General features: G+C 37.7%; 5 protein-coding genes across 7 annotated transcripts in view; 3 read left to right on the forward strand and 2 right to left on the reverse strand.

Moving 5' to 3' along the window:
- Positions 1-2,418: 2,418 nt before the first annotated feature.
- On the reverse strand, positions 2,419-6,282 carry LOC132132119 (stomatin-like protein 2, mitochondrial). Its single transcript, XM_059544393.1, has 10 exons — positions 6,089-6,282; positions 5,059-5,211; positions 4,879-4,978; positions 4,733-4,791; positions 4,555-4,656; positions 4,331-4,465; positions 4,093-4,237; positions 3,130-3,209; positions 2,823-2,951; positions 2,419-2,719 (listed from the first exon to the last, which is right to left on the reverse strand). The coding sequence occupies exons 1-10, from the start codon at positions 6,131-6,133 to the stop codon at positions 2,600-2,602; spliced, it is 1,068 nt and encodes a 355-aa protein (XP_059400376.1). The 5' UTR covers positions 6,134-6,282; the 3' UTR covers positions 2,419-2,599.
- A 1,687-nt stretch (positions 6,283-7,969) lies between these two features.
- LOC132132500 (protein unc-13 homolog B-like) lies at positions 7,970-84,095 on the forward strand. Of its 2 annotated transcripts, none has more exons than XM_059544897.1 (39): positions 7,970-8,155; positions 15,621-15,650; positions 22,122-22,221; positions 32,280-32,397; positions 32,559-32,682; positions 34,433-34,506; positions 37,196-37,253; positions 37,521-37,734; positions 54,479-54,775; positions 54,879-54,969; positions 63,718-63,764; positions 63,990-64,068; positions 65,060-65,134; positions 65,229-65,448; positions 66,041-66,268; positions 66,429-66,570; positions 67,299-67,468; positions 68,593-68,708; positions 68,830-68,993; positions 70,821-70,971; positions 71,137-71,205; positions 71,298-71,387; positions 71,471-71,611; positions 72,569-72,699; positions 72,791-72,876; positions 72,981-73,107; positions 73,196-73,292; positions 74,466-74,609; positions 74,868-74,945; positions 75,728-75,805; positions 78,283-78,371; positions 79,064-79,210; positions 79,310-79,433; positions 79,668-79,718; positions 80,415-80,492; positions 80,589-80,736; positions 81,944-82,036; positions 82,131-82,290; positions 83,211-84,095. In XM_059544897.1, exons 1-39 carry the CDS (start codon positions 8,134-8,136, stop codon positions 83,494-83,496), a joined length of 4,737 nt encoding a protein of 1,578 aa, XP_059400880.1. In that variant the 5' UTR covers positions 7,970-8,133; the 3' UTR covers positions 83,497-84,095. The 2 variants fall into 2 exon arrangements, with proteins under 2 accessions (XP_059400880.1, XP_059400881.1); XM_059544898.1 differs by having other exon boundaries at positions 37,208-37,253.
- Positions 84,096-87,485: 3,390 nt separating this feature from the next.
- On the forward strand, positions 87,486-100,111 carry LOC132132639 (phospholipid-transporting ATPase ID-like). 2 transcript variants are annotated; one of them, XM_059545082.1, is made up of 28 exons: positions 87,486-87,840; positions 89,716-89,793; positions 89,962-90,017; positions 90,120-90,233; positions 90,358-90,456; positions 90,564-90,625; positions 90,744-90,816; positions 91,246-91,316; positions 91,415-91,497; positions 91,656-91,814; positions 91,895-91,983; positions 92,073-92,266; positions 92,523-92,731; positions 92,809-92,852; positions 93,073-93,238; positions 94,080-94,268; positions 94,348-94,463; positions 94,537-94,701; positions 94,981-95,092; positions 95,244-95,349; positions 95,421-95,562; positions 95,668-95,851; positions 95,996-96,219; positions 97,011-97,094; positions 97,190-97,435; positions 98,238-98,376; positions 98,457-98,587; positions 99,226-100,111. In XM_059545082.1, exons 2-28 carry the CDS (start codon positions 89,739-89,741, stop codon positions 99,481-99,483), a joined length of 3,570 nt encoding a protein of 1,189 aa, XP_059401065.1. In that variant the 5' UTR covers positions 87,486-87,840; positions 89,716-89,738; the 3' UTR covers positions 99,484-100,111. The 2 variants fall into 2 exon arrangements, with proteins under 2 accessions (XP_059401065.1, XP_059401066.1); XM_059545083.1 differs by having other exon boundaries at positions 87,486-87,729.
- A 29,573-nt stretch (positions 100,112-129,684) lies between these two features.
- On the forward strand, positions 129,685-133,929 carry si:dkey-106l3.7 (uncharacterized). The gene is made up of 6 exons (XM_059544681.1): positions 129,685-130,409; positions 132,070-132,231; positions 132,428-132,587; positions 132,691-132,761; positions 133,216-133,316; positions 133,439-133,929. Exons 1-6 carry the CDS (start codon positions 129,798-129,800, stop codon positions 133,509-133,511), a joined length of 1,179 nt encoding a protein of 392 aa, XP_059400664.1. The 5' UTR covers positions 129,685-129,797; the 3' UTR covers positions 133,512-133,929.
- A 518-nt stretch (positions 133,930-134,447) lies between these two features.
- Positions 134,448-144,179, reverse strand: part of LOC132132671 (RING finger protein 208-like) — an 11,296-nt gene continuing 1,564 nt past the window's right edge. The window contains exon 2 of the mRNA XM_059545137.1: positions 134,448-136,581. Coding sequence (XP_059401120.1) covers positions 134,797-135,570 — 774 coding nt within the window. The 5' untranslated portion in view covers positions 135,571-136,581 and the 3' untranslated portion in view covers positions 134,448-134,796. The remainder of the gene's footprint in view (positions 136,582-144,179) is intronic.

The raw sequence follows: 144,179 nt of genomic DNA on the forward strand, positions 1-144,179 counted from the left end.
GTCTTTGTGTATAAATATGAATAATTCTGTCTTGCTTACCCGTCTATTTATTGAGCTCCCCGCATAGGCTTTGAATAGTAAATAGAGGGCCACACACTGTAGCTCCTCTTTGAGATTAAATTAAAGTTTATTTGTATAGCGCTTATTACGTTACAAAGCAAAGCAACTTTACAGAAAATTCGTTTCTACAATATTGAGAAGTAGCTCATCAGTGATGACTGTCAGTTTATGTGCATATGACAGGAATTTTCAGAAAAATTAATACAAGACATAATCAACCAGACGATGAACACTATTAGCAGCAATTTGTATTATATTTGCAAAATTATGAAAATTATGAATTATTCATGAGCGGAACTCAAAAGATCTAAAACTTTTTCTATGTACACACAAGGCCTATTTCGCTCCAATATTGTTCACAAATCTGTCTAAATCTGTGTTAGTGAGCACTTCTCCTTTGCCGAGATAATCCATCCACCTCACAGGTGTGGCATATCAAGATGCTGATTAGACAGCATGATTATTGCACAGGTGTGTCTTAGGCTGGCCACAATAAAAGGCCACTCTAAAATGTGCAGTTTTATCACACAGCACAATGCCACAGATGTCACAAGTTTTGAGGGAGCATGCAGTTGTCATGCTGACTGCAGGAATGTCCACCAGAGTTTTTGCTTCTGAATTAAATGTTAATTTCTCTACCATAAGCCGTCTCCAAAGGCATTTCAGAGAATTTGGCAGTACATCTAACCAGCCTCACAACTGCAGACCACGTGTAACCACACCAGCTCAGGACCTCCACATCCAGCATCTTCACCTCCAAGATCGTCTGAGACCAGCCACCCGGACAGCTGCAGCAACAATCGGTTTGCATAACCAAAGAATTTCTGCACAAACAATTTCTGTCAGAAACCGTCTCAGGGAAGCTCATCTGCATACTCTTCTTCCTCATTGGGGTCTCGACTTGACTGCAGTTTGTCATCGTAACAGACCTGAGTGGGCAAATGCTCAAATTTGATGGCGTCTGGCACTTTGGAGAGGTGTTCTCTTCATGGATGAATCCCAGTTTTCACTGTACAGGGCAGATGGCAGACGGTGTGTATGGCGTCGTGAAGGTGAGTGGTTTGCTGATGTCAGCGTTGTGGATCAAGTGGCTTATGGTGACGGTGGGGTTATGGTATGGGCCGGCATATGTTATGGACAATGAACATTTTGTACATTAAAACTGCACATTAGAGTGGCCTTTTATTGTGGCCAGCCTAAGGCACACCTGTGCAATAATCACCTGTGAGGTGGATGGATTATCTCGGCAAAGAAGAACTCTACACACTAACACACTGCTCACTAACACAGATTTAGACAGATTTGTGAACAAGATTTGAGAAAAATAGGCCTTTTGTGTACATAGAAAAAGTCTTAGATCTTTGATTTCAGCTCATGAAAAATGGGGGCAAAAACAAAAGTGTTGCGTTTATAATTTTGTTCAGTGTATTTATCTATCTTTGGGAACAAGCAGATTCTAACATTCATTAAAACAATGTTTAATGATGAATTGTGTCAAATATCAAAACAAATAACCCATGTGTATTCAAAATATTTATACAAAATTTTTTTCATCGGTTTTATTTATTCTGTGTGTGCTTCATGTATATTTGTTGTATATATATATTTTATTTTTAAAAAATCCCATAATTCAGTTTAATCATACCTTTCTTAAAACTGTTTTACATAATCCTTGCAAAGGTTTTTACTTAATTTAATATGCTATACAACTTTATATTTCATCCAGGCTAGATGAAATTTATGTAACATTCAGGTTCAAAACAAGTTCAGCCAACTACAGCATAAATAGTGTTGATTCACAATTTTATAGTTTATATTTGCAATTATCACTGGCTGACTTCACATGATTTTATAGTTTAAATAATATAAAAGAATAACCCTGAATTATAAACAGCACTTTTTTTGCTCTTCTAAATGCAGAAAATATCTTTACACTTGCGTTATAAAATATCTATCTTCTATTGTATGGACCGGTATGGTCTATTGTTAAGTGAATTGACGGGACCAAAAACCATTCATATCAAGAAAAACTGGAGTTTGATTGAATAAAAATTGCTGTGCTGACCAATATAAATCTTCTTGGTTGGAAAGTGACTTCTGTGTGAGTCTGCTTCATACATCACTACACTATTCTCCAAAATTTCACGAATGTGACCCCACCTTAACTCTCTCAGAATACATCTATTTGAGAAAAAAGCTGTTTACAGCGATGCAGCATTTACTTTCTGCAGTTCACAATTTGATTGGCGATTCATTTGGATTGCATGAGTATTATTAGCATGTTAAATATTTTCATTATTGGAAATATGCATAGCAGAAACATTTAAATGACCTTTCATACAAGCACTGGGTCAGTGATTATAAGAAAAAAACTATTTTCCAAGTTTATTATAACAGAACAAAAACGAAATCTTTCTTGTGTAGTTACTCCAGGACGGCATAGTGCTTCAGTGATTTTATCGTTTCAGTTTTCCTGCATCAGTCCTCTACAACCAGAATCTTTGCGGTTTCGGTCTTTTATCCCAGAATGAGACCCAAATCATAATTTATATCCAGTTTCAGACACAGTGTTTGCTTCCAGAGTCAACTCTTTAGTCTCAGGGCTCACGCTGTCTGCTGTGCTCGGTGTCTTCGATAAACTCCCATAAATCGCCATGGCCTGCAGACAGAAGAGAACAATGAGGTGAACATGCCAACTTGGGACATGGTTGTTATTATTAGGCAATATCATGTGCTATAAATCTATATGAATAAAGCCACACCTGAGTGACCATGCTGCTGATGTCTCCTGTGTTCGAGGGCAGTAAGATGGTGTTGGACTCCTTGGCCAGGTTGGAGAAAGCAGAGACGTATTGTTCTGCCACAGTTAAAGATGCTGCAGCGTTTCCATTCTGTAGATACAGTTATGACAGGTCATACGATGCCTTGACAATATAAAACAGCTTGAACTTACCATGTTTGTCTCTGGTGTAATATTATATCAGTTTATACACCAGATAGATAGTGTGGTGATGTAGAAGTGTGATATGGGTTCATAAAAAGGTTGTTCATGAGGTGAATCAGATCTACCTGTCGAGTGAGCGCCTCGGAGAGCAGCCGGATCGCTTTAGCCTTTGCCTCCGCTTTAGCCAAAACAGCATTAGCTTCACCTGTACGGGGGAAAATAAAATTAACCATTTGATTTAAATATCATTAATATTAAATTAATATTGTGTTCCTGTAGCTCAATTGGTAGAGCATTGTGTTATCAAGCGCAAAGTCGAGGGTTCGATTCCTCGGGAACACATGATAGGTAAAAATTGATAGCCTGAATGCACTGTAAGTCGCTTTGGATAAAAGCGTCTGCTAAATGCATACATTTATTTTAATTTAAATTTAATTAAAAGTACTATAATTTATAGCAAATTTAATTACTACTTTGCTATTATTTATTATTATAATTATTTATAATTTTATTATAAATCATTTTAACAACCAATATCAACAAACACAAGAATTATTTGTTGTTTATTACTTGTATATTTGCTGAGTATTATTAGATTTATATTCATTATTAAAAATAATTCAATCTAAAATATCAAGTGTTTTTATAATTAATTTAATCAAGACCATTTCAGCTGAAGTTTTAGTCATTTTGTTGTGTTTTGTCATTCTTAAAAGTTTTTATACCTATATAGCTTTACGTTTTAGTTAATTTAGTACTTCAACTTATATGTACTAAATAAAAATGAGAAATGTTGTCTTGAAAACTAGCTGAAATAAGTTTTATTTTTACTTTTTAATTGCACCAATAATATTACTTTATAAATGACAGTTAATATTTATTTTATTCTAAGTAATGAAAATGTTACTGTATGGTTTTTTTACATTAACAATAATAACTCTGGTGACATCTGCCGGAAAAAAAATGCAGTTGCATGAATTGTGTACAAGACAGTTTTGGTACAATTCTGATTTCATATTCAACATTTTATTCTACTACATTAATGTCCAACATTAATGGAAACCCCAGATGTTCAGTAAAGAACCCACCAGCAGCTCTGTTGATCTGTTCAGCCTTCTGTCCCTCAGACGCCAGAATCTGAGCCTGTTTGCACCCCTCAGCCACATTGATGGCCGCCTCCCTCGTCCCCTCCGACTCCAGAACAGTGGCTCTCTTCTTCCGCTCGGCCTCCACCTGACCGTGATTCATGTTATATATCAGTCATATGACAGTTGATCCTTTTAGTCTTTTTGGTCTGTAAGAGTAAGTTGAAGAGTAATGGTCATACTGCATTTGCATAGACTCTTTCACCCGTGGAGGAACGTGAATGTCTTTGATCTCGTATCGAAGACATCGAATCCCCCATTCGTCTGATGCCTGGTTTATTGAGTGGACCATATTGGCATTCAGGGACTCTCTTTCCTGTCAAACGACAAAAAGGACCCTTTAGCACACAAATGAATGGTGAATATGATGGTGTAAATCACAAAGAGATTGTTTGGCATTCATACTCTGAACACTTTGTCTAGAGTCAGTTTTCCCAGCTCTGATCTCATGGTGGTCTGTGCCAGCTGGGTGACGGCATATTCTGGGTCCTCCACTCCATAGCTGGCCTTCAGAGGAGAACAGAAGCACACTGTGAGAGGACAAGCCTAAAGAAAGACTGGCAGAAAGCAGAAAAGTGCTTACCTTAAACGGGTCGAGTATCCGGAGATATAAAACTCCATCTATCTGCAATGTCACATTGTCTAAAAAGCAAAATAACATGTTTTGATTCATTTAAAAAAAATTCATAAAAGTAGGAGTGGAGAAAGAAGACGTTGGCTGTGACTTACCGAGGGAAACTGCTGACTGCTCTGGCACATCTATCACGATCTCTTTGAGGCTTTGCACATATTTAACTCTGTCCAAGATCGGAATTAAGAAGTTTAGACCCTACAGGAAACAAAAACTAAGTTATTTTGATACCTGGAAATGATTCAGATACATTGAAGATATTGGTAAAGGTAACTCACAGGTTCCAGGATTCGGTGGAAACGGCCCATCCTCTCCACTACCCAAGCTTCCTGCTGGGGCACGAACAGAACCACGGTGTTCACGGGGAGACTGGAAGCCCATCGCTGCTGAGCTCGGCTCCCCCACAACACAGGCAGGGTCTGCCGGGAATGCTGTACACAGAAGAGACAGATATATACACTTATAATAAAAAATATAAATAATGATTCCTATACTAATTTATATAATATTTTGTGTAACAATTATTTGTATTATATTTATTTAAGAATAAATGTAGCAATTAATACGAGTAATAAAAATGTTTGTTTAAACAAATATAACCACTACGCATCATACAAAAATACATATAATTGAACAAATATAAATTTATTATGTTATTAAAATACACCTACTTTTTTTATTGATTTTTTAAATTAAGTATTAGTGTTTATTTAAAATAGATTTGGTTTTATTTTAGTACTTCAACTTAATCTAAATAAAAATGAGAAATCTTGCTTTGGCAAATAACTTTTTTTTTTTTTTTTACTTAAGTTTGAATATAATTAAATTTAAATTCTATTGTTTTCAGTTAATGTTTATTTATTTTCAAGTAATAAAAGTAAAATAATAATAATTACGTGATTTTACTTTTCATCGAAAAAAATAACCCTGATGACATCAGCAAAAATTCACAATAAGACTTTTTAACATTTTAGCTCAATTTTGATTTCAGGTTTGTCTTTAATGTACTAAAAGTATTAGTTTCTGATAGTAGTACCAGAAACACATACTACTTGTACTGAATTTGTTGTTCTGTCAATCAAGATAAATTCCACTGTCTCTGAAACGACGACAAAAAGAAAAAAAATCTGACCTTAAACAAACAAAATAAATTATTTGATTATTAATTAATAAAATTCTTTAAAGTAAAATTGTGAGCAACATCATTTTTATTCCTTTGATTTCGAGGTGAACTTTAATAATTAAATGTGTGACCGCACTCACACACATCAAACAGCGCTGTAGTCCTCAGAGCTGCACGTGTGTTACCTTTAAAAGGCCGCTCCCCGCCCGAGACACCACTGTCCTGAGCATGGCCAGTCCGTGTGAAACCAGATGATAAAGATGAATGAAACAAATTAATGAATTCCTCTCGCGCTTACAGCACAAACGTGACCCTCTTACACCTGCAGAAATCAAGTTACAACATCCCCGGCGTGCATCAATGACAAACCTCCGAGTCTGCGACGGAAACAAATGCTTTTATTGTTTGGTTCCGGGAATACATCAACCTCCTGATACTGAAAGATGAGCGTGAAATATTGCGAATATAATTATAGCATTGTTAGAAAAATTATAACACATATAACAAGTACTAGACTTTCATAAATCCTGTAGTACTGCATCAAGTATACATATATATATATATATATATTTATTTATTTATGTATTTATTATATTATTTTTTTTTTCATAAGAGATTAGAAATTATAGTTTGTTGTGATGAATGTGCAGTGTTGTTATAAACTAAAACCAAAACTATTACAATTAGTTTTCATATGAAGATAAAATAAAATAAAATATAAAGATTTGACAAAAAGTATTAAAAAATTACAAATGTAATTTAAAACAAATTGTACTACTAAAACTAACACTGATAAATAAAGCTAAATTTTAATATATATTTAAAAACAAATAATAAAAATGACTAAAGCACAAAATTACTAAAACTTGAAAAAGATGAACTTGAAAGCTGAAAATATAAAAACAAAACCTAATTTGAAATATGTATAAATAAAATAATAGTACACTATATAATTATATAATAGTGTAGAAATTATATTAAAATAAAAGTATCAGTCACAATGCTCTCCATACACAATGGAGATTTGCTAGAATAATGCATTATAAATACAACAATCAAAAATGTAAATAAAAACGTGCTTTTTATAAATTCATGTATTTTATTGGTTTGACACCAGACTCACAGGTGACTGCAGTTTTATTCATTATTTTTTTATTTAGCTCAATAGGATGCCAAATAACAGAAATGAAAAACAACAGAAATATAGTAAGATTTCCATACTGTTACCTTCTATTCAGTGAAAGCAAATGATGACCATGACAAGATTTAGGCTAAGCCAGACAGACTACACAAGGACTAGGAAGAAAGCATACAAATCATATGGACTTTTTTTTTTAATGACATTGTATGGATAAGAGCAGCGTGAACATTCTTCCAAATATACCGTTTTTGTTCCACATGGGAAACATCCAAAATAACAGGAAACATAATTGTACATGTGTACACTTATATTTACAAAAATAAAACAGAAAAGAACACACCAAAAAGGGTAAAAAAAATAAATAAATAAAAAGTGCTTGGCGGTAATAATGTAAAATCAGAAAAAGGGTACAATCAGGTCTAAAAATATCAAATAAGGTTCTTTGAAACCACACACTTTTAAGTCTATCTGTAAAGACTTTTAGACTATAAAGATTTTTCATCCAAAATCTCTAATACTGTCTATGCACAGCCTTACTTCAGTCAACAAAACCATAAAGTAGGCTATATATATATTATAATTTATGCATGTGAAATTTGGTCAAAATATAATTGCTTAAATAAAATAACTTTTAGAATATTGTTACGCCAAAAGTACATTCTCCCATAAAACTGAGAGAGGTCTTTAATACTGAATATTTTCATTGATAAATTTTTGTATCTTACACCAAAATATAATTGAATGCCAAAATATTTATCCAAGTTTTCTCAACTTGTGTTAACAGGTTCGCGTCACACCTGTTGTAGTCATAAACCACACCCATTAGCTCACCCATTGGTCAACCGTCCAGCAAAACCCGCCCTCTGGGCAGGGCAATTCTGACAAGCCCCGCCTCTTCTTCTGTAGAGGTTGCTGGATCAGTGCGCGCCACCTGTGGGAGAGAGTTTTGTTACTCCGTCGATCATCCGTGCCCTCACAAGTGCGCTCATGACGAGGAACTAACCTGTGATATGTTTGAAATGTCACCAGACAGCTGAGAACTTAGATTATAGTGACAGGATTTAACCAAGAGGGAAAACTTGGGTTGCCATGTCTCTCCTGTGCGTGAGAGGTGCGTGCTGTTTTAAATGTTTTCTGACTCAATGCGTGTGTTTGCACCTGTCTGCATGCAATCAGCAGCTACTCTGTTTCTTGAAAAGTTCAGAAGCGAGAGCGGTTTTTGTAATCTATAATAATCTCTTTATCTAACTTATTTTCTTTGTTTGCTGTTTTCATAGAATAATATAAAAAGTTAAGTGCTGGATACTGTCCAAAACAAACAGGCTGAAATATGTAATTTGAGGTTTGCTGTAGGGATGATATAGCGCGAGGGAAGAAGCAGCTGTTCGGCGTTGTGCTCTAATACAGCTTTGAAGTTCAAACAAGACTTTTTCTACAATTATTGTGAGGTATAAAAAAAAAAGTAATATTTCTTAATATTACATAAAGTTTTTTAATATATATATATAAAAAAATTGTGTTTGCATTATTCAGAAACATTATTAATAGCAAATAAGGGAAATAAAGGATAAATTAGATTTATTCCAAAAATGTATAGCTGAAACTTGGAGTGACATTTGGTTTAAAAATACTACGTATATGAATGGAAATCTGTATCTTTTTAGGCAAAATTATATAGTGTGTAATATTTTAATGTATCTAATATGATATTAGTTTTCTAATGTGTGTGTGTATATGTATATACAAATTCTAACGTTTCAAATATTGAGTTATGCATCTATGTAAATTATTATTTTCCTTATATCTTTTAACATTTAATTCTGTAGATTCCCTATGAAATGATTTAATAAGTATTTAAGTACTTATTATTTACTAAATTATTTTTTAAATTAAAATGCTTTTATTTTATTAACAATTTACACACATTACACATAAATTAAATACTAATTAAAATTATTTCATCTATTTAAATAATTGTATCTATTGTAACATTAACACTGACTATTAAATTAGATATTAAAATGTAAACATTATTACACACACGCACTACAATTTAAAATATTAACATGTAAATATTTAATCATTTTTTTCACATTTTAATATTTCATAGGTCATTTAATTGAATATTTGAATATTTTAAATTCTATATTTTGTGATTTAATTCTGCTGTTAACATGCTGTAGTTTTTAAATAAGGTTGGCTCATCAGATCTTCTTGAAGGAAATCAGATCAAAAGCGTTGTGTCATGTGCTCTCATACTCCTTTTATCTTTGGTCTCCGGCCAGTTGCAGATCAACATCTCCTCTCTTTCTTATCAATGCTCAATCTGCTCCGGTGACGGTGCTTGCTATGCTGATTGCAGTCTTTGGTGAAAGTGTCTCTGCTTAATGTCCACACAATATAGCTTGAAGGCTGGGTGGGTGAATGTGGGGGTGGGACGGGGTCCATACACTGACTGCTCATCCTCATCTATGAAGAAGTGCAGGCTAATATGATTTAAACAGTGACTGGGCTGTTTGACAAAAGAAGATGCATGAAACCAACTGAACAAGTCTTTAAAAAAATGGGACTAAATCTTATATGGCAGAGTTTTAAGGATGAAGTTTGGCATTTGATTTGATTTAGGTGCCACTGATTTACTTGCAGCAGACTTGCTTTCCTTGTTAAAGGGAAACCATACACGCCTTTCACAACCCCAAGAGCTCCTTTCCTCAGGATCTTGTGTTGATACAGTCACTTATTTGAGGTCATGCAAGTAAAGCAGAAAGAGTCAGTAAAGACGAGCAGGTTTGCACAGATACAAACACTTGCTTAAGAAACACATTCACTGAGGACCTCCAAACAAGTCAATTATTCAGAGAGACAAAGGAAATGTTTGTGCAGGAACCGGACTGTGATTAAACTCCTCAGCGTGTCTCACAAGAGCTCTTATTTCTTTGGTTTAAGGTTTAAAAAAGCACAGCTCTTTTCTCACCACGCTTGTAGTATCCTCAGATTTCACAAATTACACCTTTCTCTCGCACGAAATGTGCTTGCAGTTGAAGATTGACTTTGTTGGTGGTTTGAAGCCTTTTAGAAGTCTGCATGCGTTCGATTGCGATGGAGTTTCCTCATCGTCCTTCCTTAAATTGAACTGAAACAGGAGGATTTGAGGATTTGGAGGCACAGACAGCATTTACAACGTGTCCAGAGAAACATGCTGACGTATACAGCTGCAAACACGAGTGCTGCTGGCATTAGATAATAGAAAATAATAAAAGATAATAGTAAGTATCATAAAAGAAAAGTATTCTGCAGAAATCTCTTTGGTCATTAAAGCTGCATTTATTTGATTTAAAACAGATTTTTAAAATGTTTTTTTTTCTTTCTATTTGAATATAATTTAATATGTAATTTATTCCTGTGATGCAAAACTGTATTACTCCATCATAACTGCTGCTAAAAAACATTTATTATAATTATCCATTATAAAAACAGTTGTGCTGATTTATTAGGCTACTTATTATAACATTGTTACTTTTTTTTCAAGATTTTTTGAGGAATAGAAAGTAAAAAAAAACTGTTTTTTTAAAAATCGAAATCTTTTGTAACATTATAAATGTCTTTACTGTCACTTTTGATGAATACAATTCTGAGTAAAAGTATTTATTTATTAAAAAAAACAAAAAACATTTGAATGATTAAAAGTATTCATTTGTTTTTACCTTAAACATTTGAATGATATTCCGAATCAATATATCAGTGTTTTAATGTTAAGATACTAAACATACTATAACATAATAAATTAATTTTTATTACAAAATGTATTATTGAAGTATTATCGCAAGAATATAGTGTTATTTTATTATGACAATTAAAATTTTGGTGTGACATTTTATATGTATTAAATATTAATATAAAATGTATTTAACAGATTAGCCTATATAGTTATATTTATATGGTAACTTTTTGTATTTATTGTATATGTATTTAATTTACAATTTTTGTATTCATTCACACAAGTAGCCTATACTGTCATTATACTCAAAAAGCCTTAAAGGGGTCGTATGATTTCAAGTTTTCCTTTCTCTTTGGAGTGTTACAAGCTGTTCGTAAATAGATAAGATTCCTAAAGTTGCAAAGACTAAAGTCTCAAACCCAAAGAGATATTCTTTATAAAAGTTAAGACTTCTCCACGTCCTCCTAAAATGCCTCGTTTAAACACACCCCCACATGTCTATGTCACTGTGTGGGAAGATTTGCATAACACTGCCCAAATGTTCACTCAAAGAAAGAGGTATTCATCCAATCACAACGCACTGGATAGCTGGCCAATCAGAGCACACTTCACTTTTCAGAACAATGAGCTTTTAAAAATCGACCTGTTTCAGAAAGGCGGGGCATAGATGAGAAACAGTAATGTACTGTATGTGGAAATAATGTTTTACCTTAAACCACATAACAGATTTAATTTCATCAAATGCACCAAATAATGTTCTCAAATAATGTAGACATCACCCAAATATCATCTTCCGTCATATATCAACTGTGTTTACACTAACATAGGAAGCATTCTGTCCTTCCTGACTCACCGCCCGCCTCTTTCATCAGGATCATGGTTTTGTTTCTTTATTTACTGCTGTTCAGACAAAAGGCCCATCTCCATGGTGATGTCATTACACACACAAATGAGCGATCTCCTCCACGCACCCACGTAAGACAGACACAAAGAACGGCCCTGTGGGGTCACACGGTCTTACGTTTGTTAGTGTGTCCAGTTTAGTCCGATCTTGAGACACGTCTGTTGTGGCTTTGCAGAATACTTGAATTGGTGCATGTTTGCAGACATCTGCTGATCTGTTTAATTAAAGAGATAAAAGAGTTATTGAACAGGCGGCTTTGTGCACGCGTGTCATGTGTTGATGGATGTGTGTATTTATGAAGCATGCATGCATGACTGGGTTTCAAGTGTCTACTGCATTCACTTGCAAACTCATTGTGACCTTCTGATGTGGGAATAAAGGTGAAGTTAGTGGGTTTGAATCATTTATCGAAAACAGAGAATGCATTTGGTTATTGATGATCTATCTATTATATTGTGTGTGTGTGTGTGTGTGTGTATAAATGTTTTCGAAAGATGTCCTACCAAGGCTACATTTATTTAATAAAAAATACAGTAAAATGTAATATTGTGAAATATTGAAACAATTTAAAATAATGTTTTCTGTTTCAATATATTTTAAAAAGTGATTTATTCATGATGTTTTCAATGAGGACTCAGAAATAATTCTAATGTACTACTTTTGGTTCTCAAGAAACATTTCATATTCTCAATGTTGAAAAAAAGTGTGGTGTAAGAACAATACAATAAAGATTACATTAATAGTTTTATTCATCAAGGATACATTAAACTGATCAAAAGTGACCATAAAGAAATGTATAATGCTACTATAGATTTATTCCAGATAAATGCCAGTAAATTTTTTATAATTACCATTATTAATATTTGATGACTGTGACGAGTGGGGCGGGGCCGAGGGACATGGGAGCGAGGCCGGTGGAGTGATTGGAGATGAGCGACACCTGCTCGACCCACCGGTCTCGAGGCCCACGGAGGAGATGGAAGGATATAAAACTGGAGCGACGACAGTGACGGAGGAGAGAGGACCAGGCCTGGGCTTTTAGTTGTGTTTTGGTTTTTATTTGAGCGCACCAGTCGTCCGTGAGGGGCTGGTGCGCTGTTTTGTGTTTATTTTGTATTAAAAGGTTATTTGATTGTCCGCCGGTTCCCGCCTCCTTCTTCCCGATGATTATGAAGGTTTAATTCATTACAATGACCAATAATAACTGAACACGCAATCAGCATATTACAGTATAATATTGCACTGGATTACTAGTTTGTGTCTGTGTGTGTATATTTACAATTGTATATTGTTATTAAAAGACACATATACCCCCAGTTGTTAGGTCAGTTTTGTTATTGTTTTACATTTAAATCATACCATTTTTGTGCATTTTGAAAATTTTGTAATGCTGGAAGGAGAAACGATTCAGGAAATCATGGAGAGAAAGAGGTTGTCCTGATCATTACTTACCCTTCTGAACCAAAAAACAAACAAAACATTTTAAACCAGCCCAAGCGGTCTTGTCTTCTGGTCTTGGTTGGTTTCTTTTTTTGAGGGTTTTGGACAGTTTCAGAAACCGAAATCAGCTAAGCTTAGGCTGGTTTATATTTTATTTTTTTGTTTTTTTTTAAGGAGAGAAGTTCACAAGTATGTAATTTAGGCATACACACAAGTAGATTGGACAGCCTAATGTTCCACGAAGGAGACGTGCAGGAAGTTCCTGTCCAGCCGCCCTCTATCTAAACACAGCATCTCAGAAAGACTGGAAACTAATCGAGTGCATTGGTTTCAGTTATTAACACCCCACAGTAATGAGAGTCAGCGAGTGAAACAGCGACCCATACCCCAAGGCCTTAAAGAAACCTAACACCTGTTTCTGCTCAGTTGAAAATATGGAAAACAATCACACAGACTTCCTCAGGGACTGTCAGTGTTGCTTTCTGGGAAACACATTGGTTGCATTCGTGTTTCTCATTGTGTGGTTAACCTTTGTCTCTCAGTCCTGATCTCAACATCATTATGTCTCACGAAGCTAGTGTTCCTGCGTGTGCTATGTCTTGTCAGATATAGTGAGAGGTTACAGTCGTTTGCATTAGTAAACCACTGTAATGTGTCTCGCAGCCTGCCGTCCAATCCCAGCATCCATCTGGTATATTCATCCAGCCACGGCCAGTGCACTGGGCTCAAGCAACTATCAGAAGTAATCTGCCCTAAATCACAGATCAATCCCATAATACTGTAGTTATTGTATGGCCATGGGCAGGGTCTTAAACCGAGACGAGAGTATTGTTCAAAATTGTTGTTTTGAGGGGCTCAGTAAAGGCTTTTTCTAATGGTGATTTTTACCTGCCCTCTCAGCGTTTCCACAAATACGATGTGATAAATAGTATTAAAGGGTTAGTTCACCCAAAAATTTTAATTACATCATTAATAACTCACCCTCATGTTGTTCCAAACCCGTGAGACCTCCGTTTATCTTTGGAACACAGTTTAAGATATTTTAGATTTAGTCCGAGAGCTCTCAGTCCCTCCATTGAAGCTGTGTGTACAGTATACTGTCCATGTCCAGAAAGGTAAGAAAAACATCATCAAAGTAGTCCATGTGACATCAGAGGGTCAGTTAGAATTTTTTGAATCATCGAAAATACATTTTCTTCATTCAGCATTGTCTTCTCTTCCAGGTCTGTTGTGAGCGCGTTCACGACGCTGTTGACGTGTTTTCTGGTGCGCCCAATAACAAAGATAAAACGTCAGCAGCGTCGTACATTAACAGTCACAGCAGTCGCGCTTTTATGTGTATATTTTTACCAGTTTCTGTTTTTATTTTTTTTTATTGTTTTATAGTGCAACAAAAGCAAACTTCAGATAATTTCACATATGCGTAGAATTTTCAGCCGGTTCTTTTTAAAGATTTTAATTTTGTTGTTGTTTTGGCTTTTATTTATTTGTCTGTTTTTGTTTTGTGTGCATTTTTTTTTTTTTTTTTTACCACAAAAGCTAACTTTGTACCAGTAAGTACCAGCTTTGTGATTTATTGGAATTTCACTTTTATTCCACACATTGCATGCTCCTAGTTTCCTTTGTGCTTTAGTGAAGTGACACAGTGTGAGCGTGAGTGTGTGCTTACAAGCACAGTGTAACTTCTGACAGGATAGGATAGTTCGTTTTTATGAGCTGAGAGACTTTATTTCATAACAACTTACGAAAATAACTATAGAATAAGGACACTGACATTAAGCCTGACAATATTTCATCTGACCACAGATACTGAATCGGGGCAGCACATTTTTCTTAAGCACTCTTTACTTAAACAACAGCTTTCATGCATGTCTTTCAAGAAACAGAAATGTTGTTGAAGTTGTTTGTTTGACTGTAAGCTCCATGACCCACTCGGAACGGTCTTGTGACCCACCAGTAGAGAAACACTGTATTAGATAACATTAGAAATCATGTATCAAATCAAAATGTGAACATTGTCTTCCTATAGAGGAACACATGGAGTGAAATCACAGTTTAGGGGGTGTTGTCTTTTAATTAAATTTTCTTTTTTTTCTTTTTTGCATGGATATACTGGTTAAGTCAACACACAGAATGCACTATAGTTGTAAAATAAAGATAAATAGTTATTTTCTCTGGAGGGTTAAATGATATAGTGAAAATGTAAATTCTGTTATTTATTCACTCTCCTCTCATTCCAAACCTGTGTGACTGACTTACCTCTGAGGAACACAAAAGAAGATATTTTGAGAAATGTCTCAATGTTGGCTTTTTTAAGTCATACATGTTTGAACAACAGGAGATGAGTAAACGTTTTCAGGTTTTCAGGTTTGATGGACTATAATTTTAAAGGTTTTTTTTTTTTTTTACCTAGACTTGTGCCAATGTACCATATGTAGCTCTTAGCATTAAACAACAATGTAAATATTTTGTCGTGCTGACCATTTTTTATTTTTGTTTTTTTATTTTTTTCAGTTAAGAAAGCCAAACTCCAAGGACCTCCTGGTAAGCAACATGTTTTTCTGTTTTTCTTAATGCAATTCAGAATGATGTAAAACAATATTTGCTTTTCTCTGGGCCATGGAAATCCTATGTAAATCATCTAGGTTTTGTGATTCTTGGACAGTGTGCAATTCTGAGTTTTGTTTTTGTACTATTTACACTAATACAACACAGTTTTTTCCCATCAGATTTCATCTACATGACATCCTTGATTCCCCATAGAAAGTTTAGAGGTTCACTTCATAATTCTGCCCTCATGTCATTCATCTTAAATTTACATTTATGCATTTAGCAGACACTTTTATCCAAAGTGACTTACAGTGCATTCAGGCTATACATTTTTTTATCTAAAAATGTATTCCCTGGGAATCCAACTCACAACCGTTTACGCTGCTAATGCAATGCTCGAGCACTGAGCCACAGGAACATGTCTGAGTCCCAGAGCTTGTAGCTTGTGAGTTAGTGTGCAAGATCAATCCCCACCCTGTTGGCCTTCACATCAATCCCATAAGCCCAACTACTGGGTCCCTGAAAAGGAAGGTGACTTGTGTGTACGGAGTTATCCTGAAAATCATAATCTATAGGAACAAAACTGCTCTGCAATGGCTCGTGGATTGTAATGGGACATGACAGGATGCCTTAACATGTGGTTATTTGCACGAGATGGGTGTTGGCTAGAGTTTAAGGGAGGTTTGAAACTGTAAACCTAGTATATGCAAATCTACTGTAGTGTTTTGTGCCTGGAGCAATGTTTATATCATAAATGAATGGGGTAACCCAAAATGAAAATGATCCACTCCACACCATATGGAGGCTTGTTTCCACCCCTAAATAAAAAAGATAATTGTAACTTTTTATCTCACAGTTGCGAGGTACAAAATTGCAGTTGCAAGTTATAAAGTCAGAATTGCGTGTTATAAAAGTCAGAATTGTTAAATGTTCTTTTCTTAGAATTGCTAGCGTATCTTGATATTCTAACTTATCACGCAACTGCGAGTTGTGAAATCAGAATTTTGAAATATGAACTCACAACCAGAAAATGCCTGGTTTATCTAAATGAGACACCGGTGGGACTCTTGAGCACTCCTCCGATCACACCTGATCCTGGATGTCCCAGTCACCCTGCGCCATCACTTAAACAAACATACAGCTCGGCACATGTCAGATTGTAATACTGTGTCACTGGCTCTGTTGTATCAGAGAATAAACAGTTGTTTGAGAATATGCCTGTCAGCCTCTGTCTGTGTGACAGGTGGCTCTTTTGTGTTCCAGCGCTGGTGTGTTTACTTTACCTCTCTAAAACCACTAAGAGTGTTCGACCAGAGCCAGGCTGTGACCTATATTAAACGGAAATCTCTGGATTGCATTGCAAAATGTGTGGGTCATGTATTAGTGCTTTTTAAAGATGTGTAACCGCAAATGGAACTTGCATTGGAATACTTTGAAACGCATGTCTCTCATATTTAGAATATGTTAGAATTTGTGCATATTGCACATAACTTTCTGTAAAAGCTTTACTAATGTTCAAACAAAAGTAAGAGGGATTTATGATGCCTGCCCAAAAAGGGAAGTGGTTTCAGTGTGGAACAAGTTGCATTTAAAAAAGTTTTATATGCACCAATGAATCATGTATATTAAGGAAACAAAGAATTAATTTATCAATAATTCTGTGAAAATTATTATCCATGAAGTTTAATGTTCTCATATTAATTATAAAGAACGGAGTAGGCATAGAAATCTACTTTTAAAATGTATCGCACAAAATGTATGCAAATTAGATGAGACAAATGCAGTAATTTTTTAAACACAAATTATATAAAACCTGTATCATGAGAAAATGAATGTTAAATTTTCCCTCCATAGATACAGTATTAATCGAAGGTAGGGCTGTCCAAAAAAATCGAAGGCGATTTTCATGCGCATCTAGTCAGTAAAGGTGCTCCTAGTATATATCCAGCATGTGCATTCAGATCATGGTTGCCAGGTTTTCAAAACAAAACCTGCCCAATTGTTCCTCAAAACTAGCCCAATCGTGTTTCGTTCTGGGTCATGAAATACAAACTTTTTGGCAGGGTTGCCTTGGTAAAATTAGCATTTTAGGGGCTAAATATCACGTTATTGGGCTTGGGGATGCTTCGACCCCGCATACATGGAAAAACAACTGCAGACTTGGCAACACTGGTTGGACTTTACTACACAGAGCCATAGTTCACGGACAAGCTACACAAAATCGATTTCAAAATTGCAGGCGATTCATTGCCGATTTTGAAAGCGATTTTGTGTAGCTTGTCCGTAACTATGGCTCTGTGTACTTTTGCCAAGTCCGCTGTTGTTTTTCATGTCCGCGGGTCGAAGTGACCCCAATCCCAATAACGTGAAATTTAGCCCCTAAAATGCGAATTTTACCAAGGCAACTCTGTCAAAAAACATGTACTTTAACCCCGGGACGCAGTTTTTTTTATCAGGGAACCTCCTGGAAACGCGATTGGGCAAGTTTTGGACTAGTTTTGAAAAGTAACTGAGCAAGCTTTGTTGTGAAAACCTGGCAACCCTGATCTGAACGCACGTGCTGGGTATATACTAGCTACTAATTACAGGAGTGCCTTTACTGATGAAATCTCAGTACCACTTGAATTAAAAAAAAAAAGTGTGCACATTCTATATTTTTTCTTGTGTAATTCTGATATTATATTTAATTTTGATTCATGGAACCATCGAACCATCGAACCAAATACTGCAATAGATAAAAACAACCTGATTTTTGCCTTTAAAAATGTTGGGTTATACCACCATTTAAAAACTTGGGGTTAGGTTTTTTATTTTTGTCCTTTAAAGATTAAATTGATCAAATGTGATAACATTTATGGACTCTTATGGATTAAGACAAATATGATAGTGGCACTATAAATGACCCATACACTATTCGTTGTACTTTGTCTGTGGAATAAAAAAACCTCAAGACATGCATAACTTCATTTAATATTTTAGTGTGCAGGTACTGCGCACACACAAGAATCCATCATGGGAACCTGCGTATACAAACTGCAAATCCATCCCATACCTCATACAAGATTTATCAGGGATCTGAAACGGAAATGTCAGCTCTCGATTGTATGCTACCTTTGACTAATTTAACAGAAAAAACTCAACTAGAGTCAATAATGAATGATGACATGAGGTGCAGTCGTCAAGAAACCGTAAAACCTTCATGTTCCCATGAAACTTAAAGTTTAAAACTTTAAAGTTTTGCTTAAAGTAGGATATTAAGAGAGTTGTTTGTTCACTTAGTAAACAAGTAAACTAGAGAACCATGGTACTTTTGAATGTACAGACATTTTTAGAAGTCTACACACTTTTCTGAAGATTACTTCTTTGATTTCTGTACAGCTGGTTGAAGAATACTGGTGTTGTACTGTATGTGTTTTTTCCCCCAAAATAAGCCTGACAATAAAAGGCACATAAAAACTAAACAATCCTCAGTGTCAATCCTTAAATCTGGACTAGACTTTATCCTAATAGTCAAAAGTCCTGCAACGTGAGACTAATAGGATTAAACTTACAGTTTAAAGTATCATTCACCTGACTCGTTTTTCGCCTGTAGCTTTTCACCACATCCCTCTCTTCTACGCTACCTTACATAATGGAAAAACAGGAGACATGCTGAATCTGTAATTGCAGTATGAATGTAAAGTGGCTCTCTGCTAATCCACCTAGGTGTGATGCATAACGTCATCGTTTTGTCTCTGTAGGCATTCATTACTTGATTGATTAGTTCCTGTAAACCCCAACCTCCACCTGGCTAGAGCCACAGAGCAGAATAGATCTCAGTGGCAGTTAACGGCTTGATCGTTTGTTTAAATTGGCTTTTGGTGTTTGTGGTGTTGTGCTATATAGAGTGGCCCCAAAACTACCAGAAAGTCCTCAAATACATAATTTAGAACAGCCATATCAGTCATATCTTTCTTTTTTTTTTTTACCTAACGGATATATTTTTGTGAAATGTTTTACTTGAAGGGTTAGTTCACCCAAAAATGAAAATTTGCTTAAAATGTACTCACCCACTCACAGGCCATCCACAATGAGTTTTTTTCTTCATGGGAACGGATTTGAAGAAATTGAATGAGAGTCCAATCAGCTGATAAAAACATCACAATAAAACACAAGTAATCCACGTGCGTTACATAAACCTGTTTGGATTTTACTAGTTGGGCTCTTCCTGAACATCTTGCCAAACTGAAGTGTATTGTTTATCTTTTCTTAAGCTTTTTTGTTATTCAGATATGTTGTTATTCAGAGTATTTCTATTTGTTTACCAAAGAAGGTTTTTATAAAAAGTTTTAAATATTACAGTTGTTTTAAAGCTAAAAGGCTGAACTATTATGTTTGACTCAAATTGAAAGAATAAAGAGGTTAATTTATATTAAGGTGTATAGGGATTTTCAGATGTAGCCTAAAAAAAAAGTTACTTTTCAGTCATAATTAGTAATTTAAAAACAATATTGATGATGTAATTAGTAATAGTAATTACTTTTTAAAAGTAACTTACCCGACACTAAGATGTTTTTATTTACCAGTGTTTTTATTTAACAAAAAAAATAACGCGTACAATATGCATTCAATTGGAGCAAATACTTGTGTGGGAGGGATTTTCCTGCTCATCTGAACACACGCAAATGTAGAATCAATCAATTACAGAGAGCTTTCACTCACTTCTGACAGTGCATTTAAATAGAGCCCTGTTTCCTAAGTGTGGCCTATAATAAGAAAGCATCGGTGTTTTTAGGAATGGCAGCGCTCAACAATGCAGAAAAAAAAAAGTTATTTCACAATAAACATTTTGAAACTGTACCCTAGTTTGTGCAGTACATTTATTTAAATGTAAATGTAAAAAAAAAAATCTATTCTGTATTGTTAATATAAATCATACACTCTCCTATAAAAAGGTTGCATTTTATGTATGCAACAGCCTATTACTGGCAGTCCCTTATGACAATGAACCATAGTTTTCCTAAAGTGACCATAGTCACTTTATAGAATTTGTAGATTAACAAACATATTTTAACCATGTGTTAACAAAAATATAACCTAATAAGTTGCAATTAAGGCATATTGAATGTAAAAATGTGTTTCAAATATAAAGTTAAGTAGGTATTGTTACTCATTGTACTCTCATAATTTAAAAGTATCATATCGGTATCGATATTGACGATACTGGCCATTAAAAATATTGGTATTGTATCTAAAATGAAATAAGTGGTATTGCCCATCCTTTCTGCTCACTCTAGCCTTTCTCTGATCTATTTGAATGAATTGGATGGTGTTTTTGCCCCCTGTGTCTTATTTGAACTGGCTTTTGTTGTGGAGAGGCCTGATTCTCTTTGTTTCTCTGGAAACCTGTTGAAACAAGGAAACGAACACTGCGCAGTGAAGCACCAAAGTTTATCAAATCTGTTTTAACAGCTGATGGCCCTTCCACTCTTCTCATGCACTAGAGATGCAGCAGTGCTTTAATAAAGTAATAAGTTAAGACATGTTTCCTGGCTTTCTTGTTTTTAGAAAATGTTATGGACTTCAACAAGGAAATTGTTCATTATTTTCGCCCTTTTCAAGTCAATATAGCTGATGTCATCATGATGTAATGTTTCTCTTGCTCTGGATCTTTATCGTGGCCTGTAATAGTGTCAGCTCTCTCAATGTTTATATATTTGTTAGCACAAGACCACATGTTTTGGCCGGCCCCCATCACTGGCAAACAGGAAATGAATAGTGTTGGTTATGTCACAGTCTCAGTAATCCTACTGCTGTCGACATTAGTGAGTATGTGTGTTTGCATACATGTTTGTATGCATGCTTAGGAAGGCCCATCCTTATAAATTTGACTTGAAAATATTCCACCGACATGAAGCTAATTTATTTTTGGGATACATTAAAATGAAATTTGTATATACTGTACAGTAACTTGAATGCACCTTTTCTGTAATGAGTGTGTTTTTCATTTCTGATCTAAAATCTATAGATTTTTTTTTTTTTTTTTGGAGATGGGAGCACAGAGTCAAAAATGTCAGTGCTGTGCAACTGTCCTGATATCAATAAAAATCATGTGAAATTATGGAGGTCAGGGCTCTGTGGGGTGAGGGGAATCACACTAATCTTTACTCTCACTCAGCACTACAGCATTATTGCTCAGGCTTTATTTAGTCACAGTCCTGCCGCATGGGCTCTGGGATTCCCAGACAAACTTGACCAACCAGAATGCACACGTACTCGTTTGTTTTTGTGTCAGAACTGTTACTTTAGTAGTGTGCTTGCAGTAATTGCCATAAATTCTAGGTTATTGTGGGTGTATATATATAATATACACACACACACTTATATTTATATTATATATATATATATATATATATATATATATATATATATATATATATATATATATATATATATATATACAGATATTTTCTGCTTTGTTTCTAGATAAATGCAATTCCTATGTGACGCTGAAAGTGCAAAATGTGAAGAGTACCACCATCACTGTGAGGGGAGATCAGCCGTGCTGGGAGCAGGACTTCATGTTGTAAGTTTGTCTATCAAAACTCGCCACTGTAACACCACTTCCCAGACGGCAATCTGTTATTGCTAATGTCCTGGGAAATTACTAGAAGCTAGGCATGTCATATGTAGAGTGTCTGGATGTCTTGCCACTAGTCATTTATAAGTCACAGCAGCACCACACAAACTCACTGCTGTAAAGATTTATTGGCAAACTAGTGAGTGTCTCTCAGCCACCAAGATAACAACCCCGATAATCAGGCTTTTAGTATGTTACGTTCCACATCTAGATCCGGTTGGTTTCTTAACAGTGAAGTGTTCAGATGCTTTCTTTTATGATTAACATGTTGGGATTTCCCAGCTGTGACCTCAGAGGAGACCTTACGTGTTGGTTCCATAACAATGAGGAAATATTCTGAAGAAAAAACGGGGAAAAGAATACGGATACAAGTGTAGGTCAGATGATCAGATAGTTTCAGATTTATAACCATGTTTGAAAGTTGGATGTAAAAAAATTGTTTCAGTGAATATTCCATGACAGTGTACATTCGGCCTTGGGTTTGTTGGTTTCAGTATTTGATATAAATGCATTTAATAACAAAAAGTAGCGTATAAACAAAAAAATATTTAAAAAAAATGTTGTCCAGAAAATACTGATATTGGTTATATGGCTGTCACCCAGAGAACAGGTGGCTTCGCTCCAGGAAATGAAACTGGCTCTGTGTTCTTTGTCACTTGTTTGTTTTCTCTCAGAGATTATCTGTTAATTTAGGTTCCACCCTATCCTCACATTACATCCATGGTTTCTGTTCAAGTGCTGGATCTGTGTCTTTATTTGTATAGTCAATGGGATGTGGCTGTCTATAGTTTCTCAGCTTATCTCTACTGTTGTTTCCAAGGGCGTAGATTTGGTTTGAACATTGGGGGGGTTGAACGTTGTATGCTGCCCGTTATTTTTTTCAAAAAAAATTTTTTTATGTGTATTGTTATTGGATAATTTATTTATCTATCTATCTGGCAACATTCAACATATACAAATATGAAAGAGACAACATTTAGACATTTATTTTAAGATTTTTACATTCCATCTTAATGCCTTTTAATTTTTTTCTAAAGGGAAACACATCTTTAAAACATTAAAGGCATTAATGTATAGCCTAACTTTACAAAGCTGCTGTTTTTCTATACTGTTTCCTATTTTATTTTATTGTATTGATTGAATGGCATCTTCTTTACCTGATCACCTGCTCCTCCTCTCCCTCTGCTGACTTTTCTACCCTGCAGCTATATTTACCTTGAATCTGTTATAAAAACATGTTAAGAGATTATACACCTCATAACGTTATGAAATTTGTGTATAATCATCATTAATAAAATTCTAACATAGTAGAGATTATCAAAAGAAAGAAATTAAGTATTGAAACTGCCAGTAGGCGGCAGTGTTTCACTGTTTTAATGAGTTAGCCACTTAAATCGTTAATTCATCCAATTCGTTCTAAAGTCAGATATTTAGTAAGAAAACAAACACCGATGTGAATACTTTTGTCGTTGATAATTACAGACACTATTGAAAAATATACAAGCAAAACAGACAGCTGCTTTGGTAACTTGTTATACCTACTGATAGTTATAGCTAAATACATTGCAATGGATTAGCTAGCTAAAATATATGTGGTGTGTACTAACTATTACACAATATTCTCATACCTCATTCTCAGTACATGCTTTTTATTTTCTTTTTTTTTGCATCCCTATCTGACCAGCAGTTAAATATAGTCCGCTGTGCAGCGCTTTCTTCATTTGTGGTGTTAACATTAACCGTGTGCTCTCCCATTCAAACACCACTCGCTTGTTTTGGTGAAAGTGCGACTCATTGGTTGGGCGTTACCAATCGGTTCAATGGATTTATTATGACATACTCATATTTGATTAAGAACAAAATTATTTTTACAAAATAAATGAATTCTATTTTTTCATATTATATTTTTCATTTGATCTACTGTGATTTTCATGTTGAAATATTGGGGGGGTTGTAACTGATGGATTTGAATATTGGGGGGGTTACCACCCCCCCATCCCCCCCACAAACTACGCCCCTGGTTGTTTCACACTTGTTGGACTTCCCTGTATGTAATCTTGAATTTTCTTGGACTATTTTAAATATTATATACTTTTGTACTTGTTTTACAATAATACTAGATATTAGTTAATTCATTACTGTAGATTAGTGGTACTCTATGGTGGCCAAGAGGGAACATGCTGCAACATAAGAAAACGCATGCAAATAGAAAAAGCACCAGCAAATTAAAAAAAAAACATCAGTTTGACCAAACACTTGCTGCAAATACTCACAGCACAACCAAATAGAGAAACGTGCTACAAATACTCACAACCAGATACAGAAACTTGCTGCAAATACTCACTACACAACCAAATACAGAAACACACTGCAAATACAGAAACACGCTGCAAATACTCACAACACAACTAAATACAGAAATGTCTTACAACTGCAGAAACATGCTGCAAAAACAGAAACGTGCTGCAAATACTCACAACAAAACTAAATACAGAAACACACTGCAAAAACACACAACACAACTAAATATAGAAACACACTGAAAATACTCATAACACAACCAAAAACAGAAACACACTGCAAATACTCACAACAAAACCAAATACAGGAACACACTGCAAATACTCACAACACAACTAAATACAGAAACCTGCTGCAAATACACACAACTAAATACAGAAACCCGCTGCAAAAACACACAACACAACTAAATACAGAAACACGCTGCAAAAACACACAACACAACTAAATACAGAAACACGCTGCAAATACTCTCAACACAACTAAATACAGAAACACGCTGCAAATACTCACAACACAACCAAATACAGAAACGCACTGCAAATACTCACAACACAACCAAATACAGAAACTCGCTGCAAATACTCACAACACAACTAAATACAGAAACCCGCTGCAAAAACACACAACACCACTAAATACAGAAACACGCTGCAAAAACACTCAACACGACTAAATACAGAAACACGCTGTCAATACTCGCAATACAACCAAATACAGAAACACACTGCAAATACTCACAACACAACCAAATACAGAAACACACTGCAAAAACACACAACACAACTAAATACAGAAGCACACTGCAAATACTCACAATACAACCAAATACAGAAACACACTGCAAATACAGAAACGCACTGCATAAACACACAACACAACGAAATACAGAAATGCACTGCAAATACTCACAACACAACCAAATACAGAAACACACTGCAAATACTCACAACCAAATACAGAAACACACTGCAAATACAGAAACACACTGCAAAAACACACAACACAACCAAATACAGAAACACACTGCAAAAACACACAACACAACCAAATACAGAAGCACACTGCAAATACTCACAACACAACCAAATACAGAAACACACTGCAAAAACACAAAACGCAACCAAATACAGAAACACACTGCAAATACTCACGACACAACCAAATACAGAAACACACTGCAAATACAGAAACACACTGCAAAAACACACAACACAACCAAATACAGAAAAACACTGCAAATACTCACAACAAAACTAAATACAGAAACACACTGCAAATACAGAAACACACTGCAAAAACACACAACACAACCAAATACAGAAAAACACTGCAAATACTCACAACACAACTAAATATAGAAACACACTGCAAATACTCACAACACAACCAAATACAGAAACGCACTGCAAATACTCACAACACAACTAAATACAGAAACCCGCTGCAAAAACACACAACACCACTAAATACAGAAACCCGCTGCTAAAACACACAACTAAATACATAAATACATTACTTTTTATTTTTTTTTTTTTTAATTTTTACTAGATTTCATTACTTCTATTATTAGTCATTCAAAGTCATTCAAAGCTTAATCTCATGGCCCTAACAGAGACCTGGATCAAACCAGAGGACTCCTGCAGCACCTGCAGCACTCTCCAATAATTTCTCATTTTCCCACTCCCCCCGTTTGACTGGAAGAGGTGGAGGTACTGGTCTGCTCATCTCTAATGATTGGAAATTTAATCCTTTACCATCTTTTGGTATCAACAGCTCCTTTGAATCTCATTCAGTTACTGTTACCTACCCTTTTAAAATACATTTTTTAGTTGTCTATCGACCCCCAGGACCACTGGGTAACTTTTTGAATGAATTAGATTTGTTGCTCTCAACCTTTTCTGAGGATGGTACTCCCCTAGTTATGCTTGGAGATTTCAACATTCATCTAGATAAACCTCTGTTTGCCGATTTCCACACTCTGCTTGCCTCTTTTGATCTCAACCGAGTGTCAACTACTGCTACTCACAAATCAGGCAACAACCTGGACCTTATTTATACACAAAACTGCTCTACTAATCAAGTTCTGGTTACTCCACTGCACACGTCGGATCACTTCCTCCTCACTCTTAACCTCAACATGATCCCTGACACATCACTTACCCCTCCACATGTAATCTTTTGAAGTAACCTACGCACACTTTCACCCTCCCGGCTATCTGCAATGGTTTCATCTTCACTTCCTTCCCCTAAACTGTTAGCATCTTAGGACGCGAACAGTGCTACTGATACTTTCTGCTCCACTTTTACATCTTGTTTAGACACTGTTTGCCCCTTATCTTCCAGGCCAGCCCGTAACACCCCTTCTGCCCCTTGGTTATCTGATGTTCTACGCGAACACCGTTCTAAGCTTAGAGCTTCTGAAAGGGTGTGGCGCAAGTCCAAAAATACTACGGACCTTATTGTGTATCAGTCACTCCTATCTTCTTTCTCTGCTAATGTCTCCTCTGCTAAAATGACATACTACCATAACAAAATTAACAATTCATCTAACTCTCGCATGCTTTTTAAAACATTTTCCTCACTTCTTTGTCCTCCTCCTCCCCCTCCTGCTTCATCTCTAATAGCTGACGACTTTGCAACGTTTTCATTAATAAAATTAAACACATTAGTGCACAATTTTCCACACCACAATCAGTCAAGCTCATTTCACCAGCAAACTTAGACTCATTTACATCCTTCTCTTCAATCTCTGAGGCAGAAGTCTCAAAACTCATCATTTCTAATCACCCTACAACTTGCCTGCTTGATCCTATTCCATCTCATCTCCTTCAAGCCATTTCTCCTGCAGTTGTACCTGCACTCACTCACATCATCAACACTTCCCTCCACACTGGTGTTTTTCCCTTATCATTTAGACAGGCACGTATAACTCCACTACTTAAGAAACCCAACCTCAACCCATCTCTTTTAGAGAACTACAGACCAGTTTCCCTTCTTCCTTTTATTGCAAAAACACTTGAACGAGCTGTGTTCAAACATGTCTCTACATTTCTCACACACAACAATCTCATTGACAACAACCAATCTGTCTTCAGAAGTGGACATTCAACTGAGACGGCCTTGCTCTCAGTTGCTGAAGCTCTAAGACTGGCAAGAGCAGAATCCAAATCTTCAGTACTTATCCTGCTTGATCTATCCGCTGCTTTTGACACGGTTAACCACCAGATCCTCCTATCAACCCTACTGGCAAATGGCATCTCAGGAACCACACTTCATTGGTTTGAGTCTTACTTATCAGATAGGTCCTTCAAAGTATCTTGGAGAGGTGAGGTGTCCAAGTCTCAACATCTATCTACTGGGGTGCCTCAGGGCTCAGTTCTTGGACCACTTCTCTTCTCTGTCTACATGGCATCATTAGGTTCTGTCATTCAGAAACATGGCTTTTCATACCACTGCTATGCTGATGACACTCAACTCTACCTCTCGTTCCATCCTGATGATCCGACGGTAGCTATTCACATCTCAGCTTGTCTAACAGACATTTCTTCCTGGATGATGGACCATCACCTTCAACTCAACCTTGCCAAGACAGAACTGCTTGTGATTCCAGCAAACCCATCGTTCCATCACAATTTCACCATCAAGTTAGGCACATCAACCATAACTCCTTCAAAAACAGCTAGAAGCCTTGGAGTTATGATTGATAATCAGCTGACTTTCTCAGACCACATTGCTAAAACTGTCCGATCCTGCAGATTTGCTTTATTCAACATCAAGAAGATCAAGCCCTTTCTTTCGGATAATGCTGCACAACTCCTTGTTCAAGCTCTTGTTCTGTCCAGGCTGGACTATTGCAATGCCCTCTTGGCAGGTCTTCCAGCCAATTCTATCAAACCTTTACAATTAATTCAGAACGCGGCAGCAAGATTAATTTTTAATGAGCCAAAAAGAATACACGTCACACCTCTGTTTATCAATTTGCACTAGCTTCCAATAGCTGCTCGCATAAAATTCAAGACTTTGATGTTTGCCTACAAAACTACCACTGGCTCTGCACCCATTTACCTAAATTCATTACTTCAGACTTATGTGCCCTCTAGAAGCTTGCGTTCTGCAAGTGAACGTCGCTTGATTGTGCCATCCCAAAGAAGCACAAAGTCACTTTTACAGACTTTTAAGTTAAATGTTCCCTTCTGGTGGAATGAACTCCCAAACTCAATCCGAGCAGCTGAGTCCTTAGCCATCTTCAAGAATCGGCTTAAAACACATCTCTTCCATCTTTATTTGACCCTCTAACTTTAACACACACTATTCTAATTCTATTCTTAAAAATATCTAACTACCTTTCTAATCTTTTTATATTGTATTTTCTTTTCATTCATTATGCAATTGTATATGTATGTGTGTGTGTGTGTATGTGCAAAGACCTCTAACTAGCTTGCTCTATTCTTTTTTTATTTTTATTTTTTATTCTATCTGTTTTCTTTTTATTTATTATATTATTTAAAATCCCATGCTATGTGTACTGTGTTAACCTAACTGAGATTTTGTTATAGCACTTATATATCATTGCTCTTTTTGTTGTTTTTGATTGCTTCCACTGTCTTCATCTGTAAGTCGCTTTGGATAAAAGCGTCTGCTAAATGAATAAATGTAAATACAGAAACCCGCTGCAAAAACACACAACACAACTAAATACAGAAACCCGCTGCAAAAACACACAACACAACTAAATACAGAAACACGCTGCAAAAACTCACAACGAATACATCATGTTTCTGTATTTAGTTGTGTTGTGTGTTTCTGTATTTGGTTGTGTTTTGAGTATTTGCAGCGCATGTGTTGACAAACCAATGAAGATGTTTTCTTAATTTTGCTGTTGTTTTTTTTTCATTTGCATGTTTTTTTTTTCGTTTGCAGTGTGTTGAGCTCTCTCGGCCACCAAATTGACTCAACCAAATTGACACATTTTTTGTTTTCATATTAAAAATGTTTTCTTGCTCAGTTATATCTATACACATGTTGAAATAGGGAAGGCATGATCTTTACTGTTTTTTTTATGACTGATTGAACAACTTCCATAAAATTGATGAACCATTGGGAATGATGTCAATCAGTCAACAACAGTGATAAAATGGTGACTATAGGTCATTGAAAAAAGAATCATTCATATGTATTTTATTTTATTTTTTTAAATAATGAAGTAGAAAACACACTGATTATAGCTTCTATAGAAGTGTCTGCTTCTATAGAAAAACACAAAAGCTCTATATAAATTAATAATGGTTTTGCTACTCTTCATAATTCATAAGGTCTTTGGGAAACTTCACAAAGTCCTTAATGTGGATGATTAATTGTAGCCTTGAATTAAATGTAAAAGAATGTGATAATGTTTTTACAAATTATTTACATTGAAATAGTAATGTTTGAACAATGTGTTTTGATTAATTCTTATTAAATTATAACTATTTCATCTTGATATCTTGTGCTAGCTAAACAAGCTTTTTCTTAACCATTTAGCTCTATGCTAAACTAGTAGGTTAAACTGTTACTTACTAACTGAATGCTAACTTCAAAGAATGAGAACAGTTTTTAACCTTTTTCACATAATGTGATATTGAAGTCCTTTTAAGGCATTTTTTGGGGCTGGTTTATCATCAATCAGGTGAAAAATGCAAGTCATTCACATTTATCTAGCAAACAAGCCATGATTTGAAGTGCTGTTCATGTCCATATAATGTGAAAAGATTTAAATAAACCCTTACATCAAATAAAAGCATTATTATTAGTTCTTCAATGCATTTGAGTGCACATTAACTCAAGACTGGTTAAACATTATGTAATGGAGCAGTGTTGCCTTACAAAATAGTTGGCAAAATGTTGTCTATATTTCTGTTGAACAAATTCAGTACATTAAGGTTAAGCTGCAGGAACCTGCACACTTTTGTCTGTTTGCCCTCTCTCTGATTCTGTTTGACTAGCTTAAATCATTTTGAAGAAATAACCATATTGCAGATTAGATTACGGCTGTTTATTTAGCTCCTCATTTGTTTGTTTGATCAAAGGGCAAAATTATTGTATTATTCAGATGTTTAATGAGTTTAGCTGTTCTGTCAGAACCTCTGTAGAACCCTACAAGATAGTTTGAGACATCACGTCTCTCCGAACGTCTCTTTTTGCATGCATAAGTGGCGTCAGCAAGCTCTGTCTGTCTCTATAGCAACTTATCAATTAATAATTACTCAGCCCACCGTTGCTTGCCGTGTTCTGGAAAATGAACAAGTGCAAAAAAAAGAGAAATTTCAGATAAGCAAACAAGGTGCTCTTTGGGGGTCTAGAGCCATCTCATCCTCACTGCTCTGTGGAGACAATTGAAAGGCTAAATGAATAATGAATGGATTTCCAAATGCTCCTCTTTAGGTGCCACGCTCGTGTGTGCTTTGGTCTTCTCTGTTTATAACAAGCAGAGCGCTAGATAAAAGCCATGTTTGTCTCATTCAGTACAAAAAGCCTTGCATCCTGTTAGCAGATTGTGTGAAGCCATTTTGTTAGAGCATGATTATTGGATCAGACTTCAGCATTTGTGTAGTGATCACTGATTTGAACTAATTTATGATTTGTTACACATAGCTGATGTACAAATAAACTATTCCGTTAAATATCAATGAATATAATTTTGAATATTTGCAGTAAGTGTTTTTCTAAGCTTCTTAAACAGTGTTGTCAAACTTGCATACTAATGTTTTGTGCGTTTGTACAGAGTGTGATATTTCTTTTCTAAGTGACAAGACTTTTACAGCACCTGCTGTAGGATAAAATGCAAGGAAAAAGTGTTTCTTACACTGAATCTCATATTGAAATCCCAAATGGTGTCACAAGGACTACTAACTAAATAGCAAAATTTAAAATCGTCTAGGCAACTTTTGTAAAAATAAATAAATCCATTTTCCATGAAAGATTAAAAATCTAGTTTATTATGCTATTTACTGTATGTTTGATTCAACTGTATAATGCTTTTCTTAATCTTTATGTCTGCATAATCCTACACTGCACCTGGGATCTTATAAAAGACAGAGACGGTGTAGCTAATTAGACCTGTTTCACTTGGTGGTGTTGTGGAGTGGTCCACGGTCTGTAAAGATATGGAGATCAGGCTCTTAATACACTGAAGAAGCTGTGCAAGGTTATGGAAGGTTATCTGTATACTCATTGTTCAGTTTGTCTACACTACCATTCAAAAGAGTTTTGGAAATAACGTCTCTTGTTCTCACCCAGGATGCATTTACTTGATCAAAAATACAGTAAAACAGTAACATTGTAAAATATTGTTACAGTTTGTTATATATTAAAATGTTATTTATTCCTGTGATCAAAGCTTTATTTTCATCAGTGTCACATGATCCTTCAGAAATCATTCTAATATGCTGTGAAACACTTCTTATCAATGTTGAAAACAGTTGTGCTTTTGTAAAATTATAAATGTATAAAATTATATACAGTCACTTTTGATTAATTTCTAAAAATGAAATTCTTCCTTGAAACTAGTAGCAATTTGTTTTGTAATGTACTAAAAAATATGAAAAAGTAAACATGAACAACAGTTACAATCACTGCTAGCAACAAAAAATAAATAAATAAAAAATAAATAAATAAAAAATTTCTCTATTGAAGAATCTTTCTGTTGTGTTTGTGACCTTCAGTGAGATCAGCCGACTGGACCTGGGCCTTATTGTAGAGGTGTGGAACAAAGGTCTCATCTGGGACACCATGTTAGGAACAGCCTGGATCCCACTCAAAACCATCTGCCATTCAGAGGAGGTCAGGAAGTCCTGCACATCTCCCAAAATCTTTCATCATTGCCTGATAAAATATATTTTTTTAAAGTTTCATTTCAACTTGGTCATCAAGTATCAAGCTGTTCTAAAGATCCCTCTCTGTCATATGTTTATGCTGTAATGAATATCCTTTCTTCTGAACAGGAGGGCCCTGGCGAATGGATATTTCTGGACTCTGAAGTTCTGATGAAGGCAGATGAGATTTATGGGACTAAAAACCCAACACCACATCAAGTCTTACTGGACACTCGCTTTGAACTGCCCTTCGGTGAGATTGAGCACTCTTAGCACTCTTTGGTTTTACTGAGTGTCTGCACTGGTTTCTATAGCAATGACGTTGCTTTGCTATGCCTGTGCTAAAAACAAAAATAACATCAATACAGTTTGTACAATTGGCAGTAAAGATATTTATAATGTTACAGTAGATTTCCGTTTCAAATGAATTCTGTTGTTTTGAACATTCTGCTCACTAAAGAATCCTAAAAAAAACACAACAGTCTGGCTTATGCAATGCTTATGTTTTGCAATGCACAACATTGATGATAAAAAAAAAAGATAATTTAGCAGCAACTCAGTTAAATTAGAATGATTTCTGAAGGATCATGTGGCACTGAAGACTGAAGCAACACATTGCTGATCTGTTGTTTGGATATGCAGCTTCTTGAGATCAATCCCATCTGCCTCTCTGGTGCTTTTGGTTTCCATTGATTTGTTGAATGTTATCAGGGTTGAGTAAATCTCCTTCAAGCAGCTGCTTGCTTTTTAATAAAACAGTTTTCAGACTGTCTCTGCAAAACTGCTTTATTCAGCATGTACTGTTATAATAATGAAAAGTGGGTAATTTTTCAAATTAAATAAGTAAAAACAAACAAACTTTTTAGAAATGAATGGCACAGTTTCCTGAGAAAATTGCCTTTTCTCTGTAACCTAGAGTTACTAGGATCTATGTTGCAGAGACATAAAAGGAGATTTGAGCTGGTTTAATTATCCCTTTGATTTGCTTCTCTTAACAAAAATAATGACATTTGCCAGCTGTGTATCCATTGTAAGTGGAGCTATGGGCTGTAAATAAAGACAACCTGCACACGCTGCAGGTTGTTGGGATGTGAAAGGTTGAACCTTCGTAAGTGGCACATTTGGCCTGGATACCTGCCATTGATCCCATTCATAAGCCAGACTGTTTTATCCCAGCACTTTGAAGCTTCTCTCCTCATGTGCAGTGTCCCATGTGCCTTCAAAGGATGCTGCACACAGTACTTTAATTTACTAGAAATTCCTGAGTGAAAATTGTTTTAAAGAAACGGCAAGCTGCGATGAAATTTAAATGGAATTTTTAAGTAGAAAGACTAAATAATTTTCAATAATTTAGATTATTTACAACAGTAAATTTTGTTGTTACTTCAAAAAAAAAAGTACTTTTTTAATCGTACAGCTGTCATGGCAATGACTATAAAATGTGAAAGGGTCCAGATTTAATCAAACTTCATATGAATGTGCTTTAGATCAAATAAGATTCAATCCATTTCATAATCTGGTTTCAAATTACCTATGAATGTGCTTTGGTTTGAAAACATGTTGTTTTGCTTTGCAGACTAAACAATTAAAAGGATTTCAGTTGTATATTTAAAAAGTGTTTTTTCCTACCTGTATAGATTTTTGTTCAACTATGTTTGTGCATAGTGGATTTTTATCAATGCACAGGTAAGGCAAACATGGTTTGTTTGCCAAATAACAAGTATTTTCGGTTTGAACTAAACTACCTCAAAGTACTGCGAGAAATAGAGCTTAAGTCTGACAGCACAACATCCCTTTGTTCCTATACTTGCTTTTAAAGTGTAGTGTCATGTAGCGCTCTGTTTTTTAACTGGCAGACTATTTTTGAGGTCCCTCGGCTAAGTAGCTCATTATACATTTAAAAGGTCTGAATACATAATCAAAAAGTCTTGGCACATGTAAATGGTCTGCATGAGGTTTATGTCTTGGACTGCAACACTCATGACCGTCTGCCACTTGTGCAGAAATCCCAGAGGATGAGGCTCGATACTGGACCGGCAAACTGGAACGCATCAATACTATGGGCATTCATGATGAGGTAAGACCTGTGTATGTGCAGCTAAACAACAGCTTGCCTTTCAATATTTCAGTGCATGGGGACTTAGATACCAAACACTGTACCAGTCCACTCTTGACTGTCATTGCATATAATTATATTAGAAGAGGTTGCATGACAATTTTCTGAATGCATTTACATTGCGTTTGGCTACAGCTGCCATTGTAATTTGCATCTAAAAAGGAAGTGTGGACCGTATTTACCAGAATCACAATATTGCTTTATTAAGCATTGCTCAGCATTATATCATTTTCTGTGGAGTAATATGAGCAAAACTATAAACACTAGAATCATTTGAGAATATTTTTTTGTCTATTGTTTATTTTGTCTTAAAAGTTGATTTCTATGATTTTAAATTAATATCGGTTTCATATCAAGAACATAACTGAGTTTGTATAATTGTAACACTAGTTTAACACTAACTAATTATCGTTCTGCTTTTTGTAAAAAAAAAAAAGACAAATAAATATTATAGTTAATATTATAAAATTTTATTTAAATAATATATTTTAAGATATTTTAGTAAAAAAACAAATATATATATATTATTTATTTATTTATTTATTTATTTATTTATTTTTTTCAGGCAACTTTAAGATATATACTACATTGATTTTCTTCTTAAAATGCACATCATTCCCGACAGCTAAAAGAATTAGTACCATATACTGTAGGTATCAATTATTCAGTAATATTAATTTTAAGTTTGTAATATAATAGTATTACTTGAATCTAATTTGCAATGGGTTAATATAATTTTTATCTCAACCACCATTATAATCATACCCTTTGTTAGACAATAAATTCATAATTATTCTTTTTTTTCTCATCAAGGCTATTCAGTTATTTTTGACACTTATAAATTCTTATATTAAATGATGGTAGGTTTGTTGTAGACTCTGAGTTATAAATTTACTGTAGGTCAGTCAAGGTTTTAATGTTTTTTTCTTTTCTTTTTTTCCTGTTTCCCTCTTTGTTGTTTAATAATTAATATCACAGCTTTGGTATGCGATCAGCATGTGTGTGTTCTGAGCATTTATATTTGCTGTGCATTTTTAAGTGATGACAGTTTAATGCAATACACTTATGGATAGTTGTCTAGGACCTAGTATTATAATCATCATTCAGATTTTTGGTAAATGTTTAAAGAGTGTATAAGAAATGTGTCTAAACTTTGGCTAGACCCTTACTAATTCAATGTAAATGGTCCTGTGACGTGACAAATGGATGTGTTTACAACACACACACACACACACGTATGTATGTGGATATTTGTATATATATATATATATATATATATATATATATATATATATATATATATATATATATGTATGTATGTATGTATGTATGTATGTGTGTATATATATATATATATATATATATATATATATATATATATATATATATATATATGTGTGTGTATATAATATATACAGTACAGACCAAAAGTTTGGAAACATTACTATTTTTAATGTTTTTGAAAGATGTTTCTTCTGCTCATCAAGCCTGTATTTATTTGATCAAAAATACAGAAAAAAATGTAATATTGTGATATATAATTAAAATAATTGTTTTTAAATTTATTATACTTTAAATTATCATTTATTTCTGTGATGCAAAGCTGAATTTTTAGGATCATTATCACATGATCCTTTAGAAATCATTCTAATATGATGATTCATTATCAAAGTTGGAAACAGTTCTGCTGCTTAATATTTTTTCAGAACGTGATACTTTTTTAGGATACTTTGATGAATAAAAAGTAAAAAAAATAAAAAATAAAAAGAAACTATGTTTTTAAAATATAAATATTTTGTAATAACAATATACACTACTGGTCAGTAATTTGGGGTCAGTAATTTCAAAAATCAATAATTTTATTCAGCAAGGATGTGTTAAATTGCTAAAAAGTGATGGTAAAGAAAATATATTATTATAATATATATTAGATTTTTTTTTTTTGAATAAATGCAGTTCTTTTTAACCTTTTATTCATCAAATATATTAGACAGCAGAACTGTTTCCAACACTCATAATAAATCAGAATATTAGAATGATTTCTAAATGATCATGTGATAGACTGGATGTTACATGTGACACTGAAGGCTGGAGTAATGATGCTGAATATTATTTAAATATATTTTTTTAAAGTATATTCGAAAACTATTATTTTAAGTTGTAATAATACTTCACAATATTACTGTTTTTTCTGTATTTTTGATCAAATAAATGCAGGCTTGATGAGCAGAAGAAACTTCTTTCAAAAACATTAAAAATAGTAATGTTTCCAAACTTTTGGTCTGTACTGTATATATATATATATATATATATATATATATATATATATATGTACTGTACCAAAAGTGTAACATATTATACCACAAATATTTCATATCAGCTGTCATGTACAGCAGTCACACCAGTTTATCCATGTCCAATAATTTCACAAAATCAAGCCTAATGAAGGTCCTCAAATTAACCAGTTCCATGATATACATCATATTGTATGTGTTTGAAGTGAGTTTTGCTGTGGATTTGCATGCTATTTAAGGGTTAATTTATTTATTGGAATCTGCATGTTCAGGAACTGAGGTTGTGAACAGTAATTCATTATTAACAATACTTTTTTGTGACCCTTAACCCTCCTCTCTTCATCTCCTTCTGTTAGTTTCCCTTACAGGAGGAAGTAGAGGGACACCCTCTGCCCTGTGCTGCCTCTCAATGCTGTGAGTGACAACATCTCACATTAGATGGAGCCTCAGCATCATACCTGATGCTTCACTCTCCACTCCTTTAACTTTACATGCTGCTTTTTGTCACCTTTGAGTAGCATAAATGTTAACATGCAATCTGTACACAGCGTATATGATCAAAGAGATTTGGCCTTTACATTTTTCAAGTAATCTTTCATTTACATTAGCATATTACATATATATAAACCAAGACAGATTGGCATTTTATGTATTTCTCACCTGTAAAGTTTTCCTGTCTAGCTTTGGATGATCTAGACAGTGCGGTGGATGATAGAGACAGCGACTACAGGAGTGAGACGAGCAGTAGTTTACCTCCATGCTATCACACTACAGTCCAGCCCAATTCCTCACTTCATCAGTATCCCATGGGGCCACGCTTTCGGCAGGCAATGGATTCCTGTGCTGACTCTTTGCACAGCTTTGAATTTGACTATAGGGATCATCATGCAAGCAGGTACAATCAGTTCCTATAACTACGGTGTACATCCATACAGTATTATACGTCTTTGCGTACAGCTACACCAGTTTTACAACTGTAAGCACATAATATAATGGTTTTTGGATGGTAATTTCCATAACTCAGCTGTGCAATAGCAGTTTATATGTATGGTTGCAGATCATCCTTGTTTGTTATGCTGAACTTTAAACTTGCAATTTGTGGATGGATTTCTATTCTTTTAGACTTGTGAAGTGTGTAAGAGAAAGAAACTGAAATATGTTATTCTGAGATTGTGGTTAATCAGAGACTCTTGTGTGTTCCAGTACAGAGCTAATCCAGATAACTCTTTTGCATCAGATCCATTTTAAAAATACAAAGATTGTATTTCTTGTGATTTATTAAGTTACAGATAAAATGACATTTGTGTGTAATTTATGTATTTTCTTACCAGCTGTATGCATAATAATAATAATAATTATTATTATTTTTATTATTATTATCATTATTATGCAAGTAATAAAATCTATTTATTAGTGAGGTGAAAGGCATTTAATGGTGCGATAAGGACTGTCATTTCCACCTCATATTTCTGGTAATTCACTTACATTATTTAGTTTCATCTCTAACTTTAGTGCATCACTATTATCATGTGCTTGCTTGTTTTTTTCTCCTATGTTGAAAAACATTTTTTCTCTTTCTTTCCCCTTCCTTTTTATCCTCGTCCATCCTTTTTAATCTCTGCTAGAATTCCTTATCAAAGGGGTAGAGATAGGATTGTCCCAGTAGATTCAGGCATGGGTGTGGAGGATTGGGAGGTTAAATACAAACTACAGGGTAAAAGTACCCTGGGTTGAGGTCCTTGATGGAGAAGAAAGGGCATGGATTGAGGAAAGGCTTGCCATGACCCTGTAGTTAACCATTTTTCAAAGTGCAAAAGCAGAATCGGTTGGAGATGAGCAAGCTGTCACCTTTAAGGAAGCAAAAGATAAACCAATAGATGCCAAAGAAAGAAAATCAAGTGGTGCTTCTGACCATGGAGTGGCAGGGATGAAGAAAGTCATGAGTTCATTATTTAGCTCTTTAACAGATAAAGTTGTATCAAACTCAAAACAAGTGAGCTCTAAGTCTGATGAACAATCAGAGACACCAAGGAATGTACCTGTTGGTTCTGGTATATTAAAATAGTTTTCCTTCATGCCAAAGTCTGTGAGTCCAACAACAGTAGCTGTTGTATCGCCTACCCAAGACCCTCAGAGGAAGTTTTCAATGCCATATATTTTACCTTTCCAGCCATCTGATGCCAACTTGCAAGGGATGCACCAGTCAATTCAGCCAATCAGAAAGGAGCCTAACAAATACACTGTTGTCACAGTTCACAACGAGACACCGTCCTCTGTGAATTTCATTTTGGCAAAGGGGAACATTTTCACTGGAGAAAGTGATGTGAATGGAACAGACAAAAGTTATTCTCAAAAGAACTTTGATGCGGGGAAAATGTAAGGAATCATAAAGAACCTGACGTAACTGCTAAGGGGAACACAGAAACAAACATGTTTTCTAGTATCTTTAAGATGGCATCAACTGAAGAAATGCAGCCTGTTACTCCACATACCCAAAGGCCTTATATTCAGAACTCTCCGCTTCCTTTAAGGTCAAATCAGAATGTACATAGGATGCAACATCAGAATCCATCTTCTGCTAAAGAACAAATACAATTTAGACACCAACATCCAGATTCAAATGAAGTCCCTCCTGTTACGGAGCAAAAAGCATCTCAGCATGAACATCAAGGCCTGTTCTCAGGTTTGTTTAAATCAGCTTCTTCTGATACTGTACATCAGGTACATCTACTAATCAACCACAACAAGGAGGCTTGCTCTCAGGGTTCCTGAAATTTGCTTCTACAGGTGATATGACCACAGGTGCTCAAGATTTCAGATACTCAGACAAGGATTCTCCCAGGAACAACAAAAATCATCAAATGCTATTTCCAGTCAAGATACTGTACAGCATAATGCTGAGGGACAGAGTTGCAATCTTCTTCAGCAGTCCAGAGTCCAAAATCAGCAATCAGACCAACATCAAAAAGGTATAATAGATGGCCCTAGACAAAGTATATCCCATCAAGAACCTTCTCAACAACATGGTTTTCTGTCTGGCCTTTTCAAGTTTGCCTCCTCTGATGTTTCTGTATCTCAATCAACAAAACAAATACAGGCATCTAATCAGTCCACTCAGTTCTTATCAAAAACAATTGTGATGGGACAAAGCCATCCATCTAAAAATAATTCATTTACACCAAAACCCAGTCAGGCGGTTTCTTCTCTGCCTTTCTTAAAACAACCTCCATTGAGTCACAGGAACTGAAAACACCATGTCACGAGCTGAGCTGTGACGTGCTCACAAAGCCAGCAGCCAGCCGAACGCCGCCGCTAACCTTCACTGTCATTGCCGTTTTGCTGATCTATTATGGGTGCACTATTTACAATATCGTTTACTACAGTTTGCCATAAATACCAGCTAGCATGCAATGTTGTTTAAGGTGCAGGGAAAGGCCTACCGGCATTTTTAAATGGCAAATGGTTGTGCTTGATTCCATGCATATATTACACAAACTATACATTGACATTTTGTCGCCCATCTGTATTAACATCTTTTGGTATCAAGTAATGAAAATATCCACACTGGCTGTCAAACCTTTCTTTTTATTTAGTAAAAGCTTTGTTATTATAACAATGCACACATTTAACCCACCACCGTCCTGATCTCCGGTTCAACTTCCTGGTTTCGCCAATATTATAAAGCTGCAGACTCGGAGCCTGCTGCATCTACAGTCCCGCATCCAGAGTCCCGTTCCCGCATTCTCAGACCCCTCGTTTTTCGAGACAGCGCCTCCTGCTGTTCGGAAGATCGTATAACACCCTTATCCAAATGCCATTGAAAACATCAGAATGCAATATTACGGTCTCTTTTTATTTAAAGTTATCCAAATAAATATTTGCGTTTCCTGCTTAATGCATGTGCCAAAAAAATCATTGTGTTCTCAAACTAACTAATTACCCAGTATTTATTTTTTGAGCGTGGGTGTAATTGAAAGGAAATTACTGATGCAACCGATACAAATACAAATTTAACTATCATCTGAAAAATATTATGTGACATTACATTGCTACAATGTTTTAGTTTGTTTTTGTACAATGTTCAAAATTCCATTTTTTTTCTTTCAGCTCAACATATAATGGTCTAATTAACATTATACCATGCTAACATTACAAAACCTGTTTTTTGATATTTTGAATGTGAAGCAAAACTCAAATAATAGACAAAACACCAATAATGAACAATTCTGTACTTTATTTAACGATCACCTTAATCACTGTCATCTTGCTGTAAACAGGACAAAGCAAAGAAAAAGGGAAGTAAGAATTGTGTTAGTGACTTTATTTTCTTCTTCAATTGCAATTAAAAAAAACTCCTCATTTATAAGTTGCTTTGGATAAAAGCGTCTGCTAAATGAATAAATGTAAAATGTAATGTAAATGCATAAGGTAAAATAATTACTTTCTGGGAGGCAAATGTTGCTTCTTTTCTCATTCTTTTTGCAATCACCCGGTCAAATTCCTCAACTTCACTAAAATAAAAGATGAATGCCATTGTCAAAAATATTGTGTAATAATAATATTTTTTTTGCATATGCAAATTACAAGCATACCTAGGGTGATAAGTAGGGCCACGAAGGAACACCTCCTCAGCCTCCTGCCAGGATAATGCCTGCAGCTCACATAGGCCATGAATGATGGCCTGTCCATATAAATAAATACATTAATTAATTAATGTATAAAACATTTCAACTTATGGCAATATTAGAAACAATCCAATTGACAAACATGTGCGGGCCTACCTCAGGAAAAAGAAAACTACAAATGAACTCCACTTCATTTGTGAAGTTCAGTTGAGTTTTACAATTGTGTAGCAGAGCTTTGAGGTGTTCAAAAAGAATGGCACACTGCTGCTCACTGCCCATGAAGATTGGCACACGTGGCTTTAGGGGGAACCACTTTGATGGTTTCCCATTGAGAACATCATGCGGGGCCAACAAAAAGTGTTGTTTTATATATACACAAGCCATCAATGAATAATTGGCATAACCATTAAAAATATAGCTAAAGAGCATATTGGATAATCAATTGACAATGTTGTAGTTCACAATGATCACAGCCCTGGGTGAGTCATTTAGGAATGCTAATCTTTAAATGGTGAAAAATGAGCATTTCAGTACCACTAAATGCTGCTCTGTTCCCTTTGAAGACACAATGCAGTCCACCAGTGCTTCTTCAGTTCTTGTCCGATCTTGGACTGCTTGGACGTGCTGTGGGACATCTTGTGTGGTGCTTCTGCTTCTTTTTAGCCTATACAGAGGTTGAGTTTTTGCCTCCAATAAGCATTTTGCCTCGTCTGTCCAGAAGGCAAACCTGCGCCCATAGCTTGCAAACAATAATAAATAAATTATAGGAATAATAATAAAAATAAAATAAAATAAATTGTCGCTTAAGAGAGTTATTAAGGGTGTTTAGTTACTCATGCTAAATAAAATGTTGTATTGAAAAAATATTCAAAATAAATTAATTTAAATAAATTTAACTCATATATGGGACCTCTGAATAATATTTTACCAAAATGTACAATACTTTTTGACATACCCGTCAATTTGAAATCGTTCCATTAGCACCAAGGCACCACCATTTTCTAATCATGGGCATGTCAACCTGAAAGAAATGCCCAGTTAAAGGTCATACTGTTTTCTACTTTTACCAAATAAACTTAAAGTAAATAAAATAAACATAAATTTCCTTTTTTTAACTTACCTCTTGGAAATCGAACTCGATGTCACAGACCATTGAGAGGGTGTACTGAAATACAGGAGACAAGCTGTTGTTAACACTGTTCACTAGACCTTACTTATAAACAAACGAAAGACCCTACCATCAGCACAAAAACACCACAGTCATTCCCTCTTGTCGGACGTGGCAAAGCCTATGATTGAGAAAATGAGAAAGTCAGTTTAGAAATGAATAATAGATAAAAGGTACGGATGCAAAATAATAATTTGTGCAGTAGAATTATCACCGAAAAATCCTTTCCAGTCATTTCTGTCCAGATCCCTGGATCAATTTGGATGGCAATTTGTCTGTAGACAAAAAAACATGAATATGACTGATCAAATTTAAATGACAGCTCATCTGTAACCTGAGAACAGTGTCAGACACACCATGCAAAACAGGCTAAATGAACGTAGCCAAAACATGCAAGAAATGGCTAGGAGAACATGGCCAAAAATTAGAGTTAAGGCAATAGAACATGGCCTTTAAACTTTGAACAAAGCTAATTGTATAGTAGAACAAAAGCTAGAAATGGCTAAAGGAACATAGCCAAAATTAGAGCCTGAAACTGCAGGTCTAAATTCATAGGTGGACCTAAAAATTGCTCTGTATTCCACATCTCCAAAGCCGGATTCGTGCTCTGCATACTGAGAGTCTAAAAAGACTATCTCCCTTCGAAGTGGCCTCATAATCTATAATGTGTTAAGGTGTAACAAGATTTATTTCTAAAGTTCTTGGAAGAAGCATTGATGATAAGTTTAGTTTTAGAAACACAACAATTACGCTGTAATCAACATATCTATGAGACACTCAATATCTAGTAAGAAATAATTCCTTACACAGACAATGTAGTGGTCAGGGCCATTAGCTTTTGTCCATGCTGGAAAGACTATCAAGTCTTTCATATCTGCATCCTCCTAAAATTGATTTCAGAAATTATGAAATTTTTTAAATAAGAATTTATGCCTTTTTATAGTTTTTACCTCGCACTCACTATATACACTCACCGGTAATGCTGTAACAATGTGTGGGGTTTCCTTCCAAGTAGGAACAACATAAAAGTGCTCTATGCATATATCTTTGCCCTATGGAAAAAGAAAGCAAGCAAAAATGTAGGTTAATTCAGACACATGTATACTCTTTGAGAGTTTACATTGTAATATTTTATATACATACAATATTCCGAGCCATTTCAATAATAAGCTGCATGCAGGCGTTTCCAATCTGCAATAAATAATTAAATTAGTCACTCATTAGTGAATGTTTAAATACAAATATAGCTTTCCAAATGCAGACTGCTTACGTGTGAATCCATATCCCTCAGCAAACCCAAGCTCCAAAACTCCTCTCTAATGAGACACAATTTCCCCTCCACAAATATTAAATAGACTGTTTATATGTTGGTGTATCGATGAGCTATAAAGCAGTTTGATTAAAAAAGAAATCATTGAATAAAATTGACGATACTCACCGTGTTTCAGTTCTTCAGGTGTTTATCCATGTGTTTATCCGATCCAATTTGATAGGTGGCGCTGTCTCGAAAAACGAGGGGTCTGAGAATGCGGGACTCTGGGTGCGGGACTGTAGATGCAGCAGGCTCCGAGTCTGCAGCTTCATACTACTCGGTTTCGCGTGAGGAAGCCGAGGGGATGTACCACTGGGTTGAAATAGAGGGGTTTCGCGGATGATGGGCGGGATAAACCATTATTGCAGGGGTGTTTTTGTGTTTTTACTTGTATGGGTTTTTTCTTTACAAATGTGATTTTGGTAGGGGAGAAACGTTGGATATGTGTTTGTTTATTTGTTGTTTGCTTGTTTGATTTATTATTTAATTATTTTTATGTGGTTTCATGGATAATTGTTTTCTTAGCAGTAGGGCGATCTAGTGGGTGGGGCTACAGCTATTTTAAGGCTGTATTAGGCCCCATGGCCTCAGTGGAAGGAGGGCTGTGCTGAGAGAAAGAACTATTGCTTAGTAATGCTGGTTGGTATAGTGTGCAGGGTCCCACGAGACGTAGCCTGGCAACTTACTGCCTATTTATTTTCTTTATGAACAGTTTTTGTTTTGCATTATTTTTTTACTGTCCTGACACTGTAAATATTTTCACGTGTTTGAAAATATAAAGAAAGAAAAAAAAATAAACAAGAAGCTTCTTAAGAAACTTGCATCTTCCCTGACTCTGCCCTCGGTCAGCTTGCCACATTTGGTGTCAGAAGTGGGATTGGGAGTCAGGTGGAAGTGAAGAGTTAAAACAAGCCAGGATGTCCACCAGAAGGAATAAGAAGGCGGAGGAAGATGGAGCGATGGGAGACGACACTGAGCATATGGAGCCCACTCCAGATCCCGCCACTGCTGATCCTGCTATCAACCGGATGGCAAAGATGTTCGAATCCTTTATGGAGGTGCAACGGGCCAGAGATGAGCGGCTGGAGAAGGAGTCGTCCAGGCAAGCCCATCAGTTCCAAATCCTCACCCATCAGGTGACTCAGCTACAGCTGGATGTGGAGGTGACTCGGGAACGGAGGACCGTACCGCTTACAACGGACCTACAGGACCCTGCACCTGAGCCACCCCCAGCCGTCGGCCTAGAGGCTATGAACCAAAGATGGCTAAGCTGGAAGACTCTGATAACATCGAGCACTACCTAACCACCTTTGAGCGGCTCGCAACCGTCTTTGACTGGCCAGAGGAGGACTGGGCCATTCATCTCATTCCGCTCCTGACTGGCAAGGCCCGGAGTGCGTTTGTAGCTATGGATTCGGAGAGCACTTTGGACTATTACCTTTTAAAGGAGGCAGTGTTAAAAAAATATGAGATTAACTCGGAAACTTACCGCATGCAGTTTAGAGCCTTGGAGACCATGCCAGAGGAGACGCCCCAAGAGCTTTACGTCCGGCTGAAGGATCTCTTCTGCAACTGGGTCAAGTACAACCGGAGCAGCAAAGAGGATCTCATGGAACTTATCGTGCTGGAACAGTATCTCAGAGTACTCTATCCAGAGGTGAAGACCTGGGTCAAGGAGCGCAACCCAGCAACTGCAGCTGAGGCTGCCAAACTGGTAGAGAACTTTGTGGCAGCACACAGAGGCCCCAGGAGCTACCGGTATGCTGGGATGCTGGACAGACAAACCCGGGGTAAGTCTGTGGGTGTTGGTAGAGGAGTTGGTTTTGAAGCTACCCCTAGTCACAATGGAAATGCCCTGTCCCTTCCCCCAGATAGTGGCAAGCTGCAAGGCATAACATGTTTTAATTGTGGTAGGGAAGGTCATAAGAGCCCCTCTTGCCCCCTCAGGAAGTCTAAGTACACCCACCTGTGTTATGTTCCCAATCCCATACCACCCTTTAAGAACCAGCAGAATAGGGACCCTGTTATTACCATCGAGCTTAATGGCAAGCTGGTCACAGCTCTCATAGACACAGGCTGTTCACAGACATTGGTGCAAGCTGATCTAGTCCCCCAAGAGTTCAAGAACTTTAATGACAAGCTTACTGTTGTTTGTGTTCATGGTGATCCGAGTGAGCACAGCACAGCGGATGTTTATGTTAGGGTGTGTGGTCAGACATATCTGCTTAGAGTAGGACTAGTCCCAAAACTCCCCTATCCAGTGTTGTTGGGGCAGGATCTCCCTGCACTGCCAGAACTAGTGAGCAAGACTGCTTGGTGTGGGGTAGTCACTAGAGCTATGGCTAGGGAGCAACACCAAGAAGACCTGTCCGAATTGCCTTATCATGGAGAGGATATTCAGGTACAGCCCACATACACCAGGGAAGAGAGGTATGAGAGACGCAGACAAAAGGTTGGAGAGATTTTAGAACTTTCTCATATGCAGCCGGAGGCGGAGGTAGATGTCCCTAGTTTGACTGAGGAGAACGTAACCTTTAAGGTTGATCTGGCTAAAGAGCAGAGGGCAGACCCTACCCTAAGCCCCTTGTTTAAGAAAGCAGAGGAGGGTTTTTGTTTTGTTCCTGTACTTGGGAAGGAAGGGTACATTTTGCAGAACAACCTCCTTTATAGGCAGAGTGAGGAAGGACTTCAGCTAGTGGTGCCCCACAAATTCAGAAAAGAGGTGCTGGAGCTAGGTCACACTATACCATGGGCTGGACACTTAGCTTATATGAAAACTCTGCAGAGAATAGGCAAGCGTTTTTATTGGCCAGGGCTATTTGGAGAAGTGAAGAGCTTTTGTAAGTCCTGTCCCCAGTGTCAGTTATCGGGAGGCAAAGGCCTTGCCCATGCCCCTTTAATTCCCTTACCGGTTATGGATATTCCCTTTCAACGGATAGGAATGAACATAGTTGGACCCCTGGAGAGGAGCACGTCAGGGAACAGATTCATTTTGGTTATATGTGATTATGCAACCAGATACCCAGAAGCGTTTCCAATGAGAGAGGTCACTACTAAAAAGGTTGCTACGGCCATGTTGCACCTGTTCTCCCGAGTAGGGATTCCCTGTGAGGTCCTAACAGATCAGGGCCCTAACTTTATGAGCAAAATCCTCCGACAGGTGTATGATCTGTTAGGGATAAAAAGAATCAGAACCACTGCTTATCACCCACAGACAGATGGACTAGTTGAGAGGTTCAACCAGACCCTGGTGAACATGCTCAGGAAGTTTGTGAATGACACTGGAAAGGACTGGGACCAGTGGCTACCTTACCTGCTGTTTGCATACAGGGAGCTCCCTCAGGCATCAACGGGATTCTCACCCTTCGAGCTCCTGTATGCACACCAGGTTCGAGGTCCACTGGATGTTTTGAAGGAGACCTGGGAAGGAGAGACCTCAGGCAAGACAGACATCATCTCCTATGTCCTGAAGATGAGGGAGAAGCTTGCAGCTGCAACTGCTTTGGCTCAGGAGAACCTCCGAAAGGCGCAAGGTCGGCAAAAGGCGTGGTATGATCGGACAGCCCGTACACGCTCTTTCCAACCGGGGGAGAAGGTCCTGCTGTTGCTGCCAAGCTCAGACAACAAGCTGCTTGCAAAATGGCAGGGGCCGTATTCGGTGACCAAGAAGATGGGACAAGTGACCTACGAGGTCCACATGCCAGACCGGCGCAAGAAACATCAGGTCTTCCACGTAAATATGCTGAAGAAGTGGAGTGAGAGGCCGGAGCCGGCAGCCGGGACGGACAGCGGTAGTGGAGCATCGGATTGTGCTGAAGGACGAACAGCCAGTGAGACAAGCTTCCTACCGGGTACCAGAACGCTTGCTACCGGTCCTGAAGGAGGAGCTGGACATGATGTTACAGCTTGGAGCGATCGAGCCGTCCTTCAGTGAGGGGAGCAGCCCAATCATCTTGGTTCCTAAAAAGGATGGTGGCCTTCGGTTCTGCCTGGACTTCAGGAAAGTCAACACCCAGGCCAAGTTTGATCCTTACCCCATGCCGAGGGTTGATGACTTGGTGGAGCGTTTGGGTAAGGCCAAGTTCCTGACTACCCTTGACCTCTGCAAGGGTTACTGGCAGGTGCCTTTGTCAAAGGAGAGCAAGGAGCTGACGGCTTTCAGGACGCCGTTTGGTCATTTCCAGTTTACAGTGCTTCCATTTGGGTTGCATGGAGCGCCAACTACATTCCGGCGCCTTATGGATAGAGTACTCAGGGGGACAGAGGGCTTTGCCGCCGCCTACCTTGACGACATCGTCATCTATAGTGCAAGCTGGGTGGAACATTTGCATCATCTACAGCATGTAGATCTCTTTCACCTCTCCCTGGTGAAAGAGGCGGGCCTGACCATCCACCCAAAGAAATGTGCCTTGGCTAAAGAAGAGACTTCCTACCTTGGCTTTGTGCTAGGCCGAGGTGTCATCTGCCCACAAGTAGGGAAGGTGGAGGCCATCATGGCGCAGAGCGACCAACCACCAAGAAACAGGTGCGTTCCTTTTTAGGGCTAGTGGGTTGGTACCGACGCTTTATCCCAAAATTTTCTAAGGGAGCAGTGGTGTTGACTGAGCTGACCCGCAAATGCCAGACAAATAAGGTTGATTGGACTGAGGAGTGTGATGCAGCTTTTAAAGACTTGAAGGGCTCCTTGTGCAAGGAACCTGTGCTCCTCAGCCCAGACTTTGAGAAACTTTTCACGGTACAGACCGATGCCTCTGAGAGAGGGTTGGGGGCTGTTCTGTTGCAGGGAGACAGTGGACAACTCCAACCGGTGGCCTACATTAGCCGTAAGCTGCTGCCGAGGGAATGTAACTACTCCACAGTGGAGAAAGAGTGCTTAGCAATTAAGTGGGCATTGGACTCCTTCAGATACTATTTGCTTGGGTGCAAATTTGTCCTGGAGACTGATCACCGAGCATTGTCTTGGCTGGGACAAATGAGGGATTCTAATGCAAGGATCACACGGTGGTTCTTGGCAGTTCAGCCATTTGACTTTCACGTTTTGTACAGGGCTGGAAAAGTGAACTGTACGGCGGACTTCCTGTCTAGGATGCCACAGGGGGCATCCAGAAGGGGGGGGGAAATGTCACGAGCTGAGCTGTGACGTGCTCACAAAGCCAGCAGCCAGCTGAACGCCGCCGCTAACCTTCACTGTCATTGCCGTTTTGCTGATCTATTATGGGTGCACTATTTACAATATCGTTTACTAGTTTGCCATAAATACCAGCTAGCATGCAATGTTGTTTAAGGTGCAGGGAAAGGCCTACCGGCATTCTTAAATGGCAAATGGTTGTGCTTGATTCCATGCATATATTACACAAACTATACATTGACATTTTGTCGCCCATCTGTATTAACATCTTTTGGTATCAAGTAATGAAAATATCCACACTGGCTGTCAAACCTTTCTTTTTATTTAGTAAAAGCTTTGTTATTATAACAATGTACACATTTAACCCACCACCGTCCTGATCTCCGGTTCAACTTCCTGGTTTCGCGTGAGGAAGCCGAGGGGATGTACCACTGGGTTGAAATATAGGGGTATCGCGGGTGATGGGCGGGATAAACCATTATTGCAGGGGTGTTTTTGTGTTTTAACTTGTATGGGTTTTTTCTTTACAAATGTGATTTTGGTAGGGGAGAAACGTTGGATATGTGTTTGTTTATTTGTTGTTTGCTTGTTTGATTTATTATTTAACTATTTTTATGTGGTTTCATGGATAATTGTTTTCTTAGCAGTAGGGCGATCTAGTGGGTGGGGCTACAGCTATTTTAAGGCTGTATTAGGCCCCATGGCCTCAGTGGAAGGAGGGCTGTGCTGAGAGAAAGAACTGTTGCTTAGTAATGCTGGTTGGTATAGTGTGCAGGGTCCCACGAGACGTAGCCTGGCAACTTACTGCCTATTTATTTTCTTTATGAACAGTTTTTTTTTTTTGCATTATTTTTTTACTGTCCTGACACTGTAAATATTTTCACGTGTTTGAAAATATAAAGAAAGAAAAAAAATAAACAAGAAGCTTCTTAAGAAACTTGCATCTTCCCTGACTCTGCCCTCGGTCAGCTTGCCACACACCACCTGTTGCATAGGAAAACAAGGAACAGCCAGTTGTGACAAAACAAAATCCGGTGGCAATACCAGATACATCCTCTCAGTCAGAAATTTTGTCTGGTCTTTTTCAATAAATTCACATTCTCATTTAAAGATGTATCACCAAACAGTCAGAATTCATTTCAACAGAAACAGGAGGAACACTGCATACCAAGAGAGATTTACATTCATCAAGGTCAATTATATAGACAGCTACCTCAAATACAGTACAGACCATTCCATTCCAGAAAATTGCAGATACACACTGAAGGCATCAAGGGCTATTTGACCAAGAAGGAGAGTGATGGGGTGCTGCGCCAGATGACCTGGCCTCCACAGTCAGCGGACCTGAACCCAATCGAGATGGTTTAGGGGTGAGCTGGACCGCAGACAGAAGGCAAAAGGGCCAACAAGTGCTAAGCATCTCTTGGGGAACTCCTTCAAGACTGTTGGAAGACCATTTCAGGTGACTACCTCTTGAAGCTCATCAAGAGAATGCCAAGAGTGTGCAAAGCAGTAATCAAAGCAAAAGGTGGCTACTTTGAAGAACCTAGAATATGACATATTTTCAGTTGTTTCACACTTTTTTGTTATGTATATAATTCCATATATAATTCAACATGTGTTAATTCATAGTTTTGATGCCTTCAGTGTGAATCTACAATTTTCATAGTCATGAAAATAAATTAAACTCTTTGAATGAGAAGGTGTGTCCAAACTTTTGGTCTGTACTGTACGTTCTCGGAATTAACATGTACTACAAAACCAAAAGCCATCTACTCAACAAGATTGTTTATCTGGTATATTAACCAAGAATACAACAGCAATTACCTCTGCCAAACCAGATAATGTGCATGGAAGGATCACATTTGAATGTCAGTTCTATAGGACTACTGAGACGCAAAGTATCTGACCCAAATAATGTCCCTAGCATCTGTGACACAAGCCTTGATTTGAGGACACCAGCAAGTTATGCAAGATCACAACAGAATCATGCTGCATACACATCTAATAGCACTGGTAATTTACCTCTTTTATATTGGACACAAAACGTTTTGCTCTCAAGCCAGATAAGAAACACTTTATATAGCACTGGCAATCTTAGTAGCCTCCCTCTTGGTCACCCATCTCAAGCATTAATATCACAGGAATATTTAAGGCAGAGTTATCCATTCTTACATATTGTATCTGAACAATATGGCCTGCAAGTCTCTTCTTCATATGCATTTGCACTTAGTCCCAATGATGAACACTCATGGATCCAAGAACCTATTTTTTGGCAACAGCTGAATGATCAGTCATTGGGCTGCTATCCTGACAGACATGGAAATATAGCTAGTGATCCAATCCACAAATCTTCCAATGGTCTGGATAATATAAACATAGATGTTACATAGATGTGAGTTCTATGAGACGGCGATTGTGGAATAGCCATAACAGTTTGGATGTGATTAGTAGCCAAGAGTTTGAAGGCATATTGAATTTGAGCATGAAAAATAAAGCTAAATTAGGAAAGTGGCACGCATTTAGTGCAGATAGTTGTTGCAGTCCAAACAGTATTTCATATCATGAGGGATATTATGAGGAAACACCTCCACATCTGTCTTACTCAGCTAATTGACAGTATATATACAGTATCAAGGCACATCAGAAATTTGCGGACAACTTGGAAATAATGGAAGCTATGTTAATGTAGCTATGTCCCCTAATCATTGGAACTGATGGCTTCAGTATCTGCTATGATATTGCTGACAAAAGTTCAGATCACATTGTTGAGACAATAGCTGCTGAAGGAAGTATGCCAGATGTTACTGTAAATAATTCTAGTTTGCATGGAGATGCTTTTTCAAAGGATATTGATTCAAACTCAAAGCGTAGTACAAAAACAGTAAACTCTTTACTGGTGCCAGTTCAGCAACAAATTCATCAGGTGGTCTCTTCTCACAAACACAATCAACCACAGAAAGAAACACATTCTTTGGCCTTCCAAGTAGCTTACCCACAGAATCTATAAAAATGAACTTTTCAGTGTGTTTATATCACCAGAAGCACCCAAAGCAGCTGACATAACACCTGTAACACACAACCATCTGTTACCTGTACTCCTCAGTCTCTTCAGTCAGTCCAAGATCAGAATGCACATAATGATTTACTGTCATTTTCTGGTGATGTTGCATTGTCTGGAGACAAAGATTAAAAAAATAAAGCAGAAACCCATGAAAGAAATGCATGCTACTGATACTTTCAGTAATTTATCAGCAACAAGTATAGATCCCACAGCAGCTTCCAGTTGCCATCCAGGTGAAACAATTGTTAAGAAGCCTTCTGAGGGTGAAATAATACTTGAGAAAACCCCATTGTAATTGTTTCTGAACCTAAAGCAAAGGATACAAACAAATCAATATCTGCAATAGAGAGTAGCTCAAAAGTAGCTCAACATCCTCCATCAACAGAAACGTCTCAGTCCATGTTTGGCATGCCAAGTTTATCAGCACCCAAGTTTGTTTTCATGGCTGGAGCTGCAACTGCTGGAAAGTCTGTTGGATCTTTCTTTTCTTCACCACCCTCAATACCAAACACAGAAAGTGGCAATCTTTTTTCTGGACTTAAATAATTTTCAGCGGGTCTGTTTCAAGAGGAGAGGTCAAAAGAAGAAACGTCAACATCTTTGTTTGGAACAAAATTGTATTTTCCATGGCAGAAAGAAACACAAGAACCTCCTAAGCAACAAAGACCTCCAATTGTTACAACACAGCCTAAAGTTCAGAAGAATAAAGTTCACATTGAGGATAGTACAACTACTGAAATGGATAATGGCAATTTTATGTTAGAAGAAAATTCTGAAATCACACACCCTGTGGATGTTAAACAAGAAATTGTTGCAAATTCTCAAGTCCAAAAAAAAAAATTCTCAGTTTATCACACCTGATCCTCATCTTCAAAAAGAACTGGAAATCCATATCCAGACACCACCTTCTACAGATGACTCTTCAGGATTACAGCAGGAAAAGAAGGAAATTTTGATTCCAAAAAAGGCTAGTAGTAGCATAATAAATGGTTTCATAACCATTTATTTTGCACTAAGTTTACATGCACAGCCATGATTCTATTAAAAATAATTCAGGTCACAGCGATGAAATTATAATGAGAGTAGGACTTCTAACAGTGCTCATACAAACCTGTTGAAGACCACTTTACCACAAGGATTTTGTGGTGACTGATGAAATTATTTTAAAATAAAAGTAACACTAAAGTATGTGGTCTGAAATATTCAAATTCTAAATTTAGAGACTTAGGGCTCTATAATACACCCGGCACAATGTGACGCAAGGCACAGTGCAAATGTGTTTGCTAGTTTCAGTCCGGCGCCGTTCGCATTTTCCCATCCAGTGCCATGTCGTTTAATTAGCAAATGCATTTGAGCTCACTTGTGCGCCCATGGGCGAGCTGGTCTAAAAAAGAGGTTTGTTCAGGCGCATTGCTGGCGCATTGCTATTTTAAGGAGCTGAAAATAACCTGGTCTAAAGGTTATTTAAAGAGCGTGTTACTATAGGCGGTTACGCAACGCACGTACACGCTGCTTATTAAACACAGGGACACACAGCAGCACACAGACATGCCAAATATTAAAAATTAAAGGATTGCAATGCATAAGCATTTTTTTGTAGGCTAATTAAATATATATATATATATATATATATATAAATGCCTACATGTCCTAATGGATAGTCATTGCATGTATCAGAATTAGGCTATCTATTTACTCGCACACGAGCAGCTCCGTTTAATCTCGGAGACACGTTCTGTCTTTGCGCTTGCCAAATTCCGGCGTGTAAAAGCAAATCCATCATGGCACAAGCGCAACTGGCTCTTAAAGGGAATGGAAGATGAGAATCTGATTGGTTTATTGCATGTTACACCCAAAAAACACCCATTACTCATTAAGAGAATAGGGACAACCCGTTTAGACCATGCACCCAGGCGTGCCAACCGTTTTCCCGTCGTTAAAATGGCCAAAGTGGATTTGGACATGCCCTGAGTGCACCTGCGCCGTGCGCTTTACACTTTGCGTTTAGATCGTTAAAATAGGGCCCTTATTTTTATCAGTAGATCTCAGTATACTGAATACGAATATTAATGGGCATGTAAACACGTTAACAGACTTTAGTTTTAGCTTTAGTTTACGAAAATGGTGACACTTCCAATGTGTGATTTATTTCTTAGTGCTATGTGATTTTTGTACAGTAACTTTGGCTCCTTGTAACTTTGTATTTCCCTTAGGTGTATGTAGCATTTACTGTTTCTTAATTGGAGACTTGCTAAATGGATGTTGTTTAAAAAAAAAAAATCAGTTACTGTGACTCACTTGTGGCTATCTTTCTTTGTTTCTTTTCATTTCAACAACACTAGTCCTGTGGACTCCAGTCGTTTTGGATCCTCAGGGAACCTCAGCCAAGCTAGTTCTCAGCTCAGTGAGACTGGTCAGGAGAGTGCTGCGTGTTCAGAGTTAGAGGAGTCCTACCATACCTACCACTGTACTAGCTATCAACCATCCAGAAATGGGCCTCAGCCTACCAATGGTCATACTTCCTGGGGGGAAGATGAGGGATTGAAATCCTCCCAAGACAACGGAAGGGGTATAAGCAGCACTATAAAAAAGGAAGTGGTTTCTCAAGTGGACAAAATGCCTGAAAAAACTCTCAAAGGGTACAGATATTGTACTGGCTTACAGTGATTTTCCAGTGTACATTTGGTATAATAAATATTCAATAGCATGAATTCATTTTCATACATTGTTTTATTTTTGTAGCTTCAGGGATGATGGAACGCCGTTGCCATTCTCTCCATCCAGATTGCGCTGGTTTAAAGCAATCAACAAAGTGAGAGCTCAACTTAAGGAGGTATAGTAGGGAGCTCATAACCTCCATCTCCTTTGTCTATTCCTTCTTCAATTGTTCTAGTTTCACACTTCAAATCAAACACCACCACATCCTTTACCCATGAAACTGCACCAGTTACCAGCATCTTATCAATCAAAATTGTCACTTGAATTTGAGTTTACCTTTATTGCTTTTCAGTAGGTAAATCTAAATTACACAACCCAGCCCAGCTCATTATTTAACATCTGTTTTGGATTGGTTGAGTTTCACCATTTAAAATTGAAACTTGTGAAATGTACGTTTTTTTTTTTTACTTTGTGGACATCATTTAGTTGTTTGTTGGTTGGAGATCGTAAATTCATCAGTGCAGTGAAAGTGGTTGTATTCCACTATGGCTCCGTATCAGCAAGGCATGCTGGATTCTCAGCCTAGACCTCACAGCTTTAATCTGCAAGGGCCAAGGTCCGGCTCTGAAGTGTTGCTGTCTGATATCACTGATAAAGTCTCAGGGAGTAATTACGCACTGAGAGGCAGGGAGTTAGAGATAGCAGGTGTCTTGAAGAGTATTTAATGACTAGTTAAAATAAATTGGGGACTTTTAAAGTTTACAAAGTAAAGTACGTGTCTAGTGCTATTGCTTTTGCCTAATTATCAAAGTAGTGGAATACAGTATGGTAAATATGTAAACACAACATGTAGATTTAAACTGTATGTTCAGTAATTATTCGTGTTATGTTTATTATAATTATTTATTAACGTAAAGGTGACAATAAAAGGCCAGGATAAAATGTCCATACTTTTGCATAAATCAGTTAAAGTATTATGATATATTATAAAAGGTGAGTAATTTATTCTGGTTTCCTAATTAAGTGGTCTCATATACTGCACACTTCATTAAGGCTCAATTATAGTGATTGCTGTTTGAGACTTGAGACTGCTAAATTAATACAGTCAATGTATTAATGTAGATGTATTAATGTAATGTAGAACCAGTCATGTGAGACAATGGGTGTGGTTCAACACGATGCTTAGCCACATGCATTTTTGTGCAGAGAAGGACATGTTAAGTTAAGCTTATTATTATAAACGTCTACACTGAAGGAGATTTAGCTGTAAAACAGGCTCTTGTATGCTAAATTACCTACCTTAAATCAAACAAACATAGAAAATTAGATCTAGATTTACACACCTCTCTGCCTTAAAAGTATAGTAAGTATTTGGCGAATTCCCTGATTGACCCTACCATCTTTAGTTTTTTACTTAAAAGTTGTTTTGTAGAGAATTTTAATTCACATTGTTTTGTGTGCCTTGTTTATGGTGGATTGTTGAGCAGTATTATAACATTTCTGTCCTATGATTTATTGAGTGTACATTATTTCTGTCGCTGTGTATTTATTTATTTATGAAATGTTTATTAGGAGGTGGGCACACAGCAATGGTGATAAGAGAGTCAGGAAATAGAGGAGAGGTGGAATGCTGGCATTTTGACAATTCCAGATTAGCTTTTTGCTGGAATACACTGCCAGAGGACACCGTGAAATAAAGCAAGGGAGAGAGAGAGTGAGGATGTTGTTTGAGGCAGAGATACTCCACTGTGACCGTGTCACACTAGCCTAGACTGGAACCCACTCTACTGTGCTGATGTCAGTGTGTGGAGGGGTGTGTGTCAGCTTCTTTGTTCAAGATGTGTTGGATTGCTAAAGCAGCCGATTGGATACTCCTTGCATAACAGGAGTGTTTATTCTGAGATGTTCTGGAATACTCAAAGTGAAACTTAATTTTTACACTGACTTTTTTTTCTTTTTCTTTTCTGGAGGTAAGTTTTGTTCTTTTGTGTCCTTTTCAGTCTTGTGATGATGAATTGTATGAAAATTGTCAAGAAACTTGGTCATGTTTCACCTGAAAATCAAAAGACAAAAATATATTTTGCATAAAGATAATTTGATTTGATTTGATTTTTATTTTCACAATTTTACATACAGGCTGAGAAGTCATTTACCAAAAATAATAACAATAATACATTGTGAAAAAAGGACTCCCTATGAAGCTACAAGCTTCTAAAAAGGGATCCTAGACACCACCACCCGTCATAAAGCATGACTTAACACAATGCTATATTTATGCAAACCTAAAGTAAGATCCCATCTCACATTCACAGTCCATAGAACCTTCAATAACAAATTTGATACAATGATATATATACTCATGACCTCCCTCTAATCCATAAACAAGGAGAAAACCCTGTTTACATGCGCAAAACAAAAATTCCGTCTCTCAGTCATAGTTCATAAATCCTTCAATTCAGCAAATACAATACAAATATTTAATATAATCATAAACAATACATATACCCACCATCTCCCTCTTATACAGGTAAAAAGTTTCAACCTTGAATGTCAAACCTCTAAACCATCGGACACATAACTCCCCAGTAAATAGTGCTTTAAATTTCTTTTAAATATAGACAACGTAATAGATTGTTTCATGTTGTTTTCCAACTCATTCCATATTTGTGGTCCTCTAAAACCTATGCTAAAACTAGTACATTTTAATTTCCTGTACTTTCCTTTTAGAAGCAATTTATTCCTCGTGTTTTGTTGGTGAGAGGATGAATATAATGGAATGAGTTCACATAAGTGGGTATTTAACTTGTAAACAACCTGATACATAACACATGCATTTTGATAAATATTATATTCAGGGAGCTTTAGCAGACCATATCTGTGAAAGAGAGGATTTGAGGGAGAAATTTGCTTAGACCAAGAAATCGCTCTTATAGCTTTCTTTTGTAATGTAAGTAATTTTTCAGTATAAGTAGGGAATGTATTATTCCAGATAATGTTACAGTAGCACAAATGAGGCTCAAACAGTGATCTATATAATGATAACAATGCTTCTAGTGGAAGCACATGTCTTAATTTAAAAAATAGACCCACTAGTTTAGATAATTTTTTTGTCAACTCATCAATATGCTTCCTAAAATTCATAGATTTATCAATGTAGATTCCCAGGAATTTAGTGTAATCAACTTTATTGATTGATCTGCCATCTATGGTTATGTTTATATTACGGTCATTGCATAAATGTCTATCTGTACAGAAGGCAGGTTTTGGTAATATTCAAGGAAAATTTGTTACATATAAACCAAGAATTGACTTTAGATAGTTGTTCATTTAAATGCTTTTCAAGCTGATCCATACGTTTATGTGAAAAAAACAAACTTGTGTCATCAGCAAAAAGTATCTTATGAATGTCACTTGAACAATTCACAAAATCATTAATATACACAAGAAACAAAAGAGGGCCCAAAATTGATCCCTGAGGGACCCCACAGTCTATATTTGTAATTCCAGAGTTTGACCCATTTATGTTCACATATTGTTGTCTACCATAAACATAGTCCTTGAACCAATGAAGTGCTATGCCCCTGACACCATAATGACATTACTTACCAAGTAAAATTTTATGATCGATTGTGTCAAAAGCCTTTGAGAGATCAAGAAATACTCCAATACTAAATTCTCCTCTATCAAAAGCATCATACATTTTTTCGACCAGATCTAAAATGGCCATATATGTACTACTGTTTTTCTGAAAGCCATATTGTGAAGGTACCAAAATATTGTGCTTTTCCAGATATTCCATCAATCTTGAACAGACCACTCTTTCAAGAACTTTAGACAAGGTTGGTAAAATCTATTACGTCTACTATGGCTTTGAGAATCTTACTGCAGATTCCATCAGCACCGGCTGTATAGGAACATTTCATTTTATTTATGATATTGGTTACTTCTATTTTACAGGTAGGTTTAAAAAGCATGAGCTGGGATAACTATTTTTAAGAAAGAAACTATAATTTTCAGCCCCTGATGAATTTATATGTTGAGACAAATTTTTACCAATAGATGCAAAGAAACTATTGAACTTATCTGGAAGCTCAACGCTCTTTGACATATTATTTACTGTGGTCTGTACTGCGGTGTCTGGGGTAACAGACGACTTCGTATTCCGGCCAAGTATCTCATTTAACCCATTCCATGATTTTTTTTGATCCCCAGATGCTTTTTTAAATCGGTCAGTGTAATAGTTCTGTTTACTTGCTCGTATTAAACTAGTTAATTTATTTTTATATATTTTGTATGTAACTTCATTTATGCTATTTGGGTTTTCTGATATTGGTTGTAAAGTTTATTTTTCTTTTGAATAGACTTCAGAATTCCTTTTGTAATCCATAGATTTTTTTTACCATTTAGTTTTATTGTCCGTTCTGGTATAGTTTCATTAATTGAATTAGTTATTTCATGGATTAAGTTGTTGTATGCCTTATTGGGATCAGTAGTGCTATAGAGTTCATTCCAGTTTTTAGTTAGGAGATGTTGAGTTAAATTTGTAAGGGTTTTGTTATTTAGAATTTTTATTTTTCTCCTTATACATGGTTTGGGTACTCTTTGGATCCATTTTGTAAAAAATATAATTGGGTAATGATCTGAGATATCGGAATATACAACACCCGATTTGCTCCCCGTACTCAGTACATTTGTTATTATATTGTCAATAACTGACTTGCTTTTCTCTGTAACCCGTGTATATTTATCGATAGTTGGATAAAAACATGAGGAATAAAGGGTATTTAGAAAATCAGTTCCTATTTTGTCTCCTTTTGATGTATCGATATTAAAATCACCCATGATGATACTCCTCTTATCCATCTGATTTATGTCAAGTAAAAGATTTTCAAAACGATCTTTAAATGTTTCATAATCAGAGTCAGGTGGTCGGTAAATTACTCCAATGACTAAACTCATCCCATTTGCTGTTTTTAATTCAAGGAATAATGAATCAGAACAATCATCATCTATAATCATCTCGTTTAGCTCCTTAACTAAATAATTTGATCTTACATATAGACATACCCCTCCTCCAATTTTGTGAAGTCTATTTTTAAAATATAATGAGTAGCCCTCTAAATTGTAGATGTCTGAAAATGTTTGTTCATTCATCCAAGTTTCACTACAAGCTATAATATCAAAACTATTGCCTGTGCTTGCAAGTAATGAAACCAGCTCATCATGGTGTTTTATGAGACTTCTAATATTTAGATGCATTAAGGAGAATGAAAAATCATCCTTTTGTTTTAAATCTTTGGGGTTATAGTAGTCACAGGTTCTATTTATAGAAAAGGTCTATATAATTAAAAGGTCTTAATGTTATTGGGTAAAATGATTCCTGTTCATCTGAAAATGTTGAATGCAGTATGATGTGTTTATAAACTAAAGGTTGAATATTTATTGTAATTGAATTATTCTTAACTGTGTAGTTAAAATTTTGTGTGATTTGTTTCTGGGTGGTTTGCTGTGGTGGTTATTAAAATCCATTTTCTGGTAAGGTTGCTGATTCAGTCCCTGAAGGGTGCAAATCTGTAATCCACTGCACCCTTGAGGAAGCCACTTCAGTTCAACAAATTATTTTGCTTCTGTAATGTGATGTATTTTCAAATTAAACGGGTGATTCAGTAAAATATGTGTAATATATAATATATTTCTAAATTATATATTTTTGAAATACTAATAGTGATATAGTGATACATTGTTACAGTTTAAAATAGCTGTTTTCTATTTTAATGTTTTAAAATTTTGTTTATTTCTATGATGCAGAGCTGAATTTTCAGCATCATTACTGCTGTTTTCAGTGTCACATGATCCTTCAGGAATCTTTTTAATATGCTGATTTGCTGCTCAGTTATAGTAATTATTATTGGTGCTCTGTTATAAAAAATTGTTGTTGTTATTATCGATGTTTTTTACAGAGCTGCATTTTTTTCCGGGATTCTTTGAAAAGCAAGTATGAAAAACATAATTTATTTTAAAAATCAGTCTCTTCTAACATTATAAATGTTTTTATTATCAGTTAGTATTTAGTATCATATATATATACTCAATGTTACATACATTGGCAATGTTTGGACCCAAATCATCAACAGACTGCTTCAAATAAAATTTTTATTTAGAATTTACATATGATCAAATTTACATATGATTTGATTAAACATGACTTTTACACCTTATGTGATTAATTGAGCCGTTTTCTGGACACTATGTATTCAGTTGGTGCTATAGGGAATCCGTCCCTTCAAAGAGTGGATCATCAAAGAAACCCAGGTAGGCAGAATGCCAAGTACAAGTAATAGCCCATTAATAAAGCATAGAAAAGTGGTGAAGAATGAAGGTAGACCTCTAACGGCCAGACTGTACATGTCAGGGTGGGATGTGGAAACGGATTACCAATATGTACCAAGGAGAACCAAGTTACACAATCCCAAGACTTCTGACAACTAGGATGCACCCTGTTCCAGATTTAAGAAGTCCAGCTACTGTCATCTTTATGGGCAAGAGTTTGCAAGCACTAGTTCCTTATCCTCAGGTCACAGTTTTAGCAGTCAGGATCAAGAAGGAAGTTATTATTCTAGGGAGAGTGACCAAGACAACAGTGGTTGGAGATGTTCAGAAATGCCGTTGAGTGTGAGAGGAGGAGGAGGATGGAGTGGAGAGACTGGATGCAGTGAGAAGGATTACTGTTCCTGCCAGAACAGCGCAGACGAATTGGAAACTGTTGGACGCCCAGATACATGGTACAGGTATAATGGTGGCAAAACCAGTCATTCATCGCGTAGCAACTCTTAACACCTATCCCTACTGTTTAGAAACCATTATGACTCCCCATCTAGTTCATCCAGTGTTGTAGATTGGAGGCATCCTAAGAATCAAACTGTCAGTGACATTGGCTGTGACTGGACATCAAATTGTATGTACTCCTGTAGTTCTGGATACCACACCATGGACGCATATGCCGATGAATCGTGTAGTGGGCCATCCCGAAGCTTTAGTTGTTCAACTGTTGGAATGACAGACTATGATGATGGTTGCAGAAATCTACACTCCTCTTGCGAGCATTGCCTCTGTTATATGGATTCAGGGAAAGACTGGCCTGAAGGGGTTTGCCCAGATGTGTCTTAGGATCAGTATGACCCAGATTACTCTGAAAATACAGACACTGAAGAGTCACGCCTCCTAATCTAGGATATGATGTTGTAAAGATAAGTAAAGCCATGCTGACTTTCCATTCTGCTCTAAGGGGAGCCTTGACAGAGCTTGATGCACCTAAACCGCAGTGTCCTTAATCCCAAGTAAACCCAAGTACCTGTAAATCCAATGACTTTGAGAAAGATAGCAACACATTTGGTGATTCAAATGTAGAGACTATTGTACCCTCTGATGGTGCAACTTTAGATCTCAGTGTGTCTCCTCAAAAAGGCATCAAAGCCTCTTTTCATGGTGAAGGAATTGCAGGAATTACTGTAGAGGAAACTCTTAACAGATCAGAAACTTTCCAATCTGCAGTGTATTCCAGAGTTTAGCCCAAAACGTGGATCTGAGTTCAGGGATTGTTGATTCTTGTGCTCAACAAATGGCATTTGGCTTAGGTAATATGGAAATAAGTCCAGAGGGCACCAATTCAGGAACACTAGAGACAAATGTTAATGGAAAACAGGCGGAGCATAGTCTTGACAATAGACCTGCCCTTGAAGACCTTCACCACCAAAAGTGCCTTGCCAATATTCAGCGTGTGCTCAAAGAGAAGAGACATCGGCATAGATTATACAGGACTGCCAATGCCTCAAAGAACACTTTCTCTGAAGAGGAGTTTAAAGAAGGTACAAAAAAAGTAACAAATTGTCTTTTTGTTTTTGGTTAGTTAGTTATGGTTTCCTACTTCTATTAATCTTTTCTCATTTAATACAGTTTATCAATTGTTCCTTACTTTTTTCTTTATTATCCTGCTCTGTCTTACAGAGGAAAGCAGGGAAGATGATCAGGTCGTGATTATGTTTTGGTCAATTCTCAGTCGTTATTTCATTTCTTTTTTTCATTAACGCCAGTTTTTCTTTGTCTTTCATCCAAAGTTTATTTTAATGCATTATTTTTTGGACCATATAATCAATGTACGAGGCTGCCTGCTACTTGAGTTTGCTGTAGCAAATACAGAAGATTTCTGACTTTAACACTCAATGTTTTCTCTTTTAATAATTACATGGGTTCTGTTTTGTTTTGCTTACTTTAATGTGATTTCCCATCTTTGAAATTGTTAATCATTTTTGAAATGCTGGTCTTCTTCTTGCTACATTATTGCTTTTAAAAGCAGTTGAAACATAGCGCATGCCCATGGGACCTCCAGCTATTCCATAGTTCCATTTATCTGAGGAAGAAGGATCATGCTATTTTGTCAAAAAATTAAATATGGTTCACCTCAGATGGAAAACATGGGGACAGTTTGCTGAATGTTTGTCAGGGTTTAACTCATTTCTGTCATCAAGTGATAAGTGGTTTTTTTAGGTGTGTCTTCATATAATTATCCTGATAGTTGATAAACTTATGGGGTTTAACCCCAATTAGCTGGCAATTTTTACTGTGCATTACAAGAGTGTGTGTGTGCTTCAAAAGTTGATTTCTATTTTTCCCTTTCATCGATTTTGTTTTGATCTCATGAGTTGCATGTGAGTCATTTGGATCACATTTTTAAGCAGTTCAATCAGCGAGGACTTCATCTTCAATATAAAGTAATTTTGGTTGTCTTGTTTTGGTGTGCTTTCTCACACCTTTTGGTGAAACTGAACCAATCATGTGTCCTCTACATATAGCTTAGGTTTTGCTCAAGTTTTATTACTTCCCTTGCACACATTGATTGATCTGAACTGTGTTCTTGATGCCACAGGGCAAAGAAAATGGAGATAATTCAAGAAATGCATGGATTAAAGCTGGGTAAGTTTCTCTTTAAGCATTATTAATAGATGATTATTGATAGTTGGTATTAAGAAGAGTTGCATTATTAATGCAGTGTTTTATGTTTTCTCTTTTTTGTTATGGAAGTATTTATGAAAATACAGAATTATTTATAAGTTAGTAACATTATATTAACATGCTCATTGCCTGTGTATTAATTATTAAGCATGGAAAAACTCCTTTACAAAGTGTTGATATCCACAGAAATGGGAGTGGAATATTTGGAATTGACAGTATGCCAGACCTGCGTAAGAAAAAAGCTATTCCTCTGGTTAGCGATGTGGTAAGTACTCTTTCCATGTGGCCTTGCCTTAAATTAAAATCCATATACAAAAGAAAAGCCATATATATTTTTGTTATAATTCTCAACATGGTCTTGTTCTCCAAAAGGAACAGCATTTATCCAAATCTTGCTGAAATATTACTTGTTCAATCTTATAACATTAAATAAAGACAATATTAAGTTGCCAAATCTGGTTCAGACAAAAACGTGAGAATATGAGCATTTTTAAGTTTCATAAGCGATAAATGAGAACCTTAATAACGTTAAGTTCAAACAGATATGAAGTGAAGTAAAATCAACTCTCTGATCTCTCTCCTCCCCATGAAAAACGTAAAATTAAACCTCTACAACTCTTTTGAACGCATTCACTCTGCATGGTCAGGCTATGGTAAGTTTCCAGAATAACCCATATGACTGAACCTTCTTTTTTTGTGTGTATATCAAGATGATACTGCATCCACAGGATCAGTATTGCTGTAATAGTTTGCAAATACACAGCTAGAAAACAATGCAATGTAAAAATAGGATGTTACAAAGATATTGTAATTGTTAAAATATATATGAAAACCAGTATTTAAAACTTTACTTCTGCTAATATCATTAACACTATATTATGATATGGAATATGATTCTGATATTACAATAAAACATTTATTTTATACTCAATTAATGTATTTGCAAACCATTTCAATCTTAATTGATATATTGTACAAGCAAGCTAGCAAAAAAATGGTTGCTTTAAAGAAGGGTGTTTTAGATGCTTACCAGTAATGGTTTGGTTTCTTCATTAACCCCTTGTTCCTTTACTGCACAGACATTGGTTTCCTCTTTGTTTTCTGGGACTCCCGTAGTCACCACCTCTAGTTTTGAAGTTCTGGGTTGTTGCTCTCTTGCTTAGATTTTTGACAATCTGGATTCCACTTGGTTTCTGACCTCTGTTTCTATGCGATTTTATGTACTTTTGCACTAACATCTGTTCTTTGTATGATAGTCTCTGGTACAAGCCAGGAAGGCTGGCATTGCATCTGCGATGGCCTCACGCTCCTCCATAAAAGATGAGGAACTGGTTAGTTGAACTTCCTGTTTCTGACCATATGAAATAAATATTTTCTAAATAAATGTTTGTTCACTTTTATCCCCCAACTTTTTCACCTCTGCAGAAGAACCATGTGTATAAGAAAACACTACAAGCTTTAATCTACCCCATTTCTTGTACAACGCCTCACAACTTTGAGGTGTGGACAGCCACAACGCCCACCTACTGTTACGAGTGTGAGGGGCTTCTCTGGGGCATCGCTCGGCAGGGCATGCGCTGCACGGAGTGCGGGGTCAAATGCCACGAGAAGTGTCAGGAGCTGCTGAATGCAGACTGCCTGCAGCGTAAGTAAGAGCACTTGTGCTATGTCTGAACCAAAAGACTTGCTTGACAGCTTCCTACTTTCATCTGCTGACCGAGAAGGCCACATTTGTGGGGTCTCAGGCACAGCCTGGGTTACTGGTGCTTTCACTGAAAGTCTCCTTTGTTTTGGACAGAAGCTCACTTCTTTCTATATTTGACATCTACCCTGTTGAACTCATTCACCCAAATGGACTTCCTTCGGTGAAATCTGCCTTGTTGACAGTTCCATTAGCCAAAATTAAGTAAATGATTTAGAGGTGATGCTCACCGTAAAATAATCATCACACACATAGATTTTATAAGACGGAGTGTTTATTGGATTTATGAGCTTGCCACATTTTACAGTTTTTGTTTAGGGTGTTTTGATACAGAGTTTTTGCAAATATTTGCTTTAATTGCTTTAATTGTAGGATTCCGTTATAAAGTAATTGAAACAATTACATTAGTAATTAATTTAATGAATTACATTTTTTTATCATACTTTTAATTGTTTACTTCTAAATCTTAATCTAAGTCTTAATCTGATCTGCACAAATCAAAATGCTGTTACCCATTGTTAACTTTCTCATTCAGGCGCGGCCGAAAAGAGCTCCAAACATGGTGCAGAGGACCGCACTCAGAACATCATCATGGCCATGAAGGATCGCATGAAGATCCGTGAGAGGAACAAGCCTGAGATCTTTGAGGTCATCCGAGATGTATTTGTGGTCAGCAAGGCCATCCATGCTCAGCAGATGAAGACCATCAAGCAGAGCGTCCTGGATGGAACGTCCAAGTGGTCAGCCAAGATCACCATCACAGGTTCAAAAACGTATCATTTATATTGCCATTTGTCTGGAAATATCGTTCCATTTTTACTCGAGTTAAACTCAGCCATTTAAAAGTCATTCTAAAATGATGCACAATGCAAATTATCCTCTGTACCTCAATGACTTCCCATCTTCTAATCTGTCTCTTATAGTTGCCTGTGCTCAAGGACTGCAGGCTAAAGATAAGACTGGCTCCAGTGACCCCTACGTGACCGTCCAGGTGGGTAAAACCAAAAAGAGGACCAAGACGATCTATGGCAACCTCAATCCTGTCTGGGAGGAAAAGTTTCATTTGTAAGTAGAATTCGACCAATCAGAGACCATCTCTTTGACTGAAGTGTCACTCTTTGTTCCTTTGTTGCCCTAGGCTGTCTTACTCAGAATGTGTGTCACACAGCTTTTGATCCATTCTCTTTTCAGTAGTGGAATAAACTTGTCTGAGTGAACAGGCTGTGGTTGAACCACTGGCCTGTTTTCAATATTATTAAATCTAGTTGTATCTTAAGACTGGAACATATTACACAACTTTTCGAACACTAGGCATCATTTGGCATTTTTGTAAATAGTTACAGTAAAAACTGGGCTTCATAAACTTTCCAATTCCAAATACACAGAAACGTGTCACATTGCTAGAAGACGCATGATGAATGCAAACAGTATGTGCTATAAAACATGTTGGAAATCCTTTGACTGGATGGATGCTGAGGCTGTGATTTTCTGTGCATTTGACATCTGCAGACTGGAAACTAGCATTGACTCCTCCAGACTGGAAATCTGTGCAGAAGTTATGTAGTCAAGCCCATTGCATTAACCATAACATTCTAAAGTGAGAAAAAAAAATAGGTCGCAATTTAGTTTAGTGGTCAGTTTTCACTAGTAGTTAACTATTAACTATGACTTTTAAGACACACTTGATGTATGTGGCTGACAAATACATCCTCTGGAGGGAGCAACCTTCAAAATGGGATGCACGTAGTTTCTGGTCTTCAGTACATATTGTGAAGATCTGTGTTGTCTTCCAGTGAATGCCACAACTCCTCTGATCGCATCAAAGTTCGTGTTTGGGATGAAGATGACGACATAAAGTCGCGAGTGAAGCAGCGTTTGAAGAGGGAATCTGACGACTTCCTGGGCCAAACCATCATTGAGGTTCGCACACTGAGTGGAGAAATGGACGTCTGGTACAACCTCGGTAAGCCCTCGACTGGTGTTTTGTATGTTCTTATGTCTTTTTGTTTTTTAATTTTTTTTAGGCTTTGGTGTGATCTCTGCAATAATGTAGAAATTCAGAAAAGTGCAGGATACGCAGAACTTGAATTAACTGTGCCAACAATTGGCAGCAATTCTGTCATTTTAAAATTGGTTATTAGATTCAGAATGTTGGAATGAAACAATTGAAACGTTCAGCCAAATTTGGTATATGCTGGAATTTGTTGTGTGAGTGTATGCTAGCTGTGAGACCAAAACATCACCTGAGATGACACTGTGTGCTGTCATTGTGGCTGGACGCATCATTTAACCCCTTAACTGTCACCGTCCCACAGGTGGGACGTTTGCCATTATATTTTTAAATGTGTTTGGTCCTTTATGGAAAACCTCTCTGCCATGCTTTGACTTTGCTATAAAAGGAAAGAGGTTATTTTGTTGCTAAAATATGAAACCCAAGGCACTTACAGAGCACAAAACATTCACATTGACATTTATACTTGTTGAAGGAACAGTTCACCCCAAAAACCGTTCTTTCTTCTGTGGAATAAAAATTTTGAGAAATGTTCACGCTGACCTAAGTGGTTCTTAGTGCAGTTTTATAAAATCAAGCTCAAGTACATAAACTAAAGCATCTTTGTAGCAAACATATTTTTTTGATTTGATTCATTTATTTTAAGATTATTCAGATTTAGTTAAAATTTGTACCGCTAGCGAATCAACTAGTATAAGAACCAAAAGTTCTGGAACATGTACATTTGCCAGTGCAGACGGGAGTAATAAAATATGTGCTGTAAGCACCAGAGGCGCTGTCATTGTGATCAGGCTATGCATTATTTCATGTTGGCTGTGCTTGTGAATTAACATGAATCAAAGGCAGGGTAGGTGATCAAAAAATATTTTCCATGCTGGTTGAAAGTCTCTTCCTATCCCGATAGCAATCACTAAGTTCAGTGGTCTCAATGTATTTATATGTATTTGTATCATCCGTGGAAGGTATAGGACCATAACAGTCATATCCCTCAGTCATAGGGTAATGTTTCTGCAATGTTCCCATGGGTTAAATATCTCTGCACATCTGTAATTATTCATTCAAATCTCACCCCACAGAGAAAAGAACGGATAAGTCTGCTGTTTCTGGTGCCATCCGTCTTCAAATCAGTGTGGAAATTAAAGGTGAAGAGAAAGTGGCCCCCTACCACATCCAGTACACCTGTCTACATGAGGTAGAGCAGCACAACCACAGCATCTGCCTGACATGCATTTAACATCTACAGATCTCTCATGATCAAGCAGTTGATCTTAGTCTTTTAGTCACTAATATTTAGTCTCTGTTGTTTCTTGTAGAACCTCTTTCATCACATCACAGACGTCCTTGGTCAGGGTGTGGTGAAAATCCCAGAAGCTCGTGGCGATGATGCCTGGAAGGTTTACTTTGACGATGTGCCGCAAGAGATAGTGGATGAATTTGCAATGCGATATGGGATCGAATCCATCTACCAGGCCATGACGTATGTATTAGTCCACCCTCCATACTGTCAGTTGTCTTCATGTTTCTTGATTCTGCCCTCTCATCCATCGGTTATTCTTTGATGTATCCTTTTTTTTTTTTTTTTTGTCTTATTAAAACACAAGATCTTTAAACATCACATACATTTGGCCATCCAAAATATAGAGGAATTTGTTTGTTCATCAGAACATATTTGGGGAAATTTAGCATCACATCACTTGCTCACCAGTGGAGCCTCTGCAGTGAATGGGTGCCGTCAGAATGTCCAATGTCCTGATGTTTATCAGTCCAAGCAGCTGATAAAAACATAATGATAATTTAGAAGTAATCCACACCACTCATACTCATCCACATAGTTCATCAGTTAATGTCTTGTGAGGTTAAATGTTTGCAAGAAACAAACTCATCATAAGGTGTTTTTATCGTCAAACCATTGTCACTGGCTAAAATAACTCATACATAATATTGCTTGCTTCAGTGAAGTCATCTCATCTGTATCAGGAGAGAACTAGGCACAGATCAAGCTCTGTTTGCAAATGAAAATAAAGCTGTAAATAAATATGTTGGTGCATTATGTGAGAAAACAACAGGGGATGGACTTTTTCTCCAGAGGAAGCATTATTATGGATTATGGATTTCGGCCAGAAGCGACAGTTTGAAGTTAATATTTTTTTAATGATTGACTTGTTTCTTACAAACACACAGTAACAATACATTTACTGAAGTTGTGTGGATTACTGTGGTGCTTTTATCAGCTTTTATTTACTCTCATTCTGACGTCACCCATTCACTGCAAAAGATCCATTGGTGAGCCTTAATGTTATATTAATTCAACCAGATCATCCAGTAATGATGGAAAATGTACAAACAGAGTTTGGTGTTGTTCCAAACCCATAAGAATTCCTCAAAACACAAATTAAGATGTTTTTGACAAAACCTGAGAGGTATCTCCCCCTCCAGTGAAAGTCCAGGTAACTAAAATTTAGAAAGTCCAAAAAGGTCATAAAAGCATCGTAAAATGAATCCATATGATTCAAGCAGTTTAATCCACATCTTTTGAAGAGAGATGATTTAATTTGCGCTTTTTACATATAAGCTTGAGACAGTCAGGAGGTTGTGAGCTTATGCACGTTATGAGTCAATTGGCCTGATAGCTGTACTGAACCAATGGACAGCTATGCAAATTGCGTGTCCAGGAACGCAGTGGCATATTCTAGTCTACTTTCTCAGGTTTTGCTCCAGTATATTTCATAAACGCAAAAAATACTAGGCCATATGACTATCAATAAATATTCAGTATTGTGTGACCACCAAAGTTTTTTTAGCCAGCTGAAAAAAAATGTCAGGCGCTCTTCTTATGACTTCTCCATCGTTGTAGGCAGTCGTTGTACAAGTAGGATGTTTAGGTATTGGTCCCGCCCCTCCTCTTTCACGGCTGGGTAAATAGTGACAGTGACGGGTGCTGCCTTCTACAATTATCAACTCAGCTGCAGCAAAAAAATATATAATAATAAATTAATTAAAAATAATAACATATTACAAACTCAAAAAGAGGGCAAGTGCTAATTAATTTGTAATTATTATGGCAGTGCATCAAGATTCAGTGTCATCAGTTCGCCAAAAAGAGCACAGAACAATTTACGCACCATTTACATGTGGAAGGGAGCAGGTGTACATATCTTGTCAAAACTAATTTTCACGAATTCGAAAGTTTACGTCAGAACGGCTTTACGAACGATTTGCACAATAATGAGTTCTGCTCGTGTTTCATGAATGAGGCCCAGTGGATGTATAGTGGATGTGTTCTTCACTCTCTTTGTTTGTACAGGCACTTTGCATGTCTCTCGTCTAAGTATATGTGTCCCGGGGTCCCTGCTGTGATGAGCACCCTGCTGGCCAACATCAACGCCTACTACGCCCACACCACTGCATCCACCAACGTCTCCGCTAGCGACAGATTTGCTGCGTCCAACTTTGGGGTATGTTCGATTATCACACAATACACAGATTGTAAAGAACACATACAAATAAATTTTCTTTTATTTAAAGGCTTAAATATTTGACAGTTTCATATACATATATTAGCTAAATATTTAATGTCAGTGTCCTGGATGGAAAATGGCTTAATTTTTCTCGTCTTGCAGAAAGAAAGGTTTGTCAAGCTCTTGGATCAGCTGCACAATTCCCTGCGCATTGACCTCTCAATGTATCGAGTGAGTGTTGGCGGTTTAAACAGTTTTTGTCATTTACAGTTTTTAGATTATACATTGGTGAATTATCAGTTTCTGTCTCTTCTCTTTCTCAGAACAACTTCACTGCAAGCAGTAAGGAACGTTTACAGGACCTCAAATCTACGGTGGACCTCCTGACCAGCATCACTTTCTTCAGAATGAAGGTAAGGAAGGAAAAAAGAAATAGAGACGGTTTTTCAATCAGAGCTCATTTTGTCCTTCATTTATACTGTCTCACTCTGGACAGGTCCAGGAACTGCAGAGTCCCCCGAGAGCCAGTCAGGTTGTGAGAGACTGTGTCAAAGCTTGCCTCAACTCCACGTATGACTACATCTTCAACAACTGTCAAGAGCTGTACAGTCGCCAATATCCTCAGATCGGAGACACGGTTAGACAATCGTTCATCTACCACCTATGACTCTAATGCTTTGCTTTCTCGCCTGATTTAAAGCTGAAGCTTCACCGAACAGTGTGGTAAAAACAGCCTCATCCCCAGACTCATGCCATTGGTTGAGCTGGCGTTGCTCTGCTGGGCTGTTGAGGATGCTTAAACGCATCGTTTAAAGGGGCCGTTCACACAGAATGTGTTTTTTCCTTTCCACTGCACTACTTTTCCATCCTTGTTCTATGTAAAACTAAATGTGTTTAACTGTTCTCGCGTCTCAGCATTTTTTGTAGCATCTCACGAATTACACAGCGTTCTTAAAACATGCCATTCAAGTTAAGAAAACGTTTTTTTTCCACTTGTTTCCACTTTTCATGGGAGATCAACAACGAATGAATACTTATACTGTTATAATTAAATGTATTACAATCTATTTGTTACTTTTAATTATTACTACTGTAATACTGTTATAACATTTAGTAATATTTTAAATGAGCTTTTACACATTTTCAGTTTTCATTCAAATTTTAGTAATTTTCTCATGTTCGTGTCACTTATTTAAAAATGTTTGTAGTCTTCATTGATGTTTTTATGTAGCCTTTTTTTGTTGTCGTTGGTATTAGTACTTCAGATAGATAACATTTCACATTTTCTTTGTTTTATTTTTTTAGGTTTAAGATTTTATCTAATATTTATATTGTGTTTTATTTCGGTCTTATTTCCATTTAAAATAAAAGTTTTTAATAGTTTTAGTTAACAATAACAACACTGTTTTGTTTATTGAAAATGTCATGTTACCTGTTAAATGTATATTTTTAATAATTTAAAATAATTCAGAATGTCTGAATGAACATTTTTCTTGAATTATATAATAATAATTAAATGATTAATTATAATGAATTTATTAACTGTGAATCAAGCAAATGATCCATGTCTTTTATGTATTTATTTATTTTGCAGCATAAGGACGAGTGCACCCCAGAAGATCAGGGCCCGAGCATCAAAAACTTAGACTTCTGGCCCAAACTCATTACTCTTATAGTGTCCATCATTGAGGAGGACCGTAACTCCTACACCCCTGTCTTAAACCAGTGAGTGTGCACACAAACCTGACTGTAAACATACCCTATCCAGCTCTGTTTTCCTGCTATCATGTGTCTGTCTGTTCCTGTTTCTCCACAGGTTTCCTCAGGAACTGAATGTTGGGAAACTGAGTGCAGAGGTCATGTGGAATCAGTTCTCTCAGGATATGAAGTATGCCATGGAAGGTCAGTAACAGTTTGGTCCGTTGATTTAGTATATGGAGACGATATGACCTTTTTTTTGTTTAGTCACCAAATTTTGTTTACATTCACATATTCTTGTTCCACAGAACATGAAAAGCACCGGCTGTGTAAAAGTGCAGACTACATGAACCTGCACTTCAAGGTTAAATGGCTGTATAATGAATACGTGAAGGATCTGCCAACCTTCAAGGGAGATGTGCCCGAATACCCAATGTGAGTGAGCTCTTCATCATCTCAACTACCAAACACAAAAGTCAAAGCACTTTTGATATTTGTTCACATTATGTCTTTCCTTTTCCAGGTGGTTCCAGCAGTTTGTGCTGCAGTGGCTGGATGAGAACCAGGATGTGTCCATGGAGTTCATGCATGGAGCGCTGGAGAGAGATAAAAAAGATGGAGTAAGAGGTTTTTCAGTGCAATTCCCTTAAAATACCTACTTGTCTTTCACACATTCTCATCACAGAAGTGTTTCTTGGCCTTTATGATGCTCCTGTGCACACAAACTGGTCATTTTGCCTTTCAAAACTGTTTAACAGTTTAATAATTTTGCCATCTGCTAGTTTTCCAAGAGCAATTATATTAAGGTAAAAAAATGTGTTTCTTTCTGCTTGTTAAAGGAATAGTTAACCGTAAAAACAATGGAATTTTTCAGACAGGTTCACTCACCCTCAGTCCATCCAATATGGAAAATAATATATTTTATAATCTGAACAGATTTTAAGAGATTTAGCATTAAATTACTTGTTCACCAATAGATCCTCTGCAGTGAATGGGTGCCGTCAGAATGAGAGTCCAAACAGCTGATAAAAACATCACAATAATCCACACCACTCCAGTCCATTAGTTAACATCTAGTGAACAGAAAAGCTACGTTTGTAATAAACAAATCCTTCCATCAAGACATTTTTAAATGAAAACTGTTGCATCTGGCTAAAATAAAAGTGCTCTATTCATAATATTTCCTTTTTCCAGTGGAAAAAGTCATTTGTCTGAATCAGGGGAGAAATACCGTATGCACAGATTAAGCACTGTTTACAAGAGAAAACTCTTGTAAAACATCCCCAATAAAATATGTTGGTGGATTTTGATGTGAGAGGACAATAGGGGATGGACTTTTTCACTGGAGGAAGAGTTATTATGGGTTACCAGTTCATATTTTGACCAGAAGAGACAATTTAAGTTGAAATGCCTTAATGATGGATTTGTTTTTTTACAAACATGCAGCTTTTCGCTTCACACGATATTCATTAATGGACTGTCCATTAATGTGGATTACTGTGTTGTTTTTATCAGCTTTTTAGACCCTCATTCTGATGGCACCCATTCACTGAAGTGAATCCATTGGTGAGCAAGTGATGTAATGCTACATTTCTCCAAATCTGTTCACATGAAGACACACATTCATCTACATCTTGGGTGGCCTGAGCATGAGTACATTTACTGCATATTTTAATTTTTAGATAAACTGTTTTTTAATGACGGATAGTCATGCAAATTGTCTAATAATCTTGCTATATAAATGTGGGTGACCTGACACAAAGTTAAAAGATGTGTTTGTATCTCCGCTACAGTTCCAGCAGACGTCAGAGCACGCTCTCTTCTCCTGTTCGGTGGTGGACGTCTTCACCCAGCTCAACCAGAGCTTTGAGATCATCAAGAAACTGGAGTGTCCCGACCCCAAAATCATGGCCCTCTACAGCCGCCGGTTCTCAAAGGTGGACCAGCATTCCTCCTAAACCGATTACAAATAGATTCATGTCAGAACAAATGTCAGCTGTCAGTGTTATCTTGTTTCTAGAATTATCTGAGATTTCTGAGAGAATTCGTCTCAAAGAATGAGATTCTGAGAGTTTCTGCTAGATTTCCTAAAATGTTAGCCGGCTTTTTCATTTGTTTGTTTGTTAATGCTATTACCAAGATATTTTGACTTTTGAAAAGGGTTAAGCTCAGTTCTTATTTCTTTGTCTTTACAGACCATTGACAAAGTTCTGCTACAGTACAGTGCCATTTTGAAGAAGAGCTTCCCGTCCTATTGTGATAAGGAGAAAGTTGTAAGTTGTTCTTCTGGTAGTTAACACTGATGTTTCTGTTAGTTTGTAATCTGTTCTAATAAGATTCTCAGTCTTTGGTCTTTAATTTGTAAAGAATTTCATTTGAAAATCAACTCTCAAAAATCAGCCATTAGAGTTAACTATTTTTCATGTATTTAATGTAAAAAATATTAATGTTTTTTGTGTGTGTGTGTGTGTGTGTGTGTATACGGTGTGTGTGTGTGTGTGTAAATACTGTGTGTGTATATATATATATATATACACACACACAAATGATACACAATACAGTATATGCATATAAGATATAGGATATGTCATATATGTATATGTGTAGGTATAGTCAATAGTATATTATTAATAATACATAAGACATTTTAATGTTTAATATGTTTAAAATAATTTAACACACACACACACATACTCACTCTTAATGTTTTATATATAGATAGACAGATAGATAGATAGATAGATAGATAGATAGATAGATAGATAGATAGATAGATAGATAGATGTGTTTTTGTGTGTATATATATTTTGATTACATTATATTAGTAATTGTATAATAAAAAATGGGGAAAAAACACTGTATATTAAATCTATATTTATTTTATTTAATTTGTTATTATTTTTATTTTTACCCACATCTCTATTGATATTCAAATATCAAGTGTGCCTCTGATGGCTTGTATTTAAAGCACATTTCGTTTACAGGATACACTGTACGTTGATGTTTTTTGTCATATTTTCTAACAAATCTCTCGTGTCTTTCTCTTTGTCCTCAGCCATGCGTCTTGATGAATAATGTCCAGCAGTTGCGTGTCCAGCTTGAGAAGATGTTTGAATCTATGGGTGCCAAACAGGTAGGAGAGCAGCAGGGAAGGTGACCTTCCCCAAGCAAATTCATTTGTCCTCTCTTCATATGTCTGGGACATCAGAGGACATCAGGGGCCTGTATTCGCTCTCAGCATATTAAGAGAAGTCTTTCCCTGATAAGTCCAGATGGGCTTGATGCAGCGTTGTTGTGTTGTCATTTATACAGTCAACGTTCTGCCTGCAGGTGTATATAGGACTGATAGAAATAACTGAGTGGGCTAGTTTGACAGATGTTATTTTTTACTTTGACAATTTCATTATACTTAGCTTGTACTGCATTCATTACTGTTTTAGCTGATGTTAAAGCAGCATTTGTGTCTTTTCTCCTGAGATCGCCACAGACGAGGTCAGGGTATGGATAAAATTTAGATCTCTTTATTTTGTAGGCAGTGAATGAGTGTCAACCTAAGGGTTTGATTCTTCACATAGATAATTGATGGCAGACTCTAGAAATATTTAAAGAATATAATTAAAAAACATTTTTTAATAAAGTTGGATGCAATAGTGGACCCTGATGAGGAGGAGAAGGATGAGATTTGTACATAAGAGATGTTGTGTTCCAAAATACACACATCTATAAATGATGTGTGTTCCTAAAGGAACTGCATGGATGCTGTTGCTTTTAGAGAGACATGTTATTACACTTTCTTCTGTGATTTAATGAGGATATCGAGAAAAATTTGAAAGATGCTTCACCCAATTTAGTGAAACTATTTACATAGAATTAAAATGTTAAAAAGTAGTTCTGAAAGTAGGGTAGTTGCTTGTGTTGTACAGTACGGTATATTGAGATTGTGTTGATTAGAACCCTGATTTGCTTGATTACAATCCTGGTGGATCAGGTGATGTTGAACTTGTTTGGTTATATTGATTTAAGAAGGATAATAGATTGTGGTGTGTGTGTGTGTGTGTGTGTGTGTGTGAGAGAGAGAGTGTGGGAGTTGAAACTGTGTGTACGGTATACTGTCCATGTCCAGAAAGGTAAGAAAAACATCATCAAAGTAGTCCATGTGACATCAGAGGGTCAGTTAGAATTTTTTGAAGCATCGAAAATACATTTTGGTCCAAAAATAGCAAAAACTATGACTTTATTCAGCATTGTCTTCTCTTCCGTGTCTGTTGTGTGAGAGAGTTCAAATCAAAGCAGTATGGATATCCGGTTCGCGAACGAATCATTCAGTTCACCAAATCGAACTGAATCGTTTTAAACGGTTCGCATCTCTAATACGCATTAATCCACAAATGACTTAAGATGTTAACTTTTTTAATGTGGCTGACACTCCCTCTGAGTTCAAACAAACCAATATCCCGGAGTAATTAATTTACTCAAACAGTACACTGACTGAACTGATGTGAAGAGAGAACTGAAGATGAACACCAAGCCAAGCCAGATAATGAACAATAGACTGACTCATTCACTCATTGACTCATATATATATATATATATATATATATATATATGTATATATATATATATATATATATATATATAACATGAAAGTGTTTTTTAAACACCCTTAAAACAAGACAAGTAAAAACTGCGTAAGATATAATGAAAAACAGTTGTGTAAAGTGTAAAATATAAGGCGGAAATAGTGGAAAAACTAGTGAATTTAATTTATTTCCTACCCGATTGAAAAATCAAAGATTTTAAATAGCTCACTCATATTTGTCAGACTTGTGCTTAAAATTTTTTTCATTAATTTAATTATTAAATAAAAATATTTCACCTGTTTTCCATTCAAAAGAAAATAAGAAAACATCAAGCCTGTACTAATCTCATATTTAATTTTCTCATATATTTCTATGTATTTTTATGAAGTTTTAATATCTTATGCAATCATGCTTATTATACTTGTACTGTAATTATATTACTACATTAATCAGGGTTTAATGATGGGTTTTTTATGCTGTTGTTTATCTCCCCATTTACTGAGCAATAGAAGACAGCGGTGACTTTCTTTAGAGTGACTGTAGTGCTCAGTAGGTGGTTCTAAAGGAGCTTGTCCCATTTGCATCAGTATGTATGTCAATCTAAAAAACAAAACAAACATAAAAACAGAATCAGGATTACTCTAGAGTGGCATCTGCTGGTCACATATCTCCACAGCTCACTGTAGGTAACATCAGGCTGGTGTTTATATGGTGGCACACATTAGCTTCAGTCTGACTGTGTGATCTGGCTTCTGTCCCCAGCTGGAAGAGAGTGAGGATGAGGAGGACGGGTTACAGGAGGTTTGTTATTAGGCTCATCCATGTTGGAATAGTTTCATCCTTTATTGTCCTTTTAATCCAACAATCGCACAAGCGCCCCATTTCAGTCCCAGTGATCAGCCGTGTCTGAACTGTGTGTGAACTCAGCCCCTTGAACACTGGCTCACTGTGACCTTCATCTCATGTCTGTATTTTATAATGTGATAGTGGAGGGCCGCTGATCTAATCGGAGCTGTTTGTCATTTTGCAGCTGGACACAGAGGCCAGTGACCTCCTGAACGATCTCCAGGTGAAGCTCAACAATGTCTTGGACGAACTGAGCAGCACCTTTGGAAACACGTCAGTGTTTATAGATCATATGCATATGGGTTAATCACAGAAAAATGTGCAGATTATAAAACCAAAACAAAACTTAATGAAATTATATTTTGCATGAAGGAAATTAAATTGCCTTATTTAGGAACATTTAGACTTTTATTTCATTATGCACATTTCATCTTTTCTCCAAAGTGTCCAGAGTTTGAAATTTGAAGTTTGAAATTTTGTAGCATTTTTTTTTTAACTGCATTTTAAAGCATACATTCAGCATAATTATTCATTACAGTAAAACAAAATAATAATTGTGCTCTTTAATTTATACTAAATATATTAAATTAATATTAATTTGATATATTCAGAGTAAATAAAGGGGGCACAAAAATACTGGGAAGTATTTACAGTTTACAATATTTCAATATTTGTCATGTGTATATAAAATATTATTTGCATTTTCATTATTATTTGCATTATTCCCAGTGGATATTCTTTATACAGTAAAAAAAAAAAAAAAAGTATTTTTATTATGTATTTGTGCCCTTAAAATGAATGTAGTTTTTAGTCTGGCTTGCATCAAATCTAAAGATCTCTCTGTTGAGTAAAGATTAGAATATCTCAAATTAATCTAAAAGGGAAAAAAATAACATTCGTTTCCCACTTTTGCACAACTCCTCTTACTTCTCTCCTTCACGCTGAACTCTGATGTTCCTCTGTAGTTTCCAGAGCCGCATTGATGACTGCATGCGTCAGATGGCCAGCCTGCTGTACCAGATCAAGGGTCCCATGAACGCCAACACACGCAATCAGGCGGGGGTCGACTCTGATAACATGCTGCGGCCACTGATGGACTTCCTGGATGCAAAGTGAGCAAATCTCTCCTCACCTGTACAGAAACCATCATTACTGTACCTGAAGCCTGTCCTGATCTGTGTGTGTGTGTGTGTGTGTGTGTTTGCGAGCAGTCTGATGCTGTTTGCCTCAGTGTGTGAGAAAACTGTGCTGAAGAGAGTGCTGAAGGAGCTGTGGAGGATTGTGATGAACAGTCTTGAGAAGACCATCATCCTTCCTCAGGGCAATGACACCTTTGTAAGACCCGTATGACTAGATCCTTAGTTTCTCATAAAAAAAAAGGCTTCATTTTAAAAGGCAGAGACTTCCTGGTCATTTTTTGGGGGGGGACTGGAACACCTTTCAAGTCTTTGAACATATGGTGTAATTAATCATCTAATGTTTATGTGTTAACATGTAAAATCTTTGTTTTAAATGTAAAGGTTTATTCGCCCCCTCCAAAGCTGTAATGCTTTTATCTCTTCCTTGCAGGGACTGTTCTTTTCAGCGGCTAAAGAGCTGGGTCCGCTCTCCAAGTTCAAGGTACCGCTCAAGGCTTGTTTAATCCAGACTATGATCTCTTTAAACCAGCTCAAAACTCAGCAAGAGGATACAGAGCCTCAATATAAATGCTTTGGACGTTTCTGTAACCTCAACACATTCAAACATGCTTAATATTGTGTGCTTGGGTGTGCAAACAGAAAATCCCATCAAACTTTTCTATAAATCTCTGACATTGCTGCACTGCACACCATTCCACTGTTAAAAGGAGTCAGATCATGAAACAATTGTTTATTGTAATGGGAATAAAAACTAACTGTTACTTTTCAGAACTTAAAACTTCCATCCATTATGATTTTATATCGCACAATTGCAACTTTATTTCTCATAGTTGTGACATCTTTCCTTTTAACTGTGAGTTTTCTTTTTGAAATTGTGATTTTTAGATGCAATAACGTGAGTTTACATCACATGCAACCTTATTTCTTAATTCTTATTTAAAAATCTCTTTAGAATAGCCAGTTTTGTTTTTGCTTTTTACTCTGAAGTGGAAACAATTTTCCATGGGTTGCTGGTGTCAGAAATCCAAATACATTAACACATCATCGCTTATATTTACACGTCATTGACATCTGTTCATTGTTCAGATACTCCAGTGTCCAGACCCATTGATTTTGATTTGTGTTTGAGGTCATTTTGTCGATTTGATGGGTTTTTAATGTTATTTTGGCTCTGCAGGATCACATGTCTGGTGACACTAAAAGCTTGACGCCCAAGCAGTGTGCAGTCATGGACATGGCCCTCGAAACCATTAAGGTATAAATGATATTTCCTTTAAAAGCAGCATTAAATGTCCATGTTGTTTGAAAAGCTGTGGTTTGTACAGAATTAATATTTGATTATTCGCTGCAGCAATACTTCCACGCTGGAGGAAATGGTTTGAAGAAAGCCTTCCTGGAGAAGAGTCCTGAACTGTCCTCGCTGAGACACGCGCTGTCCCTCTATACCCAGACCACCGACACGCTCATCAAGATGTTTGTCACCACTCAGCATGCTCAAGGTGAACACACACATCTAGTGGCACATCCACACTGTTTTATACATAGGACAAAATTGATAACATCAACATTAAGGAATATCCTTACGTTGTTCCCTACGCTTTCTTTCTTACTGCTAAATGTATGTGTCGTCTGTCCATGGTTCTCTGCTGATGTGGTTACTGTTCTGTCTTGTTTTTAATGTGTTGCTTTTGAACTTTATCTCTTTCAATGTTATTCTGCTTCTGTCTCTGCCTCAAGTGCATTATGGGAAGGGTATGAGGATAACACCTAGTGAGAAAATCCAGCCGTCCAGGGATAGGTCACCACAGACTCCATGAGACCCAGAAACCCTCTCACAAATAAATAACACAGTCCCCTTCTCCAGATCCATTCTTAAATGTGTTTTGGGTTGATTTGTGCTCGAGTGTGGTGAATCTCACAATCTCCATGCTATATTTGTATACGTGCTATATTAAAATAAAGAAATTGTATTTTAAGAAAGCCTAAGACACTATGAAATGGGCTTAATTCTATTTCTTCCCCCTGCATTGATGCATTTCCAGGAAGTTTGGACTCAACTTCTTTTAAATAGTCAGTAGTCTATGGCGGTGAGCCCTGATTTGCTACTTTGGTGTTTTTTTTGTGCTATTATTTTCATTCTAGAGCGCATTTGATTGGATGAAAATTTGGACATGCCCATAAGTGCAGAATGACTCCTCTATATGTCAGTTTTCCACGAAAATACAAGTTGTAAATAAATATTTGCAGTATTCTATAGATGACCTAACATGTATTAAAAGGCACATTTCTTCATCCATTTAGCTACCACTGTAATTTAGGCCATGCATAACATCAGTTATCACTTCCCTTTTCTATAAATTTGGGACTAACTGGTACATGCTTAATTTTTCTTAATCTCCGCCATGCATGCAAGGCCTATGTTTTACTCTCTGTGTGTGTGTGTGCTCCATTTAAATATGTACCATTTTTGTACCCAAAAGTGAGCTAAACCTGTCCTCCTTTAGGGGACATTTAAGGACGTCCCCATTTGTAAAAACAAATTTTTATTTATTTATTTTTTTGTAAAACTGCAGCACGTCTTCTGTGTGAGGGTTAAGGTTAGGTTACAGTATTTATAACTATCTCAGAAAAAAAACAAAACAAAAGTAGTCTATGGAATGTCACCATTTAGATAAATATGTAATGTGTGTGTGTGTGTGTGTGTAGGCTCAGGGGTTGATAAACCAGTAGGGGAAGTATCCATACAGATCGATATCTTCACTCACCCAGGCACAGGAGAGCATAAAGTCACAGTTAAAGGTAAGTCTAATTTCATTTTTACCATGTTTAAGCGAGCTTTAACTGTCCCAGGGGTGTGTTTTCTGATGGCTGAATCACATTTCTTTGTTTCTAGTTGTGGCTGCTAATGATCTGAAGTGGCAGACGTCTGGGATGTTCCGACCGTTTGTGGAGGTCACCATGATCGGCCCTCATCTCAGCGACAAAAAGCGCAAGTTCACTACCAAATCAAAGAACAACAGCTGGGCGCCCAAATTCAACGAGACCTTCCATTTGTGAGTGCAACTGACAATTCATTCACAACTAATCAGATTCATGAATAACAGATTAATCAATGATGTGTTTTTAAAGAGAGAACACGATCAGCGTACACACAATATTATATTAAAACATCAATACTAATAAAACTCCAGACAAAAAAAATCTGTCATACTGTCATGCATTTGTCACATCTCTGTAGAAATGTCTTTTCCAAATTCAGAACTATATTCATTCACAAAAAATGTATTATTAAACCGAATCAGTTCCAATATCACAGGCCATGACAATATCTGCAGCACTTGGCCCGAGTGTAGTTTGGGCTCCTAATCAATGCATCCTATAAATGTTGTTTTGTACACATCCAGTCTGTTGTTCTTCATTAGTAACATGCAATTATAAAGGAAGTGTTGAATTTTACTTTCAGTTCCTTGCATTCTTTCTTATGTCAACAGGTAAAAATAAGTAAAAATATGAAGATGCAATATAGTGCATACATTTAGCAATATGCTCCTCTTTATAGTTATTTTTTTTAGCTGACTGATGAGCTTATGGACGCCGAATGGTTATTCGGAGGTAAATGTATTGTTAAGTGGCATTGTTTACAAGCTTTACTCGTTTTCCGCAGTTTGAAACACTGAATGAGTGATTTCATGAGACATTTCAGTAAGTTTCAGTATCTTGTACTGTATCTTATAAAATACATTTTTATGTCCAGATGGGTAGATAAATGGATGATGGAGATATATATATATATGTAGGTAGGTAGGTGGATGGTAAATATATATATATATATATATATTGTCTGTACTAGTCAGAATTTGAATATGCATTATTACTGCATCTCTGCATTCAAGATTTTTAAAGAGCAACAGGAAAATTACTACTACTAGTGCTTATACCTCCTCTGTGCGTGTGTGTGTGTGTGTGTTTGCAGTATTCTTGGGAACGAGGATGGGCCGGAGTGTTATGAGCTTCAGGTGTGTGTGAAGGACTACTGCTTCGGCCGTGCAGACCATGTGATCGGTATCGCCGTCATACAGTTGTGTGATGTGGCGCCGAGGGCCAGCTGCGCCTGCTGGTGTCCACTGGGCCCACGGATACACATCGATGACACGGGCCTCACCGTCATGCGCATCCTCTCCCAGCGCTCGGGGGACGAGGTGGCCAGAGAGTTTGTGAAACTGAAATCTGAGAGCCGATCGGCTGAGGAGGGGAGGTGAGGACGTTCCTTCACAGCAGAAGACAATCTGAGACTCTTAAGTGTTGGATGGACATCAGCACTGTCACCTGTCCACACCCATGTTCTTGCTGCTCGATGACATCCACAGAGAAGGGCTTTCAGCAGCATAAGAAAGGCCATGTGACAAGTTTTCTTTAGAGCACTGTTAGTTTAGCAGTGGATCAGTGGGAGTCTTCCACAGAAACAGACTGAACACAATATTTGTTTCCATATATTGATCTAAAAAACACACTCACACATTCAGCTACTAATAAACTAGCAAAGGATTAGTTGAAGTAGACACCATGTTTGATTTGACGTGAATGAAACGAGACCGTGAAGGGTAGACAGGCAGTACAGAGTTGTATTATGCCCAAATTTAGTCTAATTATGAGTTTATCGTCCATTGGATATTTTAATCTCTTTAATCTCATGGAAACATTCACTCAAAAATTAAATAAATATTAAATATTATTTTAAAGTAAGAAATACAAATTTGAATTTATAATGAAGCCGGAGTTGTACATTTGGAATTATTTTCTTCACTATTAAGTTAATTTCCCGCTGAAACTTTATTAATCGTTTTACTATTATTATTGCAATGGTGATTTTTTTTATTTTTTATAACAGATAAATTAAAAAATGTCATGCAAAAAATATGCCTTTAATATGCAAATACAACGAGTATTATGATAAAAAAAAAACATAATTAAGTAATATCATAAAATAATTAATATAAAATAAGTAAATTGGGGGGGGGGGGGGTGGGGTGGGGGGTTGAGCTATGACCCTGAATTTTTGTTTAGGAATTGCCTCCATTTTCAATGTTTTGTTAAATTTAAAATCGCAAAACGTAATACTACTAAACGCCCCCTTAAATTACGCATTGCAGAACATAAAGCAGCAATTCGGAACCGTAATATGGACTATGCAATTGCGAGACATTATGTACAAGCTAATCACGGCTCTAATGCGTCCTTAAAATTTTGGGGGATTGAAAGAATTCTACCCTCCCAACAAGGCGGCAATATAGTCAAGTACCTACTACAAAGAGAGGCGTTCTGGATTTTCACTCTTAACACAGTGGAACCTAATGGTCTGAATGAGGAACTGGGTCTCCCATGCTTTTTGTAATTCACACTGGTGTACACCTGAGTGTCTAATTATGATTAATTAATTGATGTACCACACTCATCTAGGCTTGTGGCCAATGATTTGAACTTCAATGCTATAAAATCTGTATGTTGCCATTCATTGCTTGACTCTGAAGAAGACGCATGAGCGTCGAAACGTTAGTCAGTTTTTATTAATAAAGTATTAAACGCTGTGTGCTCCGGTTCTGTTTCCTTGGTCCGAGCTAGACCTTGGTTTTCCTCTCTGTAATACTACTCATGTCTATCTCTTACAAACATGTTTGCAAGAAAAAAAATGGTGTCAATCCCTGACTTGAGGTTTTTTGACCTCCGACCAGTAGGTGGTGCTGTGAGTGTGCTGGGTCGTTATTTTGGAAGCATCATTTGTAGAATACACAGATTCATGCACTTTTTCTCTGTAAACACCCCTTTTGCCATGTGTTTATTGCCTTATTTTTTGATGCTGTGAATGTGAATTGTTCGTAGAGAGATTATCATATAAATTTCACACCATTTCCAAGTCAGCTCACACTCCACACGTCCGTCAGCCGAGAGTGTGCCTTTCTTACATGCTTTGTGACCGCTCAGATGATGGATGACCTGTTGCACCTGATCTTCTGCCTCTTATGATCACCATTCATTTCAAAAGCGAACTTATTTCAGCCATCATCTGTGACCAGCAGGTGGCAGCAATAGTCTCGTTCACATTTACACCTGCTCCATCACCCACACCTGAAGACAATGCTGCAGCATCGCACAGTATTGAAGCTAAAATGTTTAAATGCTTTAATGGGATGTCATGTAATATTTTTCAATACTTTATGTAGAGAAAAGGGGCTAAAAAATGGGGAGAGAAAATACAAAAGTTAACAAATATCAGATCAAGCTCAAATATGATAACTGATCAATTAACGATGAGTAGATGTTTTATTTGTATTATTATTATTTTCAGAGAGGCCTTATATTATTTTTTCTGATATTTTCTATTTAAATTATTATTTTTTTCCTTTTTAAGTAAAAATGATTCTTTTTTTTCTGTGATGTCTTGTTGTTACTCCATTTTTGCGTTTTGAATGGTTTGATTTATTTTCTTTAATTCTTTCTTTTGAAGATTTTATACTGTGTTGTGCTTGTTTCTCCAGAAACGACTGCAAAAACAAAGAGGAAGACAGTAACACTATCATTCGTCCCATCATTTGTTGCCTGTGCAAAAGCCTCACCTTGTCAATTCAAATTTCAAAGTAAAAATATTGTATTTTTCACAAAACGCTGCCAATATGTAAATGTATGTTGATATTGCCAATCATTATTGTGACTGTTGAACCTGTTATTTATTTCTGCACATATCTCACTAACTCTGTCACTTTATAAACGGTTACTGTTAATCAGGCCAGCAGTGTTTGGACTTTATTTTAGGAGGGAATTCTCACTCTTTGTAATATACACATTCGTTGTTCAAACTTGTGTAAGTTCTCACTTTTTTTTTTTGTACTTTTGGAACCGTACTGACATTGAACACTGGCATGTATGGACTTTACTTAGTTTTTCTGAGTTTACTCACATTTTATGAAGTTATATTGGTATTGTACACAGTCACTGAAAAGGAAAAATGTGTTGTTAAAATGTTTGTGTGTGCACTCCAACAAATGAATTTGTACATAAAGTCTCTTAAACTAATGTTTTAAGATGGTTTGATGTTATTTTGTGGATGATTTTTATTTTTTTTTATTTTATTTTAAACATTATTCACTGAAACATTTGTCGCTCTCAAATTTGATTTCAGTATTTGGGAGCACAATCAGAAATATAGCAGTACAGTATATTTATTTCACACAGACCTACTATATGACTTGAGAAGACTTTACATATAGTGCAAAACCAGCTTTTGTAGTGCTTTTTGTCCTTATTTTAGCATTTACCCGCATTATATGGAAAAGAGCAGCATGAACATCCTGCTTAACTATCTTCTTTTGTCATGCACCGACCATACAGGTTAAAAACATAATTAGACACTTTTTATTTCTCGGTGAACTATTTCTTTCAGTGTCACACTACACAGGATAACGTTGTGGCTAGTGCTGCGCGATAAATCGCATGCGATCATATTTTGCACATGTTTTGCGCAGCTTGTCAGTGAACAATGGCTCTGTGTAGTAAATGCTGCTCAATGTAAAAGCGCGCAGGTGATGGAGATTAACCGCTGATTACAGAACCGGCTTTACTGACAAGATGAGCATTAAATATCGCATGAAATTTATCGTGCAGGCCTAGTGGTTTGCACTCAAACTTTGACACACTGAGCTATGGTTCTCATGTGGGAAATTTTAGTTTTAATCTGACATGCAACATTGTTGACGTGACGTTTGACACAGTACACCGTAGTTTTGTAGTGTTTTGATATCCTGCACTAAGAGATCTGTGTAATATCTATATGTAATATCAATTAGATTTGCATAGGAGAATTGTCTACTGAGCTATGAACAAGCAACCTCTTGAGCAATAAAATTATTTTCCTCCGGGTATACAGTGTCTGTCCAAATTTGAGCTGCACTCTTAAAAAGGAAGTCTTTGACCTTTAACATCCAGGGAACCTTTACAATCCACAAAAATCTCTTTATATTGGAAAAACATTCTTTAGATTTTTTAAATGGTCTTCACATAAAATATTTTTTGGATAACCCACAATGGTTCTTGTGACTAACCCATGTCATTCCCTCATCCGACCGTTTTACCAGCTTCCCTCTTCCAGCCCAGCAGAGTCCAAAGATCATCCACTGTTTGCTTTCTGTCTGTCTCTGGACATGCTCTACTGTAAAATCTCTCTGTTTCCTTCAAGCTTACACCGTTGTCCAATCACTAACCCTGTCCTTAGGCCACAACTGCAGCCTCTGGCTCCACCCAGCCCTGGAAACCTCTTCCTGACGTCAGGTTACACCCTTAACTTTCACCTGTATTCTAAGGAAGGGCCTCGTTTGCAGTTGCATTATGGGACCTGTAGTGACGTTCTGCATGTCCTTTTCCACGCATGTTTATTGGGTGGTGGTTTAGTCTGAAACACTGCTGATTCTCGAGGGATCCTGGATGGCAGACGTGTGACTCAGGTATAACACTTTCAGCTGGTGCACTCTTCTTATTTAATATAAGCCTAAAAGGGGGAATGTTAGTCTTTTGAAGTTTTCCGCTCCAGTTTTCCAAGTTTTTTCACTCTCAAAGTAAGTTACATATTAACATTAGCTAGAGGCACTTGCACCTGTGATAACGTATTTGGTTAAAAAAAAAAAATACTAAACTCACTGAACATTATAAGTTGAGTATGTGACAAATAGCACATAACATACCTGTATCAGTATAAACAGAGAGAGGGGTGTATTTGAGGATTTGATAAAAGTGAAGTGATAAGGCGACGGTCAGAGTTTTGAGGAGCGTGTTTAATGGTGTTGTGATCTTTTTTGTTAACTCTTGAATATAGAGGGTGAAGGATCGAGTGTTTTCCTCCTGTTAAGGGGAAACTGGTCACTAGACCGCCATTTACTGCCAACATTAGTTCTGGTCATTGAACTGTCCTTGTGAATGTGGCACACGAGTCACACCGATAGATTATTACATTTAGAGATGTTACAGCTATTAAACAAAGAAGAACAGGAACAATGAAAAAAAAAACTGCCGTGATAAAAACCTGTTGGTTGGTTAAACACAAGTTACTTTGCAATGAAATTAAATTTATGAAGGAAAGTTTTTGAAATAGTCTTTTTTATATATATATTTACATGCAAGTAAATATTATTTTATTATTATTAATAATAATGTATAAATCAGCATTCCCAGAGGTCTTGGCGTGACATCAGATTTATTTTCTGGTATTAACATAAGTTTTGTTATTAGATATGTGTTTTATGCTATTTTGTTATTTCATGTATCTAGCATTATTTCATTATTTTGTAACAGTATTTCAAATGTAACACTGTGTTCATCATAGAATTTTTTATGATTTCTAGAAAAGCCTTTTTGAGCTTACAGTAGAATCATTGTATCATTATGGGGTTATTATATTTCAAAATATTAGGGAAATTATTTTATCTTAAACCTCTTGATTTATTAACATATCATAAATTATAGTCACCACAGTACCTTTCATCACTTTTAAGCAATGCATTAAACATCATTACTTCATGTTCTGGTAACCACAGCTTCAAGATATAAAACAAAACATGATGATGATAATAATAATAAATTGATCATATCATGCATTCGAAAAATGGACAGTCTTCTGAGAACTTACATTTGAAAGGATGTTATGTTAAAGCTATGTTGCTTGGAAATAAATGATTTCAGGTTAAATGTTTCATATTTGATACGTTATGGTGGTTCTTTTAATGGGCGTTGGCGATGTGTTGACTTTTGAGCAATCCTGGTTGTTTTATGGATGGGTAATGATAATATTAGATTAGATAAAGAGTGAGATGAAGATATGTGAGTGTGGTCTAATGTTCAGTGTTACGAGCGGACATATACAAGATTTTTCACTAATTTATAATTGGGAAAGAACTCATTTTAGATACGAGACAAAATTTGTATTATATTATATATATATTATATATTTTATTTTATGTATTTTTTTTTTTAAATGTAGACAAAAATATAATCATCTGGCCTCTAACTGCAATTGCAACAATTATTTATCATGTCAAAATGGCTGTCAGGTGAATAATCTGTGAGATCAGGAAGCACAGTTTCATGTGTATGGAGAAGGCCTATACAGTATGTGTAAATACATGTTCCTCTCATCAATAACCTGGGCTGATAAGACCAGAGCTGTAAAATACACTGAACTTTCTGCCAGTTTATCATTAACCACAGCTATACTAACAGAAAAATATCGTAATACATTATGATCAGACTCTATCCAACATGCAGTTTGTCTCATTTATCTATTATCTAACTGATCTCTCTCTCTCTCTCTCTCTCTCTCTCTCTCTCTCTCTCTCTCTCTCGCTCTCTCGCTCTAGCCTCTATAAATATATATATATATATATGTGTGTGTGTGTGTTTCTTACAATGTGTTTTCACAGTTGGTTTCTCTTTATCAGTGTGATGATGTGATCAGAGAAACATGGGCTCCCTGCTGTCTGTGTGTAGAATTAACGCGAAGAAAAAGAAAGTAGAAGGTAACATACTGTGACTAAGTACACTCAACACAGTTTGACGCCTGCTTAAATAATGTTCCAGTTTGTTTTCTTGTTTTTCAATTTTGAATTTATTTCAATTTTCTAGTCTGTATTTTTTTCCCCCAGTGGTGTTAATTTATGTGATATTTTTATATTGTATTTCCTCAGAGGAGAGGCATTTGCGAGCTAATGACAGGGAATTCAACCTGTCATTTAAGTATGCTGTGAGTAGGAATGATACTGATATATTTTGAAGTCAGTTTTTCTTTTGGAGATATTGTGAGTTTTCTTTTTCTTTTTTCCTTCCCTCAATGTTGTCTTTACAGAACAATGCCATCAAGACCTCCAAGTACAACGTCTTCACCTTCCTCCCTCTCAATCTGTTTGAGCAGTTTCAAAGACTGGCCAATGCTTACTTTGTCTTTCTTCTCATCTTACAGGTATCTTAACTCGATATCACATTCTTACAGCAATTTAAATGTTGCTTTGAAATGACAAATCATATGCAAAATGTTATAGAGTAATAAAAGTTGTAACAGGCTTCACCGTGTTTGTGTTGCCCAGCTGATTCCTCAGATCTCGTCTCTGAGCTGGTTCACCACTGTAGTTCCACTGCTGCTGGTGCTGTCTATAACTCTAGCCAAAGATCTCTCCGACGACATCGTGAGTCCACTTCCTGTCTATGTCCAATACAGACAATAACATGTTTGACGGTTCATTCTTATGGTCTGTCTGTTGCCTTGTGTTCCCATGTTCATCCTACAACACAGACCAGACACAAGAATGACAAACATGTGAACAACAGAAAAGTAGAAGTGCTCATTGATGGAGAGTAAGTGTCCGATTCTGTATGGTGCTACTTTACATTTAAAAATTTTATTTTGCATTTTTTACCAAATGCATTTTCCAAAATGTTTTTTTGCTAAATAAAAGGTCATGGTCTCAAACAGGTTGAAGAGTGAAAAATGGATGAATGTTCAAGTGGGGGACATTGTGAAGCTGGAAAACAATGAGTTTGTCACAGTGAGTCTATTAAAGCTGAAAAACAATAACAAATATTAAATAAAAAACTTGCAATATATATGTATATATATATATATATATATATAGAGAGAGAGAGAGAGAGAGAGAGAGAAAGAGAGAGAGAGAGAGAGAGAGTTAAAAGAAAAAATTAGAAATGTTGCTTTGACATCTAACTAGTTTAAAGCAACAGTTAACAGTTAAGATTTACAGTTAAATAACAGTTTTGCTGTTTTTACCAAAAGTCTGTTCTGTAAAAGTTTATGTTTGGTGGAAGGGAGATTCCGCAAAAAAGGGCGACTTTTTTATATATATCAAAAAAAAAAAACTACTAAATAAATAAATATCAAGACCTGGATTCTTACTGTTATTTTACAGGAAGTCATTATGTCTTAGAAACTAACTTCTCTCTATTTTGTTCCTTTGCTCTAGGCTGATCTCTTGTTACTCTCCAGCAGTGAACCTCTCAACCTCATCTATATTGAGACGGCTGAGCTGGACGGGTTAGTAACTGAGCATGTGGATGTAAACGTGAACCGGTTCATCTGTTATTATTGTGTACCAGAGCCATCGTCTGCCTCTCTTTTCCTGTCTGTCACAGGGAGACCAACCTGAAGGTGAAACAGGCTCTGACAATCACAGGAGACCTGGGCAATGACATCCAGAAACTAGCAGCTTTCAATGGTGAGCGACTGATGCACATAATGGACCTGCAAAGAATCTGCACTATATCAGGTTGCCAGGGCATTCCTAAGTGGTTTCTAAGGTGTCCAGAGTAGTTGCTAGGGTATTACTAAGAGTGAATTGTAGAAAACAGACTATATCAATATTGTGTATCTCAGGTGAGGTGCGCTGTGAGCCTCCAAACAACCGTCTGGATAAGTTCACAGGAACTCTGACGGTGGGAGGAGAGATGTTTGCGCTGGATAATGAGAGGATTCTGCTCAGAGGATGTACCCTCAGAAACACTGAGTGGTGCTTCGGCCTGGTGGTGTTTGGAGGTGCAAAACCATAAACTAAAAATGAGTGGATTAAGTCTTTAATTAAATGTTATATATTTAATTGCTCCAAATCCGGTTAGGTCCTGACACGAAGCTCATGCAGAACTCGGGCAAATCCATCTTCAAGAGAACCAGCATCGATCATCTCATGAATTTCCTGGTGATGTTTGTAAGTAGATGTGTGTCATTAAAGTATGTCCATAAAAATGTTGGAGCGACAAAATGTTTAATTTCACATCCTACGCATTTGCTTGTCAGATTTTTGGTTTTCTGGCCTTCATGTGCACCATCTTGTCCATTGGGAATGGCATTTGGGAATACATAGAGGGGAATTCCTTCATTACCTTCCTCCCCAGGGCTGATGGGGCGAATGCATCTCTCTCAGCATTTCTCACCTTCTGGTCCTACGTCATCATCCTCAACACCGTAGTTCCCATCTCTCTCTATGTCAGGTCAGAACTTATATACCTGGAGTTAGTTCACCCCACAATGAAAATCCTGGCATTATTTCCTCACCATCATATCATTCCAAACCTGAATGACTTTCGAAGAAGAGTGTTGGTAACAGCTTAGGTTCCAAAATGGTTCGGTTACCAACATTCTCAAAATTATACAATATTATGCTTATATTATTGCGCATAATAATATAATAATTTGTAATAAAGGAAATTGGTATAAAATGAACTTTTTTGCTCTTTTTTTCAATAGTGTTGAGATCCTTCGTCTGGGGAACAGCTATTTTATTGACTGGGACCGTAAAATGTACCACGTCAAGAGTGACACACCAGCCCAGGCCAGGACGACCACGCTCAATGAAGAGCTGGGTCAGATCAAATATATCTTCTCTGATAAGACGGGAACTTTAACCCAGAACATCATGACCTTTAACAGGTGCTCCATCAATGGAAAATCATACGGTAAGAGCTCAAAGAGTTGTCTCACATTCAACCATTTCAACTAAAGTGTAGAATTGAGCTGTTTTGATGTTCCTCAGGGGAGGTTGTGGATTTTGCCGGGCAGAGGGTTGAAGTCACTGAGGTTAGTCAAAAACTGTATTACACAGATGCATATTTTCTCTAGAAGTGGTTCTGTATGTTGAACTTTAACAGTAGTAATGTTTACTTTTTTCCCCCCAATATTCAGTATTTCTCATAAATGTTCACTGAAGTAGAAACAAAGTGTGATTCTAGTCTCCCTTATGAATTAAAAACATCTCTTTTCCTTACTCGTTCTTTTTTATGTTCTTCCTCATTTATAGAAGACAGAGAAGGTCGATTTCTCCTGGAACTCTCTTGCCGACCCAAAGTTCTGTTTCCATGACCACAAGCTGGTGGAAGCGGTAAAGTCCGGCTCTCCAGAGGTCCAGGCCTTCTTCCGTCTGCTGGCGCTCTGCCACACTGTCATGCCTGAGGAAAAAACTGAAGGTGAGTGCATGCTCTACAACACAGTTATTCACAGTAGATCCTCAACATCTTTATACTGTATACAGTTTACATTGATTCAACCAAATCAGTCTGCAGTACAGACAACGGAATGAAGTATTCAGAATATATTACACCACTGATCAAAAGTTTATTTATTTATGCTGCATTAATGAAAATTCAGTAATTATGTAAAATGTTATTGCAATTTAAAATAAATGTTTGCTTTTTTTCTATTTTAATATGGTTTAAAATGTAATTTATTCCTGTGATGCAAAGCTGAATTTTCAGCATCATTACTCCAGTCTTCAGTGTCACATGATCCTTCAGAAAGCATTATAATATGCTGATTTGCTCCTTAAGAAACATTTCTATCTAATATGTTGAAAATAGTAAATGCCTAATATACTGTAGATAGATAGACAGATAGATGGATGGATGGATGGATGGATGGATGGATGGATGGATGGATGGATGGATGGATAGATAGATAGATAGATAGATAGATAGATAGATAGATAGATAGATAGATATTTAATAAACTGTCTTTACTGTCACCATTGACCAGTTTAATGCATCCTTACTAAATAAAACTATTACTTTCTTTAAAAAAATCTTACTGACCATTAAAATGTTGAACAGTAGTGTATCTGTGTTAGTATAGGGTAAAAATGCATTGAAGCATCTGAAATGAAAACCATATCCATCAATTATGGAAGTAATGATCAGTTGTAATCATTACAATAAAACACAATATATTATTTATTTCTTATCCAAAATACAGCAATTAAGTTTCATAAATCAGCCATATTTCTTTCTTCGATATGTTTTTGTTTCTCCACAGGAGAGCTATTTTACCAGGCTCAGTCTCCAGACGAGGGGGCTCTGGTCACTGCAGCAAGGAATTTCGGCTTTGTATTTCGTTCTCGTACCCCAGAGTCCATCACTCTGGTGGAGATGGGAGCTCCCACCACCTATGAGCTACTGGCCGTGCTGGACTTCAACAACGTCCGCAAGAGGATGTCTGTTATTGGTGAGAGCAGGATGTGTTACCCTTCAGAAACATTCAGAAATATAACAATACAAAGTTAAATAGATGTGTGTTTCTTCAGTTCGTAATCCAGAGGGCAAACTGACTCTGTACTGTAAGGGAGCTGACACAATTATTTTTGAGAGGCTGCATCCACTGTCTTCCAAACTCATGGAGGTCACCACAGAACACCTTAATGTGAGTTACATTTGTGTTTCCATAACACTGTGTGAGTGTGCGTGTTACTCATGTCTGACTAACACGAATCCAGGAATATGCTGGAGAGGGTCTGAGGACTCTGGCTTTGGCTTATAAAGACTTAGATGAAGACAAGTTTGAGGAATGGAAAGAGCGCCACCATGAGGCCAGCACCTCGATGGAGGACCGTGAGGCAAAACTGGATGCAATTTATGAAGAGATCGAGAAAGATTTGCTGGTAAAGTCACCATCACACTGAATGCTGAAGCTCCCACAAGAGTGTTTGCTTCTCTAGATGTTCCTCTTTCAATGTACAACCCTAATTCTAGAAAAGTTGGGCCTTTTTGTAAAATGCAGTAAAATCAAGAATCTGCAATTTGTTAATTCTGTTTACAAAGTACAAGTACAAAGTGAAAAAATGTCCCAACTTTTCTGGAATTGGGGTTGTAAGTTAGTGGGATTTCTTTTATTTCTAAGTACCTATTCTTATTAAAAGTATGTTTATGTGTGCATTCAGCTCCTTGGTGCTTCAGCAGTTGAGGATAAACTTCAAGACGGGGTGCCTCAGACCATTGAGCAGCTCGCCAAAGCTGACATCAAAATCTGGGTGTTGACTGGAGATAAACAGGGTAAGTTCACTCACTTACTTGCCACAAATCGAGCTTTTAATGGCTGCTAAGCCCTCTCAAAAGAGGCCAACCTGTTGGTTTATGCTGGTTTGGTGCTGGTCTAATTGATGTTTTCACTACTGTTCATGCATACCATTGCAATGTCCCACAGAGACGGCTGAGAACATTGGTTATTCTTGTAATATGTTGCGAGAGGAAATGAAAGAGATCTTCATAGTGGCCAGCAACACAGCAGAAGAAGTGCGAGAGGAGCTTGTGTGAGTTTCATCTGTCTCTCCTAAATCATTTAAAATGGATCACAATTAATACATCCATACTCTATGTTCAGGAATGCCAGGGAAAAGATGTCACCAGAATCAGGGGATGAGCCACCCATTGAGAAGAGCAGATTCCTGGGTAAAAAATCTCAGGTGGTGGAAGACGAGAAGGTCAATGGAGAGTACGGACTGGTAATTAATGGCCACAGTCTGGTAAGAGAAATCTAATAATCTGATCCATTTATCATCTTCAATAATACACAGATAATTCATAGAAAATGGTTTTAATCCTTGTATCTACCAATACTCTGTGCTCAGGCATTTGCTCTGCAGAAGGACATGCAGTTGGAGCTGTTGAGGACCGCATGTATGTGCCAAACGGTCATCTGTTGCAGGGTCACCCCTCTCCAGAAAGCTCAAGTGGTGGAACTTGTCAAGAAGCACAAGAAAGCTGTGACTTTAGCTATTGGAGATGGAGCCAATGACGTCAGCATGATCAAAAGTGAGTGTTTCTCAGAAGGACAGAGAGCATTATTCAGATTATATGCATTCTTAAGAAATCAAGAATTGGTGTTAATCTGGGAACTTTACAATAAAAAGTTGTCTGTTTAAAAATATATCTTTCTACTCCTCATGACCTCTATAGCTGCACACATCGGTGTTGGCATTAGTGGGCAGGAGGGTATGCAGGCGGTTCTCTCCAGTGACTTCTCCTTCGCTCAGTTCCGTTACCTCCAGCGCCTTCTGTTGGTCCACGGCCGCTGGTCCTATCTGCGCATGTGTACGTTTCTGCGCTACTTTTTTTACAAGAACTTCACCTTCACCTTTGTCCACTTCTGGTATGGCTTCTTCTGCGGCTTTTCTGCACAGGTGAGATGGATTACAAAAAAAATCAATCACATCACATGAACATGGTTTATAGTTTAGTGGTGGACCAGGTGGGTTAATCAGATGGCGTTTGGTCATTTTGAAAATTAAAAGGAATGTGCACTCAACCTACCATTATACCACCCCCCTCCCTCCTTTTTTTAATTTGATTAAAGAGTTAAATTTATTTCAATTCAGAAATTGTGTACTATATTTGATATCATGAAATTATTATATGCAGTACAGTCTAAGTGAAATGCTCATATTTAAAATATTTCTTAAAATGGTCATATGATGCGAATAAAATTTTTCCTTTCTCTTTGGAGTGTTACAAGCTCTTGGTGCAAAAAGAGGATCTGTAAAGTAGCAAAGACTAAAGTCGCAAACCCAAAGAGATATTCTTTTTCAAAGTTAAGACTCTGCCATGCCCTCCTAAAACAGGTAGTTCTAACATGCCCCCACATGTCTACGTCACTGTGTGGGAAGATTTGCATAACACTGCCGAAATGTTCACACAAAGAAAGAAGCCGTAACTTGTATTCCCCACTGGATGCAAAAAATGCCTGGTTTTATGTAAATTATATGCAATGTTTATGTATTTTTTATATATTGTATGTTTTTTCAAGAATTAATCCCAATTTAAATTAATTGTTTTTCAATTAAAATTGTATGATTAGCAAAACAATTTGAGGTAAAATGTGGACTATAAAATTTCCATGAACTTTCAGAATGTTTTAGCATGCATCTTACAAATTACATTACACAATTTTTTGTGTTTTCTGCTCTCTCCATAGACTGTGTATGATGAGTGGTTCATTACGCTCTACAACCTGATATATACAGCTTTACCTGTTATTGGCCTCAGTCTCTTTGATCAAGTATGTCATAAATCAATATACCTCACCCCTGGATTAGCATGCAACATTCAGCATCATTTAACTAAGTTCATTCATGAACATGTGTGCATGTGCAGGATGTAAATGACCGCTGGAGTTTCCAGTACCCCCAGCTGTACGCTCCGGGTCAGCTGAACCAGTATTTCAGTAAGATGGCCTTCGCGAGGATCCTGCTGCACAGCTGCTACAGCTCACTCATCCTCTTCTTCGTCCCTTGGGCAGCAATGTGTGACACCGTCAGAGATGACGGCAAAGACATCGCAGATTATCAATCCTTTGCCCTGCTAGCGCAGACCTGCCTGCTCATTGCCGTCAGTGTGCAGGTAAACTCTCATTCAATAGTATACACACACACACAAAAACATGCACAAACAAAAGCCACAAAAGTCATTGAGAATTACCACATTTACATCAAATACTCAAAAAAAAGTTGTAATCTCTAAAACTTTACATTTTAGCAATGCATTGGTTCAGTCAATTCATATTGAACACATACTGAATAGTGACCCCAAAATTATTGAACATTGGCTTAAGAGTTCATTATTGAGATCTCTGTACTGTATACGTTCAAAAGCTCGGTGTCTATAAGATTTTTTTTTTATGTTTTTGAAAGAAATCTCTGTTGTTCACCAAGGTTGCATGTATTTGGTGAAAAATACAAAGCAAAAAAAAGTAAAAGTGTGAAATGTTATTACAACTTAAATGAGCTGTTTTCTATTTGAATACACTTTAAAATGTAATTTATTCCTGTGATGCAAAGCTGAATTTTCAGCATCATTACTCCAGTCCTCAGTGTCACATGATCCTTCAGTAATCATTCTAATATATCTAAGAAACATTTTTCTTATTATCATCAATGTTGAAATCAGTTGTGCTAGTTTATATTTTTGTGGAACCCAACCGTGATACATTTTTACAAGAGTTGTGATTAATTGAATGTTATCAGAATGTTAACAGCATTTATTTTAGATACATATCTTTTGTAACATTATAATCGTCACTTTTCATCAGTTTAATGTGTCCTTGCTAAATAACGGAATAAAAATAATATTAATGACCCCAACATTTTAAATGGCAGATTACATGCTCTCATGCATGCAATACAAATGTTTCTGTGTATTTAAGCTGGGTCTGGACACATACTATTGGACAGCAGTGAATCAGTTCTTCCTGTGGGGCAGTCTGTCGATGTATTTTGCCGTCACCTTCACCATGTACAGCAACGGCATGTACTTGATCTTCACGTCCTCTTTTCCTTTCATCGGTGAGTGTCCGTCCATCACAACCACATCTCATCTTGCTGTTTGTGTTTAAAACAGCTCCAAATGACTCAATCTTTCTCAGGCACTGCAAGAAACTCCCTGAACCAGCCGAACATGTGGCTGACCATGTTCCTGACCACCATATTGTGCATATTACCTGTTGTGGCTAAACGGTTCCTCTTCATCCAACTCAAGCCCACCATCAACGACAAGGTGGGTTCAAGTTCTGTTTTCACCTCAACTGATTCAAAATGCAATATATCAGTGTTGTAGTATTTGAGACAGAATGTGATACCATATTTTCGTGGATCTTGGTCTTGTCCTGGAGTCATTTTAATTCATGCTTGACTCTGACACGACACTTTGGTCTTGGTCTTGACTTAGACTTGAATGAGCTGGTCTCCACTAGAACACTTCAACATATGAACCCAAGAGTCATGAGATTTCAAAGATTTTTTTCCCAGAAGAATACTGTATGATGGAGTTTGACTGGCATCGCACGAATCTTGTACTAGATGTTTATTATTTATAGTAGTTCTGCTCCAAAACTGCATTTAAACTCTCTTAGGCGATGTGCCAGTTCTCGACACGATGACAATGTGAGATCTTCCTCCTTTAATGAGTAGAACGCATGTGTTGAATGAGTCAGAGCTGTGGGATGCAGTGGCACGGCAGCAGTACAGCATCACACTGAGGCGCGATCTCAAAGTTATTTCTGGAATCCACAATCAGTGGTGTCACAATCTCATGAGCAGGAATCATTCATACTCAAAATGACTACAGTGTTTAGCCTTATGTATTCTTTCCTTTCAATATACTGCATATTTAATTCTCGCTCTTCTGCTCTACAGGTGCGCCATAAGGTCAGACAGGCCAAAGCTGTGCCTCCGACACCTCCTCGCAAATTCCCTCGACGACGAATCAGTACACGACGATCTGGTTATGCATTCTCTCATGCTCGCGGCTATGGAGACCTTGTCACCTCTGGACGCTTCCTGCGAATTCCAGTTAAGACCAGATCGGCTCTTTTCCCCCACACTGACACGCCGGTGGCTGACAGCACACCTCAGACATATCGAACCATTTTAGAGGAGGCTCAGAGTCCCTAAAGCTCCTTATTTTGTTTTATATGTACAGTATATTCACTTGTGATTACTTACTGTCAAGCTTGGTTTCAACTTTTGGCATTGGTAATATTTAAATAATAAAGGACAGATATTCTTACAGGGGCTTAAAATATTTCACATAGGAGTAAGTGAGGTTGTGAAGTGAAGCTGTGAAGCTTTGAATCAGCAAGAAGCTGGTTTTAGCTGTGATTAGTGGCTGAGTATAAAACTTGAGTGGTTTCTTAATGTTGTATTAACAACACCTACGTATGTACACAGAAACACTTAACAATAAATCACCCATATGGCTCTCATGTATTAAGACCAGTGGACATAAAAAATATGTTTTTTATTTTTATTTAGGACATTCATTTTACCATTAATCTATCCACATATAAAGAGGCCTATGGATTATTCAAGAAGAGTTTCAAACAAGCAGATTTCAAGGGCTTTTAATTGTGTGACCATTTCATAGATGTTTTGTATGTTTCTTTTTTGATGTTTTTTTTTTATCAGTGAATGTTTGAAATGGCAACCAAAATGCTTTGATATGACATCCTTCTTTATCATGTTTTGTACAAAGATGCAAATGTGCATTGATTAGTGATGAATACAATAAACTTAAAAACTACAAAAATCTTTATGCATTTTTTTTTGTATTTGTCTAATTTATATATGTACTGTATCATCAATCAGTATCAAATACTGTATCAAAAATCATAAATCTATTTTATAAGTATTTGTGGTGATACATGTTCAGCACTCAGCTCAATGCATTTGTGGAACAAACTATTTTAATCAAATAATTCAAATTCATCAATTTATGCATCCACTTTATATTAAGTGTCTTTAACTACTATGCAATAACATTTCCAGTAAATTAATCATTTGATATAATGTACTTATTCTGTACATTGCAATTTTTTTTTACAGTACAATGTACTTATATTAAAAACTGCATGTAATAACATCTTAATTTCTGTAGTTTTATCTATAATTATACTATAATATAACTATTATAATAATATAACTATATTTCTAGCCCTATAATTAAACTTAACCATATCACAAAACCTGTCCCTAACCTTACACATATCATTTTATATTATATTACATATCATATTACAAATTGACTACAAGGTTGATGGAGTGTTCCAGTTTGTCATTGTTTTCTGCTTGAGTGCAATGGATGTACGGGAGGTTTGAGTGAAAGGTCACTTGTTTTTTTTGTTTTTTTTTATTGAATGGGATAAAAGATATTTACTACATATAAACGCTGAACAGTTCCTTCATGTAATATTTTGGGTGAACCAATCATTTAATCAAAAATTTTATCCAGTTACCAAAACCAGTTTAAATGATTTGTGATTCGTAAAGGATCATTCAACAGCTTAATGGAAAGGAACATTTTTAGTAAATCATTTGCTCCTTAAATGTCTTTAGAAGATTTGGCTGATAGTGCCTTTGGAATATAATGAGCCATAAGGACCACTTTTATAACGCTTTTGTGTCCCTTTTGAGGCTCGTGAACAGTTACCATTGTAAATTTAATGGAAAGGAGCAACCAGAACGTCATCAAAACATCTCCTTTTGAGTTCCACAAAAGGAGAAGTCATAGGAGTTTGAACCGACATAAAGGTGAACTATTCCTGTAGCCTTTCTAAAAATAGGCTTTCTACCATCATCTTTTCTTTGTAAGAGATCTGCTTAATTTGAAAACATTCTCATTATCTTCATTTTCTAGTACGAGTCAGTCTTCATTCCCCCCGATGCTGAAATCAGAGGCAAATCTGCCATCCCCTCAAATATGATCCCTCAACAACAAACCACTGAGCATGCTATAGGACTGTGGGGCTCAGAACCACTGTACTGGAGGAGGAGGAGGGGATATGTGAGGAACAGAGGAGCTGTGAAGAGTGCAGATTCAATTCAATTCAATTCAAGTTTATTTGTATAGCGCTTTTTACAATACAAATCGTTACAAAGCAACTTTACAGAAAATTATGTTTCTACAATATTTAGTAGTAGCTAGTAGTTTGTGCACGTTTGACAGGATTTTAGAAAAATAAAAATAATAATAATAATAATAATAATACAAGACGTAGTCAGCTAGATGATGAACTATCAATATTATTAATTAATAGTAATTATAGGATGCAGTCACACATGTAGCAATAATTGTTAGTTCTGTTTGTTGATTCAAGGTTAGGATCATCTGGGGTCCTCTGAGGGTCAGCATCATCTCTTCTCAGGTGTTCTGGATCCAGACTGGAGCTTGTGTAAATCCTAGTTACCACAGGATGTAAATCCCGTGGCAAAACATAGAAACAAAATAGAGACATCATTAGCATAGCTGCTGATCCAACAAAGTAAAATTAGTTTAACTCAAGCTAAAGAATAAAAATGCAGATGCAACTACACTCACAATTTAAGAGATACATTATTCGAATGCTTGGCGAAAGAGATGCGTTTTTAATCTAGATTTAAACAGAGAGAGTGTGTCTGAACCCCGAACATTATCAGGAAGGCTATTCCAGAGTTTGGGAGCCAAATGTGAAAAAGCTCTACCTCCTTTAGTGGACTTTGCTATCCTAGGAACTACCAAAAGTCCAGCGTTTTGTGACCTTAGGGTGCGTGATGGGTTGTAGCGTGGTAGAAGGCTAGTTAGGTACGCAGGAGCTAAACCATTTAGGGCCTTATAGGTAAGTAATGATAATTTGTAACTGATACGGAACTTAATAGGTAGCCAGTGCAGAGACTGTAAAATTGGGGTAATATGATCATATTTTCTTGACCTGGTAAGGACTCTAGCTGCTGCATTTTGGACTACCTGTAGCTTGTTTATTGACGAAGCAGGACAACCACCTAGAAGTGCATTACAATAGTCCAGTCTAGAGGTCATGAAAGCATGAACTAGCTTTTCTGCATCAGAAACAGATAACATGTTTCGTAGCTTGGCAATGTTTCTAAGATGGAAGAATGCGGTTTTTGTAACATTGGAAATATGATTTTCAAAAGACAAATTGCTGTCCAATATAACACCCAGATTTCTGACTGTAGAGGAAGTAACAGTACATCCGTCTAGTTGCAGATTGTAATCTACAAGATTCTGTGTGGTGTTTTTTGGTCCAATAATTAATATCTCTGTCTTATCCGAATTTAATTGGAGAAAATTATTTGTCATCCAATCTTTTACATTTTTAACACACTCTGTTAGCTTAGATAATTGGGAAGTTTCATCTGGTCTCGTTGAAATATATAGCTGAGTATCATCAGCATAACAGTGGAAGCTAATTCCGTATTTTCTAATAATATTACCAAGGGGCAACATGTATATTGAAAATAGAAGGGGACCTAGGACGGATCCTTGTGGCACTCCATATTTTACTGATGATAAATGAGATGACACCCCATTTAAGTAAACAAAATGGTAGCGATCGGACAGGTAGGATCTAAACCATCTTAGAGCCTGCCCTTGAATACCTGTATAGTTTTGTAATCGATCTATGAGTATGTCATGATCTATGGTGTCGAACGCAGCACTAAGATCAAGTAAGACTAGAAATGAGATGCAGCCTTGATCTGACGCAAGAAGCAGGTCATTTGTAATTTTAACAAGTGCAGTTTCTGTGCTATGGTGGGGCCTAAAACCTGACTGAAATTCTTCATACAGATCATTTTTATGCAGGAAGGTGCTCAATTGAGCAGACACAACTTTTTCTAAAATTTTAGACATAAATGGAAGATTTGAAATAGGCCTATAATTTGCCAGTACACTAGGATCTAGTTTTGGTTTCTTAATAAGAGGCTTGATAACCGCCAGCTTGAATGGTTTTGGGACGTGACCTAAAGATAACGACGAGTTAATGATATTGAGAAGCGGTTCTTCGGCTACAGGTAACAGCTCTTTTAGTAATTTAGTGGGTACAGGATCTAATAAACATGTTGTTGGTTTAGATACAGTGATAAGTTTATTTAGCTCTTCCTGTCCTATATTTGTAAAGCACTGCAGTTTATCTTTGGGTGCGATGGATGAAACTGAAGTGTTAGACGCTGTAGAATCTACATTCGCTATTGTATTTCTAATGTTATCTATTTTATCAGTGAAGAAATTCATAAAGTCATTACTATTTAACGTTGGTGGAATATTGGAATCAGGTGGCGTCTGGTAATTTGTTAATTTAGCCACTGTGCTAAATAAAAACCTTGGATTGTTTTGGTTATTTTCAATGAGTTTGTGGATATGCTCTGCCCTAGCAGTTTTTAGAGCCTGTCTATACCTGGACATACTGTTTTTCCATGCAATTTTAAAAACTTCCAAGTTAGTTTTTCTCCATTTGCGTTCAAGACTACGAGTTACTTTCTTGAGAGAGTGAGTATTACTGTTATACCATGGCACAGTACGTTTTTCTCTAACCTTTTTCAATTTGATGGGGGCAACAGCTTCTAATGTATTAGAGAAAATAGTGCCCATGTTGTCAGTAATTTCGTCTAATTCATGTGTATTTTTGGGTACAAATAGCAGTTGAGATAGATCAGGCAGGTTATTTGCGAATCTGTCTTTGGTGGCTGGAACAATAGTTCTGCCCAGACGGTAACGCTGAGACATATAGTTAATATCAGTTATACGCAGCATGCACGATACAAGGAAATGGTCTGTAATATCATCACATTGGGGTACAATATCTATAGCAGTAAGATCGATTCCATGCAATATAATTAGATCTAGTGTATGATTAAAACGATGAGTGGGCCCGGTGACATTTTGCTTGACTCCAAAGGAGTTTATTAGGTCAGTAAACGCAAGTCCTAATGTATCATTTGCATTATCAACTTGAATATTAAAATCTCCCATGATTAGCGCCTTATCAACTGTAACTAGAAGGTCTGAGAGGAAATCTGCAAATTCTTTTAGGAATTCTGTATACGGCCCTGGTGGTCTATACACAGTAGCCAGAGCAAGAGATACATTAGATTTCTTTTGCATGTCTGACAGTGTAACATTTAGCAGAAGTATTTCAAAAGAGTTAAACCTGTATCCTGTTTTCTGGGTAACATTGAGAATATCACTATATATTGTTGCAACACCTCCACCACGACCAGTCTGACGGGGCTCATGCTTATAACAGTAGTTCGGTGGAGTAGACTCATTTAGACCAAAATAATCATTTGGTTTTAGCCAGGTTTCAGTCAAGCAGAGTACATCAAAACTATTTTCTGTGATTATTTCATTTACAATAACTGCTTTGGGTGTGAGTGATCTAATATTTATGAGCCCAAACTTTAAAAATTTTTTTTGTTCATTTACTTTACATTTTTCTGGTTTAATTACGATAAGATTTTTTCTAGATCCTACATTATATTTTGACCTCACTATTCGGGGAACAGACACAGTCTTAATAGTTTTTACAGCACAAGTACTTTTATCATTTAAGCGGGTGGAACAAAACTCATCATAATAGTTATTAGAGAATTGTCTTACTAGTCACATGGAGCGAAGTGTCCTGGAGATGTTGTCAGAGAGCAGCTCCGCTCCGATTCTGCTGGGGTGTAATCCATCAGCGCGAAACAGCCTAGGACGCTCCCAGAAAAGATTCCAGTTATTAACAAATAGCAGTTTCTGTTCTTTACACCATGACAACAGCCATTCATTTAAAGCAAAAAGTCTACTGAACCTTTCGTGTCCTCGTCGATACGTGGGCAGTGGTCCTGACACGACGATCGTCGCCGCGGGCGTCGTGCTGCGAACCGTCTCGATCAGGCTGCTGTAGTCCCTCTTCAGCGTCTCCGTCTGCCGCAGCGTGGTGTCGTTAACCCCGGCGTGAAGCACGACCGCTCTGGGGCTTTCGTCGACCTTCAGGATCGCGGGTATCTGCGCAGAAACATCGAGAACACGAGCACCAGGCAAACAATGAGTGTGCACTTTACCTTCGGCTAACGTAGCACTTACGTGTCGGACGATGGAGTCTCCGATGATCACAGCGTCGCGTCCTGTCTCGCGGAGGGGAGCGAAGCGGTTCCGGATGGAGATGTCGAAGGCAGGAGGGGGAGAAGTCGTCGCCCGGGACCCGGCTCGCGTCCTCCGCTGTGGATGCACCCAGGGTCCGTGGTGTCCCGGCGTCGCAGTGAAGGACATCTGGGAAGATCGCGTCCTGGGTGCACCGGGCCTGTGCAGAGAAACACACGGAGTAGACGTGGTGGGACTGTTAGCAGATCGCTGTATACTTACCCCGGACTTGTGAGCGTCAGCCCGGGATGATTCCAGCGCGGTTCTCCGCTCTCTCAGCTGGGCCTGCCTCACCTCCAGGTCGCGAATCTGCTTTCCCACGGCCTCGAGCTCGAGCTGCACAGAGTGGAAACATTCATCCGCCATTAAAGCAAGTAACAGTGAGTACAGCAGTGGTAATGTGTGTGAATAGAGTATTAGCAATGTTAGCGCAGTTAGCTGCAACCACGCCGCTGATGCTAACGGGCTAAAAGCTAATAGCGGACCCGGGAGATCAAAATAAAACTAGTGATAGCGAGGCGCTCTGATTGTTTTTGTTGTAGAATACAATAGAGGATATATTCACACGTTATATAAACGGAAACGATGATGTATAAAATTGATTTTTGAGTTAAAAATAGTCAATGAAAAGAATATAGTGACGGAGCTCAAACGCAGTACAGCCGCCAACAACAAACAGGAAGTGACGTCCTATATTAGCAGATATTAGCAGAAGTTAGCAAAATATGACACTTTTTTCGAGTCGAGAGAGTCGAGTCGGACGACATTCTGACATGTCGTCATTTGGACAAATGACTCATAAATAAAAGTTAAATAATGTAGTTTTTAAATCGTAGGATATATTTTTAAGGGTTAGACAGTCATTACAAAATGAGAGGTCTATGCTATGTCCTCATGTAAATAGATCAGGTTTATGTGGTAGTAAATATATTTATCTCAGTATAAAAACAGCTGAATTCAATAGAAACTCCACACAGAGATACAAAAACAAACATGCTTGTGTTTTAACTTTTGTGTCTAAAATGTTATATTTTAGGTTCTGGGCTATTCTATTGTCATATCTGGTTTATACTGTATCTTGGTAATATTGTAATTGCGATTGTCTGATTTATTGGTTGTACTGAAAGTTGGATTTAAGGTTGATAAAGTATTGAGTCATGATTTATATGAAATACCATTATAGATAATCCACTGAATGCCTATTTTGTCCTTTATATTCTGGCGTGATAGCAGTGAAAATGCGGACATATGAGGTTACAAGAGATTTTGAGTTTTGGATTCACATGCCACTTGCAGTCAATCCAATCCAGAAGGTAAGAAACGTAATAAAAAAAAAACTAATGTCGTGCATTCAGTTCTTGGTTTTAAAGACCATTTTTAACAAGTTTTTCTTGTGTCTACAGGTGCATTCGCTACATTCCCAGAAGTTTTGCGATACACAAAAGCACAAAGGCTCACCTCTCTCCTCATCCAGCCTTTTGTGCTTCAGGCACCCTCAGCAACTCAACAGGCCAAAGCACTTGGTTCCCTTCTCAATCAGTACATCAGCTACAAGTACAGCAGGCCTGGGCCATCCAAAACTACTTGCAAAAGCAAGGCATTTACACATCATAAGCAACCCTCACCTATTAGGAGTTCCTCTAACATCCACCTGGAGGGAGCGACCAGTTCAGACACTTGTTCCACCTGCACATCAAGTCCTATTTTGCCCCATAACCACACCCAGTGCTGCACATTATTGGGGCTCATTCACCAGGATAGAAATCCACATATGAGTCCAAATATAAAACCAAGAAGCCCAGAGCAAACAGATGGGAGTCCAGAGGCCTGCTTAAGTCAAACACAGTTAAGCCAAAAACATTCTTGGTATGGAAAACAAGCTTCTCAGAACTGTCCACTCAAGCAGGTTCCCATTGCTCAGCCTCAGACTCTACCGGTAATCAAAGAGGAGACTGCAGGTCTTTTGGATGCATCCTTCCCTTTACATCAAATCTCCTCCCATGTCATTACCTCAGTCACCTCCTTGACCTCTATCACCTCCCTCATCTCTCTACCAGGCACTGGACAGAAATCGCTTTGGCCTTTTGAAGCTCAATCAAAGGTCTGCACCAATAAAGAACTTAACACCAACACTCAACACATCTTCAGGTCAAGGAGGTCACCTTGTAAGTGTCAATGAATTGTGTTATGGTTTCCATTCATTTAGCTTACTGATTTGCATGTTCTGATCTTATTCTGACATTTGTGTGAAAAACCTTTGTGCAAAGTTTTAACACAGGAAATCATAGGTTTGCAACTACTATTAATTTTTTACTACTATTAATTTTTGTTTGTTTGCTTTTTTAAATCTGATATCTGAATATGAAGGTCATATATACAAAGATGATGAAAACAATATGGTAAATTTGTTACAGTGTCTGGGTTGTGTTCCCTGGGTTTCCACTAGGTGTCCTCCTTTCTCACGGTATCTGTCTCCTTTTCACTTCCTGTTCCCTTATTTGGTCACCTTCCTCCTGTTTAGTAATTGATTGTTCCCCACCTGTCTCCTGTTCCCTCATTATCCTTCTGTGTATTTATACCCGGTCTGTCTGAGTCTGTGTTACGGAGTCCTTGTTTAATGTTCCTTGTTGAATGTTAATTCATGTCCGTCAGTTCTTGCCCTTGCCTTGTCTTCTTGTTTGGTTTATGTTATGTTTGGATATTCTGGTTTTGACCCTGCCTGGACTGTTTACCCCTTTGGATTACCCTTCAAATAAAGGATTTACCTGCAATTGGTTCCCTCTCCTGTGTTATCTGTAACACCGTACGTGACAGAAGGACTCCGTCATGCAAGGAACCAGCGGTATGTCTTTTTCCTGCTCCCCAGCCAGGATGGCGGAGCGGAGGGCGAATTATCTGAAGTTGATCGCCCTCCGCCAAGAGGGCAATGAGGTGGGTGCCCTGGCACAGGTGTTCTGGTCCCTGGCCGAGGGCATGGGATACAATGATGCAGCCCTTAAAGATTATTTTAACAGCGGGCTGGATGATCCAGTTTCTCAGGAGGAGATGGCGCATTTAGAAACTTTGGAGTTCTGGGAGTTTGTGTACTATTTGCAGCATCGGCTTCTGTGGGATGCCCCAGCCACTCCTGTCTCTTCCGGCGGGGTGGTCGTCAGCCCAGCACCACTGCCCAGGATGGCAACCAGCCAAGCGCCACAACCCAAGATGGCCACCAGTCCAGCACCACTGCCCAGGATGGTTACCAGCCAAGCGCCACAGCCCAAGATGGCTTCAGCCCAGCGCCACAGCCCAAGATGGCCGTCAGCCCAGCGCCACAGCCCAAGATGGCCGTCAGCCCAGCGCCACAGCACAAGATGGCCGTCAGTCCAGCGCCACAGTACAAGATGGCCGCCAGCCCAGCGCCAATGCCCACATTGGCCACCGGTTCAGCGCCACAACCCCAGATGGCCGCCAGCCCAGCACCACAGTACAAGATGGCCGCCTGTCCAGAGTCATGGCCCAAGATGGCTACTTGCCCAGCGCCGCTGCACAGGATGAGAGTCTCAGCTGACCCTCCGGAGTCGAGTCAGGTGCCAGTGGACCCTCCAGAGTCGAGTCAGGTGCCAGTGGACCCTCCAGAGTCGAGTCAGGTTCCAGCGGACCCTCCAGAGTCGAGTCAGGTGCCAGCGGACCCTCCAGAGTCGAGTCAGGTGCCAGCGGACCCTCCAGAGTCGAGTCGGCTGACAGCGGACCCTCCAGAGTCGAGTCGGGTGCCAGCGAACTCTCCAGAGTCGAGTCGGGTGCCAGCGAACTCTCCAGAGTCGAGTCGGGTGCCAGCGAACTCTCCAGAGTCGAGTCGCGTGCCAGCGAACTCTCCAGAGTCGAGTCGGGTGCCAGCGAACTCTCCAGAGTCGAGTCGGGTGCCAGCGAACTCTCCAGAGTCGAGTCGGGTGCCAGCGAACTCTCCAGAGTCGAGTCGGGTGCCAGCGAACTCTCCAGAGTCGAGTCGGGTGCCAGCGAACTCTCCAGAGTCGAGTCAGGTGATTGTTGAATTTTCAGAGTTGAGTGAGGTTCCAGTTGACCTTCCAGAGGCTAGTCAGGTGCTTGTGGACCCTCCAGATTCAGGGCCAGTCACAGATGACCCTCCAGAGTCAGGGCCAGTCACCGATGACCTTCCAGAGTCAGGGCCAGTCACCGATGACCTTCCAGAGTCAGGGCCAGTCACCGATGACCTTCCAGAGTCAGGGCCAGTCACCGATGACCTTCCAGAGTCAGGGCCGGTCACCGCTGATCCTCCAGAGTCAGGGCCGGTCACCGCTGATCCTCCAGAGTCAGGGCCGGTCACCGCTGATCCTCCAGAGTCAGGGCCGGTCACCGCGGATCCTCCAGAGTCAGGGCCGGTCACCGCGGATCCTCCAGAGTCAGGGCCGGTCACCGCGGATCCTCCAGAGTCAGGGCCGGTCACCGCTGATCCTCCAGAGTCAGGGCCGGTCACCGCTGATCCTCCAGAGTCAGGGCCGGTCACCGCTGATCCTCCAGAGTCAGGGCGCTGATCCTCCAGAGTCAGGGCCAGTCACGGCTGATCCTCCAGAGTCAAGTCACCGGTGATCCTCAAGGACTGAGTCAAGTCCCCGGTGATCCTCAAGGACTGAGTCAAGTCCCCGGTGATCCTCAAGGACTGTGTCAAGTCCCCGGTGATCGTCAAGGACTGTGTCAAGTCCCCGGTGATCCTCAAGGACTGTGTCAAGTCACCGGTGATCCTCAAGGACTGAGTCAAGTCACCGGTGATCCTCAAGGACTGAGTCAAGTCACCGGTGATCCTCAAGGACTGAGTCAAGTCACCGGTGATCCTCAAGCACTGAGTCAAGTCACCGGTGATCCTCAAGGACTGAGTCAAGTCACCGGTGATCCTCAAGGACTGAGTCAAGTCACCGGTGATCCTCAAGGACTGAGTCAAGTCACCGGTGATCCTCAAGGACTGAGTCAAGTCACCGGTGATCCTCAAGGACTGAGTCAAGTCACCGGTGATCCTCAAGGACTGAGTCAAGTCACCGGTGATCCTCAAGGACTGAGTCAAGTCACCGGTGATCCTCAAGGACTGAGTCAAGTCACCGGTGATCCTCAAGGACTGAGTCAAGTCACCGGTGATCCTCAAGGACTGAGTCAAGTCACCGGTGATCCTCAAGGACTGAGTCAAGTCACCGGTGATCCTCAAGGACTGAGTCAAGTCACCGGTGATCCTCAAGGACTGAGTCAAGTCACCGGTGATCCTCAAGGACTGAGTCAAGTCACCGGTGATCCTCAAGGACTGAGTCAAGTCACCGGTGATCCTCAAGGACTGAGTCAAGTCACCGGTGATCTTCAAGGACTGAGTCAAGTCACCGGTGATCTTCATGAACAAAGGCAAGTCACCTGTGATCTTCATGAACAAAGGCAAGTCACCTGTGATCTTCATGAACAAAGGCAAGTCACCTCTGATCTTCATGAGCAAAGGCAAGTCACCATTGATCTTCATGAGCAAAAACAAGTCACCAATGATCTTCATGAGCAGTGTCAGGCCAGCACCAATCTTCTGGAGTCCAGTAAGGACACCAGGGAATTACCAGAGTTTCGTTGTCCCGTTGGTCCAGCCGCACGGAGGTCTGCTCCGCCTTGGGGGGCTCTGGTCCTGACCACATGGCTGTGGTGGTCTTCTGCTCCGCCCTGGGGGCCTTCCGCCCTGACCTCACGGCTGTGGGGGTCTTCCGCTCCGCCCTGGAGGACTCTGGCTTCGTCCACAAGGACGTGGTGGTCTTCTGCTCCGCCCTGGGGGGCTTCCGTCCTGACCACACGGTTGTGGTGGTCTTCTGCTCTGCCCTTTGGGGCTTCTGTCCTGACCACACGGTTGTGGTGGTCTTCTGCTCCGCCCTGGGGGGCTTCCGCCTTGACCACACGGCTGTGGTGGTCTTCTGCTCCGCCCTGGGGGGCGCCACATGATGTCCTTATGGATTTCTGTTTTGTGTTTCTTGGTTTCTGTTATGTTTCTGTCTGTTCCCCTCAGTGAGTCTGGCCCTCCGTCCCTCCCCCTGAGCCTCCACCTGTCCGCCTCCCTCCTGGTCTGTGTCGTGTCTTGTCGTGGAGCATCTGGGAGCCGCTCCGTAGAGGGGGGGTCCTGTTACAGTGTCTGGGTTGTGTTCCCTGGGTTTCCACTAGGTGTCCTCCTTTCTCACGGTATCTGTCTCCTTTTCACTTCCTGTTCCCTTATTTGGTCACCTTCCTCCTGTTTAGTAATTGATTGTTCCCCACTTGTCTCCTGTTCCCTCATTATCCTTCTGTGTATTTATACCCGGTCTGTCTGAGTCTGTGTTACGGAGTCCTTGTTTAATGTTCCTTGTTGAATGTTAATTCATGTCCGTCAGTTCTTGCCCTTGCCTTGTCTTCTTGTTTGGTTTATGTTATGTTTGGATATTCTGGTTTTGACCCTGCCTGGACTGTTTACCCCTTTGGATTACCCTTCAAATAAAGGACTTACCTGCAATTGGTTCCCTCTCCTGTGTTATCTGTAACACCGTACGTGACAAAATTTTTATGCATGCTTCTTCAACTCTGCAGGTCTTATGAGGGAACGTCAACATGGCTCATTCTCCATGACTGACAGACCCCCTGAAAAGTGCGGTCTCTCCCCAGAAGCCCCTTCAGATCTTCTTTCAATTAATCTTCTACACAAGAGAAGTGAGATGATGAATAATCAGATTCTGGATAGATTTTTATGACTAAATGCCCACATTTTACCAAAATTTTTATGTCAACATTATTATCAATTGCTAATATGTTCTGTTTTTGTATAGCAATATGCCTATGATTTGTTAGAAAAGCTATGTGAATATGAACATTTCTACAGTAGCTTTTAGCACATAGAAATTCCAAACGCAGAAACTACTTAGGAAAAGTGAAATACTGTATTTTCTCAATATGCCATTGAAGGCAAAATCCCTTCTGTTACAGAAAGATACAGTGGATCTCTACAGCATTGCCTCTGCTTCCCTGAAGGGGAAAATGTGACCTACTTATAACTCTCACTGCCATGGATTGGCTAACACACTCGGCATGTTAGTGTGTGTGTGTGTGTGTGTGTGTGTTTCTATGAGTGCATACCTATACTACTACATGTTCCATTTATAGTAGGTTTCATGTATCTTTATATAAAGTTGTTTTTGTCCCTTGGGGGTCTTTTGATATCAAGATTGACAGAAATTACCTAAAGTACAACATTTTAAAATAATTTGCATTGTGTAAATATTTATGCATGTCCTAAATTCCTTTAAAAATTGTCAGGTTGAATGTTGGGATCAGAGATCGGAAACACTGTTGATATATTGATACATATTTTAATAAAATATGTTTTTTATGAATTTAAATCTCTACCTCACTCATAAATCTCCCATTTCTTTCTGTTTCTCTGCAGGTATGTTGAAGGCTGGGAATATGACAGTGGATCTCATAATGGCTCATTTCAACTCAAGACGAGACCCAGAAGAAAAGGTAAATAAGGAGTCAAAGAAATTCAATTGAACACCTGCCAACCTGCTGAATGTGGGTAAAAATCAGCTGTGGCAGGTTACGCTGTCAAATAACTAGCCAATTGGGTGGGTTACTTTTCGTTAATTATGTTCACTTGTTGATTTCTTGGGGAAGTTCATACAAGCCAAATCTGTGACTCATGAGTCATCATGATACATTAAATACAGCGTAATTTTGCAGCATCTGTGCATATCTTCTTGAACGGAACCCATCCTAATAAGACTGTCAGACAAAATTGTTTTGTATAAGGTGGTACAGACATAGAGTCCTTCTAGAAGAATAAGATGTCTCAATCAGATGTCTTAATTTGTTTTGTAATTTTGTTTTCAGATCAGACTGGGAAATAGTTTACTGTGCACCACTATCAGCTACCTTGTCCTTAAAAAGCTCTGCCCTGCAATCCAGAACATTCTTCAAGACGGACTGAAAGCCTATCAATTAGACGCAATGACGCAACAAACTATGGAACGTCGTAATGGCCACAGCACGACCAGGTCTGTGTGTGCCAATCAGATGAAAAGCAAATGAAACATATTCATTATCAGAGTGCTTTCAAAAGCTAATTAGACTTTGTTTTTTATGATTGTCAATATTCACAATCTTTACAGGCTTATCTACCCAACTGGATGACGGCTTGATGTCTGTAGTAAAAAAAAATCCCAGTTACCATGTCAAATGCGACTCAGTGTCTTCATCATGGATCTGCTAAAGTAGGTCAAATGCTGAATACATCTGCTAAAATTTATGCCACAGTACAGTTACCTAATGAAAATATTGCTTTTTAGATTGCATGCTTTGGAATTCTGGGTCCATCATTTATACACATCCGTTGGTGAGTATTGATGTTTAGAGACAATTGTAAAGGAATACACTCTAAAAACTGCTGGGTTGAAAACAACCCAATTTGGTTTATATTGGCAACCCAGCGCTGGGTCAAAAAGGGACGAACCCAACGCTGGGTTATTTTAACCCAACCAGTTGGGTTATCATGTTTAACCCAGCCTGCTGGTTTGCTTTTTTATGGTTTAAAATGACTACATTGCAGGGTTTCAAAAACCAGAGCGGTGTTTTTTATCACTGCATTTTAGAAGGAAAACTACTGTATTTAGAAAATGTTCAAATTCATTTAGCATGTAATGCTTGATGAGGCAGCGTTTGTGACCTACCTCTCCCACTCTTAGCACCTCCTGCTGGCAGAAAATTAACTTGTGGAGTGCCGCCACGAATTGAGTGTGAGGATGTGGGGGGAAACACTGCATTGCTACGTTAAAATGAACTCAAATTGAGCTAGGCATTAAACCTACAAATATTGTTCATTTTAAATATCACTTTTACACACAAATAATAATCATCAAAAGGAAAATATTTATTAAAAACAAGAGAAAAGTAAAAAAGTAACATGTAAGAAGAAATTCAGAAAAGGATGCCATTAACAGCTACAGTTCATAAATAAAGCATTGAACATTTGTTGAATATAACTTAAGATCAAATTGGACTTTGTTCAATTGTATATATTGTATAAAAATATTACACAATTACACAAACACAATATTATACAATAAATGTACAATTAGTTAGGTTCTTTACCAACTATTCTGGCATGACAGTACACAAATAAATCACAACATTAACTCTGATATTATAACATTTAACAGACGCGTGTGTGTGTGTGTGTGTGTGTGTGTGTGTGTGTGTGTGTGTGTGTGTGTGTGTGTGTGTGTGTGTGTGTGTGTGTGTGTGTGTGTGTGTGTGTGTGAAAGAATGTGAGTATGTGTATGACTGACAAGAGTGTAAACTCTTCTACTAAACAACACAGAAAAAGCATTTAACATTGTTTTTACAAATTATACACTTACAGTTTGTTTCATAGTCCATGAATATAGATCAAGCATCACGGTCAATTTTCATGATCTCTTTAGCATAATTGATGTAGTCATGAAGAAGCCCCATCAGCACATGTGACATCTTCTACATCATCCAGGGCAGCGTCCTCCTTTAAAACAACTGCTGCATCAGTTTAGAGGAAAGAACGTTCTCTTCTTTGGCCAGCATTCATCCCAGTCACTGCCTGTTCTTCGTCAGTGGCCTAGAAAGAGAAACACATTTGAAAAAATAAAACATTTAATTAAACTATTTATTTTCAGATAGAGGTGTATTCACATTCGTAAATAATCTGTTTTATAATTTCAACACTTTGTGGGGTTCTTTAATGTCTCGATCCAACACAGCTCTTGTGAAGGCTATAATGGCAGCACTAGTGTGAGGGCATGTGATATTGTTTGATTAAATATTGCTTTAAGAAATCTTTCCCTCTCTTCCAAAGAAGCTGAGAAAACCACTTCCTCAAACAAGCAGACTTGTGTGTCCTTAACTCCAGTTAGTTTGAGTTCTGCAAAGAGGGACATCAATGGTTTCAATAAAATATGAACATGTGATCACACTGTTGTTGCATCAAAATGTGAAGTAAACAGGCAGGGCACAACAGAAACATTAATTTTCAAAAAAAATAAAATAAAAAAAATCACATCAGTCTCAAAAGAATGAAGTTATCTTGTCTCTGGATTTCCACATCTACAAAACAAACATTATTTTAGTCTTAGTAAAAATAAATATAATGATGTTATTCTGAAGTTTACTCCTCAGACAGTCAGTCACTCTCACACAAACAGCTTCTGTGTCTTTAACTCTCGGTGCAGACACAGTGAAGACACAAGCTCGAAAAGTCTGAAATATTACATGTAAAACATACTTTTAACAGTTACCACTTCAACAGCCTCAAAATAATTATGCTAGTCTTTACTATACAATGCTGTTTCCTTTAGGAGACTAACATATATTCAGTTTAACCGCGAAAAAAAGACAAATTAACATAAGCTTAACAGTGACCATAAACGTCTATTTTCTTTTAAATATAACTTTAAGCTCCTTTGTTTCCGCCTTTCATACAACTGGGTAAACAATAAACGATAACTTTACATTTTGAATATTTACTTACCATAGTCTTTCACTCGCTTCTATAGCTTCTTTCACGATCAGAAAATGGCGGCTGATCGCACTGGGGGACGTACGATCTTGACGTGACGTGCGTGCTCTCCTTCACGTCGACCAATTTTCATCCCAAACTTGGGTTAAAACATCCCCAAAATCCTATCCAACGGCCTCAACCCAGCATTTGGGTTGAAAAAACAAAACTCTTTAGAGTGTATATTGTCCATTGTCCCAATACTTGATTCCTTACCATTTTAACTCTTTTAAAGATGTTGTGACCGAACACTATCACCAATGCGGTTTCTTGGCTCTGGCTCAGGGGCCAACTTATGGACCACTGTTCCAAGAGCTGCTTATTTTGCTGCAGCCACTCTCCACTTCTGCCATTTCACCTCCATCTTCCATCCGAAACTCACCTTCAAAGTAATGAAAAGCAAAAGAACAGAGCACCCCTGCCTCAATGGCTTCTTGGCCAGTCATCTCAGATCCTGCAGATGGGCTCAATCCAGAAGAAAAGCAGAAGTTCAAAGGGTCACAGTGATGCCTTTAATAAAAGGGTAACTGACGGATTTTGGCTCAATCAGACACCCATCTCAGAGTGTGAAACACAGAAGAAAGAGGATGAAGGAACCAAAATGGAAAACGGTGAGATGTCACAATCAAGTCCTCTGGAGGACAAACACTTTAGTGAGCAGTATTGGGCCAGGCTCATCGACTCTAGAATTGGAACACCAGTTGGCCCACAAAAGCCACAAAAAAAACAGGAGTGGATCTCTCAGAAGTAGGTTAGTAACCATGGTTTTTCAAAACTTCAGATAAATTCACTTTGAAAAATTTGGTTGTCGTTATGGCAGAACATTTGTCTTCCTCTAGGCGGCCCTCAGATTGGCTGAAGCTTGGGGCATCCAAAGTGGATCTGCTTGCGCAGTCAGTATGGACATGGAAATTGCCAGAGGCTCCGCTGAATGCTAACCATGACAGAGATACACCAAATAAAGATTAAATATTAACCCTAAAGAGCCAGCAAAGAGTCTGATTTTAGCTAGACAGAGTAAAGCACAATTAATCCAAAATAAACTTTACATAGACAACCAACGCATCCTGTACAATCCAATACAAGTGCACCATATCTGTTCCCAGATGGAATGTTGCCTTAGTGATTTACCAATCAGGGCAAGTTATATTATAACTTGGTCTTTAAAAAGTAACAAATGATTCACTAACTTTAAGACATGATGATGAAATAAAGTTTTTTAGTTTAAATTTATAACACAGTGTAGTGCAGAGTACATAACATGGATGGATATCATCTGCCAGCAATCAAGCACAAAACTGGAACTGAGGTCCCCAGAAGTCTTTTCCAATCAAACCCTGCACTTTATCTCTGTCTCAGGTCATTAGCTGTCATGTAAATCTAGTCATATCATTTCTGCTGTTGTTGAACTATGTGGATTTATAAACAAAATACTTTTCCTCATGTCTTAGGTCTGTTTGAACTTAGCAATTTCCATGCGTGATACTGAAGCATTAATATCTATGCATGACAAACTAATACAAACTTTTCTTTTTAGTATTCTGTGGATTACAACTGTTGGTTTTATTGCATTTTTGCATGATTAAATCAATTAGATAGCTACTTTCTTTGCTAAAGATGCATGCTAAGTATCTATATATTACGTTTTCAACAGCACTAGTTCAGTAGCGATATTTGTTGATGACTACATTTGCCCAAGCGTGACCCCTGATATTTTTGACACAAAGACAAGAGCTCATTGAAGATGACGGTTTGATTATGAGTGAGTTTTAAAGGCAGTAGTTTTTATATTCCCTGATATTAAAGTTGTGCCTAATTGTAAACTTGTGATAATAAAGATTTGTTGAGTCATTAATGTTTGTATTGTGTGCTTCTCTGTATGTGTGTGCCAGAAGAAGGTTATAAAAAGCATGTCTTTTGGAAATGTTTTATTTCTTTTAGTTGAGTTGTCAGTGATCACACCAATTTTTTACAAAATTCAAAATTCCACTTTTAAAGTTATGGTATATTTAATTTAATATGACAACACTAACTCAACAGTGACATGTTGCTTGTTAGATGACCAAAATTACTTTCTAATTGTTCTTAGATGGTTTATGTGTGATAACTGATTTCACTTGCACTGTTGGGTCTTCAGTCCAGTGTTTTTGTGTTCTTCTTTGTGTACCAGTGTGACCCAAAGCATCATTGGTGAGCTTTCTAAATGTATGGCCATATTGAAATCTCTACCCTGTTGACATAATTACTACATATTTTCTACAAAAGAACATAATCACCATCTACAATACCTGGTATGTGCCCCATGTAGGAGGATAGGAGCTGTTTTGGAGAGGTATATTGTGGGTATCAGAGGCAAACTGACAGACTCCTCCTTTTGCAAGTTGAATGAGATCAGACCTGTCTTCATTTCTTTAGCAAACTGGATCAGTGCCTTGTTGGTGTTGATGGGATATCCAGCACCAGAGTGGAACTGGGCTTTGGGGACGTAGCCAGTAAAACCTGTCAAAATTATAATTTCGTATTAGTACAAAATTCAGAGCTCTGAGCAACTTCATCACATTTACAGTACATTTACAACACAGTAATTTGCTTATTAGTAAGCCCAACACTGGCTAACCTGAGATTAAATACTTATGTGGGCTGCTCTCCTCCATGAGGTACGGGGAGCCTTGTGGCTTCCAGGGGGCCAGGGCCAGGGCCTTGTAGCGGATCTGACCCAAACCAGACAAATTAAAGAGTCGATCAGGACTGTGGTTGAAACATGAGCCAAATTCCTCAGGAAGGCAACAGGAGGTCATAAATCAGTCCTAGTGCCACAAGTCAGAAACAAGTTAACCAACCAACCAACCAACTCTTTCACAGAACAGCTTTCGACATTAACACCATTAGAACAATTATTGACAATTTCAATTCGGAGAAGAGATTGTCAAATTTGGGGCAAGTAATTGAGATGCAACGCCGGACATCACAACCCATGAGAGTACTAAACACTTCCCCCCACCTAGCAGAACCAGACTGAAATTCCTAAGGGGGGCCTTTTAACCTCTGGTCTCCACAGAAATCTTTATGTCAGAGAATGACACAGAAACTATCTTTTCTAGATATAAATGGACCAAAATGAACTCAAAATGACTTATAAATGAATCAGTCCATCTCTTAACTCCATATTCATTTATATGTAACCCACACATTTGACTATCATGTTAATAATCACTTATTGTGTATGTCTTTTAATAACTATCGGATAGCTTAAAGATACATATTCATGTTTAGTGTGTACGTGTTTGAATCTGTTAGCTTGAAACAGTCATGACCATCAGTTATTTGTCAAATGTATCATATTCTTGTTATAGGAATCATGTCCAAAATTAGACCCTGGAAGAGCGGGAAAATTCATACCACATGCTTGATAAGATAAAATATGATTTATGATACCCCGAGCAAAGAAAATATTTGATTGGTCAAGACAGCATTTGAGGTGTGGCCAACAGGACAGTTTAAATACTCAGGACACCATAAAATCTTGCTTTAAACCTCTAGCTTTGCTTCTGCTATTAGTCATGCCTGCTTTTAGTATGCTTTTAGCTTTGCTTTTAGCTTTGCTACTAGCCATGCTTTTAGTCATCACTTTTAGCATTCTTTGAGTGCGGTTCCAGCGTGCTTCGGCCTGCACGCCTGCTGCTCTTTGGCAACAATGAGAAGAAACACCACCTAGTCTTGTCAAAGTTTACTTCTGTTCTTTTCTGTTTGAGAGTTTTGTATTCTAAGTTAAGTTTTGAAATGTCGTGTCTCCGAGTCTGACCTCGAGTGCCCGTTCAACTTCAACCAGCCCACACAACTCCGCGTCTTCAGCCAGCGCCCAACCACGGTTTTCCCAAGACGTCACTTCAACGACTACTGAACTTCCAGCCAATCAGCGACATTGGGAAACCTTGTTGTGACAAGCTTGTTGTGACACAATGGGGTGAATTGCCTGAAATCATGTGGTGTCCTGATCGGAGAGCTTGTTTAGTAACATACTTCTTTTCATTTACTGGGCATGTGACACTTGACCTGCTTTGATACTGGATATTTAGCATGTATAATTAAACAGGGTGACCCTACACGAGAGAGTTGTGAAAGAGAAGCAATCCGACTGTGACAGTTTACTTTGGAGCCTAGGACGCTGTTGTTGAAAGCAAAAGACAGGTCAGCAGAAGCCACACAGTCTCTTTTCTTGCTCCTGGTTGAACTGGCTGTGCATCTCAACATGTTTCTGCATATGTTTTGCAGAAGTAGTTTTGATGCAATAGAACAAAATCTTGGAGCACAAGAGAGAGAGATAGTGCATGTTAACAGTTTTGCAAACTAGACACCAAGAATTGCAAACCCCCAAAGTGTTACCTGTGTATAACGGAATCATCTTTTACTCCATCTTTTACTTTGTTCCGGCTGCCTCCATGGCGGCTTCTCCAGATTTCATTGTAAGGTCCTGAGTCCTTCTCTGTGTATGGGAGGCGCCCAGCATGGAGCACAAGCCTCTGTGAGTGAAACACCTCCAGGGAAGATAGGAGCATTGATGTTAACTGACCATAAGTCTGGTCCACATGATACTTCAGCTGAGAACAGTAGCCTGCATACCTAAACAAAACCATCAGCAGATGTTGGGAATAATGATTATATTAGTCAAGTCAAGTCAAGTCTGCTTTATTGTCAATTCTTACACATGTACAGTACATATATACAGAGTTTTGAAATTGCGTTACTCTCAGACCCTTGGTGCATACAGATAACAATAACAGTAGAGCATTAAATACAGATAATAAAATAAAAAAATATAAAGTACAACTATAGAAATATACAAATAGGTCATGTAAAAAAGAAAGATGAGTAAAGCAGCAAAAAGCACATGGCAGATAGAGTAAACAGTGCAGATATAATTATTGTAGTGCAAAAGAGCTTATTTAGTCTGGTTATAGTGTCAATGCTGAATGAAGCTGTCTTTCAGTCTGCTGGTCCTGGCCTGGAGAGTCCGCAGTCTCCTCCCTGATGGCAGCAGACTGAAGAAGCTGTGTGACGGGTGGGTGGGATCACTTGCGATGCAGAGGGCTTTATGGGCGAGACGGGTTCCTTATATTTCCTGGAGGGAGGGGAGAGAGACACTAACGATTTTCTCAGCTGCTCTCACCATGCGTTGAAGGGTCTTCCGGCAGGACGCGTTGCAGGCACCATACCACACAGTGATGCAGCTCGACAGGATGGTCTCGATGGTACCTCTGTGGAAAGTGCACATGATGGGGGCTGGGGGGCTGGCTCTTCTCAGTTTGCTGAGAAAGTAGAGGCGCTGCTGTGCTTTCTGTGTGCTGCGGTGTTGTCGGTCCAGGAAAGGGGTCCTCTGTGATGTGCACACCCAGGAACTTGGTGCTGCTCACTCTCTCCACAGTCGCACTGTTGATGGTCAGAGGAGCATGCTGAGTGTGCACTCTCCTGAAGTCAAATCTCCTTTATCTTCTCTACATTCAGAGAGAGATTGTTGTCACTGCACCACCCGGTCAGCCGACTCACCTCGCTCCTGTAGTTGGTCTCATCCCAGTTGCTAATTAGACCCACCTCAGTCGTCTCTTCCGCAAACTTAATAAAGAGGTTGGAGTTGTGTGGCGATGTGCAGTCATGGGTCAGCAGAGTGAAGAGGAGGGGGCTCAGCTCATTGTGATGGTGCTGGATGTGTTGCTGCCGACCCGTAGTGCCTGAGGTCTTCCAGTCAGAAAGTCTAACAGCGAAGTGTTGAGCCCCAGTTGGACCAGTTTGTGGATGAGCTGTTGAGGGAGGATTGTGTTGAATGCTGAACTGAAATCTATGAACAGGATTCTGACGTATGAGTCTTTTTTCTCTAGATGTGTGAGTGCTGAGTGTAGGGTAGTGGCGATAGCACATCAGTCAAGGGAGGGCAGACTTGATGTGGTGCATGAGTAGCCGTTCAAAGCACTTCATGAGAATGGGGGTAAGTGCAACTGGACGGTAGTCATTGAAGCAGGATGGAGATGACTTCTTCGGGACTGGAATGATTGTGGTAGCTTTGAAGCATGTGGGGACAACAGCCTGACTTAGTGAGATGTTGAAAATGTCTGTGAAGACATCAGTGAGTTCCACTGCAAAGTCTCTCAGTACATGCTCAGGAATGCTTTCAGTAGCCGGAGCTTTGCGTGCATTGATCCTGCTGAGGGATCTCCTCACGCTGTCCAGGGAGACTGTTTTGTGCTTCAAAGTGAGCGAATAAGACATTCAGCTCATTCAGCAGGGAGATGGTGCTGTCACAGGTCCACGGTGGGGGTTTGTAGTCCGTAATGGTCTTTATTCCCTGCCACAGGCTCAGAGTGTCTCTGCTGTCACTGAATTGATGGGCTATCCTCCTGGAGTACTGTCTCTTAGCCTCTCTGATGGTAACTGAGTAACTCGAGTAACTCGATTACAAAAAATGATCGAGGCAAATTCTTCTGCCTCGAAGCCTCTTTTAATTTATTTTAAATCTCACGTCAGGTTCTTTCGCAATGATTTTTTAATGTGACAACGCGTTTATGTCACCCACAAAGGGGAAGGAGACACAAGCGATGTGTCCGAAATCGCATACTGCAAGGAGTCAACAGTGTTTTAATTTGAGGGCACAGGTGGCGTGTGTCCATTGCAAGATAGAGCTGGCATACCACAACTAGGGCCCTATGATTTCCGCGATGCAGAAAACGCGAAGGGAATCGGGCAATCCAGTCATAAAAACGAAATTTACAGTTTAACGCGGAATGGCACAGAATTTGCCAAATTTTGAATGAATTAATCAAAAATAGGTTATTGCACTTCCATCAAATCACGATATGGACTAATATCTGTAAATATTAAGCCGGAACAATCTGTTTAAATATGAATCCTGCATGTTCTGCGTGTCTCTGTTAATGAATGGAGGAGAAGCTCGTCTCCGTTTATTTACACACACTGAAGTGCGCGTGACGCTCGCTGTGATTTCAGCATCTGCTGTCTCACTAAATAAGATGTGAACACATGAACAACATCTCCAGAACTGCTCTGACAGTCACTTCATGAGCATTTGACTGTTTGATTTTGATTTGAGTAAAACTAGCGTCACATCACATACACAGAACTGTAAAGGTACGCCAACCCGTCAAAATAAAAGTCCGGTTAAAGACTATTGTTCAGACCACAACAGCATTGCGGCACCACGCATCACTAGGTGCGTTTACATGGACACTTTTTGCTTTACATTTACATTACATTTAATCATTTAGCAGACACTTTTATCCAAAGCGAATTACCAATGAGAACAATAGAAGCAGTCAGGTCAAAAAGAGAACAACAACAGAGTATACAAGTGCCATGACAAGTCTCAGTTAGTCTAGTATAGAACGCATGGCCAGTTTTTTTTTTTTTTAATGAAAAGACAAGAAAAGAAGGAAAAGTGCTAGTATTAGTTGGTTAAGTGCTGGCGAAAAAGATGAGTCTTTAGATCTTTCTTGAAAATGAGTAAAGACTCAGCTGTACGAATTGAGATTGGGAGGTCATTCCACCAGCTTGGCGCAGTCCAGGAGAAGGACCGTGAGAGTGATTTTGAACTTCTTTGGGATGGCAACACAAGGCGTCGTTCACTTGCAGAGCGCAAACTTCTGGAGGGCACTTAAGATTTAACCAGTGAGTTTAGGTATGTTAGTGCCATGCCAGTGGTGGTCTTGTAGGCAAGCATCAGTACCTTGAATTTGATGCGAGCGGCTACTGGTAGCCAGAGTAACCTGATGAGGAGAGGAGTGACATGAACTTTTTTTGGCTCATTGAAGACAACCCTTGCTGCTGCATTCTGGATCAATTCCATCGGAATGAATTCATTCTGACTGACGAATCCGAACGTAGTGTTTACATGAACGGTAGATAAAGTGATCGGGTTGATGTGTGCGTTTATATGTCACAGGCTTCTGATCGGATTTACTCTTTTGACATGTGCACACTGCATGAATATACAGAGTTTCCCGCTGCTTTTTTAAAAAGCACACGTTATATTTATCTACTTCGGGTCCTATTTAGGTGACGACCAGCACATGAACTGTTGTGCTGCTTAACTTTACTTTAGCAAAAAAAAAAAAAAAAAAAAAGAAGTAAAAGTGCCTCTTCCCGCACTCAAAGCTAGACGTCTGTTGATGAGGGTCTTAAACAAGGACTGGTGGGATGTGGTCGTGTGCCACTTCACATACGCTGAGTGAAAGGGGAGACTTATAATGACAGGACACTTGTTTATGACACTTTAGTCACCAGGAAGAACACCTCGTCCCGCGCGTCATATGTCATAACGCTATTTCTACGTCACTGCGCATACGCAGTACTTTCCATTTTCGGTTTTCAATCCGATCAAGTGTTTACATGTCCTCTTGCTCGGATTACAAAAGGGACAAACCACCCCTAACAATCCAATCGAAATTTTAGTCGGATCGAGCCAATTCAATCCGATTGACTTGTTTACATGTGACATTTTTATTCTGATTGTGCTTCTAGTCCTATTACGATCGGATTAGAAGGGTCCATGTAAACGCAGCTATTGATGTAAACACAAAGCCCGCCACAAAGTAATTTAACTCGCGTGACGAGAACTCTGTCCGCTCAATTGCATTGACATGATTGAGCTGAATAGCACAGTCTGGAACGATGTTGCTGAGCCATGTTTCCGTGAACACAAAAACACCACAGCATGTTGTGAAGTCTGATGTAAATGCACTGTGAAACTTACACAATAAGTGACAGTCCTCTGTTATTCCACATCACTTCTAGAGTAGTTCATTGCTTCACAATTAGCAGATGTAGCCCTTCTTGAAACATCAGCGTGACGAGTGGGGCGGGGCCGAGAGATGTGGGAACAGAGCGAGGCCGGTGGAGTGATTGGAAATGAGCGACACCTGCTCGACCCACCGGTCTCGAGTCCCACGGAGGAGATGGAAGGATATAAAACTGGAGCGACGACAGTGACGGAGGAGAGAGGACCAGGCCTGGGTTTTAGTTGTGTTTGGTTTTTATTTGTGCGCGTCAGTCGTCCATGAGGGGCTGACGCGCTGTTTTGTCTTTATTTTGTAATAAAGCATTCTTGGCAGTTCCCGCCTCCTTCTTCCCGTGATCATGGAGTTTTAATTGTTACAATCAGCTTTGCAGGTCCCATACATATGCATTATATGGTTTCACAGAGATAGAATATTTTTCTTAAAATCTTTGTTTGTATTCATCTGAAAAAGAAAGTCATGTACATCTAGGGCAGCTTGAAGGTGAATAGATGAGAGCATTTTCCTTTTTAGTGTCCCTTTAAACCAGCTTTTATATATTATGTTATATATTATATATTATATCATTAAACCAATACATAAAAGGGGTCGGGGTCCACTCCCTCCTAAAATGCCTAGTTTAAACACACCCCCATATCTCTAAATCACTGTGTGGGAAGATTTGCACAACACTGCCCAAATGTTCATGCAAAGTAAGAAGGTGTAACTTTTTTTCTTGCTGTAGTATTGTTGATGCTGCCGCCGCAGCCATGTCGTGTTGTGAAAGCGAAACTTCTTTGTTTGGTCTTCCAAAAGAGGACACGACTAGAAATCAGTCGTTAAGTTGTATTTACAACACTGTTTCAGAAAAATTCAACCCAAATATTCAGATGTGTGAAGCATTTTATGGAGGACTGTTTCCTGAACTTGTCAAAAAATCTTTTTGAATATTCGTCGAATTTAAAATAAAAATTCACATTCACATTCTTTTTTATGTGTGCGTTAAGGAGGCAGTTATCAGTGGCGCACGAGATGCGATGATGATGTAAGTTTCATTGCATTTGAATGTTTTTGTTAGCCTATCCAGTTGAAGCCACTAGATGCGGCGCTGCTACGTTTTTGATTACAAATAGTGCGGGAAGAGAGAACATCAATAAGGAGAAGATCTTGTTTAAGTCAGTACTGAAACCAAGCCGTTCACACAGAATGCATATTTTGCACATTTTCTAAAAGGACATCATATCACCATTGCACTCGCATCTCGCAAAAGAAAGCTTAGAAATGTTTAGAAAGCCATGTAAAATTATTTTGTTCATCTTAAAAAAATAAAATACAAATCCTGAGATTTATAAAGCTTTTCTTTACCCTAACTGAAATTATGCATTTTAAATTCAAATATAATAATATTTAAGAACAAAATTCAAATTTTGACATCCCTAGTAGCCTACAATGCGTCTACACACAAAGGCTGTTTCTATAAAGTGGGGCAGTTCCCACTTTGCAAGGACAGTCTGGCGCTTCTGACTCACAGCCTGTAAGTAAATTTTTTTTCAAAGAATTCGCCAATGATGATTCAAACGTGTATCGAGTAGCACTTGTTGTTTGTCATTTCTCCGATCACAAAGGCAGAAGTGGGTTTATGTTTACACGGCATGATACGTAATGCAACGCGTAAAAAGACAGTATAAGTCAGTAACTATACTCAGTAACTATGTCCCCACTGGATGCAACAAATACAATGGGCTTTATTGTTTTTGTCTCATCACGCCAGGAGACGGCATCACAGTATGGTAAGTGGCGTAACATTTTTGTCACATGCTTGAGGTATTCAGCCAATCACAAAGCACTGGATAGCTGGCCAATCAGAGCACAGCTTGCTTTTCAGAACGAAGAGCTTGGTCAAAATTGGCCCATGATTACCCTTGATTTGGCCAACTATCCAAAATCACAAGAGGGGGAAAACATGCAATTGAAGCATATTCATTACTAATTTATCCTCTTGTTTTATTGATTTATTTGCAAAAAGTGAATTTATGTATCTATGTATTCAATTATATATATATATATAATATAAATAAATATTTATATATAAAATAAATGCTTTATAAATAAATATATATATATATATATATATATATATATATATACATATATATATATATATATATATATATATATATATATATATATATATATATATATATATATTTATAAAGCATTTATTTTCAACCCACAGCCCTCAATCTAGTTTGATTTTTGGCCATATAGTAAAAAGTTTGGATTTAGATTTGGAAATCTGATTTAGACAGACAGTCAAAAAGACATCCATTTGGCATATGACAGCTGGCATACGAACAGACACACTTGTTTCACATTACATATAGAAAGTATTTGGTCAGATTTATTTAAACATTAACCCATACCTATAAACTATATTTAAACTATCATTAAAAATAATAATAATCATTATAATAAATTCAAACTTTAACATACAAACCACAGTTAATTTCTGGAACAAAATAAGAAACAGATAATTTAATAATAATGCAGGGAAATAATTGAGAACTCACCCTGAGATGCGGGTCAGGTGTCACCAGCACTTTAATAAATTTGGGTGGAAACCGCTCCATATTTTCAAACCCGCAGCAGTTTTGAATGTGTATGCGTAATGACGTGTCATCATCCTCAAGAGGGACTCAATAAAGTCATAAACCATTCATTCATAAACCAAGAGAAAATACATTTATTTTCTACTTTAAGTCCATTAAACCGTTGGCGATTGTTCTAAAAGCCAGTATTGGTTGAGATGACGTGTTTAAATCTGCATGGGTTCGACGCATTTACCTAGTACCTAGTTTTTTTTTTTGTTTTTTTTTGCCAGTTGCGTGTGCTGTATGATAATCTGTGAGAACAAATTTCCCGTTAAGGGACAATAAATTATCTATCTAATTATCTATCTATATCTATACTGTTTGACCTAGTAAAGATAATGTTACAGTCATTTTAATGGTGTGATGGTGCAGCATCTTGTGGGTAGTAGGAGAAATGCACCCAGATACGTTATACCTTCAAAATAATAATAATAATAAATATATATATATATATATAGGCTATAGCAATAACAATGCAACAGGTTAATTATTATCTGTACATAAAATAATTTATATGACCCAAGAGTACAAAATCTAGCATATTCACTGACAACCAACAAGATATTAAACAGACTCATCCTCAAAATGTTCCATCAAATTAATCATTAATAATTTTCAACATGTTCCAGGGGAATGTTTACATAAAGTACACTCATAATTTTTTAGATGTAGGCTACCTTATACTTTGTAATAGATGTTTTTAACATGTTTTATAATTTCAAATTACATCTAGTTTCTACCACCGATCTGACTCCTTATACGACTTACCTGTAAATAAATATTCCAAATCCGGAGGAGAAACTCCAGTCAGATTCAACATATTTTGTAAAGGATTATTAAAGGTCTAGACTACGCTTAAACTTTATTAAAAAAAAAATTTCTTTTTGTTAACAACTGTTTATTTAATTTATTTCTGAATGTCATGATGGAGGACCATACACAAGAAATGCATTGACCCTGCTGTAACCAGTGTCTTCTGGACACATTAACATGTGAAAACTTAAGTGTACTTATATGTAAAATTCAATTATGTGCAATAAATAATATCATAATGCAATAATATAATAAACTTAATAACACAGATTTTATAGTCATAATACCATAAATTGAGTCACACTAAACTAAATATAAAAACGGTATCTTCCTGGGTGTTTACTTTGTGTGTATTATTATTATTAATTAACAGTTTAATTTGTGGTTTGCATTTTGTTCTCTGATGTTGCATATATTAATTTTTGCTGCACAGAGAGAAATGCAATGTTATCAGTGCACAGGAATGTCTTTTTCTCTGCACGGCTCATACTAGCAGATGCTGCGTAGCTGTGAACTGAATAACACTCCATGGTCCTAGTTTCAGGTTTAAATTGTGCCTTATATATGTGAAAAATGACTCTGAAGTAACATTTCCTCAAGCTTGAGTTGGTTCTGTAGTCAACCAGTATTGACGGTTGCCAAGTAAACAACACTTACATTAAGTTGTTACAAATGGATCACTTTTCATTTCTATCATGCATGTATGCATAGGGATTTGAAAAGGTCCTTCATATTATGCTGGATCAAGTGTGTAACCATTTCTTAATGAATCACTTAAAAGATTGATATTTTTGACCCCAAAATGGCAAAATTTTATTTAAAAAAAATGAAGTTTTCATTACTGCATAATACTATTTGTTGTTTAAAATTTCTATCGTAAAAAATAAATGTTTTTATACTTGCTCTCATTTACAATTAAAACTTCATGCTTTCTTTAATCTGATTGACTATCTCAGTCATTTTGACATGATTGAGAGTGCTAAGGAAGACCATACTAACAAAAAACAAAGCGGTGTGATGTGTAATAAAGTGCAGCAGAGGAAAATCAATAATTAAAAACATTGGGGTGGTCGATTTTACCATATTAGACAACACAGGGCTGGTGGTTATACAGCCGTGTTGGATAAACTTTTATCTTTTCAATGAATTAAAGACCTTATTTCCACCTTTTCAGGAAACATACCAGCAGTTTCTGTTACTTTGTTTAAGGGCTTTGCGAAAGTTTCATCACCCTCACAACAAGTCTTGACAGATCCAGCAAGCAAAACATGAGCTCAGGATTTTAGGAACGGCACCGGAAGTGGAGCAGTTGTTAGAGGGTGATTGAGAAACATGGGAGTCGGAATGTGGGCGGCTCTAGAAAGGTGCTTTTAGTTCAATGTGACAAATCGACCTGCAAGTTTCTAGTCAGTTGTGAGAAAGGCAAGGTTCTGAGAAGAGTTTCATGTCCTCTGATTGACTACTGAAAGAAACAGAGTATACCTGACGAGAGAAATTTGTTATCAATGAACCTATATAGGAATTTTGGGAATCTTCTGGAGATTTGGGTGACCGAAGGCCACCAGGATTTATACTTACAGCCTGGACCTGGTGTGGATGGATTAGATTCCCTTTCTGGGGACTCTGTCCCACTATCCAATGTAAAATCAAAATCTGAGGACTCCGGATTTGAGACGGTTAGTACAACTAGTCCTTGTCATTCTCACCAGTGTAGTGTTTTGACATCTGAAGAATCACAGCCAGTTTTTGGCTCTACAGAGGATGAGGTTCGACCTTCATCCCCGTCTCCTTCTATGAGCTCATCCTCAAGTGTTGATCTCAGCTCTGTGGCTCTAAAAACGACACATCTGGAGGTGGAGCAAGTCTTGAGACGGACAGATTCAGGCTCATGGAGAGGACCCCTGCAGCAGATTGAAAGGGGGACTGGTGGGCCACGGTATCGCTCTAACACTGCCTCATTTCCATCCAGCTTTCACTCAAACTGCTCCAGGCCACGTCATCGGCTTGCACTTCCAAGGAGAACTCATTCACAACCTCCAGATTCCAAGAAAGCGGAGCTGTACAGAAAATGCCTAAAGTCAGACCAACATGGCCAACCAGTAGACATCCAGCTGGAGGTGAGCTTTATACACATTCAGATCTAGGCTAAAGACCTTATTGCTTGAGATGTATAAAGGGTTTAGTTGAATTAGTTTTATTTGTATGATTTGTTTGGTCTGTTTTTCTCTGTTACTTTGCTTATTCTATTTATTTCAGTTGTTTTGTTGTTGTTTCTTTTGTTTTTCCTAATAACATATATATCAATTTTACACATTTGCAAATATTTTATCTATTTTTATTTTATTTTTTTATTGCTTGCATTTACGTTTCATACAAACTGCTTTGTTATACTAGGGAACACTAGGTTATCCCAGGGTCAGATGACCTCTTTATATTCCATAAAATAATTCTCTTTTATGATTAATGTAATCATGCTCTTCCGTCTGTGAACACGTGCTTTGTTACCTCATTGTGCATTGTTTCAGATGCACTTACATGACATATATATATAGTGCTCATTCATCATGTCACACACTTGACATCAGGCGCTCCTCGTGCTCCTCGCATGCCAAAATGACTTATTTGCGCACATTTTTGTCATATGCATAGCTGACTTTCTGTATTCATCACCCACTCTAATTTTTTTTTGTCTTGTGAAAAATAAATGACAAACAAGATTCAAAAAAGCTTTAAATATAATGGTTGCTTTGGTAAATTTCTTTAACTTCGGTTTAAAATTAAAATTCATGAATTATTTATCATAATCTATGGTAATATGATTTTATTTTATTACATAATTATAAAAAAAAAATTGCATAGCAATTTAACTAGTAACAATAGATGACATGGCCATGGTCAAAGGCACAGCTGAATGCACTTTGACCTGCATCATGTGAATCTTCATGGTTAAGAAATGACAAGCAGTTAAGCTGCATAACCTTTTATGACCAGGTCAGGTACATAATGAGCAGGTTACTCTTTACATATCTAACCCCACTGAAACATGCCAAACATTCTCTTGAAGACACACAATGCACATGCACAGTCTAGACATCCTTTTAAAGGACTCAGGTCTGGGCCTGTGTCATGGGATGCTGAACACTCGCCCTAAGACTGTGATCCGGCCGGTTCAGGTGAGAGAGGAATGACTGGAATGGTGCCAGGAGGCTGACAGCACTGTGTGGGTGCTGAGAATGAATGCCACAGATGATAGATCTGTGCCGAACATGTCTCAACGCTATCAGTGGGAACATGGGGAAAGAAAACTTTATAGGACTGAAAAAAAAAACAATAATTTCCTTCAAAGAAATAACAAATGACATTTTTTCTATAATTTTGAAAGAAACTGGGTGATAAATGTCATGTTTATAGTCTAGTTGTTAGAATTTTTGAAATAGAGAAGACTTAAGGGGCTTGTTGTCAATTAGATTTTATGTTTAAACTTACGCTTAAATTTAAGATTGATGTATTTGAAATGCTTATAAAATGTCTACCAATTTAGATTACACAGTTTTAACATAAACTAATGAACTTATTGTAATGCATATTTGTCAGTCATACATAAATGAAACGGGTATTTAGTAGGCCTACTAAGAACAGAGAATTCTGATTCTAGAACAGGTTTTGCATTTTATACAGTACAAATTTATCAGCTTTTTTATACCCCATCAAATTAGATAACAAAAGCTTTACTGGTAATCTTAATGAATACAGGTCTTGATCTCTCTGTCTCATCAGCTTGTGGACAGTGATCATTGCAGGCTGGACAAGCTGTCTCCAGGGTTGCTGTACCTGGAACAGGTGTGCAGGATGATGGAGAACATTGCAACGCTACAGCAGCAAAACTACAGCCTGCAGAAAGAAGTGGAGATCCTGAAGAGTCAGCATGCTGAAAAAGAGGTAAGAGACACTGATATTTCACACAAAGCTTGCTTTTTTAGGTCTTATAATCAAGACTTTCCAGTTCTGTTTTGCTGCCAAGTTTATGTCAGTTTGCCAAAAGAGGGTGTCATGTGTCAAAATGACGTCTTATTGTTTCCTGTAAACTGAAACCTCATATTTCCAGCACATAAATTCACTAATTAAATGTTTCCAGCTTGGAAGCTTTCATGAGGAGGTAATAAGCTATCCAGCCAGCCAAAGTTTACAGATTCTGGGTCATGAAGATCCACCCAGTGAATCAACTCACCTAAAAGAACCCATGGGATTTCGTCACAGATCAGTATCTGACACTCAGGCAGCCGTCGGCCGTCACAGTGAGTCTTTTTGACAGATGAACTCAGCGCAAGTTCAAAATTTTGCTAAAAATGAAACATTGGTTTGGTGGATGTCTGTTAAAAATAGATGTCTACCCTACAGGGAGAACAATGTTTGTTCGAGACAAACCTATTGTAGATGTCTTAGTTGAGGAACCTGATGGTAAAGATTCTGTAAGTAAATAATGAGTGGGCCAAAAATTCATCATTTACTCACCCTGACATTTTTCGAAATATGCGTGTTTTTTTTATTCTGTTGAGTTAATTATTATAACAGACTGTCCAAGCTGCTTTTCATACAATGAAAGTGCATTTTAACTACAGCTGATGAGATTTTTAGTGAATTTTGTTACAGCCTGTTTCTCACTAAAAGCTATTTCATAGCATCAGAAGACTTATAAAGTCATAAGTTCATGTACTTTTATGATGCTTTTATAGCACTTTTTGGAGCCCCTGGTCCTCATCCACTTTTCAACATTCTACTAGACGTTTTCTTTTGAGTTCCGTAAAAAACATAAGGTTGAGTAAATGACTGAATTTCATTTTTGTATGAACTATCCCTTTAAGAGTAATGTTAGTCTAATTAGCATGAGTTATAATATGACTGTGCCTCTGTATGTTCAACCAGTTACCAGAAAATGAGCAAAAAAAGCTGAGTAAGATCCAAAAGCTGAAATTTGCATCATTTAGAAGAAAGGAGACACAACAGTCTGACAGAGAAAGCAAAAGGTAAGTTTGCCAACGCCAACATTTTAAATAATTACTATTTTAATGATTATGTATCATTTTAACATTTATTAATGTTCATTTATTAAACAAGTGTATCTTAATAAATGTACCTTTATTAAAAGCTTTCAGCCTAAGAAGAAAACAAGAATGCCAAGCTTTTTCAGTAGGAGTAGAAGTATGACTACACGTCTCTAACATTGATGCCCAGTGATGGTGATTCACATCTCCCATTTACCTGAGGATTATGGCACTTTTATATATATAGCTTGTTTTATTCAAGTATTTAAGACTGCACTTAAATTAAGTACTGGGTAGTACTAATAGTCTTCATGTACTTAATGGATACTTGTTGTTTGGAACTGTGAGTCCACTTTGTTTATGTAAATACTATTGTTTATAAAATTGCAATGCAAAATGCTGCCAATGTTTAGTTTTCATCGCTAGATCCATTCATTTTATTATAGTTATTTTCTCATTTATCATGATCTCAGTCTGTAAACCTTTGCTGCTAGAATTAGTTAATTTGTAATACTAGGGTGATTTTATAACAATTGTTTAATATACCGGTAATAAAATATACAATACACCACTTCACTTGCAAGATTACAAACTCATACAAGTTGACATTCCCGTAGGAGTATCTGATGTTTTTCTTTTTTAAAAGAGAGAGAGAGATTTTAATATACTGTACACCACAGTGCAAAATAATAACTGACTTTTTCTATAGTATGTAGGATATAAATTTATTCACAACTATCAGATAAGGCTACAAACAGTAATTGATGCTTGATGAACCATGAAGATGTAAACTTTTGAACAGGGTAAATTGTGTACATTCAGCTCTGTCTTGTTGAATATATGTAAGTATCTGTAATGTCAAATAAATATCCATCAGGTCAACAATACATTTACAAAAAGTATATACATATATATATATATATATATATATATATATATATTATGATCCTTCATATTTATATTTATTTTTACTTATATTTGGACTGGTATGTCTAAAGAGGGTGTAGGAATGGGCGTGGCCTAAATCAATGACTGAGTCTAGAGGATGTTAGCAAAATGGCCTGGCCACTTACAGCACCTAACATTAAGTTTAAGTTTAGACCAAACAAACAGTTTGATTTTTAAATTCTTTATTGGTCTTTATTATACCCAGGATGGGAGAAATAGACTTCCCTTGGCATTCGCATGTAAAGAGATGTCAATGACGAACACATCCAAACAAGAGATCGAGGGCTATAGGGAAATCAGTTCATACATTAAAAATACATTTACTCTGATATTTCATATCTCTGTCTTTGCACAGAAGTGTTCTTTTCACTTCAAGTTCACATAGCATCCTGTAATATTAAATATACAGATACATCAGTGACCCTTCGGAGGAGATGAATGTCTGTTACTTAAGGTTTTCAGATGGTGGAATAGATTTTGGGATGAGTTGTGCCGGTCATCCGTCCTATCCGTTCTACATAATGCCACAGGAGGAAAGAGGGTTGGCTATGTGGCAAGTGCAAGCCGACTCACAGTACTGTCGCACCGTCTGATAGCAGCTGCGGTCACCGTCACTGGCCCACTGCACGGTCCCTGCCGGATCGGGCGGCAGCCGGCTGAGGATGCTGGTGTTGATGGCCAGCGCGGCTAGCCCATAGTCGGTAAAGAGTACAGTCTCGCGGCGGCAAGTGGGGCAGGAGATGAACTTGTACTTGGGACAGGACTCATACAAGATCTGTAGGCACTCCTCACATACTGAGTGCAAACAGGACAGGATGCGTGGGCGCTTGCCGGCAAAGTTGTAGGTGTGTCCACATGTGGGGCAGTCCAGCGGTTCGCACGGCATCACCGGGCCTGAGGAGGTGGAGGATGAGGAGGAAGAGGTGGAGGAAGAGCGGAGCACGTACTGGTTGACGATGACGTTGTCCATCTTGTAGTGGAACTGATGGTAGCAGATGTCAGATGTGCTGGCCTTGCGCTGGGCAAGATTACTTGCTTCACGGCGGAGGATGGGGGCAGGAGGAGACACTAAGGGTCTGGGTGGGAACATGGTGTTGCCATTGACCTCCATGTGTAGGTCGCCACATGCCTGGTTGATGATCACCTCCCCCTCGCCTCCTCCATCCCAGGCCACACGGGGAGGTGGGGCATAGCGAGGCTGGGTCACTGGGACCGGACACTTTTCCGACTGGATGATCTTGACAGTGTCCATGGGGATTGTCACAGGTTGGCGCCGCAGGCAGGACATTCACTCTTAGGCTTGGTGTTCTTGGCTAGAGGAACTGGGTGTAGAGTATGGTCCTGCAGAGTATGTCTTCAGTGCACTGGGGGAGGACACTCAGCCATTGCAGGGGACATGAGGACGGATGGGTTTGTCCATTGCTGTCTCAAAGTTCCTCGTTGGTCACAGGCTGCGTCACCCTGAGTCTTTATGTGGTACAGATGGGAAAAGACTTCCAGCCAGTGCAAGGTATAAAAAAAGCCTTGACGGACAATAGAGAACTGTGTCTTGCTTCGGAGGTAACGAGAACTTGCAGTTTGTGGTTCTAGTGGTTTACAAAGTCTTGAGGCAACCACTTACACCCTGTTTACTGATATTGCACAACTGAGAGTAGTTAATTTCATGTAACAGAACACTTATTTAAAAATGAATGGCTGAACACTACAAAGTGTGTCACACTCAATATTAGAAGATATGTTGGCAATTGTTTCAGTGTTTGCACTGTTACAGCACATTTATTAGGACATAAATACAATAATGACCTAAATACAGAGTACCTTGAAGAGAATCTTAGGATCTTACTAAGAAATACTTTTAGCCAAATGTCCGTAGACTGTCTCATAGTTTGCTTAGTGAGTTTCAGAAAGGAACTGATGCAACCAATATAACAGAAACTACATCCATCTCAGTGTCACAACCTTCTTCCTGTTTCAGGTCCCCGTTGTGGTATGACCTTGCCCTGTTCTTGCTTCTCCTCGTGATTGGCTATGCTTACACCTCCCTGGCCTTTGTTCTGATAAGATTTTCGGGGAGGTGCTCACGTGGCATTGGAAAGATCTGGAAAATGTTCTCCCAGTCCTTAAAAGAACAGAATTCCTTAAAGGTTTGGCAGTTGAGCTTGACAGATTGTGCATCCACTCTTTGGTGTCGTGACAGGTCCAAGAGTGTCTCAGGAGTCTCGCAAGACCTTACTTGCTTCCAGCACTTTTCCCAAAGTGGCACAGATATGCAAACTCATAGGTAGTGTCGTTTCTGTTCCTGAAGGAAAAAAAGAATAAAACAGTTCAGGTGATGCTAATGCAAGGACACAGCTCAGCCTTTTTCAGGCCATTTGTCTGCACTCTTGGGAACAGTGTCTAAAAAGTGTCCTGTCATCTAGAGCTAAAAACACAGCAGTGGGGAAATTCTGATGAAGAAAATTTTAGAGCTGAGACTGTGATCTGCGCAACATGTCGATTCACAGCAGAAACCTGGAACCCTGCAGCATCTTTTCCAGTCTGAAAAAACTCTCTTGCTCTATCTGCCAGCTGCCATCTGCGGCCCTGTGGGGCATGGGCACTGTGGAAGAAGAGGCTGAGGACCTGACCACAGTACAATCTGTCCTTCTGCTATGAACCTATACATGCATTACAACACAACACAGCAGAAGTCCACAACTCTAAAATGGCTGCCAGTGCTTATGAAGTCAGTAGTGAATTACTGTTTGCAACCCATTTTACTTCCATAATGTGACATATTTCATAAAGTGAAACCGTGTATTCAATAAGAAAATATATAGGACATAACTTGATTTTGTTTAGCATAAATTGATTGAAAGGTAAAAAGTGGGTGTGGCTTAACAAAGATTATGAAGAGAAACTCTGTTGGTAAAAGATTTAGTATGTCATTGTTTTTTTTTTTGTTTTTTTAAGTATTTTAGCATAATATAAAAGACACTAATTAAGTTTTCATTTGCGTATGCTACAGTATATTGACTAGTCAGCATCTAGGACAAGTTCCATTTAAGTAAGAAGTTCCATTTTTGGTTAGATGACCATATGAAATTGTGTGACAGTTTACAGACTGAACCATCTGAGAAAAAAGAAAAAAAAACCTGTTGTGGTTAGGAATGGTGTATGAAAGTTTGTGTGCTTTATTAACAGTGGTGAGCACACTGACATATCTGTAATAGTTCTCTGCATGCTGTGTGAGATGTGATGAAGGAGAATGTACTAGAGAGAGAAAAATGAGAGGGAAGGAGAGATAAGCAGAGAGAGGAAGCTGACCTACATGCAGCAGAAAAAGTAGAGAGAGAACATGTGTCCTTTTACTCAACGCAGTGCTTGTGATCTTATGCAATAAAATAGAATGCTTCCATTATAATTAACAAAGCTGCTTACACTGCAAGTGCGTGACAGCACTTAAATGATTATCACAGGAGCATCTAGCTTTGTCGCATCACAGTGCTCTGCTCGCTTGCATGCAGAGTCGAAGAGGAATGGTACATTACTGTCATGTTGGAGTTACCATAATTACAAGATTTTGATTTGTAAAAAACAGTCTTTGGACTTGTAATTGCACATTGGAAACTCAGAAATTAATGAAAGCCTGCTGTGAGATTTTATAAAAACCAATGATAGTGACCAACACATAAAGAGTAAACCTGTTTGTGAACTTAACCGTATTACAATAAAAAATAAAGGTGTTTCAAAGGGTTCTTCACTGCGATGCTATAGAAGAACCATTTTTGGTTCCACAAAGAGCCATTCAGTCAAAGGTTTTTTAAAGAACCATTTCTTTCTTACCATATTATAATCTGAAATAACTTCATACAAATTAGAAATAAATGTACTGCTGAACTGCATAGGGCTAAGGCGGTCTATTTCCAACAACAGATTACTCTATCCGCTACTAACCCAAAGACGTTACGGCAGACCCTTAAAGTCATCACATGAAAAGAAAAAGAATGTCAATAGTCAAATTACCCTACAGGGTACTCTTATCTCAGGTTCGGAAATAATTGCAAGTGCTTTTAATGATTATTTTGTATCATCTGTTAATGAATTGGCAACCAATTTGGCAGCTTCTTCCTTCTCCTTTTTTTTCCTACTGATTGGAAAAGAGCACAAATTACTCCACTTTTTTAATCTGATGATCCTACTCTTGTTTCAAATTATAGACCTATAGCAATACTCCCAGCAATGTCGAATCCATGTGGGATCATATTTCTAATTTAACAAAAAAACTGAATCAGAAACATTGTGTATAACAAGATTAGATCATATCTTTCTTTTTTTTGTTTCTGAAACTTATCTACATGCAATTGTGTTTTCAACAATGTCTTATTGTCTTCCAGTCTGGTCTCTTACCACTAAGGAAATTACTGAACCAATAGCACGATTATATAATTGAGCTCTTAAGATCCACTGTAATCTTCCAAAATGGTCCCATCATTGCATTGCACTTACACGTTCAAACGCTCTGACTTTTCAGCACTATATAAATAGTCACGCTAATACATTTTATTTTCAAATTCAAAATGTCACTTCACCAACACATGCTGCACTTCATCTGTTAAACAATATGAGACCAGTACGCCTCACAAGGTCAGTTTCACAGGCACTTATACCAGTTCCTCCATATAAAAACAACTATGGTCAGAAATCCTTTTTTTATACATATACCAAAATTTGGAATGATAATCCACATCACATAAGAAAAATACCAATGTTTCTTCTAAACAGTTACACTTGTACTCACTGATCGTTTATTTATTGTCCTATTTCTGTTTGTATTGTTTTTAGTTGTTTGTATTTGTTTAGCCTGTGCTAATGTTTTGTATAAGTGTTTTTGAACTTGTATTATAAATTGTTTTTTATGTTTTATGTTCTGCAGAACAGGAACCTGCTGGAAACCAGTTTGCTGCTTGCTGCTTGTTCTCAAATTTTGTGCAAGATAACAGATTAATTAATATTATGTATTTTTCTGTCATCAAATATAATGTCACATTTGGATCAATGTTGTTGTTATAAGTGAGATTAAGATTTTGTTTTTTATGAATACAAAATGTTGTCATTATTTACTTACCCATGTTCGTTAATTTCAAACACGTGACTTTTGGATTAGCAACATAAAAAAATATATTTTGAGAAATCTCTCAGAATTGCAATCATGCCTTGTGTGCAAATATGTGTATTTTCTGCTGAGATTCTGAAGTGTGCAACCAACCAATCAACACATTTCTATCCCATAATGCCACAGGAGATAGGAAGCGGTCAGATTTTACACACTGAAAAAAAATCACAGTTCTATGTTGAAAGCTGAGTAGCCTACAAGTAGCCTACACAAATAATTAAGTAGTAAAATTATACTATACACTAGTAAATTATTTTCACGGTTATGAGTACATTACAGGTCAAAGGACAATGCTGGCATTGCAGATACTGTATATCAGTGTATATATTTACACTACACACCTGAATCGTGTATTTCAGCATTCAAGAAATAAGTAATTGATTGAATTTACTAGAGGAATTAAGCACGGTCATAGTAATTCACACATGATGTGAATGCACTGTAAGCTAGATTGTCTATTTATGGCATCACTCCACTATCTGTGTCCTTCTTTCCTCCTCCCCCATCCATCCATTTCTGAAGATTCACGCTCTTCTCTACCGACAGCCGTGGACCTCCACTCACTCACACCCACACTCTGGAACATGCAACGGCGAGCGCACAAAAACACGCTTGTTTTGAACCAACTCCTTGATGTTGTTGTGACCAATCAGACCTAATAGCTAGTCATCATGACCGCTGTATATTCTATTTCTCATCTCGCTCATTGGTTTAGTTCTTTAAAATGATTTAATTAGGATGTGAACACAGGATGTGGCTCTGAACTCCATTTTCTGGAGGTCACAGAAGCACCGATCAGCCAGTAACTGTCATCAATCAGTCACAATCATTCGAGTTGCCAAGGCACCACAGAGCTGTGAGGCAGAGCCAAAAATATCCATGCGCTCTTACTGGTTCAAACACACACAAAGATGCAAATAAGCTTTCTGACATCAGCATAGTCAGCTGGTGCATGGGTGTTGGAAACAGTGAGGTGACTTCAGACATTACTGCTTAGAGATCTTTAACCATATATAAATAGCAGCCATTATCTCAAAATAAATCCCAACTGGACGATCAGGATCCCAGCAACGTTAGTCTAGAGCTCTTCAGTATTTACAGTATGTACTTTAGCCCAGTGAATCGATTAATTGCTATTAATTTGTTTGTTTGTTTATCAGGAGTAAAGCACGGTTCTGCTTCTCATCGCACACATGATTTCATATTTGATAGGACAAGCTCCTTTGTTATGTAAGAGTCTCATAAGAGAGATACACAGAAGACAACAGATTAAAGCAGGCCAACAGTCTGCTGCTCTGCACGCCACTGTTGCACTTAATGAAATCATGAGTGTGTTAGACCCTGCCAGCACAAAACATGATGAAGAGAGGCAGAGTGGATGAGATTACTGAAATTAACTGGGCTGGTAAACCAACAGTCTCTATGATCTCTATGATCCAAAAATTACAATTTGCTGGAAATAAACTCATCCTCAGGCCATCCAAGATCATCAGATTTATCAGAATAAATTTGGAGAAATTTACCCCAAGAAATCTATCCCAAGAAGAACCAAACTCATCTACAGGGTGAGTAAATTTTCAGAAAACTGTCCTTTTCAGGTGATCTATTTCTTTAAGAGGAGAACTGAATGGGGGGAAATACTGAGTATATATGTATGTAGAGAGTTACATTTTTTGTTTGAAAATTGAGGAATTGAAAAACGTAACACAATAGCTTCAAACTAAAAGTAATGTGGCTGTGCCAAAGCAGAGTTTTGATATAATATGATTACACTATTTTTGATACATATCATTATATCAAATGATATTTACACATAAACATATTCTGTGACTTTGTGTTTATCACTTAATTTGTATTCCTGCGGTGTCACACTGTAGATGAGTGAAATCTCATTGCTATTCCACATATTATTATTGTGGAGTTAATATTACTCAGTAATGTTCATGATATTACTCCATATCTTTCTTCTTCTAAAGTCAATAAATACAGGTATATGTGTTGAAAAGAAAGCACATTGATAGGCTTAGTCACTGAATGCATTGAGTCAACAACATTCTTGAGTTCATTCAGAACCTTATCACATTGTCAAGATACATATAAATAAGTAAGCCTTGTATACAGGGTAATTTAGGGGGGTGAACAAAGGCCTTCTGTAGCGAATCAATGCGTTTTGTAAGAAAAATATCCATATTTTAGAAAATCAATGTTTGTTGACAGGATCAAAGGAAGCAAAGTTTCCTTACTTTAGCAAAGGAAAACCAGACTCCTCGCTTTTATGGACATTCTTCTTTTTCAAATCCGAGTTTTGTACTTCTAATTAGTGTCCCTTGTTTTGTCTTGATCTCTTGTGTGTTCAGAATGTGATATAAAACAGAAAGCAAACAGACGCACAGTCATCAAAATATCTAGAACATTCCTGTCCTCATATCCCACTCACTCCCACACACACACACACACACACAACAAAAATACACACAGGTACCACCCAACACATTCCACAAGCACATCTCTCCCCACTGCCTGTCTCTGTCTCTCTCTCTGGATGCAGTGAGACAGTCAGCTAGAGTCAGTGATGCTATCAGCTGTTCACCTCTGTCTCACAAAGCCTGTCCTGAGCCCTGCCCTTACAGCTGCAGCCAGTCTCACACATGCAGCCACAGCGGATCTCATTCTCTCGATACCATCTAGAATGCAAACCCATTTATACATGTATATTTTTCACACAAAAAACTAAACATTTTTAGAAAAATATATTTTTAAAAGATTTTGAAATGTTTTTCAAAATGTTGATACTTTTTAAAATGTTTCTTTATACATGAAATATTATCCACATACATAAAATGTAAATTGTACAATTGTAAAATGCAGAACAAATATAAAATGCAGGTGAAACAAATGCAACATGGAGATGTATTTGTTCAACAGCTGACAGATAGATAGATACATGTCTCCACCCTACATTTTTCTATATAATCATGTGTGCATTATAACACAGAAGAAAAGATCTATTGCTACAACTGAAGTGTTTTAATAAAACACTATTTTATAGAAAAACGCAGTATTTGCAGATTTTAAAATGCTTTTAAATAATGAAATATTTAAAACTTTTTATAATTTTTTTTGTTTATTTATACATTAAATATTATCCACATACATACAGTATACTCACATAAAGCAAACTATTGCAAATATAGCAATATATAACTATTTCTTATATTGTTGCAAAATGTAAACAATATCATCACCCAGCTGTAATCTGCTCAATTTGACTGTAAGGCACAAACATATTATGATATTAAAAACATTAACATCATGATTTTCTCTGAATCTGTTTTTTAAAAGCGCTAATTAGTAATTTGCTGTCTCATTATCATCAAACTCGAACAAACATAAAATGCAGGTGAAACAAATCCAACAATGTGATATATTCAATCAACAGATGGTTCTGGAAGATGAAAATATGGATGGATATCATTGTCTTGCACTGTGTGATAAGTATGAGGTTTTGTCAGAGGGTTTACATCCTGGCTGTTAGAAATGGCTGTTGTGTGTGTGTGTGTGTGTGTGTGTGTGTGTGTGTGTGTGTGTGTGTGTGTGTGTGTGTGTGTGTGTGTGTGTGTGTGTGTGTGTCGAGCTGCTGTCATGTTAGTGTTAGCAAGAAGAAGGCAGTGTTTAATAATTCAGTGGCTGTCATTCAGAGCAGATGTCAGCCATTTTACCCACAGTTCATTCACGAGAGAGACGGTTTGTTCCCTTAGCCTCTGTTGACACAGATCACCTTTTCACAGGACATGTCACAAAGATCATTATTAACTATGTTAGAAACTGGCCAATCGAGAGAAACCAACACACAAACAGTTAGCTTTGAAAGGTTAGCACTAGCATAAACAAGCTATTAAGTGAATCTTAATTATCACAAAACATTGGCTAATCATTGAATTAAACTTATTTTAACACCACAACATGGATTTATCTACACAGCTATGCAAAATAATCAATGACCCCCAAAAAGCCCTTGTCAAAACATGGTAAAGGAATAATTCCTGTTTTTAATGCTATTTTCTATTCTAGAGGAATGCTAGGATTTCTATTATAGTTTAGAAGCGATCTTAATGGGATGAAAATAGGAAAATGTAATATAGGACTGGATAGTCTGAAACAGTTTCTTGAGAAATACATTTGAAAACAGAAATTTCAGTTTTTAATAGGAATACCACCATAGCAATTTCAGCTTCCATCCAAATCCTAATGGAGTGCCAATGGAATTTCTATCAGAATTTGCCTAGTCCTAAAAAATAATATTCTGCTGAAACACTGGAATTCTGAGGAATGTGTTGTAAAATAGGAACACCAGTTCTTAAAGGATTGACAATAAACTTTCTATCATAATTCTGATGTATCAATCCTGATATCAAACAAGAATCTTCTAGTATTTGATTTTAAGAGGGTTTTGAAGGATCCATTCACCCCAGTCAGGTGACACCAATAACAGGTAACATTTACCAGTACAAAGTCATTATTTTGGGCTGATGTTGGCATGACCTCAGGTGCACAGAAACAGATTCATTTGCTTTCCTCCTTTGAGATATTGACAGACAGTATTGATTGAGGAATCTTCACTGTGACAGGAGGCTGAATCTACAGTTCAGGAAGCAAACAGGGACTCCTGGGTGTTTGGTTCAGGTTTTCGACACTTATTAGTATTCTGGGAGTGTGTGCATCTGTGTTAGCAGTTTTTAGTG

This window comes from Carassius carassius, chromosome 49 (assembly GCF_963082965.1).
Source record: "Carassius carassius chromosome 49, fCarCar2.1, whole genome shotgun sequence".
NCBI classification, from domain to species: domain Eukaryota; kingdom Metazoa; phylum Chordata; class Actinopteri; order Cypriniformes; family Cyprinidae; genus Carassius; species Carassius carassius.

Coding starts and splice junctions, on each gene's coding strand:
- LOC132132119 (XM_059544393.1), bottom strand. CDS start 6,133: ATGCTCAGGACAGTGGTGTCTCGGGCGGGGAGCGGCCTTTTAAAG. Junction 5,212..6,088: donor CGGGGAGCGGCCTTTTAAAG/GTAACACACGTG, acceptor TTCTGTGTACAG/CATTCCCGGCAGACCCTGCC. Junction 4,466..4,554: donor CTCTAGACAAAGTGTTCAGA/GTATGAATGCCA, acceptor GTCGTTTGACAG/GAAAGAGAGTCCCTGAATGC.
- LOC132132500 (XM_059544897.1), top strand. CDS start 8,134: ATGTCTCTCCTGTGCGTGAGAG. Junction 65,449..66,040: donor GAATGCAGACTGCCTGCAGC/GTAAGTAAGAGC, acceptor TTTCTCATTCAG/GCGCGGCCGAAAAGAGCTCC. Junction 73,108..73,195: donor GATGTGCCCGAATACCCAAT/GTGAGTGAGCTC, acceptor TTCCTTTTCCAG/GTGGTTCCAGCAGTTTGTGC.
- LOC132132639 (XM_059545082.1), top strand. CDS start 89,739: ATGGGCTCCCTGCTGTCTGTGTGTAGAATTAACGCGAAGAAAAAGAAA. Junction 92,732..92,808: donor CATCAATGGAAAATCATACG/GTAAGAGCTCAA, acceptor GATGTTCCTCAG/GGGAGGTTGTGGATTTTGCC. Junction 96,220..97,010: donor TCTGCGGCTTTTCTGCACAG/GTGAGATGGATT, acceptor CTCTCTCCATAG/ACTGTGTATGATGAGTGGTT.
- si:dkey-106l3.7 (XM_059544681.1), top strand. CDS start 129,798: ATGAACCTATATAGGAATTTTGGGAATCTTCTGGAGATTTGGGTGACC. Junction 132,588..132,690: donor GGCAGCCGTCGGCCGTCACA/GTGAGTCTTTTT, acceptor TCTACCCTACAG/GGAGAACAATGTTTGTTCGA. Junction 132,762..133,215: donor AACCTGATGGTAAAGATTCT/GTAAGTAAATAA, acceptor ATGTTCAACCAG/TTACCAGAAAATGAGCAAAA.